The sequence below is a fragment of the Hetaerina americana genome, unplaced genomic scaffold, assembly GCF_022747635.1.
Source record: "Hetaerina americana unplaced genomic scaffold, ioHetAmer1.1.p SCAF_4, whole genome shotgun sequence".
Taxonomy (NCBI): Eukaryota; Metazoa; Arthropoda; class Insecta; order Odonata; family Calopterygidae; genus Hetaerina; species Hetaerina americana.
The window spans coordinates 28,837,104-28,981,282 of record NW_027286985.1 but is presented as its reverse complement, the minus strand read 5'-3'; the positions used below and the strand labels follow the sequence as shown (position 1 = coordinate 28,981,282).

At 35.9% G+C, this 144,179-nt stretch overlaps 6 protein-coding genes across 7 annotated transcripts in view; 1 reads left to right on the top strand and 5 right to left on the bottom strand.

The window, feature by feature from the left end:
• The window catches only part of Deaf1 (deformed epidermal autoregulatory factor 1), a 25,950-nt gene extending 16,219 nt beyond the window's left edge, over positions 1-9,731 (bottom strand). The window contains exons 1-4 of the mRNA XM_071590281.1: positions 9,365-9,731; positions 9,068-9,181; positions 5,564-5,734; positions 1,996-2,141 (exon numbers count right to left, since the gene is read on the bottom strand). Coding sequence (XP_071446382.1) covers positions 1,996-2,141; positions 5,564-5,734; positions 9,068-9,181; positions 9,365-9,589 — 656 coding nt within the window. The 5' untranslated portion in view covers positions 9,590-9,731. The remainder of the gene's footprint in view (positions 1-1,995; positions 2,142-5,563; positions 5,735-9,067; positions 9,182-9,364) is intronic.
• A 5,068-nt stretch (positions 9,732-14,799) lies between these two features.
• On the bottom strand, positions 14,800-58,281 carry Cat (Catalase). The gene is made up of 10 exons (XM_071590292.1): positions 58,125-58,281; positions 30,242-30,413; positions 29,443-29,584; positions 27,175-27,325; positions 26,341-26,520; positions 25,673-25,864; positions 22,853-23,005; positions 21,621-21,853; positions 18,902-19,034; positions 14,800-15,291 (listed from the first exon to the last, which is right to left on the bottom strand). Exons 1-10 carry the CDS (start codon positions 58,179-58,181, stop codon positions 15,178-15,180), a joined length of 1,527 nt encoding a protein of 508 aa, XP_071446393.1. The 5' UTR covers positions 58,182-58,281; the 3' UTR covers positions 14,800-15,177.
• Positions 58,282-62,733: 4,452 nt separating this feature from the next.
• On the bottom strand, positions 62,734-92,506 carry LOC139692135 (protein CIP2A). The gene is made up of 17 exons (XM_071590183.1): positions 92,456-92,506; positions 92,202-92,365; positions 84,787-84,898; positions 84,136-84,553; positions 83,885-83,888; positions 82,073-82,223; positions 80,581-80,805; positions 79,566-79,923; positions 75,954-76,096; positions 71,898-72,017; positions 70,107-70,312; positions 69,392-69,647; positions 69,135-69,287; positions 66,956-67,090; positions 65,002-65,128; positions 64,209-64,324; positions 62,734-63,140 (listed from the first exon to the last, which is right to left on the bottom strand). Exons 1-17 carry the CDS (start codon positions 92,504-92,506, stop codon positions 62,982-62,984), a joined length of 2,898 nt encoding a protein of 965 aa, XP_071446284.1. The 3' UTR covers positions 62,734-62,981.
• Positions 92,507-95,889: 3,383 nt separating this feature from the next.
• Positions 95,890-109,514, bottom strand: LOC139692134 (protein nessun dorma-like). The gene is made up of 6 exons (XM_071590181.1): positions 108,990-109,514; positions 108,513-108,685; positions 105,667-105,756; positions 104,739-104,929; positions 100,579-100,747; positions 95,890-96,091 (listed from the first exon to the last, which is right to left on the bottom strand). Exons 1-6 carry the CDS (start codon positions 109,251-109,253, stop codon positions 95,890-95,892), a joined length of 1,089 nt encoding a protein of 362 aa, XP_071446282.1. The 5' UTR covers positions 109,254-109,514.
• A 233-nt stretch (positions 109,515-109,747) lies between these two features.
• On the top strand, positions 109,748-121,552 carry LOC139692243 (uncharacterized). Its single transcript, XM_071590314.1, has 8 exons — positions 109,748-110,389; positions 110,476-110,623; positions 110,736-110,904; positions 112,612-112,800; positions 113,304-113,581; positions 114,281-114,523; positions 117,353-117,608; positions 119,767-121,552. The coding sequence occupies exons 1-8, from the start codon at positions 110,264-110,266 to the stop codon at positions 119,903-119,905; spliced, it is 1,548 nt and encodes a 515-aa protein (XP_071446415.1). The 5' UTR covers positions 109,748-110,263; the 3' UTR covers positions 119,906-121,552.
• A 5,693-nt stretch (positions 121,553-127,245) lies between these two features.
• Positions 127,246-140,351, bottom strand: Ldh (Lactate dehydrogenase). 2 transcript variants are annotated; one of them, XM_071590363.1, is made up of 8 exons: positions 140,241-140,351; positions 137,245-137,385; positions 136,424-136,541; positions 135,038-135,211; positions 134,681-134,854; positions 129,921-130,038; positions 128,971-129,094; positions 127,246-128,692 (listed from the first exon to the last, which is right to left on the bottom strand). In XM_071590363.1, exons 2-8 carry the CDS (start codon positions 137,365-137,367, stop codon positions 128,528-128,530), a joined length of 996 nt encoding a protein of 331 aa, XP_071446464.1. In that variant the 5' UTR covers positions 137,368-137,385; positions 140,241-140,351; the 3' UTR covers positions 127,246-128,527. The 2 variants fall into 2 exon arrangements, with proteins under 2 accessions (XP_071446464.1, XP_071446465.1); XM_071590364.1 differs by lacking the exon at positions 140,241-140,351 and adding an exon at positions 138,752-138,770.
• Between the last annotated feature and the right edge of the window lie 3,828 nt (positions 140,352-144,179).

Sequence of the window (144,179 nt, the reverse complement as noted above, 5' to 3'; positions counted from 1 at the left end):
CACAAGTTTGGGAAAATGCATGATCAGTAGCAACACTTGGGCTGGTGGGACAAGTACCAAACACAAATTGAAGTAGCAAGCACACATTCATTATTGAAATTCCCCTCTTCTCATCACTCGTTATGTAAAAAGTCACTTGTTAAGCTAGATTCCACTTTACTAGGAAACAAGTTCCTATCCAAAATTCAGAATTGCAAATAAAATTGAAAAATGCCAGGTTTTTATCCAACATCTCAAATTTTTGCATTATATTGTAATCATTTAGACTAATAAAATAATATTATTCTCATTTCCCTCATTAATTAAGATAACATATCTTATTTTCAATATTTTTACCTTTTTTCTTTGTAATCCAACCTTTGGATATACTGGCAGCCAGTGTTATAGAAAATCATTGTTACAAAATGCAGAACCCACCAAAAAGTTTTCAGATACTTGTATTTCTAAACAAAATCTCCTTTAAGATACAGCAGCAATATACTACCTTGATCAAAAAGTTCCCGGAATAACCACCGTGTGGCGCTCCCATCGTTCCGATTTGAGTTCTGTTTTTTTTTGTTAAATTGGTACATCTGTTGTTGATATTCCCTTTAAATCTTAGTGTCATAACTTGACATTTGCAAAAGTTACGGTCGGTTTTCGGTATGTCCATCAGTGCTTCCTGCGATTTTTCCATTACTTCCTCTCGGCTGCTAAAACGCGTTCCCCGTAATGGTTTTTTAACTCGATTGAACAGAAAGAAGTCACAGGGAGCCAAATCAGGTGAATTCGGTGGCTGTTGGATGGTATTTGTTGCATTTTTCGTCAAAAAATTACGAATAATGATAGCACTGTGCGACGGTGCGGTATCATGGTGCAAAATCCACGAGTTTTCTGCCCACATTTCTGGTCTCTTTCGGCGAATTGCTTCACGCAAACGTCTCATAACGCCCAAATAATACTCTTTGTTTACTGTCTGGCCTTCTGGCAAAAATTCATGATGCACTACACCGTTGTAATCCATGAAAACCGTCAGGATTGCCTTCTTTTTTGACTGAAAACGACGTGGTTTTTTTGGTCTCGGCTCATTTGGTGAACGCCATTCACTTGCCTGATGTCTGGATTGCGTGTCGTACTCATAAACCCACGTCTCGTCTCCAGTAATGATCCTTTTGATGAATGTGGGATCGGGTTCAGCCTCGCAAATCATGTCTTTTGCGACGTCAACACGGTCTCTTTTTTGCATGAAATTGAGGTCTTTTGGAACCAACTTTGCTGCTACACGACGGAAACCCAAATCATTAACCACAATGTCTTGGGCGGATCCATAGGCAATGTTCAAGTCCTCCGCTATTTCTCTGATGGTTAATTTGCGGTTATTGACCAACATTTCTTTTACTTTATCAATTTTTTCACCGACTTTCGATGTCGATGGTCTGCCACTGCGTTCATCATCTTCGATTGACTCACGACCACTTCTGAACCGCTCGTGCCACTGGTAAACGACCGTTTTTTTTAGAGAATCGTTGCCGAAACACTTTTCCAACATTTCCAACGTCCGTGCGCCACTAAATCCGTTTTTTACGCAAAATTTAATACAAGTTCGTTGTTGCAAATTTAAATCCATTTCTGAAATTGTAAAAAATCGCCAACACACACAGAGATAGATGTACTCTTGGCTACGTAACTTTTGCAAATGTCAAGTTATGACACTAAGATTTAAAGGGAATATCAACAACAGATGTACCAATTTAACAAAAAAAACAAAACTCAAATCGGAACGATGGGAGCGCCACACGGATGTTATTCCGGGAACTTTTTGATCAAGGTAGTACATTGAGAGAAACACAAGAGGAAAATAAGTACCTAACTGAAATGTGTAATGTAGCCATAAATGTTCAATAAAATTAAGGTCATTACATACATATTCACTGTCCACTATCAAAAAAATCAAAATTTTGTTCAACGTTCAAGAGCATAATTACATTAAAGGTCACTACAAAACTAGTATCTTACCTAATACTTCTTTTCCAGTCTTTACTAGATGCACGACCACACACAGCTTCAAACTCGGATGGAGTGTACCAATTTTCTCCAAGTTTAATACATCGCCCTCTTCCACCAGAGCCAAATTTGGTTTTGTGCAATTCAGCACTGGTATTCTGGAATTGACATTGGCTCATAAGAATGACTGAAATAATTAACAAATGTCATATACTCTTATTGCTATTCATTATGTGTTTAATAAAACTCTTGAGCAATAGCAATCGTTCAACACTTGACTTAGAATAAGAAGCAATGGAGAGGAGGCATATTTTTTGCACAGGAAGATAATACACCCCTGTATTGAACCAGTGTAGAGTGAATGGTATCTTGGCTTTAAATCATAGGAATTAATATGATACACATATGCTGGTTAATAATCAGTATTTCCATTGATTCTGCAGAATATTGAATGATAGTGTGTTCCAAGGAAATGCACGATACATTTACAAAGAGGCAGCTACCAAAATAAGTATGTTTAAAATCACCTTATCACCCTGTAGCACAGGTAAATTGCTTATCAAGGTCATCAATGTAATACAAGAGAAGAGATCTACCACTCTCCACATAAAAAATAGATTACAAGGCACCTGATTGCCTCTCATTTCTAAGATAGTACAAATGCTTTCCCAAAAAGGTAGACTTTTGAAAGAACACTATTACACCTACATCATGGGGCTCCTAGAACACTTCTACAAAACCCTTAGATTGTTTCACCCTACACTATTTCTTGCTATAAATTCTAACCAAATTCTCGCCTTAAATTTTTAATAGTTTTCCTCTCTCACCTCCACTTAAACAATATTTTTCCTTCTATCACACTGTGTAACGTGCCATCACCTATCAAGGTCTACTCCAATCTTGTTCTTTTTGCCTACTTTTAATTTCCACAACAAGATTATGCCAATTCAAGAAATTAGAAAGGCATAAGCTGGGGCAAGAATTGAGAGCTCCAACAAACTAATATTCAGACTGAAAACTGGTAATCATAACTGGCATCTGACAAGCCCACCTAATGTTGAGCTTGGAATATCCCCTAATTTTTCAAGAGATGCTGGTACCTAGGTAGCAAGCAACATTATACTTTGTACTTCTAAAGGTTTTCACTCTGGATATCAAATGATGTATTTTTCATTGATTTTTGTATGAAAAAGGCAATGTTTGTGGCTTCTTTTTCACTAAATTCTCGTATAAATGATTTCTGAGTGTCACCCTAGATGTTTATAGAAGCTATCTAAATTTATGAACACAAAATACCACTCAATGGATTCACCAAGGAATCTCCCGAACCCAGGGGCAATAGCCTAGTCACATTGATACACTAGTTCCTGAGAGTTAACTGAAGTAAACTGTGCCAGGCCAGAAGGTTAAATGGGTGATCTCCATACCTCTATCTTGGTGCTCTGGACCAGTCTGTCTGCATGTGATAGGTAGATAAAATATAGCTTTTATTCTGGACCAAGATATATAAGGGCCTGGAGCTCCGGTAAAAGGCCCTCCTATCCCAACGAAACTACAATTATCCACCCTAAGGTTGGTTTGACAGAGTACAGCTCACCTAGTACTAAGCTCAAAAGTATATGAAATTCACATATATAAGTAGGATGGTCAGTTCCTTGCCCTGTACCACCTATTGTCACCCAGAAAGATCTGGTCCCCAAAAAATCACACAGCTTGGGTGGAGTTGAGAGTGCCCAGAGACATCCCAGGAAATCAAACCTGGGCCCTTAGGTCAGAAGTCCAATGCTCTACTAACTGGACTATCTTATCCCTTCCACCCCAACAATTTATGACTATTTTATTTCCTAAACCCCTGCACCTAAAGCCCTGAAATTTTTAACTAAGGGCCTATACACCTGCTGAGATATTATTGTAAAATTCAGCCTTCAAAGGGAGAAAATAGGGGTTGAAATTATTATGTAACATTCTAATAATCTTCCTTGGCAACTATAGGTGGCACAGAAAAAGGAACTTGGTCCCCATACCCTGATTTGTGTACTTCACATGCCATTGGGTTTTGTACTAGGTGTCCTCTATCCTAACTTTAATAAACCTTGGTGTTCATCAATGTGGCAACGGTTGCTTTAAGGAAATTTATCTTAGATTGGTAAATGCACTGTTTTCTAAGGCATATACTGCTATATATTTCTTAACTGTCATCGGTAGTAGCACTTATTAGGAGTGGTGACCTATAGCTGAAGTCATCTCCATCATTACAAATACATACATATTTTGCTATAGGTTGGATTTCCAGGCATTGGTGGGAGGGTGGAGAAAATCACCCCGTTATCATTAGATACTCCTGACAAAAGCCACCAAGGGGTCCACTCTTTTATGTCCCACCTAATTGGTGGCATACTTCACCCACCACATAGCACATATCGGGAAACCGGAGAAAACTGCCGCTCAGATTTGAACTAGGGCCCTTAAAAGAGTATGAACTACTGCATTAATCTAATCCCCTTATAGACAATCTTCAAAATAAAACCAAGAAATATTTTAGCCATAACCAGCCTTAGATAAAGAATACCCAAACAACAGATGATGTCAGGAAGATTCATGCATATGTTTTTTAATATCCCTACAACTGCTCCCTGTTGGTAGTTCCTAAGTTATTATTTCAACATAAATTATTAACCCACTTTGTTTGCATAGAAATCGGGGTACTTTTTATTGATTATAATTTGATTAATGTTAATAGCATTCATTTTGTTATCACTTCAAAAATTTTTACAGTATCCTGTGAATCAACATCAATACAGTCTTAAAAGACACTATGCATGAAACTATAAGGGATAAATTAATAAATAAATAAATATATATATTTATAATTACATATATTCACTTATTTATTTCCTTTATGGACCTGATAATTCACTACATAGTGATTTTTATTTCCACTTCGAAGCACAGGTTGATTGGTTGATTCATTTATGACCAGAGCTTGTGTGCAGTCTATTTTTTTTATCTTGAAACCAAGAAGTGTTTTTAATTTGCTGTTTACATATTCTCCTCTGATGAAGTTTTCCTTTATTGCTAGTTTTGAGTTTTCGAATTGTTCGCTTTACCACTTAGGTCAATACAATTTGCCACTTATGCATTGCCGGGTCATACAAGCCTCTCTTTGGAGTACTGTTTCTACAATATTAGCAAAATAATTGTCAGGTAGATCATTTGTTTTCAATTTAAATAATTGCACTCACAGCATAATATGGATATTGGAACCAGAATTGTGCAACACAGAAAATTATTTCAAACCATATTTTGTAAGTATCTGCAACCAGTCTACATAGGGTTTAACTGAATAGTTGCTTGTGGCATGCCTCATTTATCTTTCCAGCATTATCTGACATCTTCAACTTTATCAGCCAGAGAATTTTCACCCCTTTCAACTGAAGTATCATGGAAGCTTTGAAGCAACGACTAAAATAATTTAACAACTTTTTTTAATTCAGAGAACCTTCATAGAGTTTCTAATTAGTTCCATTGGGATTAAAGCATCGCTATCCAACATTCTGGGCCTGACTAGAAAATAACTTACTTTGCATCTGATAGGGAGAACAGGAAGATGTATAGATTCATTCCAAGTGGATGGGCAATTAAGATTGGTCGCTTGAGTGGGGGCGGCAACAGTAGCAGCCGGTGGAGCAACATCGCCAGTCACCAAAGGCTCCCCTTGAATTACAATGTGGGTTGCCTGTTCCCAGCCATTCTGAAACAATAATCCCAAACATAAAATGAGAAAATTACATGCTAAACAAGAGAGCAAAAACCCTAAGCAAATTCCAAATTCCAGACTTTACCCTCATAAGACCACTCACTCACTCAGTTCACATATCTCAGAAGTGTTTTGGACCAAAATGGGTAAATTAGTAGTGATATAAGGAGGAGAATTGCGTAAGGCAAAGAGGCTTCCACAAACAGGAGAGGATTAATGACAGAGATATTGAGCAAGTATGTTAAGAAAAGGCCCGTTAAAACTTTGATATGGAGTGTAGTTATGTACAGCACAGAAACATGGTCATTGAAGCAAGATAATGGCATAGATTGGAGACTTTTGAAATGTAGGTGTGGAGATGGATGGAGATGGTGGAGTTTACATGAAGAAAAACAAACAAGGAAGTTCTACATATGGTGGGAGAGGAGAAGGGGATTGTTAGGAGAAATTCAAAGGCGGCAGGAAAGATGGATGCAGAACATTTGGATTGGCCTTGAGACGTTAAAGACTGTGATGGAGGGGAGGATGTTAGACAAATGAGGAATGAGCAGGAATAGCATAGGGTTTTTTCCAGCAATTGATTGTTGCCTAGAATGCTTCTTTTGGAATGCTGGAATAGCTTTCAAGTATGCGGAACAATTTTGTTGGGCGTCTTCAATAGTTTCAAATTAGCATATCTTCGAGTTGGATTTCTATTTAAGAAAGAGGAAAAGGTCTGATGGTGCAAAATCTGGAGAGATGGGTAGCTGGGGGAACATTGGTGTTCTATTTTTGGCCAAAAACTCAGTAACAATCAATGGTGTTTGCACCTGTGCATTGTCGTGATGAAAACACCAAGACTTGTTTTTACACATTTGTGGTCTCTTCTCCACATTCTGATTTCTCTAAAATCTCATTTCAATTAATAATTTTCCCGTCATACTTTTAATACAGTGCATGGATTTTCCCTTACTTCTTCTACACTGCTTTCACCTACGTGTATAGCACACCAATTTCACCCTTCCTCTGTAAACTTTCCATATATTTACAGTGCGACTCCCACCACACTTATTTCACCCTATTAGTTTTCTGCCTCAGTTTACTATTTTTACTTTCTTCTACATAATTCTGCATTAACTCTTCCATTCCCTTTCTCTATCAATTTTTCTAATCATCTCATTTGATATCTATGTTTTCCTTACCTTTTCCCTATTAACTGTCCCTATAGTTTGCTGTATTTGGTACACCATTTTTGATATTTTCTTGCTCTTCTTCAGTTCCTGTCTCCCTGCCCTTACTCATAATTTTCTCTACAGCCTGTGGGTATTCCTTTCTTTTTGTCCCACTTAATGGTCATATTTCCTCAACTATCTTCCATGTTTTACCTTCTCGAACCCTCATGTTATACTTCATTAGAACTAAATTATGATCTGAATCTACATTTGCTTCCAGGAAACTCGGTGAATCAATAATACAGTAACTATATCTACATCTAACCATAATAGAGGCTACCTGATATCTTTCTGAATCCCTGGGCATTTACATTAATACCTACTCTTAATGTGGTTTTTAAAACATGTGTTCATTATAATTCAACTATTTCTCCTGCAGAACTCTATTGCTTTCTCCCAGAGGTAATTCTTTGTTCCTAAATCATAGTCACCAACTTCACTACCATCTCTCCCTTCTTGTACTGTAACATTCCAATCCATCATTATCAAATGTTTCTTTGCAGGAACACCAACAATTTCTTCCTATAATTAGTCATGTCAACTTTTTCCTGCCTAAGATCTCTTGTTGGTAAGTAGACTTGAACAATGACTAAGTTTGTTTGCTTAGCTTTTACTTCTACAATTAATGATCTATCAATCACATGCTCTAGGTTACCTGAACTTCTTCATACTTTTTGTTCAGTAGTATGGCCAGCCACCCCTCACTAGCTCGCTTCCCTTTTACTGTATATTACTCTATAACCACTGCCACAGTAATATCCACTGTCAGTTACAAAATCACATCACACAGCCATAAAATATCTACTTTTCCTCTCTTCATCTCTCAATTTACCTTTTTTTTTATTCCCTGCCCTAAACATCATCCTAACATTCCAAGTCCCTAATCTAACTGGTTCATCCTTTCCTGTATATTCTTTGTAGGATTCTAAGAGACATTTACCCTTAACTTGGGGATTTTTGCATTGATCTTTATTGGAACAAAACCCACACACACAATACACAACAAATTAAAATTAGGCTGGAGGTTGTTGAGTGAGTATTACAGGTAGTAACTGATAACCTACGAAACTTTACCCAAAGTATTTAGAATTGGGGTATAATATCAGGGGCTAAATATTTCTTCCTTAATGGCCAAGTTTTGAACTTCAATATTAGATTAGAAATGGATAAAACATTTGTGCCACTGACCAATTTATTTTCTCAATGCAAATTTTTCTGAGACCATATTAGGAATAATGCGTATAAATAAACTTCAGAAAAAATCAATGCTCTCTTGCATAAGTATAAAGGAAAAATAATGATCCATTTCATTGACGCTACTAATATTTGTCTGAAGAGGAATAACTAGTAAACATTTACAACTAATACATAGTGGCGATAAATTTGAGGTAGATGACTTTTATATTTCAAGAGGATTACTACCTCAATGCAAATATGTAATTAAACCATATTTTTGGATTTGGTCTTCTCATTAAATGCATGTCCGACACAGTTTACACATGTTAACCTGTAACATATACGCTCCAACTTAATACATTAAATAATAATATATAAATAAAAAATAAATAATAACATAAATAATAAATTAAATAATAATAATATATACATTATACCTAATATTGGAAGAATATATTATTATTTAATGGAATATACAAGTTATTTGCTTCCTACATCACACAGCACGGATAATCGGATTTTTATTTCGGTTTCGACAATATCGATTGACTTTCATCCGCGGTTACAACAGGCTAACTTCTTTGCAATTCACTCTCGTAAACCAATATCAAATTAATCAGTCTAAAAATACATACGTAAATGTACGCCGAAGTTTCTGGAAACTAAAAAATGACAAACGTTCACAATATTAATGAAGAGAAAATATAATTGAACATATTAACCACGAAATGAAACGTTCAACGATCAGCCAAAAATACAATCAAACAACCGAAAATGTCAATATTTAAAACAGCCGTAAGCCGACGTTCCGTGGAAATCCGGAATTTAAAGAATTTACACAGCAAGCTCATCCAAAAGTGGCGCCAGAGTTGCAGTAAATATTTAAAAGGAGGGCTGAACTTAATACGGGGAATGAGACAAAAATAAGGAATTAACATACCTGAGCACTCCTCACCCAAGTTCGAATAGTTTCAGCTTCTTTATCACCTCTTGTATCACAGATGAAGCTGTTGTCAACGCAGAGCACAGGCTTGAAATGCCCAGCGGTTGACAGCTAGCAAAAACAATAATAATTACTTTAGAACTCTGCATAAAAATACAAACGTCAACTAAATTAATTCAACACACCGGAGAAGTCACATCTCAATCCAGTCCTTGTATTTTCAAAACCCGTACATATTACAAGAGATTTTAATTATCATGATCCATTAATGATATATATTATGAGTACACTAACCTGTAATTGTTCAGGTGTAATGACATTGAACGTAGTTCCAGCACTGGCTACACCAATTACAGAACCGACAGGCAGAGAAACAGGCACCGAAGCCACAGGAACAGCTATTGGAGTAACTGAATGATGATGTTCCGAAGTCAGACAACCATGTTCCTCGGTTTCATTCGTGAGAGGTTCGGTCATGTCCGGTATTACGACTGTTTCCGATGTTCGGTCTCCTTCCATATCGAAAAAATGGCGCCAGGTTTTACCCGGTCACCGTTGACACTCTCAAGTACCCATTTTAACGCAATGTTAAGAGTGACTGCTCAGGTATCATGGTAAATAAATCCACACATTTAGAGTTTTTGCAAGATCTCGTCGTAAATATGGCTACGCAGATTTTCCCACAAGCTACTTCGAATGACAATTGAACTTCATCTTGCACAACAGTGGGCGATTTGATTAACGAGATGCGTGAACAATCTTTTAAAGTAATTCATGTTTCCTTATCGCTTGATTTACCGCTGGAATTACATGTTTTTCCTAATTAATATTATTTTACATTCATGGTTAGTTTTTTATCCTGTTGAGATCAAATACCTTTGAGTAAAATGTTCATAATTGTCCTGTATCACTTGTTCTACCATAGGTTACTATCATTGTGAATTTTAAAGGATTGCATGGGCAAAGTTAGCATAGTTAAAATGTGAGTCCTCATGAAACTAATAGTGCAAATAAAAACTGGGATAGAATAATTGTAATTCCTTCCAATTTATGCCATAAATGTTATCTGTAATTTAACCTTCGCTCCGTGATTGATTCCCATCCTGGCTCCTCTAATATTTTGGATGCGCTGCTAAGTTTATCATAACGTTTTACAAATATAGTGTGCTGGCTTACCACTTAGAGGGCCCTGGTTCGATTCCCGGCGGCGGCAGATATTATTGAGTGGTATCCCGATCCCTAGTTGAGGTACTTTGTGGAGCGCACTTTGAATGAGTACGTCGTCCGTCGGATGGGACATTAAGCTGCGGACCCCTTGGCGTCTTTCGTTATGAGTTAGCTAATGCTGACGCCGGTTTTCATTCCACACTTCGACCTTTCCTGCCCATCCCTAATGGCGTAAATGACCTGAGCCGTCGGTCGCTTAACATAAAAACTAGTAATACTACAAATCTAGCTCCTCTACGCTGCACGCGATCCAATGCGACAATCAATCTCAAATTCGTGAGGATCCTATATATTATTTTTAAGTAATCTACCGGTTAAGGTAGGTTTTGGATGAACACAACTGCCAAATAAATATTTCGTGACTCCTAACAAAACACAATCCAGCAACCTACTCTACCTCAAGTCCCTCTTCATCTCTGTGTACTTCCTTCATCCCGTCCAACTTCCCTATCCTGTTCCCGCCCTTTCCTCGTTTGCCAAACATTCTCCCTCTATCACAGTCTTCAACATCCCACTACCAATCAGTATGCATTTTTCCAGCCTCATGCATTTTTCCAGCCTCATGTTTCTCCCAACAAACCCCTCTCCCTACCCACTATACCTAGTACTTCCTCATTTGTTTTCCTTTTGGTCCATTTCACCCTCTCCATCGTTCTCTACTCCCACATTTTGAAAGCTTCCAATCTACGTCTATCATCCTGCTTCAATGACTACGTTTCTGCACCATACATAACTACCTTCCATATTGAAGTTTTCGTGAGTCTTCTTAACATCCTAACTCAACATCCCTGTCATATACTCCCTCGCCCTTATGAAAGCCTATTTTCCTAGCACAATTCTTCTCCTTACGTCCCTATTACATTGACCATGTTGGTTCAAAACACTTCTGACATACATAAACTGTTCTACCTGCTCTAGTATTTGCCCTCCTATTTCAATGCTAAGCTTAGCCTTTTTCCTTCTGGAAAATCGTATTACATTTTTTTATTAAAATTGATTCTCATCCCATATCAATCGCACTGAATTTCCAATTCACTCAGCAATGCTTGAAATCCCTTGCTGACTGACAAATTAGAGCTTGGTCTTCAGCAAACTTAACTGACTTTATGGATTCCCCTCCGACTTCCATTCCTACCTCCATTTCTTCCCATGCCTCTTTAATCATTTCCTCCACATATATATTGAACAGCACCTGTGATAATGGGCAACCTTGCGTCACACCTCTTCCAAACACTGCCCATCCAGACCCCCGCTTCTCCACTCGCACCTGAAAAGTCTGAAACATGTACAGGTAGCGGATTAGCCTCCAGCTCCTCCAATCTATTCCTATTTTCTGCAATATACTCGGTTTTTCCCAATTCACCCTATCAAACCCTTTCTCAAAATCTGCAAAACAGGCAAATACGTCCTGATTGTATTCTATATTCCTTTCGATTAGTGATCTCATTACTGCAATGGCATCACGCGTGCCTCTCCCCTTCCTGAACTCAAACTGATAATCCCCTAAGTAATCATTTGCTCTACTCTCTATCCTTTAGATGATGATCCTGAGAACAACTTTAGCTGCGTGGGATATTAAACTTATTGTCCTGTAGTCCACACATGATGTAGCCTTTACCTTTTTCGGAATAGGAACTAAAACTGATCTCACAAAGTCTTCCGGCCAGATTCCTTCCTCATACTACCTTAGATACTACGCATCAGCTCATATAGCCTCTTCCTCCCACATTTTCCTAAACCTTTCAGTAGTTCCGCAGGAATGTTATCCACCCCCAAGGCCTTATTTAGTTTCATCTCCCTTGGTGCCCTTTCTATCTCATTGTCGAGTATGCCTGGACCTAAGCTATCTTCATCTACGTCAGATTTCCTTTCTATGTCTAAGCTTGTTGGCCCAAGTTCTTTGCCATATAGTTCTTCTATATATTCCTTCAATCTCACTTGGATCTTTTCCGCATCAACTATTATTTTACTAGACTTATCTCTAACTTTTAGCTCAGATCTTCCCTTCTTACATCCCTAGAGTGATTTAACCTAACTGTATAGTGCACCAATTTCACCCTTCTTCAGCAAACTTTCCATATCCTTGCACTGTGTCTTCCACCATGCTTCTTTTGCTTTATTTGTTGACAGACTTAATTAATTATTTAACTCTTTGTACTTACTTCTCCCTATCTCTATGTTCACATTCTTCCATTTTCTTCTCTCATCTATCTTTATAATCATCTCATCTGTGATCCATGGTTTCCTAGTCCTTTTCCCATTAATGGTTCCAATAGTTTCATTTGTGGCTTTTGATATCCCTTTCTTGATACTTTCTCATTTTTCTTCAATGGTACTCAGCTCTTTACTGTCTTCCAAGATTTTCTCTACAGCCTGCTGATACTCCTTCCTTGTCACTCCATTTAATGCCTCTACATTCCATTTCTCTCCCCTGCCTCATCTTTTTTAACCAAATGCTGCACTTCATAACAACTAAATTGTGCTCAGAGTCCGCATCCACTCCTGGGAAGCTGTGCGAATTGATCACACTGTTTCTGAATCTGTGCCGAACCATCACATAATATAACTGATACCTCTCTAAGTCACCTGGCATTTTCCATGTAAACCTATGCATTTTGTGGTGTCTAAACCAAGTATTGGTGATGACTCACCCCTGTTTCCTACAGAACTCAATTGCTTACTTCCCACGGTCATTCTTCGTACCTAAACTGCAGTCCCCCACCTCATCACCATTTCTTTCTTCCCCTATCGTCCCATTCCACTTCCCTTTCTCTATCAAATGTTTCCCTGCAAGAACACACATGATTATGTCCTCTAACTGATTGTATATCCTATCGACTTCTTCCTCCTTATGATTGCTTGGCAGCATGTATACCTACCTGAACAATGACCAAGTTCGTCAGTTCTGCTTTTATCTGCTAATATTCTATCTGCTACTTGTTCTATGTTGACTACACTTCCTCCTAACTCTTTATTCAATATTATGGCAACTCCTTGTTGGCTCTCGTCCCCACCGCTGTATATTACTCTGTAACTATCACTCCAGGAATCCCTGCTATCCTTCCATCTCACCTCAAATAAACTTAAAATATCTACATTTCCTCTTTCCATCTCTCTCTTAATATACTCTAATTTTCCTGTCCTCAACATTTTGAAAAGACTTACAGTGATACCTGCACCAACACTCATCTCCACTAAGCAGTCATTTCTTAAAGCGGCAACTTTTTCCCATTAATAAATGATGCACATCAGTACCCACCTTCTAACAAGGCCAACATCCACCTAATTTTCGGCCAGCAGCCATTACTTCCGTGGTCCACAGCTAACCTTGTTTGAAGAGTTTTAAGACTTTTTCATAAGCATATCAATAATCATCACGGAATCCAACTCTGCGCAACTAAATGGTTCATGTAAATTTCACTCTAATGACTAGAGTTTAAGCTCAGTTACGTATACCACCACTGGCTGTACCATTATATCTTTGGGAGTTTGGATTGGGAGGAAACCTTGAGCAACCAACAGCCCCCAGGTATATTGTAGCCATCTGCATGGTAAGTGCTAGACCCTAGGCTAGTGGCAGCCTTAGTTATGAAAGTGAGGCTTTATAGATAGGAGGATTCTGGAATTCCCAAACACAAGTATGCATATTATTTTCAGCATTGGTGCGCACAAGTATACTTATTTCATCACTTCAGGCTAAGAAAAAAACTGTCTCCAACACACAACATTATTTTTTTATTTATCTTTGCATTCTGAAGTGTGATTTTATTGTGTAAATGGACACGAGACAGTTCCTCGAAGCAGTCCATTTTGTACATTCATTTATAATCATGAAATGACTTCACCTTTATCCAAAGTTCACCTAAGTTGCCATTATTGATTGAGCCCAAAAGTCTCCACTTTCAGAACAGAGTTGATAATTATTAGTGCCATTGATCTAACCAAACAGTGCGGTCAAAAAAATAAATGTTAGTTAAGATATACTGCTGGGAGTTAGTGCATTTTTCAAGTGTATCAGATCACATCCTCTACTCGCAAGTAAAATACCATCTCAAAAATAATAATAGTTCATTAATGCTACTTCATGAAGGAAAAAACATTTTCTTATTGGAGGTATAAATGAAATGTTGACATTAATCTTCTACATTTTTCTGGGGACTAAAGAGGCTAAATACGGAGGCATGCATCACTGTTTCAGAAACTTCCCATTTTCTCTCTCCAAGTATTTACATTGTAGATTTACAAGCATGCACAATATAAGCAAATGGAGTACTATGAAACATAAGTTATTTCAGCAAGCAGTTTTTTCAATGTTTTGATGGATACAGTTTCCCAATCACCAGCCCTATCATCCATGCTGAACTCACATGCTTATTCACATCTTTTTTCTTTGGAAGAAGGTAAAAATGCATAAGGGCATACACACATCATGTGATAAATAATTTGAATTAAAACCTTGAAAACATTTGTTATAAAAATTCTATAGCAAGAATAACAGGGAATAACATCATTAAGTAAATCTTTATTCTCATTTTGAAACTTACATTAAAATAACTCCCTCAACCATGAAAAATTCATATAAAAATATAACAAAACAGCACCAATTTTTCTGTAATTAACTACATTTGCCATTCATCATAACACTTTTCATTTGTATTTGAGTATGAAATATATCCATTTCAACTGGCATTAAGGAAATGTCAAAAACTGTTCATAATGAACTCCCTTAACATATTCTTTTCATTTTTTGTTTCATATCAACTTTAGATATAGCAATTATGAAAAACCCCAAGCCTTTAACAACAAAGTATATATTTCATTAAGTATTCTTGGATAAACTCGAATTGAATCTTAGAGAAATGAACAATGAAAACGTTACATTAGAGATTGGCAGTAGCAAATTTAGAGCCTGGTCGAGCATACTTGCTGAGACCCGCCCGCAGCATTTTGCCAAACTCAGCATCAACCTGGCTGAAGTTCTTCAAAGCACGCTCCTTTAATTGAAAAAATAAAATGTCAATGCTTTGATAACTAACTTAACACTTCTCATATTTAAAAAAATGCAATTATAATAATCCTAATTACTACATTATGATTGAAGGGCCCATCTCACTTCTATAGGTTAATTCACAACCCTTGAGGTTTGATCATACAGAACCTTATATTAACAACAAATCTGAAACACACACAATTCACCTACTTCATAATATGGGGGAAGAGAGTCCTAGGTTACATTTCGATTTTTAGATAAATTTTAAATTAATTTAAAGCTTCATGAAAAATGCTGCCTCACTGAAGACTTCGGGCAATATCAACGAAATAGTAAACCCAACCAGTTTATACTGCCATTTCCAAATGGATTGCAAGTATAAGTAAGAGAGGGTGGGGGAAAGAGAAAAAAGAATAACTCATAATGCATTATTTCAATTGTCATCGCCCATGTGCTGGACAATGCATAACATATGCCAGCACGCATCTAGATAGCATAAAATGCCACCCAAGATATTGAATTGTCTTTATTTAGTAATACGAGGGTCATCCGGAAAGTAGTACCCGTTCGTGCCGCATGAAGTGCTGACGACGCGAGTAGCCGCTGGACGAGGTCAGATAGCTTCAGTGGCTTGTCTGCCTTCTCTGAGCCAAGTTGCGTGACGCTAGCATTGCCTGTGTTGTTTCTGTGATTGTTTACAATGTTTAAAAAAATTGAGAACGCCGCCAGTTGTGAAGTGAGGGCAGTGATTAAATTCCTCAATGCAAGAAACGTTCGCCCATGTGATATTCATCGCCAATTAAAGGAGGTGTATGGAGACAATGTAATGGACGAGTCGTCTGTTCGGCGGTGGTGTCGCAACTTCAACATGGGGAGGGGGAACACACACGACGATGAGCGTTCGGAGAGACCGTCTGTCATTACAGACCAACTGGTGAGCTCAGTTGACGAATTCGTGAGGAACGATCGGCGCGTCACAATTGATGACATCTGTGAGCATTTTCCCAATGTTTCTCGAACAATTGTTCATGAAATTGTTAAACACCATCTGCATTATGCAAAAATTTGTGCAAGATGGGTCCCTCGCAAGCTTACAGATGAGCACAAAACCAAGCGTATGGCTGCAGCACTGACGTTTTTGGGACGTTATTCTGATGAGGAGACTCTTTCTTGACTCGCATAATTACTGGTGACGAAACATGGGTTTGTTATGCATCACCTGAGAGTAAACGACAGTCAATGGAGTGGCATCATGCTCATTCACCAAACAAACCAAAAAAATTCAAGACAGTTCTGTCCACCAGGAAACTCATGGCAACCATTTTCTGGGATCGACGAGGTGTATTGCTTATTGATTTTATGGCCCGTGGAGACACTATTAATGCCAATGCGTATTGTGAAACATTAAAGAAATTACGGCGGGCAATACAAAATCGGCGGCGAGGTCTATTGTCTACTGGTGTCATTCTCGTTCATGACAATGCCAGGCCTCATGCAGCTGGGATAACACAAAAACTTTTGCAGCAATTCAAATGGGAAACTTTCGACCATCCACCGTATAGCCCGGACTTGGCCCCTTCAGATTTTCATCTCTTTACAAAGCTTAAAGACTTTTTGGCAGGAAAAAGATTTGACAGCGATGAAGAACTTAAAGAAGGAGTGACCCTGTGTCTCAATGAGCTGGCGGCGAAGGACTATGCAGCAGGAATACAGAAACTTGTCACACGTTATGACAAATGCCTTAATTTGCTTGGAGATTATGTTGAGAAGTAGTTTAAAGTATCCTCTTTCAAATAAAATTTTTTATGTTTGTTAATATTTACTTTTGTGTCTTTATTTCACGAACGGGTACTACTTTCCGGATGACCCTCTTACATCCTTCACAAATGGCTTTAAATGGAACCACAATGTTTGCGGGCTAATTTTATGCATCAATTATAATAAAACTAATCACTAAAATGGTTGTGAATGATAGCATATCATACCTTTCCATAAATACCTAGAATTTCAACTGCAGTTGGACTGTTTTCCTTTGGGGTCATTGCAGACCCTATAGCTACAATAGCTACAAAAATTGAGATACCAGACAAGCTCAATTTATTATTCAAGAAAATGTTTCCATTTGTGACACAATGTGTAGTGAGCAATGTTGTGGTATATTAAATAAAGAACCGAAAAAATTCATTGTTGTAAAAAATAAATTGGTTCCATTTTTGACAATTCTTTAGTTTTACAGGGTTGATTACTACTACTGAATATTTTTATGAATGTACTTATTTTTGGAAGGGACTACAATAGAACTATAATATTTTTGGACTGGATCAAAATGCAAGGAAAGAGAAAAGCCTTCAAAATAATATCCAGTTTTGCAACCAAGCTTTCATGATGAATATTAGCAACAAATTATTAAAAATATGCTACAATGAAAACAATTATGGTATGACATTTTTAATGACACACTGCAATTGCCAATGATGGTTTTTGGTAAATATGGCCAAGATTTGAAGGTCACTACGGTGCTAAGCATTTAGGTGATTTCCAGCCATTCTTACAGCTCTAGCATAATATATTTTATGCATCCACTTTTCTTGGCAAATCATTAAAATGTGACCATTAAATGATTCCTATCATGACGAATTGGGTTGATGCATTGACTAATATACAGGCTTCCGACCCCAAGAGTCGAGGTTCAAATCTTGGTGGCGGTAGAATTTTTAGGGATATTCTGATCGTTACTTGGGAGTCATGAGGAGAGCACATCAAGTGCAGTGCGCTCTCTGTTGGAAGGGATATTTAATCGCTGACCCCTTGGCATATTTTGTAAAAGGAGTAAGCTAATGCAGGTGTTGGGATTCTCTCCTCCCTTCTCCTATTCCCTAAATCACCCTACCTCGACCAAATTAGCCACAATTCCATAATGACAAAAATGACTTTAGCTGTCAGTCCCCTCACCTAATAATTACTACCACAGTTATATAATTTTTTTTCTACAGTCAAGAAGTGCAATCATTTCTTTCCATCCACAAGTGGATTTTTGTTATACACAATATGAAGGAAAATTACCAGTACAATGGTCAAAGCCATCGATTTTTTACAGACAAAACATTTTTGTGATGCCTATGAATTTGGTAATGCTGCTCACCCAGAGGACTAGCAGCAACTCAAAATGTAAAAAAATTCAATGGGCAACTTTGATTTAAAAAAAATCTCTAGGCATGTAGCTAACATCCTCAACACTAAACAGAAGTAAGATCACACAACTGCTAACATAGTTGAAAAAAAATTAGATGCCTCGTCCAACCCAAGACAATACCACCCAAATGGAAAAGTATGATGGCCCACAGGAATAGCTGTTGAAAAAACTCTTCAAGCAGAACAATTGGAGAAATAATGTACACATTTTCCAGCACAGAAGGATAAATGAAGGATATACAATATATATTTCTATTCATTTTTCATTCCATATTGGGTACAACATTTTTTCGCTGGTAAATTGTAAACATCAATGGTAAGAGGAATTCGTTTTATATTGCCAGTATTTTTAGCCTGTTGCATTAAATTGATTGAATGAATGTTTTAAAATGTCCACCTAATCTTACAAGAAAAATACATACCTGAATAAAATCAGAGGCATCTTTCAAGTGAGAGGCAATGTTTTCCACCAATCTCTCCCTTTCTGCAGGTTTGAGTGTTTTCTTCCAGAAACTTGTTACCTGTCCAAAATTATCTTCATCATCAGCATTGTATCTGCAACAACGCAATTATATAATTAATTATAATTAGAAGGAGAGGTATAAAACAATTAGTATATTTATGGGTACACAAAGGAGGAGCATCTACATCAATTTCAAAATTATTTTATGAAATTTTTCATTTGCATCCTTTCATTGTAGTTAAAGCTTAAAACCAAGGAATCATTTTTTCTTTTGAAAATGAATCTTGGCAAACAATTTTCAGCTTCACGAAATTTTTTCATCATGAGGAACAGACAATGAAAAAGTTTGCATTCCAAATTCAACATTTATTTAGACAACCAGGTTTTGCAGCCATTCACCATCATCAGATTTTGGCCCGATGAGATTTATAATGGCAAAACCTGTTAATGTGAATGCAGAATTAGAAATTTTTTCATCCTATGTTACTTCCAATATTGGAAATTTCAAATGTCTAGGTGAAGTTCTAGAATAAATATGATTTCTTAGCTCTTATCATAAGTAACGTGGAACATAGCTGGCACAAAAATGGAAAACAAAATATCAGTTAACATGAATCACAGGCAAGGTCCATCTCAGTTCCAATAGTTGCCTATGTGTATTCATTAATTTTTAATGCAATATCAACATGAAACAATGATTATCACAAGAACATTTTTCAGATGGCACAAAATTATATTTACGGTGAATTTCCTGATCCATTATTTTCTCAATGGTTCTCTTAAATAAACCCATTGAGATTATTCACTAGCATGCCAGTAGAGATAAAATCACAACTTCACATCTCTGGATCCCTCTCTTTTTGCTGGGTATGGTCATTGGCAGTGCAACAATGCCCTATTCAAAGCACCCTCAACCTCTAATTGTATGCATTCCTCCATCTCCATATTGATGGGGGCCTCCAAGACTTTCTTTTGCGGAAATAAACGAAGTCCAGGAATGTCCATTCTCTCATAAAGAAGGGCTTGTAAGTGAAGCTTGCCATTGGGTTTACTTATATTCCTCCAGAACCTAGATCATAAATTCTAAAATTTGATCTTCTCCCCTACATGCTCAAGATTCCAACTTCAAAGTGAGATGTGAGAATTCTTAAACATTCTGAAAACAACTTTTATTTCTAAGAGTATTTTTGGTCGTTGGACCCATAGGTTATATATGAAATTAGCAACTTATTTCAAAAAGGTTAACAAATTACATGACTAAAATAAAATTCAGTTTCTATAAAATGTGGTTGATACCAGTTACAAATCTTAAACAGACTTCTGAACAGTTTGGAATATCAAATTCAACATTGTCAGCAATTATAAAAAAATGCAGAAAAGTCAGAGCTTTGTTTTGTAGAGGATTAAGTTCTAACTAGAATCAAAGCATAGACATGAGGAAAATAAAAGAATTCGGATGCAAAGTTGATCATCAGGTTTAAACATAAAAGATCTCAGAATTTTCTAATTCCTGGTCCTTTGCCAAAGTCAGAGGCTAACACTTCAGCTTCAGTGTCTTTAATTGATGCCAAGAATGCTTCCAAATATGTGAGATTAAAGGAAATTTCAACCTTGCACAAATTAACAGAAGCCTTTCCAGCTAATAACATAGTTAATATTGACAAAACTGGAAATTTAGTGCCACAATGCAGAACATACTGCAGCATATAAATGAGCATCTCTGTTGGGAAAAATCACAATAATGCAATAAACATTAAAAGTATGGATTCTATGTCTCCTATAAATCAATTATAATGGTGGCAGACAAAATAGGTACCCTGATGAAGTAATGGATGTGGAGATCATACATGTATGAGGTCACCAAAAAATAAGGGAACACACAAAAAATGTTCATGGTGTCAGGTCTGTAAAAGACACTAGCATTATCATATCCCTGAAATTCAACTTGAAAAAATTAACACTAGGAATATTGTATTACACTATTAGTATCTTCATGATATTACATTGCAGTGACCATTCTTTATTTAACCCATTGTAGGTGTGTTGAAATACATTTCCATTTTTTTGTTTATCCTATTCTTCATGTAAATGGCAACTGGATTAATAAATATTATTAGTATATTTACCTGGAGTAAAAATGATAGCAGCCTAACCATCTAAAGGAGCTATATATCTATGAGATATATTTCCCATGTGTATTGAAGATATTTGCACAGCTGTGTAAACATGTGGTTAATGTAAATTAAATATCTTTCTCAGGTGCAAACATGATATCAGCAGAGATGACTAAGAATGATGTCAAACATGGAATACAATGTCAAGCATGAGTGAAATCCATATTATATAGACTCAATAGCCTTCAGTCAATATCACTAATGCCATTTAGTGCCTACACGACAAACTTTAATACTCTTACTCTCACTTCCTGCAACCATTTCAAAGAAGGATGATGCAATTGACAATGTCCCTGAGATTCCATCCAACATGCCTATCCTATTCATTCCTCACTTACCTAATATTTTCCCTCAATCAGAGTCTTCAACATACCCTTATGCTATTTATTGGTTCACTTAAATCCAACTAAACCTCTACAACAAGGTGTGGAAATCCTGGATCATTGAACAAGTTTAATGTGATTGATTATAAATTATTATATGACAACTAGCCATTTAATTTACCTCATAACATCTCCAGTAGTACTGAATTTGGTAAGTGCGGCTTTGGGGCACTCGGTTGGTCCACTGAAACTATTTGGGAAGTAATTGGGAGCACCTTCTTGATTGCAATATGTCTGGGGACCATCTCGCTGATAGTTTTTGACAGCACAACGGTATGGGCAATTTACAGGCAATTGCAGGTAATTAGCACCAAGGCGGTGCCTATGGGTGTCAGCATATGAGAACAAACGACCCTGGAAAAATACAACAATTTCCATCAAACCTATTTGAACAGTTACTGCATAATAATGCCAAATAAATGAATGAGAATAAAGCAGTTTAAGTTTAAATCGAAACTAACTTTTAATCCTAAGAAATCAAATAAAATACTTGGCTCGAATGTATGTCAAAAAGAAGAAAATGAGCAAATTTTATCCACATAATTTAAAATAAAAATAAAACAAAAAAGACCCTTGTGAGGAATAAGCAGACAAGTGAACAAATAAAAAAGTCTACAAGCCATTAAATTCACACAGCAATTTCATGAAAAAATTAAAAAATAATGAATGTTTTATTTTAACAATGTTAACAATGAGTTTTTTCAATTTAATAATTTTTGTTGGCCAAGTATAGAATTTTTTACCCATAAAAGATTACCTAATTTTGTGACCATAGGCTTTCAATGTACTCAAGGAAAGTAATAGGCAACCAACACAGCCAAGGTTCAAAATTTCATCAAAAGATTCAATTGAATCTTGAATCCATAAATTTGATAGGAATCATCAAAATCTTTTAATTCTGACAATCCCCAAGTTGATTGTGACTTCAAAGAAATATTTGCCGGTATATAACACATTGAAGCATAGGAATGACTCATATATACACTACATAAAAATTTTTCTCCACATATCCAATAAGTAACTAAAATACTTCTGAAAAATAAACCCTTTTAAAAATAAGTTCAAACTAACAGCAAATGAAGGCAGTAATGACTGTGACTTTAACTCTGCACATATGCTTCCCTCCATTAATAAAATTAAAGGGGTTGATAACTATTTGAGTCTCCATGATTATTCAAAGGCTACAGGGTTAAGTTGTATCATCATACATTGTATTCATACAAAACATAGCAATCAAGTATTCCTTCAAATAATTTATCATGTACATTAAAAAACTATTACGATCACAAATAGGTCCTCATAACATACTAACATATAAATTCAAATAAATTAAGGTGTTTTTAATCAGGTTACCTGCAACATTTTGTCTGGGCTGGGTTCGATGCCAGGAATGAGATGTGAAGGACTGAAGGCTATTTGCTCCACCTCCGCGAAGTAGTTCTTGGGGTTGCGGTCAAGAACTAATTTGCCCACAGGAATCAACGGGAATTCAGAATGAGGCCACACCTAAGAATAATAATCAGTAATTTCTCATATACTTCATTTAAAATTTAACTGTCAGAATATGATAATAAAGAATTTTTAAGTTAATTTCTAAAGTTGCAAATTTTCCATGACTGTTTACAACTTAAGTTAACATATATAACATAATATAAGAATGATTTAGTAAGTGCACTGACAGATCATTCATTTCATATCCAGCTGGTGCTAATAGTTTAAAGAAGATTGACAATTATAAATCCATGTTTTCAAACATTTATACTACAATTTCTTAGTAACAAGTAAATCAAATCATGTGGAATTCAGTAAACAGCAAATTGAGATAATTCAAATTGACTATTTAGGTATCGTGAGGCACTACACTACACATATTTATTTTTTCTATTTATTTATAGTTCAAAATCACTAAAAGATATATAAGTCTTCAGTATTTGACTATTTACATAGGCATGAAGGAAAAAATACAATAAATAGGAAAAAAGAGGGTATGAGGAGGTAAAAAACACAGATATGAGGAGATAATAAACAATATTACAGATACTAAGAGCTAAAGATTCACATTTTGTGTCTGTCCTCAAAGGACTTATGATTTCACACGCAGCTTAAGTGGTTCTCACAATTATTAATAAGAAGATGGAGAGTAGGGCATATGAATACATTGGGAGGAGTAGAAGTGAATTCTATGGTCTCGGGCTCAACTTTGTGGAGGTTCATGCTCGTTTGAATGAAAATACTTTGTAACTTCCACACAATTTTTTTATTTGTACTACTGGTTTCAACTCTTCAGGGTCATCACCAGGTCAGAAGGAGTAGACTATAAGGAGGAGTAGAAGTAGTAGATTATGGGGATAGGAGACTTATCTGTAACCTTTAATGTCACAGACTGTGCAGGTATCAGAGGGGAATAGAGGGACCCAGTAGGCAATCTGAATAAGAAGAGTAAGACAAGCATGTCCACTTATCACCAGGGCTGAAATGGTTAAAGACACATGAGAAGAACTAGCAATAGGAATGAAAGTCACCAGACAATTCATAAAATAAGGTTTACGGATTATCAAGCTTTAGTTTGCTAGTATATAGCAAATCTATTTACTAGTGCATAGCAAATATACATTTACACTTTCAAGCTTCACTTCGTGGAATTATTTTCTGTCTATATTAAAAGTTTGTAATTTTCCACAGACTTTATTTCCATTACATTGCATTTCACAAACTAGCAGCATCATCAGTTAGTTTGCTGGGTTTAGTTAGATCAAGCTTTTAGTTCTAGTATATGTGGAGGAAATGGTAAAAGAGGCATGGGTAGAACTGAAGATAGGAATGACAATCAGGGAGGAATCCATAAAATCAGAGTAGCGGGTTATGATGCTTCAGTTGTTCAGTCAGCCAAGGAGTTGCAAACACTGCAGAGGGGATATGAAGGTCAGTGAAATAACTATGGATGTATATAAAACATAGGTTATATGGTTTTCCAGAAAGAGAAAGGCTAAGTTAAACATTAAAATAGGAGGGCAAAAAATATAGTATGTGGAACAGTTTACTTATCTCAGAAGTGTTTTGGGCCAAAATGGTTGAAGTAGTAGAGACAAAACGGAGGAATTGCATTAGGTATAGTAGACTTTACAAGGAGCAGCGAATTGATGATAGGAACTTAAAGTAAATTAAGAAAAGGCTCTTCAAAACTTGAACATGGAGCACAGTATTGTATGCTGCGAAACATGGTCAACAAAGCAGGATAATAAGCGTAGACAGGAGGCTTTTGACATGTGGGTGCTGAGAAGGATGGAAAAGGTGAAATGGACAGAGAAGAAAACAAATGAGGAAGTGATAGGCATGGTGGAAGAGGATTGTTGGGAGAAATCAAAAGGAAGCAGGAAAAATGGATGTGGAGCATTTTGAATGGCGATGGGATGTTGAAGATAGATAGATAGAAAGATGATAGAGAGGAGAATATTAGGCAAATGAGGAAGGGGCAGGAACAGGATAGGCATGCTGATGGAATGGAGAGAGGAATGGAATATCTTGAATGGAAGAGGATCAACTATAGTGCCAGATTTCAGGTTACTGGTGTGTGTACAATTGAATTGTATAGGTAGGTAGGTTTTGCATGTATTCATGCAAAACCTATCATAACCAATAGAATACCAAATAATAAACAATTAATAAGGTGTTAATGGAGTTTATATGCATTAACTTTCTTTGCATGTAAATGCCTGTACAGATTTGTTAGGAAGATGATTGATGCGAATGGTCCAATCAAGATTATCAGGTAAGTAAAGGGCCAGGTATTTTACAGAAGAATAACATTGATATGGTTTTTAATTTATAGTAGTGGGGGATGGGGGGGTGGAGATATTTTACAATGGAATTGCATGGAACAGGTTTTGTTATCATTCAATGACAAACTGTTTTCTTGACACCAAAGGGACAGGTTGATAATAGTGTTTTTTATTTTTATTAATATAGTAGATAGAAAATCACCAGAATTCAGTGTTTAAGTATCATTAGCATACAAAACTATAGCATATATACCGTAATATCCATTGATACAGTAATAAAGAATATCACGAATTCAAAGATTTGTCATATATTCTTTGTTAAATATTAATTAACAGTTCCCTTGACAAAAATGGCCATTTTTCCAACCAGAGACATATCAAACATATAGCGTACCTTGGTAAGATCAAAAGGATTCCAGCGCCACTTTTCAGCTTGTGCAAATGTCATCACTTGAATTGATAACGTCCAAGATGGGAAATTTCCTTGGGAAATGGCATTATATAAATCTCTAATGGAATAGTCTGGGTCAGATGAAGACAAATCAGCAGCTTTGTCGGCCATCAAGTTCTTGATTCCTTGGTCGGTCTATTGGATTAATGATAGTTATTTAGAACTCTTCAAAATTGGAGTTTAAACTAGTGAATGAATTTAAGGATCATATGTTCTTACTGGGAAATTATAAAACATTTTCTTTCACTATTTTTCCAACAACCAGTAGGCAATGGAACTTTAAAGGCATAGAGCATTTTATTAAATTGACTTATACTCAACCAGTCAATATAAGTCTTCTCTTTCCTGAATGAGGAATATTTCCTGCCATGGCAAAATTTAACTCCATCGCATCAAAACATTACAACTTAATGAAGCTATAACACTAAATTAAATAAGGGCACTCAGGGATGGAAGCATTGTTAAGTATAAAGAGTTCGCAATGCCTGCTAATTTTATGAATTCATGTTATACCCCAACAATGCCCAAGGTATTCATTTGCCATGGCCATTCCAGAACAAAATCATGAGTGACTCTTGCTTCAATCAGAAAAAAATTAAATGTGTACTTACCTTATAGTGAAATTTACAGTAAACTGGCTCATTCTTAGAATTTACAAGCTTAAATGTGTGAGAGCCATAGCCATTCATGAACCTGTAACCATCAGGTGTTCCACGGTCCGAAAATAAAAAGCAAACTTGATGAGTAGTTTCTGGCCTCAATGTGATAAAGTCCCAGAACATGTCAGGATCCTACAAAATAATTATAAAGGAAATATAAATTTAAGCATACTGTACGGAAACAATCACTTCTTTGATTTTCTATTAACAAAGGTTCCTTCTACCTATTATTCACGCAAAATTATTATATAATTACATTTTTATCAATTATTTCAGATTATTGGCAGAAGGAATGCATCTTTTTGGAAGTAAATGCATTTTATTGATATTTACTGGGATACATAGATTAAACTGAATATGTTAAACTGAAATACTAATTGACAGATCTATAATAGGAATGTTTAGACACAGGATTCAACCACATTAAATTGATTTGTGTATCAAATAAATGATTAAATGCACTAGACACAGAGGTAAATCTCACTAAATAAAATTGCAAGAAATCACCAGATCAAACAAAAACTGATTGAAAAATTGGGCATCCACAGTTCCTATATCAGTTGAGTCCATGGAATTTTGAATTAATCTCTCCCCAGTGATATGTGGTTATGCTAACAGCAAATTTCACTACATTCAACCATTAGAATACCATTAATTCCAGTTGGGAATGAATCCCAGCCAAAGATTCATTCATACATCATAAATTTCCAATCTCTTTCCATCCCTTTTAAAATTTCCTAAAGTGGCCAGTACAAAAATATGAAAAATTAAAAAAAAAGAAAAAACCTTTAAATGTGTTGCAGGATTCCTCTTTTGAGTGTGGATGAAGCTTGGGAAGAAAAGTGGATCCCTAATGAAGAAAATTGGCGTGTTGTTTCCCACTAAATCCCAGATGCCATCCTCAGCATAAAATTTAACAGCAAATCCTCTAGGATCTCTGTGAAGTAATCATAGAAATAAAATTAGGCCCAGAACCTAAGAATACCATAAACTCAACACATTTTCATCACACAGAAAATTCATAATCATAAAAAAATCTGACAGCATTCTCAGATTTTTCAATGTTAAAATAAGGCAAATGTAAGACAAAAGGAGGAATATTGTTTTAAAAAAATGGAGAACATCACATGTTAACACATTCATATGGCCATATATCTTTGTGTAGAGGTATACATGGATAATTTTCGTTGTACAAAAAATTATGAAGTCTAATCAAAGTAACCTACCTCTGTGATACCGGACACTTTCAAAGAGCACGTGTCCAGACATACAGTAGCCTTATCTAGCATAAAATTTCTTTAAATAATCTATATTTCCAGAAAAAAGACAGCATACCCTTTTTAATTCCACACAATAGTATGCTCAATTATTCATTCAGGCCTTACAATACTGAGTCTGATACCTAAAGCCCGGTGAGGAAAGACAAAAATACTTGACAACTAATCATTTCGACTACTAATGAAAATGCCTATTAAAATTAATAACATTTAATCCACAAGTGACCATTAGTCTAAAGATTAGTGAAGGCATTGGCGATCATTAGGGCTTTCTGATGATCTATCAACTTCAGTACATCCTTCACTAAATTTGTGCAAAATACCAAAATGAAAAATATACTTTTTCAGCAAAAGATCTTAAAGGAGTAAGGACAATTTCTTAGGAGAAACCAGCAAGTACTCAAATGCTGAAAACGAATAGTGATGGCAATGTGCAAAGTTAATTCCAAAAATGTAATGCAACATAAATTGGAAAGCACTTTCCTAGTAAATGAAACATAAAAGTGACTAAACACAATGGTACACACAGTGATTAAGTCAGAAGACGGAGAAAATTGCATTCTAGACACAAAAACACGATAAAATTAACAAAAAATCCAACATCCTAGTAGAAACATATATGGTGCTTCACAAAAAAGACCCCTCCAACTCCATCATCATTTCTCTCAATGGAGGAAATACATTCGAGTATATTTTTACACAATATGCATCCCTAATAATGCATGTCCCCTCCTCCCCAGTGTACCTTCCATTCCACTCACTCACCCTTTTAACTTAGCATGTACCTTGTATCATGATTACCAAATATATACAATAATCCTGCCTGTCTTGCATTAAACTCAATTAATGCGTACTTTGAAACTGTCTCCCAGCAGCTCTGGCCCCATCTCTTTATCCCTTAACCTAATCCTCCATCTTCCCCAGTACTTTCTATACAAAGACTGTGTTTTGAAACTAAAACACATTTGATGGTGACATATATATTTGAGAAAACGTGTAGTACTAATAAATAAATACATTAAAGTCTACTAAGTAGTTTTATCTCTCCAAATTATTGTTAAAAAGGATATCTTATTTTGGCCAAATGGCAATATATATTGAATCCCTCCAACAATAATATCTTCACATTAAAATTGAATTCCACTAAGTCAAACCATCTAAGGTGTATTTAGAGAAAATCTTGTTAATTATGTCTCTTAATCTTACATTCAGCTTTTGAAAAAACAAGCATCTAAATTTAATACAACTCTACATACATGCTAGAGTAAATATGGAATTATGCATTCCTTAGCATTAATTTTCAAACACCACCTTAGTTATCTCCCGCTTACTCCACCAAACTTAGCATAATTGAAAATAATGCTCCTAACTTGATAATATCAGACTTGGTTTGTTTAATCTGACCCTAGTTGTTGGTTTAATCAGACATGATTCATGTCATTTACATATATGCTGTGACTTTAAATGAAGTGTATCAGCATCCAGAATAAATGGGATAAAAACGGGGGGAGCGGACTGGCTTTCAATCCAGAGGGCCCGGATTCAAATCCCGGCGGTTTTGAATATTTTTCAGTGGCATCTCAATCCCTAATTGAGGTGCTATGTGGAGGGTACTTTGAGTGAGTATGCCGTCCATTGGATGGGACATTAAGCTGGAGACCCCTGGGCACCTTTCGTAAAGATAATGGCATAGATGACCTCAGCTGTCGGTTGCCGCCCCTTAATACTACTACTATAAAAAGGAAAGAACTTCTACAAAACATGATTGTCATCCTACCTTGCAGTATCAGCAGATCCACTTTCACCGCCAACAGTGGAGAATCTGACACCAATTGGTGTTTTCTTGCCAATTTCTGAGAATACAGAGGCTTTGCAGTACTTGGTTATGTCATGTGTCACCTCGAAGTAGCCAAAAGCACCTAAAAGCAAAATCAATTGCAAAGAGCAATTAAATTAAGGAATAGAAATTCTTTTCCAGCAGATTAAATTAAATAAATTTTTATTTTCTTTTCAAAAAGAATGCCAATAACAATATACATAGTTAAAATTTCCACTTTGATAAATAGAAAATATTTTTAACCACCAATACATGAATAGATTTTATTACAATATCTTATAAAAATATTGGTAAAGGGTCCATCATGACATGCACATACATAAAATTAATTCTGGAACATTAAAAAAACAACTCAACTGTATATAACCCATCATTATTGTATTGATTATATATTTATTACAACTAAAATGCTTGGACGAAATATTTAATATGTGATGTATTGCCATGGCTTAATGTGCATTAAGCCATGGCAACAATATTTATAAGCCATGTTAACAATATTTATAATTTTGACATGGGCCATGACTGAGCTAAAATAAGAACACCTCAGCCGATGAATAAAGTTATTACTTCCAATCAAAGAGATTGATCGGCAACAAGTTGACTAAAATATACTTATTAACACATACTTCAAGCAGTATAAAGCTTTAAAATGCTACACTTAAGTAATATATATTTTTCAGCTAATACATATTTTTTTTCAGGGAGAGTAGGGGTTAAACATATCTTTATAACCCACCTGCTCCTTTGGCATGGACAACTCTTTCTGGAATCCTTTCCCGATCAAAGTGGGCCAGTTCATCAATCAGTGTTACATCTTGAAGTAAGATAGGTCCTCGAGGCCCAGCTGTTAAACTTGATGTCTTGCAATCAATTGGTGCTCCATGTCCTGTTGTCAATTTGTCGGACTGCTGCTTGCCAAAGGAGAGAATAGGAATACATAGTTATCCAAAAATAGTTTCATAGTTTGATAAATAACATGAAATATAAACTGAACACCACCAAAGCCAAAATTAAAATCTGAGTTTGGGTGACATAAGGCATTGATAATTAGATGTACTAAAATGAAAGTGTTTCTTTCAGGCTGGAGTCCATGAAACCCATGAAAAAAAGATATAGCTGGTGATGAAGTTTATGGTAAACATTTGTGGATGAGCATTACAGATTTGAATGAGGAGTGTTATAAGTAGCCAAAATGTGCTTGATACAATCATTCATGAATCCCTTTCATTATCAAAACTATCCTGAATTTTAAAATGACCGGTGTTCCCAATTCTCCTTTGAAAATTTTCATATGAGAGATAATATATGTTGGATATTTAGAATAATTGGTTAGATATTTCAACTAGGAAGAAGAAGTTTGTTTATACATTCATTGAAGCTTTGAAAGTATCATGAGGCACCAAGAGGAAGGAGTGAGAAAATAACTGACAGAATATTATTTGCGACAAGAAATAATGGCAGAGCTGAAGTTAACAAAGGCCTGAATGAGTATTTAAAAACACCTTGTCGCGTTTTTATTTTGGCATAAAAAACTAGAATATACAAGTACTCTTGGAAAATCTAAAATGAAATTGGTAACAATTTTCTCCACATAAAAGAGTTACATGGAACCAGAAAGCTTGCATTGTTCTAAGTCACATCCTCGTTGGTACCACATTCTTAAAATGCATCTTTTTTACATCACCCGTACTTGGCACATTAAAACCATCAATATTTTTTTTTTTAATTTTACCTAAATACCTCATTCCATCTTCTACTTTGAGTCAAAGCAATAATAAAATTTCATGAAATCTCTCTGAACAAAATGACTTAATTTCAGTTTTTATTCCGCATTTTTTTTCTAGAATCACAATGAAACGTATACTACGTATTAATGCCATGACGCATAGTCACGACGCGATGAGTTTACACTTCGCGCAACTCGCGTGAGTTCCCGTGAGCATAATAGAATAAAAATGCACAATCGGAAGCCCACCGTAATTCTCTTCCGACTAATTATTGCGCTTGTGACAGCAGAAACGACGACTTTTGCTCCGATGATTCGACAGCTTTCAAAACTAAGTGGCTCAGGGAGGAGGAATTCCTACCACTAAGGACGCGAGAATTTTTCTTCACAAGGCCGAAAAACAGGTTACGCAACTCTAATTGCTTTTTTCAGTTTTACCACATGACACACACGAATGAACGAATAAATTATTGAGTTTTGCCATTGAGGCAGGTCTTCAAATAGTAGCTCTCCATGCCAAGCTATCCTTTCCAAACTGTTTTCATTATCCCATATTTTCCTTCCACCATCTGTCATATCCTTCGTTTCTACCTCTTTCCACAGCAACAATTATTTCTTGGACACCCACCAGTACACATATACTTCGTATTTAGTTTCCCTTCCAAATTCTTTTACATTTTAATATGTATTTCTCAACCCCAATTCTTCATAGGACCTCCGCATTTCTCGATCTGTCCCCTTAACTAAGAGTAATCATCTCCTTCCGCCTTAACGTCCATAATTCAATTGTCTTCTTCCCCCTCCTTCCTTAATGCACACGTCCCCATATATTGTCACAATCCTGAACAATTACTTCACCATTCTCTTCCAAAATCCTTTGCCGAACGCCCAACACAGTAATCCAGTTCTAATTAAAGATCCCCCCAGGCTGCTTTTATCCTCGTGCAAACTCCATAGGGGTAACGCATATTTTCCTCTAACCACCTTCCCAAATATTTTAAATTCGACTACTTTTCAACTTCACTGCTCTACATACTGTACATATGCTTGTTCGATCGTGAGAATCCTCGATAGTCAGGAGTTATTGATGACAAATCAGCACGATTCCGAAAATGTAGATCCTACGAGACAATTTGTGCTTTTTATTCATGATATCCTAATTTCGAGAGAGAGCAATGTTCCAGTGGACGCAGTTTTTTTTAGATTTTAAGAAAGCTTTCGACCAAGTACCCAATAATAAACCACTCACAAAGCTAGAGGCATAAAAATTCCTGGGTAGGATTAAAAACTTTTTAAATGGTCGGGTACAAAGAATGGTCACACAGCTGTAGTTAGTAAGTAGATTTCGATATACCTGTAGATGGAGTTAGTTCAAATGTAGAGAAGTCACTTCAGGTGTTCCCAAGGGAAGTGTTATCAGACATCTTTTGTTCCTACTTCACGTGAACGACATTGACTACGTAGTCACTAGTAAGATACGTTTATTTGCCGAAGATGCAGTGGTTTACAAAGATATCTGTATTCCTGAGGACACAGCAGCTTTAGCAGCTGACCTAAATTCGATACAACTTGCGACACTTGGCATTTGGAATTGAACTTACAAAAGTGTGCAGAGATAATTTTTTGGAAAAAAGAGCAGTCCTCCCGAACGCCTACTGCATTGAGAACACCAAAATGGTATGTGTAGACTCAATTATAAACCTAGGCGTTACCCTCACTCACGACCTCTCCTGGGTGAAACATATGGGGAATAAGAGGAAAAGCTAACAAAAAATGAGGATTTATTTGAAGAGTATTGGGAACAAGTAACGAAAAGGTTAAAGAAAAATATCTTTCGCTGGTTAGGCCTCATTTAGAATATGCCGCTAGTATTGGGATCATCATGAATTTGGATAGATTTTCGTATTGGATCGCGTGCAGCGTAATGGAGATAGATTTGTAAAACGTTGTTATGATTAAATAAGCAGCGTATCCAAAATATTTAAGAAGCTAGGCTGAGAATTACTCACGGAGCGAAGGTCCAATTACAGATTAAATCTCTTGCATAAATTGGATGTCTCATTGGCAAAGATTTTGAAAATGTATGCTTACCCCATCGTACTATGGCAGCCGAGATCATACAAATAAAATTAGAGAGATTAAGAGTAGAACAGATAGATTGAAGATGTCCTTTTTTCCACGAACGATAAGGGATCAGAATAGCATTGTCTGACCGAGGTAGGGGTCAAAATTAGTTTGATGTATAAGTATTTACCTCCTGCCAGACGTCCTAGCGGTGGCTAGTAGGGTACTAAGAAATAAAAAAAAATACAAAATATCTTAAATAACCTTGAGGATATTATCACACCTTTCATTTTCCTACGGTTAATTCCAATTCCAAGTCCCTCATATCCTTCGTTAACAACTTCTAACATGGCACTTATTGATCATTCACTTTCTGGGAATAATATCATACCACGATCAAGCCTAAATAAAGTACTCTATCCTCCTACCGTCTTTACACGTCCTCCTTCTTCCGGTCTATACGCTTCTTAATAATGCCCTTCGATTGTATAGTAATGTACAGAGCTGGATAGAGACACCATCCTTTCCGTCACTACCACTCTTATTTCAGCCAGTCATTTCACTCCCAACCGATACCTCAGTATTATGACCTATTAGTGGCAGTCAAATGAAAACCGAAAACCTGCACTAACTAACAATCACAAATACACACGGAGTCCGCTAAAAGCAAGCTTTTTTTACTGCCATCACTGTGGTAGAATATATACAATCTCTTGACGCTTTATTGCTCTCTAATCTACTGCTTTCTTTTTTAGAATATTCAACAGCCTGTCCCATTTCTATTTATCAAAATCCTTCCCTAAATAAATGGTGATCGATTATGCTATTTTATCCTCCTTAATACAATTCCTCTTTACTTATTACTGGGTCAATGGTATATCGGGTTCATTTCCCCTCCAAAACACGTTTCTCTTCGATTTATTCCACAGTCTAGTCATTCACACTTATTCAGGGCCCTAAACAGTACTTGGGTAGGAAGAAATGATGGTCTCGTGTTCCTCAAGTTTCATTGAGTAGGTATTTCTTTTTCTCGGCTGGCATTAAAATTGCACAGCCACAAATCATCCGGCCACTCTCCTCTATCATATACCTACGCAAAAAAAATATCCTAACATTTTTTTATTTCTCGTTGATCTGAGATTTCCAACAAAACAATTGTGCCTTAAGTGTCAACAATGCGAAGAAATTGGACATGCCGTAATACAAACTTTTCACTTAAATTTTCTAAGTTATTTCACTCACTTTTCAAAATGAGATTTCGCGAAGTTACCACTGATTTCGCGGTAAAAATTTTTGGCTCTTGGTTACAATTAGCTGACACTTTCAGCCATGCACATTCTTGGCAACGGTTCCCATTCCCAATTTTTTTAACAAACCGACGTCCGGCGAAGATTGGATCAATCGGATGGTGTTACCCAATCTTATTGGTGAGTGGTCATTTGGTGGAGGTGGCTAACTTTTTCTAGGACTATTCCAACAGAAGTGCTGGAATTCAAGAGACAATTCACCACATAAGATAATTCCCTCTCAAATTTGTCAACAAAATATATATTTCTTCCCTGCATTAATCATTCTTGAAAACGAAACTGTGAACGTCATAGTAAAAAAATGTAAAAAAAGTTTACCTGAGAAGGCTCCATTACATGCTGCACTTACATATACGTATACATTTTCACATACATCCACTCATCAAAAAACCTAGCTAATAACCATTATATAAAGTGATCAAAACAGCTTTTTTGGCTCAATAATTATGATAACATATTTCCAGCCTTACGTTATCATTGTATATCAACGTCTTCAAGTATTACAATAGGGTATTAGACTCCTGACCGAAGGGCCCATGTACAATCCCCGGGAGCGCTCGGCTTCACCCAAATCGTATCAGGTGAGCATGAATCCTCACGTATCAAGGTTGATTACTGCAGATTGAATAACGTTAAACAGCCTAATAAGGAAAGCAACGGGAAACCACCTCAATTAATTACTCCAAGAAATGGATAGACATAAGTACATAGAAATGAGTCCTGGCATCCGTACCTGCCAATTTATTTTGTAACTTACAATATTTATATTTATAAAACTTGTATTTGCGAAGTGTCCTAGAGCCGATGTAAGCTTTATCTTTCGTTACATACGGATATTAAATAACAGATTATTTACGCGATGAATCGGAAGTGCTGCAAAAATTACATTAGAATCCACAATCTTTTCTGGCTTTCAAAAACATTAACGAGATCGCATCGAGAAGTTTATTTAGCCTCGCTACAGAGACGGGGTTGGTACCTTTCAAAGAGACTAGATTCTCGTGAATTCCTCTCCCACCTCCCCAAGATTACGTAATGAGCTCGGAAGAGGTTGTTGCCTCCATTCAGGTCAGTCGGCAGCGACACCAGCCGTCGACCGCGGAGGCGTTGAAGTAGGTGGAGTCCCCGGCGTGCCACGTGTTTCCACCGGTCGACCGATCGAGGTGTGGGCATGAGGCGGTGAGAGTTTCAATTCAATGGCAAGTCGGGGCAATGATCCCTTCTCCTCTGTGACTAAAGCTTCCAACTTTACGTCAGTGAATTAGAGATTTATGTAGGGAAATCGAGATAGGGGTTATTATTTGCGATAAAAGCCCACTTCTCAAGCAGGGATTGTTCGAATGACCTAGAAGCACAGCCTTCTTAGCCGGACGAATATTGCTTCGACTTGTTTCATAGGGCATACATCGAGGAGGCAACGGATCAGCGACTGTGTGTAGTGCTTTCTACTTTCCTCGTATGGGCCATAGTCATCCTAAAACAATCGGGGTATAACTAATTGTAGTATTTCTTAAGTTGGATTACTTTCCACTTGCATTAGCGAAAAATATAAAAATCATAGCTTACATTTTAAGCTCTTTCGGGCAAAATCTAGGAAAAGTCAATATTATCAATTAAGAGTTTTAATTTCCCAATCCACATCTGAAACTCAAATTATACTCCCCATCGTCGTTTTGGAAACATTTTCTCACCAGCAGGTAGACTTGGACTCCTCCTGGATATGAAATAACTGGGTGAAACACTTCGTAATGACAAAGTAATATTACTTTTATTATTCCTAGAAGCTGTACAAGCCACGAATAGGCATTGTGTAACTTTGTCAACAAATCACACATTTTATTTACATTAATACCACGAAAATGTACCACATTGAGAAATACTTCATCGTACGAAAACCTATCCTCTCTTCCACAATGCGAGGAAATGTCCTTTCATGTTCAAATTTGGCGTGTATGAAAACAGGAAGAGGGGGCAGAGACGGAGAGAAGCGTTGGATTGGTCAGCTGCGGAAAAACATTATTAGAGAGAACGAAAATAACCAGATTTGTAGTATGTACTAGAAAATGCGCTTATATCGACCATTCCAGCCTGATTTTCTAGCGCCTAAGTTGGTTATACGTTGACTTTTCTTAGCTGTTACTATCACTTAAAGCTAAGGAAAGTTCCGTTCACTTTTTTATTACTGGGTACGGCAGACTTTCGCATATGTTTATCTACATACATACTACTCTGCACGCTTAAGTGTGACCAGGCAAGAAAATTAAGTTTTTCTTAATGTTCTTGATTCTACCGCATTGACACATAACACACACATACGAAGCCACACTCGGACTTGCGAAATTATGATGAAATGATATCATTAATGAAAATGTATTCGTCAAAGGCTTTTTTAACCATGGAAAATTTCACTGCTACCAAATATGTAATACCTTTTGATGTTATTGGCAGCAGCAATAGAGACTCCCAGCACAATTTTTGAGATGATAAAATTCCAACCAAAAAGGTTTCTCTGATTAGATTTCGATAAGAGTCGCCTTCTAAAGAACTTCCAACAAATCCAAGTGTGCCAGTCTTTCATCTTATCTGTCTGTTACTTCATTACAAACATAATTATGAAGCGCTTACGCAACACCTCTGAATTTTATTGTAACTTTCAGATCGCGTCATTTGATTTCGATCAGTCAAGTTATCACGACAGTTTTCAAGCTATAGACCGATACAACTTCGCTCTCCATTGAGGGGATGGGATTGCATTTTAGGTAACACACGAGTGAGGAATATCTGGTGGCAGGCATCCTTAAAATATCCTAGAAAATTTTGATTCGATAGAAACATGCTATTAAAACTACTATTTTGCATGCAATTTTAATTTACATTTTCGGGGTTTTTAGAATGGATATACTTTTCGACCACTAACTCGAAACCATCATCTATTAGTTACCACTGTCCGGAATGTGCCGCTTAAAAATACATGGTAGAATTTTGAATCACGCTAGCGTTGTGTGCAAGCCCCAGTGCTACACATTTCCCTTTCGAATTACCTGTCAGTTGGCCGACCCGATTTTTTCTCTTACGCACGGAATGAATCTAAACAGCCTTTCGCTCTCTTTACAAAAGAGGTATCCTTTCCAGTTCATTTTCGTGGCCAGTATAAGTGGCGAAGTCCATACTACTGATAAATCGTGTTCGAGTGTATCGTCCACGGGTAGCGTTTAGCACCCCACGAATATTCTGAGAGCAAACTTAACCATCCAAACGAATGATACTCTGGTTGAACAAAAAATGTTTACCAATCAGCAATTTTGAAATCTTAGGTGGTCAACCGACTCCATATTTCATTAAAATCGAACTACCGAAGTATTGGTAACTATTGCTAATTAATGACAATAAAGTTGGGCGATTTGGATAGATCTTTCTGCTACCATTAGTGGTATTTGAATTGTCATTGTGAAAGGTTGAGCATTTTGATATGAAACCACTTGGGCAGTGTTTTTCTTTCTTCTTTTACCGTAACCTTCAGAAGTAATTTTGTTACTTCCTGGAAAACCCAAGGGTAAGAACATAGAATAATAGTTTTATGGATGTAGACTTTCCTCAAGAATATATCTGTGATTTGGGAGGCTCGCCTCGTTCCGAGCTGGTGGGTTAAGAATTACTCCATATTCAGGGAAAATTGCGATGAAGAGTTTATAAACGAGTCCACTACTAGTTTAAGGCGAGGCAAAGTTCAATTGATAATTTAACATAGCTATCCTGTACGTTGGCGAAGGCGTTTTAATGGCTAAAATCGATGAGAAATTGTTCCTCAGTGACTTTGGTCTTTACAACACCTTCGCCACTGTATAAGATAACCCTGCCAGAAAAACATTGAAGAAGATAACCTTCTCGAGTCCTGTTATCTTTCTCCTCGACAAAAATGGATCCCTCTCATACGTCTGACTTGAAATTTGGACTCTATTCTCCCTCGGAGTCTTCTAAAAGAATACTTTTCGTATTTTTTAATTCATTATTATCAATTTATACAACAACCTGATTAATTCCTCTTTTTACCTTCCATTTACTTCCTTAGGTACACCTGATACGAAAAAGTTCAGTATGTTTTAACTAACTGTTTGCACTGGAATCACAAGTTGAACATGTTACACAGCGTCTATATAATACATATGACTGCTAACGGAAGACCAAGTCTACTCAGCAAGATCTCTCACCCATGAAAATCCAACTTCGGCAAACGGCCGTGATTTGTATTATTCATAACATCTAATAATTCATGTCTTCTTCCCCTTCTTTCTTCTAAACATCATTGTTTTTGGAACAAAATTCGCTATTTGTTGAAATTAATTAATAATTAATCGATAATAATTTTTCTCATTTCAGTTTGGTGGTGCACGATTTATTTATACACGAAGGGATTGAAAATGCAACTGAGGGCGGCGTCAAAGTAAATTTAGAGCGAATACCACCTACTTCCCATTTCTCTGATTTATGGATGCTTTAGTTGAAATGTAAAATATTTTAGCGAAAGCTTTTAATAACTAAGTAAAAAGAGATCATTACTTTGATTGTTCAGTTATAGAAAGGAGAGCATATGGGCTTATTACAGCATGAAAGCAAGCGGATATTACGAAGAAAGGAAGAAGGAAATAATGTAGGGCAAACAAAGGAAGTTCTCGTGAAACAATAGAAGATAATAGTTTAGTTCGAAATCTGCCTTTCAATGGTACAAGGGCTCGAATGAAAATGAATGATTCAAGAATTGAATTGAAAATTTGCACCGATTTACGATCCATCGCAAATTAAGACGAGGGAAGAGAAATCGCAAAAAAGAACCCAAGTTGGGCAAGGCTTATCATGCGTCCTAAATAAAACTCCAAAATAAAAAGTGAAAATGTCGTCCACTTGGCAAGACAAAGTGAAAAAAATATGTATAAATGCATATACCATAAAGGAAATACGTAAAATATAATCTTTTTATGATACTAAATAGACTGCATATAAAATATTTACAATCAAATTAATTAGCAATATTCATGACCCTCACTTAACAAACTAATTCATTTATTTTCTAACACGGCACGCAGAACCAATGACTGGCTGAACCAGGGCCTCAGTGTGGGTGAGTAAGAGCATGCTGCAAGCATCATGTTTTTGTGGTTGTTATCGGTGAAATACATGAAAAAGAGGGTGTTAACTGGGATAATTATATGCACTTTTGGGCTTACTCCCCGCGTAAATATAATTTTCAAACGTGACCTTTTTCTGCCTGAAAAAGGATGCATGTGTCCAACAAGAAGGTCCACATTCCATAAGTGTTAGTAATGTGTAGTAGGTGAAAATCGACGAGTGTCTCTAAGTTAGGTTGAAATTATACATAGCTTCCCTATTAATGCATTACTTTCACTATTAAAACAATGATAATACAATGGGTTCCACATCACTTATCTTCTAACGTTGAGCAACGCAAGCAGCCAAGCATCAAGGCAAAGCTTTCCGTAATAGTATGCAAAATTCGCGCCGGGGTACTGAAATGGCGGCAGTCACAATTTGCTAAAACTGCAGCTCTGATTAGTTTTGTTAATCCAAGGCGATATATTCTAAAAGATATCTTACAACGTTCCAGTTCGTGGTTATCATTGGAGGGGAAGCCCACTCTTTACAGATGGATCACAGTGGTCCTCTTAAGAGGGCGCGCCGCGTTTGTTCGCCTCAATGAGCCAAAAGTCGACGAGCCCCTCCCCCTCAGCCCTCTCGTTTTTTTTCGATCTGCGAAAGGCTTGTATTCCGCTGGCCTACGTGCGCTCACTCACGTTTTATACTACATTGTCATACACATTCCACTCCCTATATTGACGACATAATCTTAAATAAAATGTATTCAGTTGTGTGTACCCGGATTGAATGGGGAATTCCTTGCTCTCATGAACGACAAGTGGATTGTGATTGGTCGAAACGAATCAGATAATCATTTTACATATAAGAGGAGGCATTTTTCTTGGAACACTAAAAATATCGATGGCAAAATATTAAGCAATATATATTCGTTAAAATGGAACATAGCTTAACTGATATCATTACTCCTCTAACATTGGGTAACTTAAGGAGCGCCGCTTGAAGTAAAATAGACTTTTAATATATATAAATAAAAATATATATATGTATATGTATGTATATATATATAAATAAAAATATATATATGTATATATATATGTACATATATATATATATATATATATATATATATATATATATATATATATATATATATATATATATATGTATATATATGTATATATATATATGTATATATATATATGTATATATATGGATATATATGTATATATGTATATATATATATATATATATATATATATATATATATATATATATACGTATACCTTGGATTATAGGCCTATAAGAAGGGCGAAAGCTCTAACAATTTACCGCGTGAGTGTCCTTCTAAATGTTGCTATTCTATTTGTGTTAAGGAGCGCCGCTTGAAGTAAAATAGACTTTTACCGCAAGGTATACGGTAACAACTTTCTCTTACTTGGTGTTGTGTGTGTTTTGCTACCTGGCCTAAAGAGTGCGTTAAATGGCCATCTATCACCATGCAGCAATATCCGCTTAACATATTCTGATTCAACCCTATTAAAAGGTTTTCATAGTATTTTCTTTAGCAGTTTGCATTGTTTCTCATATAATGTTCTTTTCTTTCGGGGGAACCTGTTTGGGGAGAGGAGAAAAAACAAAGCTTAGAATTATTTCTACCCTAGAAATTTTTCCCCGATTGTAAGAACATCCCGACGAGATTTGGCCGGGAGACTTCGTACGACGTCCGGCTCCTCTTCTGATGCGTGACTAAATTTCCTGCATCGCGTAAGGATAGAAAATTTACATTGTAAATCCGGCAATCGTTCATGGCCCGAGGAAGCTGTTGTGGGTGGTGAAGTCGATGGCCTGCTGCTCTTGTTCTTCCCCCTGTGAAGGCCATTTTTGCTGCATACGTCGTGTGAGGTCAACAAAGAAATTAGAAACCAGAGTTTTTAACTGCAGTCTTAGAACAAGGTGGGCTGAATACAATTTAACAAGTGTATAGGTTTTTTCAATCGATTGCGCGTCCCGACTTAGGATCCGGTACTTTTCTACCGCTAAAATGCAACTGTTGCAAGTGTTTCCCATAGATTTTAAGGTATGTATTTTCATTAAAACAATTTTAGCACGAATTTTAAATGGTGTGTGCTGAACGAATACGGGGAACAAACTGAAACCATCAAACGTAGCTTTTTAAACAATTACCATACAGTGATTTCCAAAATGAGTCTATCAGTAGTATCTGATACTCGAAATTCGGTGAACAGTGTAAAGAGGCACCGAGGCACTATCAATATCAAATCATTTCTCACATAGCACAGGGGTTGTTGGATCTAGGTACACTTGACGATAAAGGGCTCAGAGGATTTGTAACCCAATTTTAATTTTTAAGAATTTCGTGTAAATAAGATGGTAGAAACGCTATGTTTCTAGGGAATGTGTTTGGGAAAAATAATGGTGGAAAATAATTATATCGGGAATATTACTCCCTAAGGATTATTAGGAAATTACAAATATTCATAAGAAGAAGAATCCTGCATAAAAGACATAATTCAGTTTTTGATTGGATAGAGAATATGCGATCTTTAGGTTAACATCAGAACACGCCACCCCTTAAACTTACCTGGGAGGCTGTAAAATGTGAATATGAAAACCATACAAATACTTACATTGTTACCCTTTTCATAGCAAATATTCTCGGATGAAAGGCAATTTTTTAAAATGGAAAGTAAAAAGTGAATTTGCGAAATGGCATGACAACGTGGACTGATGTATTTTTCATTGTGGTTTCTATCCTAAATGCTAGTGAACGAAAAATATCATTGTTTCTAACTTGGTTTAATAGTTACACATTTTATTACACATAAGAGATTTTAGTGGGAATTTTCAATTCCGAATGGTTACCCAGAAACTGACGATGATTTTTAGCATCAATTTTACCACCAATTCTTCTTTTTTCGCCTTATCTCTAACGGGGTAAAATGTATGATCTAGCACTTACACAAACTAAAGCCCTTTCCCTAGATAGTGATGTGCAAAGTTTGGGGCTTGGAGACCATTTGAATGGATATACTTCCCGCGTTGCTAGAGGCACGTACAGCCCACACTCACATATGCTTAGGTATTGTCGACCGGAAACGATTTCATACCAAATTTTAATGTTCATCGCAGTGGATAAATATTACAGCAAAGTAGACGCCATCTGCTAATAATAATTTGGCAAATACGAATTTTACGGACGCACTCAATCGCGAACTTGCGATATTTCATGGAATACAAGGGAATAGAAAGAGCTGTCTTCCACTGGTTACAGTCAATAATTCGCAAAGGCAATGCGACAAACGAGTTTCTGAGCAACCGGCTGAGAAGGGTCTGTTCCAACGCGTACTACCTCATGATAGTATTTGCACCGGAACATTTGCCCCGCGTAGTAATCCCTTGCAGATACATCGCGTTTCTTTTTAGCATTCACAATTATATCATCTGTATTATCTGAAATGCTAGATAGCTCCTTTATGAAATATTGATGATAAATTAAACAACCGACTAGCCACATAGAGGGGGAGATTCCCTTATCGTTAAACAAGAGAGATAACCTTTCATATAATATTTTTCCAGCAACAGTCAAATTCGAATATTGCATAAATGTGCTCATTTTATTTCCCATGCCATTCCTAAACAGCTGCCAATGTTCGTATTTTAAGTATTGTACGAGGCGTTTTGACAGGAACCGGTAGTCATTCAAGCACTCAACTATTTATTCGGTTGTACTTTCCAATATTTATATATTTCCACTATTCCCGAGTCTAGGCTGGAAAGGAACACCTCCAGTCACCCGAACTAAACATGAGCATATAATGGATTAGAAATAGCTCACCTTGTAAATGGGTAAAGAGGAAAATAGGTCGGTAATACATACATATATGCATTGATTAAAAATAGTCGTATGGCTCTTTCTTTCTAAAAGAAAGCAGTTCACCGCACAGATAATTCAGAGGGGCAATTACTGTACAACGAGAAAGCCATGTTTATATCATGGCATAGATTTTCGTTGGACTTTCACGTTGACGTGAAGGCAACTCCTTTGCTTGGGCCCCGTACGGGTTGTCTGGATGCCGACGAAAAAACATCCGGCCACATTCAAACCTTGTAGAGCCATTACACCGATGCAGTAGTATGACAAGGCAGGGACAGATGATTACGTTGGATTAGGTTGCCATGAGATTACTCTTTATCGAAGAGAAAGATTTGGGGGATTAAGTTATCGAGGAGATGTGAGCTCTCGTGATATCACATAAAGAAGCGAAGGTCATTCCAAAGGTTACACTTATATTGTCGATGTTTATCGAATATGAAAGTTAGAATGTCAATTTCGCTGCGCAGAGGGAAATCGCTCGCCAATGACAAGTGTCTATCAGCTTCTCATCGCTGTCTGCAGAAGTATTCCGCCAGATACTACAACTGTTAGCACTCACATGGTTATTATGTTAAAAGGATGAATATTTAGCCAAACTGTAAAATGGATATTTGTTCTGATTTCCTTTCGACATTCCATCCGACGCGCAATATTTCCAGGGTGATGAAATCCCGACCAAATCGAACTCAGCCGGCTATTGCAAACCTAATGCTATTAAGCGCTCCTGCATTATGATATACAACAAATATTCGAACACCGTTTAATCCGGATTCAGATTTTTTTCGCGAGCTACGTCATAACTGGGGTTTATCTTGCGGTATCGAATGCACTAGCGTTCCCCAAGTTTACTCAACACATTGCGAATTTGGTATTCCTGCAACTGAATTGGGAAATGAGAGCAAAGTGGGATGTAATATTAATCTAGCTCCAATTCGGTAATTTTTAATTATGAGAGTGTGTGGGCATTTACCTGGAATCACTATTAGAAGATTCATCGTGATCGAAAAGCACTTTTAACTCGCCACCTAATAGGCGCAAATTCGAGTTATAAACTTGAACTCCCAAAGTGTCGAAATGCAAAGTTTATTTGATCCATTACTTTCAAACAGACTTTGCTTGATTCAAATAACCTCTCAGCCGAATAGTAAGAGATGAATTATAAGACTTTTACTTTTCCAATCCCACTCAGTTCGTGTGCAACTCAGTTCATACAAATGTACACATAAAAAATACAAAAAATTACTCCTATCTACAATATAAATTCAACGACAATCTTAATATTTCTAAGAATAAATTGAGACCACGAATAAAGTATTTTATGAAACAAGAAATAAATATGAAACATACACCACCTAAACCCATTAGAATAAATACTAGTTAACCACACGCATCTTCATCTCTTTCGGGCCAAACTTGCCCCAATTGCAATAAACGTAGTTATACGTGCACCAACAACAGGGGAAAAATTTTATCGCAGCTGATAACATAAATGGCCACCATTGAATTGAATCGAAAGCACCGAGCCGCCTCCTATATCTAGAAGAGGAAACGCCTATGAAACATGATTCCCTGTGATAGCTTTATGGCAGTGAGTTACCGATTAAACTTCACTAATACATACGAGTGCCCGTAAGGAGAAGAACGGCAATATGCATAGACATCAATGTGCCAGTAATCAATGGCGGTAGACAATTGATGGCAATAATAAGTATCTGCAACTCCAGGGAAAGCATATGATTGAAACGAAATTACGTGAAAAAATGTAAATGACCAAAGGACACGAGAGACAACATGACATTCGGCGTCGGCCATCCACTTGCTCTTTTTAATCATGCAAAAATTAGCTTATCTTCTCTCAATTTTTTTAGCTTTTGAACGGTAATGAACTTCTGTTTATCAATCGCATGCACCGATTAATGAGAAAATCAACAATTATGTATGCACAGTGAAGCACAAGAAATAATGAATACAGCAAAGAATCGCCTTAATTGGTGCCTTAAGTCATCCATACGTTTACACTCACATAACCCATAATTTCCCAAATTCACATCCTCCCACTAAACTGTCAGATGCATGTTATGGCACATTCTATTCTTCGCCCAAGTTTAAGGCAATCTTTTAGGAGTCGGAAAAAGACATTATAATAGTCAGGGATCGAACACAGAAATATAGAAGTTGAATGAAAACAGATTGAAATGGATTGAATGTTCTGCGGGAGTAAACATACGAGATTTGTTCAAGAAGTAAGGTTACTTTTCAAATTTAGTGGCAACATACATTCAATTTTCCATTTTTTTATTTTTTTTTGTTGGTACACATGTACCAAACATATGTTTAGAGTTTCAACTGTATAGAACACTTAGTTTGTTATTGACAAATACAAATGCTAGACGTGGTTTGCTGTTTTCGGCGATTTTCTCCCATAAAAAAATGGCGCGAAGTATTTGCATCAAATTTTGTGTAAAAAATGGAATTGAGCATTCACAAACACTTGAAATGTTGACAGTGGCATACAGTGAGTCTGCTTGGAATAAAACAAATGTTTATAAGTGGTATTAGCTCTTCCAAGATGGCTGAGAAGATGCCAATGTCGAACCTCTCTCTGGAAGCCCCAGCACACCAACAACAGATGAAAACGTTGAAGCAGTGAAGAAAATTGTTTTGGAAAAGGGTCGAATCACTATTATAGAAAATTTTCAGGATGTTGGCATATCGGTTGGCTTCTGCCATGCAATTTTTTCGGATGTTTTGGGCATGAGACGTGTCAGCGAAGTTCGTTCCGAAACTGCTTAATTTTGACCAGAAGAACTGTCGCATGAGCATCGCTCAGGGGCAATTGAATGACGTCCGTCATGATCCTGATTCGCTCAAAAGGATCATAACTGGTGACGAATCACGGGTTTATGTTTATGGCCTCCAAACTTCAATCGTCCCAATGGAAGAACCCAGAGGAACCAAGACCGAAAAAAGCACGCCAAGTTCGATCAAATGTCAAGGTTTTGCTCACTGTTTTCTTCATTTACCGTGGCGTAGTGCATCTAGAGTTCTTACCACAAGGTCGTACGGTCAATAAGGTGTATTACCTTGAAGTTATATGCAGTTTTCGAAGTGTCATACGAAAAAAAACGCCCGGAATTGTGGAAAAACTATCATGGCTTTTGCATCTTTAAAATGCACCTGCTCACTCTTCGCCGCTTGTGAGAGATTTTTTGGCCAAAAACAACACCACAATCATGCCTCAGCCACCATATTCACCGGATTTGCCCCCCTGCGACTCTTTCCTGTTCAAAAAACTGAAAAGACCTATGAAAGAACAGAGATTTGCAACGATTGTGGAGATAGACTGCATCGCTGTAAGAGCTCAAGGCTATACGAAAAAGGGCTCACCAGAATAGCTTCGAGGATGGCAAAAGCGTTGGCACAAGTGTTTAATACTTCGTTTTAAAGAGTTTTAAATGCCCTTTTTTATCGTACACAAGCTAAACATATCAGCAGGGCATTGCCACTTAGCGTAAAATTCTTCGTTTCCAGTAACGTAATTCGAAATAGCTTAATGTTTTAGAATAATTTGAAGGAATCGATATCTGTGGAAAGATTTATAGTGCATCTCGATGGGGTGACGTCACCTACGAAGCGTACCACGTTGGATTCTATCACCGCGTAAATTAGTAAAGATTACCTCCTTGAAGATCAAAACAATTACGAAATCATTGCAATTCTAATTACTAATAGCTGGTTTTAGATTACACTCGTTGTATTTACAAGGAGCCTCTCAATCAGTAGGCAATCAAAACATTTTAAACGCTCCTTAACCACTCCAAGGAGTCTAACAGTCAATGAATATAAATCTGTTTTATTTCTTGGTCATGTTTTTCGTTCTTTTGTAATAAATGTATCTAACGCTAAATATTCTCAGAATGGTAAAAGTTTAGATTTTTAAAATTCCACTACACGTTATTGGATCACGGAAGTTTATAAGATGACAAGGAAACCCGCCCCGCAAGTGACACAAACCAGAAACCAACCAAATGGCCGGAAATCATCAGCGGTTGGAGTAGGAAACGGATTGGATACACAGAATAAGATGAAAACCAACACTTGGATACTACAGGGTGCGGCGAAATAACTTCCTTTTTTGTAAGCGTTTTGCGTTTGAAAAAAGGAAGCTATTTTGCCGCACTCAGTACAATGAAAAACTGTTTCTGCTTTGTTTGACATCAAAAGGCTGCTTATCGAGAGTCTCCGACATATTGTAACTAACCTGATACCATTTCCATAAAAAAATTCTTCTTAAAAGGTCAGCGACAGACTGATTTCCACTTTATCTGCAGATAAAAGAATTACGACCTCGGGAAGCAGTTCATACATTATTCCACTTGAATGTTCACACAGAGGGAAATATATATAATGACGGACAGTTAAAGAAATGACCGAAGATTACTGGCGTCCGCATCTTATCCATGACAGAATTTGCTCGCACCGTCACGTAATTGCAGCAATTAATCATTTCTAAATGTATACTAAAAATCGAGTAACTTCCACTTGCGGAAGGTTATTCTTGACCCGCTGTCTTGGTATTCGCCACAACTGACGCAGAACCCTTGCATTTGTGTACTCTCAACATATGCCGAGGCGTATGTGGGTAAATACGGAATTCCCCACGCGAACCGAGCGGCCTTGAGACTAACAAGGATGCCATCTCCATCACTGCCATATTACGGGACTGGACTATAGAACAGGCACTTAAAAAATTAAAACCTAACCCCTCCGATAACAATAAATATTTAAAACACTGCAGGAGTTCTACAAAACATTGTAGTGTTCATGCATTTCCATTTAAACCATTTAGAATCCGCAATATTAATGGTTTTTAAGGTCGAGACAGTATTTGAAAACATATCCATAATGTAAACATGGTCTAAGAACACCTAGTCTCAGAGTATAAAACGCAAGGCTGACTTCAACTGGCGAACCGTGATTTTCTAGTTAGAGATTTCTCGCCCCTCCCCCTCCCCCTCCCCCCCGCCCCCAAGAGCTCGCCCATACCGACTTCAAACATTTTTTGTCTATTTTTTGATGACTACTACAGTAAACACTTCACATTTGCGAGTTTCTCATATTCGTGAATCACTAAATGTACACTAATTCTACGGTTGCATCATCTATAGGCTGATGGATGAGCGACGGAACGCGGCTTTCTTATACACGTGTCGGATTTAACCACTCACTTTTCTCACAACTAAAAGTTTGCAAGCCCTATTTTTGCACAAAATATACATTTCTGTAGAAACATTACACGCCATCGTCCCAATTCCTTTGTCGATAATATAGCATGATTCAGCAGGTTCGAGAAGAAGACTGTACGCACGCTCGTGAAAGAGCTCTTTCATTTCCTCCGGACGATTTACGGAATCAAAACATTCATCGTGCAAGGAATGAATCAGTAAAGATTAACAGGTCCAGGTTTGGATATTCTGGTTACCAAACCGCGCCTCCGATACGGATTCACTTTTAGCCGTTAGACCAACCTGAGATTTCCTTTTTTCGTAAGAATAGAAAGGGTTTTCTTTTTGCTTTCTTAATTCATGAAAATAACATTATTCGTACTATTCCGACAATTGCCCAAAATAATTCAATAATTATACCGGCAAAGAGTTTTTTTTACATTCAATCAGCCAATTCGTTTTTGGATTGTACTTGGTTTGATGGTACTCTGATTGCACCTGGTTACAGCACATTTCCTCAAACCCGGGTTTGGAATAATGGCTAACACATGGGATTTCTTCGGCAAATTTAGAACGTTTCGGATTTTACCTGCCTATCATATAAATCATTGGATAGAAAAAAAGTTTTTCATTGATTTCACACTGCGATCTCCAAACTGCCTTCATTCCCTGATGTTGCTAGCAATCCGAGAATCCAATGACGCGAGAGCAGAACAGCCTTCAAAAGTAATTTTCTGAGGGTAATTTGATTTCGATTCTTAGTCATAAGGGTGAAATAAATTTGGGCCGAAGAGGCGAACGCACTCAAATTAGTCCTTTCGTGACTAGATTGGCCAACCGAGATCCTATATTTCGAGTGTCTAGTAAACAAAATGAAAGGTATGAGAAGAAACAATGCAGTCATTTATCTCTGACCGCGAGTGCCATAAGGCCTCGTCTGGTTGAGTGCGCTAAGTGAAACGCCGAAAGTCGTTACTCTCAAATCAGTTGGAAAATGTGAATGGGCGTGCCCATTGGCACAACTCGCTTATGTTACTGTTTTGTCACCCATTGAATTGCGTGGCCTGCTGAAAAAGAATTGATTCTCCATCGTAAATGCTTTCTCACTTGCTTCCTTCCTTCTTTCTAAGTTTAACGTTAAGATTACCGTTCTCAGCATTTGACGTAGAGATGACAACATATTTCCCTTTCCTAGTATTTCTCACTACTACAGAAGCAATGATGATAGTGGTGGTGGCGCCAACTTTTACGTGCTCCAACGATAGAAATTATTTTGCTATTTAAGGCAACACGTGAAAACCATTAAAAGGAATGGTCACTTAGACATTGATTGCAAGACAAAGTAGCAGGTGAATCAAAGTTCTGAAGAAATCGTAAGTATTAGTGGTTTTAAAAACACAAGGGAGGTGGTTGAGGCGGCACCACTAAGAAAAATTATGTATTGATCTTCCTATTGCATGAAAAAGGCTTTCATTTCTTTATAAAGGTATTTTCTTTCAGCACAGTGATTTTAAAAGACATTTTAAATGTCACTAACAATAAGATAAACGTATTTATACGAGCATACCGAGTACTTACCAGATAAATAGATTTTCCAGCAACTATACTCGAATCTATCAACTTGGGAGGTAAGGAAAACACAGGAAAATGGTGAATCATCTAAATACAAGGATGACCATAACGCAAATGATCCGAAATTATCATTACCACGTTTCTTTCTTTTTTCAATTTAATCTCATTACTTTGTCCTATTACGCGGTAGCATAAAGCATATTTACATCCGCTGAAGAGAGAAGAATATTAAAAGAGGAATGATAACATTTTTACACTACAATGATTACAACTCAAGAAAATTAAGAGACAAACGCAGACCTTTTAACAGAGACATGTCTTTGCAAACAAGAAGATTATAGCATGACCACACCAAATAAACAATTCCATGAAAGACATAAGTGCTTATATTTGTCTCTCATAATTCTTAAATTAATTCCTGTTTCGAACAAGACAGTGTATTGAAATAGACAGCGGACATATACGCCGCAGTGAATTCTCGAATGCGTGATAAAGGTGAATATTTTCGCTTGTATCTGCGTTTTGCGCGACTGAGCTACGCAGTAAGTTTGTAAGTAAATACCCATTGCCAAGATATTTCGTCCAGTACCACGCCATCACCCCATTGGGTCAAGGGCATTCGAATCGAATCCGGAGGCGTAACCAACATGGGATACGAAAGAGGCGAAAACGCCCACGACAATGCCTGGCATACTCCGTCCAACGCTTTGAAAAAGTTCGAAGTAAACGGAACTTTAACCATGAAAATGAAGTTTGTAAGAAGTAAACATAAGTTTGCTGCTCTATTAGTACGTCATTAAGACTATTTCCTATCATGTTTAAGATAATCCAACACTGCTGGGAAAACTATTAAAGCTTCAAAACGAATAAATTGCCAATTTATATTTATTATTAATAATTGAGAAATAAAACGGATCATGAAGAAAAAATCATGGATGTGATTACGCTAAACCAAAATTTGCATGCACGATCAAGTAAGAGTAAAAACTTTTAGGTGAAAGCAGTTTCATGCCCAAATCTAAACATGTACATAAATATGACCGCGTCTATCCAAATATTAGACGGTGCAAGTATCGAAAATTTGCTGTTTGTTATAAAGAGTGCTTTTTAAATGCCATTTAAAAGTATTACCAATTAAAATACATATTCTTATAACACACGATAATATTGTACTGTATTTATTATTAAGAATTATCAATGGAACTCAATGTGCAGCAATGTTTACAATGAAACTCGTCTTAAATGATGAATATTCTGTCCAGGGATCATAGCTGCAGAGTTATGATTGTAGTGAAAATACGAGCAAATTGAAGGAAAAAAGTGCCGGGGTTTTGGAGGCGACTTTATTTAAAAATAAGGCGATGATTTACCAACATTTATTTTCATTAAATATTTTATTAGAAACATATTGTCTTATGACTATAATTACAACGGACGAAGGAATATGCGGTACCTTGGCCTTTTACATTATCTTCAATGTGCTGTCAATTCGGACGAATGACATGTATTTAACGCACATACGCGAAAATTAAAAAGTAAACAGTAATGATGCATAGCAACTACAAGTAACTATTTAAAAATACGCTTTTCCAACTCCTACTAATTAAAATACTGCATGGTATATTCTGTTCACAGTTGCCATTGGTACGCTAGATACAAAGAGGTAGGATCTTAGAACTGACGCAACTATACGGAGAAGGATCAGCATGAGCAAACATGAAGTATTACCGGAAAGAGATAAGACATCAAAGGGTTTCCGGTTTACTATATGTGTTATATAACCATCAAACTGCGTCACGTGTCTTCAGACACGATTTCACATTTTCAGAAATGCTTCTCGAGATTAACTCACCAATATAAGGTACTATTAAGACACACCTCAATAAAAAAATAATGCAATGCTTACAATGATGAAGTTCCCAGAGAAAGGTAGTTGCTTTCTTTATCATTGCATGCACTCAAATGATGCAATTCTTATACAAAACCCATTTCACTACGTTACTGTATATTACACCAGTTTTGAGGAAAGTTACTCATCCTCACAAGGGAAAATTTCTTGGTCGCGCTTATACAAAAAAAAATATATATATATATATAGTATATATATATATATATATATATATATATATATATATATATATATATATATATATATATATATATATATATATATATATATACACACACATATATATATATATATTCATATATATATATATATATTTATTTATATGCATACATAATATTGATACGTGGCGGACCGGAATTCATGAATGAAACATTTTCGGCCGTCTTCGTAATCATTACTTATTCGCAATCATCCCATAGTCAGCAATTAAAATATTGGAACCAATTCAAATTCATTCCCATTCACTCATTTGCGCCATTAAAGATGGATGGGAAAGGATAAAAGGTGGAGAGAAATCCGGCGTCGGCATCAGGCTACTCTTAACGAAAGACGCCAAGGGGTCCGCAGCTTAACGTCCCATCCGACGGACGGCGTACTAACTCAAAGTGCCCCCCACAAAGTATCGGGACACCACTGAAAAAATCTGTCGCAGCCGGGATTCGAACCTTCTGGGAGGGAGGCTAGTACATTAGCCACTGCACCATCCCGATCCCTCGTGAATTACCCAAAAAATAAAGCATAAGGTAAGAGAAAATACGTTGTACTTTTAGAACCAAAACAGCTTTCCACACTAAATTACATTGAAACATGCTTTCCAACAAAACATCGAAAATGTAATCCAACAAAACGCGAGGAACATTTAATACGACCCCACAGACGTCGTGCTGATTATTTGAGTTCTAAGATCGGCAGATGACCTCTGTCATTTGAGGATGACATCGTAGTTTGAATGGTTTGCGGAAGCACAAAACTATTTTGGTCGAAACTGGAATTGCCTTCGTTTCAAATGGAAGAAAATTGCGCGAAAATGTTAAGGGCGAAACCAAAAGACAAACTACGGTGGCATTGACATATCATAATCACGCAACAACTATCAATTTAAATAAAATAATGAAACAAGTTTCGAAGCGCGATCAAAAGTTATGATAGTAGAGTGTATTCGTCGCCGATGGCCAGAAAAATTCACTGCACGCGAAATTAGTTACACCAGAGGGAACGTGAAATCCAAAGGCTATTTGGATATTTCATCCCAATTGAATGACGTGGAAAAGGGCGGTTAAGTGGCAGTAGCATTCCACGAAGGGTGACAAGGGTTGAACGATTTAACGTTCCATCGGACTTATGGTGTACGTACTGTTAACAAAAAATCTGAATACCTGAAGATCGTCAGTCTGGGAAGCCATAAGGTACAAAATCATCGCACATCGCCCCTGCTCGGACCAACGATGTATTTACGGATGCATAAATTGAAAACCTTGCGTTACAATGATGTCTTTATCTAAACCATTAGGGACAAAGCAGCTCCAGCTAATAAATTAGGTGTGTAAGCCGCATTTGATCTGATCGAATACTCAATTTATCTACATCTACATCTACATAATACCCCGCAAGCCGCCGCAAGGGCGTGTGGCGGGGGGTGTTAGGTAACAACCGTAAAAAAGAAAAATACCACATGCAAAAAAACAAAACGGAAAATTACACCCACAGCAGCGCACACACTCATGCAAAAATCCCTTCATCCAATACTCATGCAAACACATATACCGAAAACAACTAAAAAACTGCACCCCATGATGCAGCACGAAAGCAATCCTACAACACGGAAGCAAGGACACAACAAGCAAGAAATTGAAACATCACTACCACATGAAAATGCACCACGAAACACTCTACCCCCAAAGAGTCTCTAAATGGCAGGGAATGCGACCCAACGTTGCAGGTAGCAGGAATTTGCCCCCGCGGGAAGGGACGAGGGATTGAAAGGGAAACTTAAAAACAGATGAACAGAACATGAATGAGGTCATTCGGAACTTATAATCGAGAGACATAGGTGCCTTTTGCCTGGGCCATATTTACGTATATCCCTCGCAGCCCTAGGCTGTATGTATAACTTAAAAGTCTTATTTCCTATTGCATTTTCCGTATTGTCTAATAGTAAAAACTAAAGCTAAACAGAATTCAACTCCCACTTAAGCAGTGATAAAAAAGTGGCAGTAAATAGCAAGGCATCATTTTCTAAGACGTCTTTGTGGAAAGGCAATTAAAAAAGTCGAAAATGATATTCTAATAGGGAAAATTTATTCATTTTGCCTGGAAGGTTTATAGAAGATTTGAGTTGATTTCCTCCTTGGCAATTCGTTTCATCTCATTTAAGGCGGCCATAATTCATTAATTTATCATAAATTTACTGCCTTCCAGCAAATAAAATTAACTTTGCTAAGCATTTACATGGTGCAATAAATCAATCATATTTAGAATGAAATTAACTTAAGAGCTGTCCGCAACAAAACTGGAAAAACAATAAAACGTTTAAATGACACTAGAGCTATGGAACGCCTTGTAAAACCATAAAGTATTAATTGCGACAGTAAAAATTATTATATTATTTCATATTACCTTCCATTTACAAAAGTTGTTCAAAATTTAAATTTAATTGAAAATAATATACGTATTTACTGTACATAAACCTCAGATGGATTCCATTTCTACACATTTCTTATAAAACAAAGATATACTCAATAAATATACAATCTTTATTCCAATTGTGTCAAAACCGTATTATATACCGGAGTAGTAGTATTAGCAATAGTAAGCTGTATAATTTCAAGAATGAATAGAGAAATAAGACAAAATGAAAAAATTGGTAGTCATGATAAGTTTAATTGAACATTCCATACTTTATTTAAATAAGCCTCATTACCGTAAAATGGACGGGTACTTACATTTTAAATTTTCCAAAAAAAGGGATGATTGAGAATTTTCCGGGAATCAATGAGATGCCTCAGAAAGCAATCCACGATATTTTGTCAATATTTAATCTTAAAAATACTTGTGAGCCTAAATATTTCTTAATGCTACAGTTATTCCAAAAGAAATTTCCCGTAATTTCCTCGGAATTACTAGCATAAAACTGGAATAAGACTTTTCTGTTACACAGGTAGATGTGTTCGTAAGAAAAAATGAATAGCCAAGGATGACTATGAAATAACGTCAACGCATCGACCCCCTGCGCACATCAGTCCTCGGCAGATGATGGATTGAATGTGCGTTTAGAATGTATTTGTTTCATTACAATTGGATCAACGAAATATTTCACATTCCCATCTATTGAGGTCCATTCCTAGACAGACGAAACAGCAGTACATTTCTAAATTTATAACAGTGAAAAAATAATTTTTTTAGAAATGTATAAAAAAATATGCTGAAATAACAAACATTGCCATTACATTATGATCGACTCGTTAAAAAAATCGATAGGCCGCACGCGACAAAATAAGTACCCAGATCTATATGGTAAAAAAAACACGGGATCATAATAAGATTAATGCATTTTTCTATACTGTTATTTGCTTCCAATGGAATCTGTACAACTCCAAACTCTTTTGAACAAATTCTCCTCATCGCTATCACTATAAAAGAGCATTTGAATATTTCGAGTAAGTAGTATTACTTTATAAAAACACACTGAACGGAGAATCGGGAATTATTGCATAATTAATCTCTGGAAGGCATTACTTGCTTTTTGGGCCCCTCGTATGCTACGCGCAGGGATTTCCGCAGCTGATGATAAGAAAGAACGCAACGTCATGGTGGAAACCAAACATGCTCGGACAGACGCGGGAACGTTTGCTTTTCACAAGTGACGAACACTACAATGACATGTATACGGGTGATTCCCTAAGCAAACAAGCCCTGCCCAATTTTCGAGTTTTTGCACCAAGTCCAAAGTTTACCCACTGGGGCATCCAAAGAGCATTTAGCGCCGCGACTTGGTCCATAAAATTTTCTCGTCGAGCAGATGGGGTGGTTGAATGTGGGCCGGGATTTGATGGCCTCTCTCACTAGTTAACATATTCCTGGATATTCAGCAACCGTGGTCACCGGCACCGCCATATTACATGCTTGAGGAAAATTTTAATGCGCTTTTCCATCAGGAAACAAATGATAATTTCAGAGTACACGTTTTTTTTATCATCTTCTCAATGTTACATATAAAAAAAATGGTCATATAATAATCTTACAATTCCAAAAATAGGAAGTGTGTTCTTGGTATGATAATTTTGCTGTGAAATTCCATGCCACCAAATGAAAACCGCTGAGGAGCATATTCCTTCTCAAATGGCTCTGATCAAACAAAGAATAAGGAGATATTTCCCGAGAGGCATCGCGCTTAACCTGCAATTAGTAGAGCTATGAATTCTCTTACATGTTACGGCGTCATTCTATTTTGTTTCATTTAATGAAAACTTTGTCGCGTTTTGAAAATGGACACCAAACTAATTAAATATTTTTTAAATGGAGATAATTTAAATTCGTCATATTGTTCTTGATTTCAAATCGTTCACGTCGAATGACGCGATACCTACGAGACTTGGTTAACAGAAAAATCGGCATTAGGTTGGGAAATAAATGTGAGATACTCAAATTCCTTATTCATTTTCATAGCACGGGCCACTTAAAGAGACGTTAAATTTTAATCTTTTTGCTATGGAATATTAACTAAAGATCATAGAGGCACTGGAAATTTCACTGGCATTATACACAATTTTCCAGACGCGTTTTAAATTCTATAGCTATTATTTCAATCTCTGAGCCAAGTAACATAAAAATATAGAGATAATGCAAACAATAAAAATCTTGAACAAAAGCCGACAGATTAATGACTTGGCGTTGGAAGATACCCTTGGGTTTCAATGGTAAATTTAATTTCGGCCAAAAGCTTTGAATGAATACGACGAGTTCGTCGTTGAACTCTATATAAACATCGGTCTCAAGGATAATGTATTTCAAAACCAAAGTTTCATTAACTGCGCCTGATAGACGCCACAGAATTAGGAAACGCACTGTAGTCCATTTGGAGGTGGCTTTGATAGTCCACTATTACAAGTAACAGGTGACACTATTAACTCCCGTAGTTTGGATTATGAATTTCAAATATTTAAAGAAAGACAATTCCTGGCGGTGAATCAAGATAACTGTAAAGAGACCTCGGCAAGAAATTCCAACCTATGCGAAAATAGCAGTCGCAGGCTCCGTGTAGAGTAATCGCACAAGCAGTATTCATTCTAAAGCATCATTGATTCCGAGAAGTGGTAAGGTATAGAATAAACAAGCAATCCAACGCACAATAAAGGGCTGTCTAACCCTGTGGTCAGTACTTTAATGACTGCATCTAGTTCATATCCAGACCACCTTTCCAAGATCAAGGTCTGTGGGACCGGTTCTACGGGTCAACAACCTTGTGTACCAAACATTATGGGCGTCCGTACCACATCTACACGGCACATACATGTGACATATATATATATATTACGGTAGAGTTAAACTATGTACTTGCGTCAATCTGGCAAAGAAAATGTTTCTATCACATTGCCGAGTGAAAAATCAGTATTCAACAACAGGCAACTGAAAATGTTTTAAAATATACTCGTGTACGTATCGGCTATACCGGTCACACTTATCAGGCATTACATGAGATTTATCATGGCGTAAATATACCCAATGTATGAAAAGAAAAAACAAATACTGCCCTAATTTAGTACTTAGGTTATCACGCGCAATGCTTAAGGTTGGAATGATCTGCACTTACCCCAACAGTTTTCTTGTAGTTAACGAGCTGATCAGAAGCTGGATCTCGGCTTGCCATTTTCGTTCTCAACTACTTCCAACTTGTGGATAAACCTCACGATCCAGCCCAACTTGCCACGGAGTGAGCCAAGCACTTGAGTGGTCAATCTCCGTCTCACGAGCAGTTTATATCGCTGTGTTGACGCCTCGGCGGAGAACGTTGCTAAGCGAGCATTGGTGCTGCCACCTAACACTATTCAGCGATTGGCGGTTTTTAAAATAAGTTTTGATTGTATCATTTTCTCTTTCAATCATAAAACGGAATTTAAAAACAATGAATAATCAAAAGGCAGCTGCTGCGCTGAATTTGGATATACATACTCTTTTCGGGAAACAGGGGTGCACCCATTTGTTACCTCAAAATTATTAAGAGTAACATAATTAAGTCATAAATTAAGACAAAGCCCATTTATTTGTTTATGAATTTTGGGAAAGATAAACAAATGATTTCTGAGTTATATACATGAAATGGTTTGAATTTATACGATCTGCCTTTTCTATATGTAGTGATGGCAAACTATATTTTTACATTTTTTCATATTCCCTGACTATATCAGATATAAAGCCCCTTTTTTCAAGTTTAACCAGAATATTAAATGGGCATTTTCATTGATAATATCATATAAAAAATTCCACTTGTAAATGTAGGAGTTACTGGATTCATTAAAAATATGTATGGTTAGACAAGGGTCATTCGATAATCATATTATCTTAGAAGTAAATTTTTATTTAGCAATGAAAAAAATTAAGAAAAACAATTTAAAAAATCAAAACACGAAACATACAAGCAATGATTGCCAGCCACTTAGGTGCTCTAAATTTTTACTCAATGATATTAATTATAAACGAAATATTTTCAGAAACCCCAAGCACCTTCCATTTATGATACATCAAGATAATTTTAAGACGTAGACGGCAAATCTTAAAGCAAGATGAAAAATTGATGAATTAAACATTTTCCAGAGCTCTGGAAAGAGGTCTTAATCAAGTTAGGTTAGTTGATGCAGTTGGCCATAAAGAAGGCTTTGATACTAATGTAAAAATCACTCAATTCTCATGGAGTTTAGTTCCTTTGAGAAATCCAGACCTGCTGTCTCAAATCTTTCATGGCACAAACAATGGCACCCATTCTGTCTACTAATGTGGCTAAAATGCATCAAGCAGGACTTTGTAAAAATGCAACACATGGCATCTGATTTAAAGTTTTAGTTCAAACTTGCCAGATCAAATTACTTAACCTTAGGTAATTTTTCAGAAGTATCTTGATTAGTAATATTAGCATATCTAAACTCTGATTAAACTAAACATTAGAAGGACATGAATATACTGGACATTTCGACAGGAAGTTCATCTTCACAATTCGGTTCTCAGGGGAAGAGTGGAGAGAATGTGTGGGTGGTAGGTGATGATAGAGCAAGGTAAGGATATGAAAGTTATTGGACAGCTTTTATGGACAAATATTAAGCCCAGGTTTGAAAGATTTAAGCACACATGTGGGCCATCTTGCATGTTCTCATCTCCATGCTGCCGGTGGATTATCATTATATATGAGTGTATATATATACACACATGCATAGTGCGTACTAATACTTTGACAGATAAAAATAATTTTTTCCCAGAAGTCAATTTCCAAATCTTCAGCACAAGCACCTGGATAAACAGGATAATTGACAATACAAGTATATTTCTTGCACATATTGGCTTTCTTCATTGCAGACTATAAAGTTCTCTAATGCTACTTTTTAAAGGGCAGTAGTTCCTTTTATTCCAACCAAATTGACTCTATGTGAATTATAAATGCTGATCTAACAATTTAGTGATGCCTTCAATTCGCTCAGAAGTTTTGGAGTTAAAAACCAACAATCCTTCGCCATGTCAAGCTAAATATTTCTGGAAACTGCACTTTTTACTCTCATTGTTCTTTGTCATTAGGTTTGCCTTAACAAGAATCATTAATTTTACACTAACTAATCAAGCATGCTATTTAACTTCGTGAAGCACTAGTTTCTCTGGAGAAAATGTGCAGCAGAACTGGCCCAAAATACATATGTTCACATTCCTTTTGGAACTTTTAAAAATTGTATCATTTCAAGCTTTTCATACCTTAGGATATATAATTTGGTTATATGCAATACTGAGAGAAGAGGATAATTTTATTACTAGTAATGGACATAAGATATGCCTGTGAATGAAATGCATGACTGTACCCTTTTCATGTAGCACAAAACATAAATGAAGTGTGTGGCATGTATTATCAAGTCATTGGAGATGCTCTACAATGTCTCATTGAAAGTTGTGTTCAACCTTATTGGGCTATAATCAGTTTCAATTGCACCATGGGCCAGATTAAGATTTCAGTGAGCCTTATTTTTCCATAATAAAATACTCTTAATACAATTATCAACCATGAAGTAATAATATATTTCAAAATATTTTTTGACAGGATGGCAGTTTTTTCAACCTTAAAAATCATTAACTTTCCATCAATTAAATCCAATCACTAACTTACCAAAACAGTCTTTTGGATAGCAAACCAGAGGTGCTCATCAGACCTTAAAATGATGGGTAGGTAGTATTTATCGAAGCTTTGCAAGCAAAGCAAGACTTTTCCTTTGAAAAATTGAAGTATTCCATTGTAGTAATCCATTGAAAAAGACAAGTAGTATTTTTGAAAGATAATTTAAGATTCCCTTTGGCCCAGGCAAGTCATGACTCTGAAATGTTTTGGCCCCATAAAACAGGGTGGGCCAGTCTTAGAATGATTACTATCATTTGGCATTCTACTGGAAAATGTAAGTTTTGGATGGACACATCCCACATAATAGTACAACAATACATTGCTTGCCTCAAGGCAACCAGACATGATAACCTATAATAACCCCCTCTTAAATTCCTTATACTTCCTTCTGTTCAACATGCTCATCTTATTTCTACCCATTCCTCGTTTGCCTAACATTTTCCCTTCAGTCTTTCCCCTCAGTCCAGTGTCCCTAACATCCAACTGACAATAAAAATGCTCTGCATCCATCTTTCCACTATTCTTCTATCTCACCTTGTACAGCCCTAAAATATTTATAATTCCACACTTTTGTAATTTTCATGTCCTCAACATCATTCCATCACTGCTGATTGGGCCAAGTCCCATAGTTGCTAAAACTCAATCCAGATCTATGTCCATCAAAGTAGGATGAGCTTTATTGAAACAGTTTCTCATTGCCTACCTCTGTTAGTCATTTGATACCATTACTAAAATGGCACCCCACTGCATCCAGACATCTTTGCAACGGCCTCTCAACGGCGAACAGATGCTGCACAGACTAACACTCACCTGGCATGTACCCTTTGACCTATCTGGTATCGGTGACCCTTCTGGGAGCAAATATAATTGCTTCCGCCAACACATATCTAGGAGTCACAAAGTCAGAGTACACAAACCCTTCCATCATGTCAAGGTCATTGTCCATGGAGGGTAATTCATAGAATTGTGGGCCAAATTCATTAAATCAAGGAACAATCATGGAAAGAACCTTTCATGCAGTGAAATTGCTAGTTATCTGAAAAGACAGCATTTTGTGCCAAGCATAAAACTTGCATTCCAACGGAATAAATTTTATTGCACAGGTGTTTCTATACTGTTAAAATATCATTGGGTATGTAGCTAAAAATAAACCCTGATCTATCGTAAAGTGTACAAAAGTATAACATTATGCCAAAATACTTAAAAATTATACCTAATGAGGATATACCATTTGGGGAGTCTCACCAATTAAGTACCTTAAAAGAATGCTGTCACCAAGAAGAGTAGTAGTACAAAACATGTGACTTAAAACCAATATGCTTGATGGAGATTAAAATATGGATCTTGTTTATAAAAATGTATAATGCATACATAAAACTGTCCTTGCTAAGATGTCATCTGGTAACCAGGAGGAATATATCTTAGGCTATGAGCTTAGGTAGGTGATTTCACCATTCAATCGGATTTAATGTTTAAGAAGTATTCTTTTCAAAATATATCTGCATGCCATAAGTATAAAGACACTTTGAAATGTGTCACCAAAGTTTATACAAAATAGAAACATGAATACAGAAATAATTTTTTGAAAAATATGAACACACCGAGTCTAAACTCACACAGTCTCTAAACATTACTCACAATGTTTTGGGTGGCAAGGCATTTTTATGTAAGACCTTTATAATTATGCTCCCTAAAGAACCCATATATAAGAACAAAATCCTATTTCAGTGTAAAAGTAAGACAAAAGAAAACATGAAAAGTAACCTTACAACAAGGACCATTCTAAAATAATAAGATAATAAATCAAATAACTATCCTGTCTTTAAAAAAAAGCAGTAACTATTAGAACATTAACAACGTCAACCGAGAAAAAGCAGCGTAAAAATGCTGAATCATTGAAAACAAAATTTAGATCAGCAAAAAAAAAATATTTGGGGCATTTGTTAGATTCAAATTTTTCAAAAACTTATTAGAAAACCAAATCGTCCTCAGGCTATGATTTTAATCTATTTTCAAATTACTATGGAACAAATTTATGATGGATATGAAGAAATTCTGCAAATGTACAACACACATGAATAATCATAGTCATATGTAAATTAATTGATATGCAAATAAAATAAGAACCATTGCTATAGATGTGATTCTAAAAGTATATTCCTTATTTGATGTCATACTACTAAAATTACCAGTCATGAATACACCATATGTGCATTAACGCCTATTTACAAATAATTATTCTATAAATTTAAATTCATATTTACAACTATAGAAACCAGTTTATTCATCCACTTTAATGGATCACTTTTCCATTTTCTTTTTCCCCGCTGAAATTTCATAAATCACTTCCCTAATACGCTGCAGTTCTTGAAGCTCCTTACTGGTTTCCTTGATTTTTGCTTCTTTCTCCAAAATAATCTGTTCATTCCTCTTGTTTACAAGTCGAAGAGAGTTGTTATCCTGCATAAGAAGAAAATAATTAATGTTTCTAAAATTAGGAGATCTATGAGACCAAAATTCTACCCTATTACAACAGAGAAATTTTAATTAACTGAGTACTTGATACATCCCATAAAAATGTCATACAATGCAATAATAAGGCAAAAAATACTTTTATGATTCCCTATGACCCCTGAGCCAGAAAGTTTCCCAACTCCTGGTGCCTACTGTCTACATCACATTAAATCCCCAGAATTAGAGTTTTCTAAGAACCTTGGGAAAAAAGTGCAATGGGAAAAAAGTGCAATGGGAAAAGAAAAATTAATCACTGTTACTGCAAAACTCATTCACTGACTCAAGTAAGGGTAAAAATAAACATGCTAATAAAGCAATTCTAATTAGAGCTAAGGATGTATCTTAGTAACACATGGCACCATGACATTTGACAGCATATGAGGCAATGAAATTTTAATAAGAATAATGAAATATTCTTAGCAAATATGTAAGGAGATGAGTGAAGGATACATGCACTTTTGTAAAATTAAGAAAAATTTGAGAATAGGGAGATGGGCGATATAGGCAGCAGGGTGATACCCTTGCCTGGCAACCGAGAGGTCGTGGGTTCAATTCCTGCGTGGATATTCCCATACTTTTCAGATTACTACTAAATACAAAAAGACTAACCTTAAAGGAAATATCATAGTATAAGGAATAATTAAGAACTACACCTGTCAATCTCCATATAAATAAATATTACTAATTTCCATTTTATCATGAATAAAAAATTGCTGAAAGGTCATCTTGGCATTACTGAAGTATAAACTGGCATTTTAGTTTGTCTTTCACCCTCAGCATGCATTAGATTAAATACTTACAGAATAATTTAAATGAATAAATGTCACTAGCAATACTATACAAGAATTTAAAATGGATAGCTATGTGTAATAATGGCTACAGATATTATGTATTATATCAAAAACAGAACAATGAGGCACTTAGGCAAAGCAATTAAACTATTACATTGGTAGAAATACAACAAAACTTTATTGAAATGCAAATAAATATTGGATTTTAAAAAAAGCCACCTACTTCTTGCTGATCCTTATTCACTTTATATAATTTCTCATTTTCTCTCTGCTTGTCCTCCAACAGTTTATCTTTTTTCTGAATGCTCTCTTCCAACTCCTGAACCCTTTCCATAAGTGCTGAAATGAAGATCACATAACACAAATAAAGAGTTAATTACCTCTCAATTAAAAGGACCTAAATACTACCCAAACACTAATTTCTGGTTTAACATACATCACAAAATACAAATAAATATTTTTTAATCAGATGAAATTAGAACACCTTATTGCATATCCACCCTCTACTAAGCCTGATGTCATGTGAAATTCACACATCAGGGTGGGGAAGCCAGTTCCTCTCCCTGAGTCTGTTATGGTTTCTCAGGAAGGTGTGGTACCCGAAAAATCACATAGCTTGTGTGGAGCTGCAGGTGCCCAGGGGGGATGGCCCAGGAATCGAACCTGGGCCCTCTAAGTCAGTAGTCCAACGCTCCACCCCTGGACTACTGCAACTCACACACACACAATCATGTGTGGGCGTGCATAAAAAATGTGAAAATAACTAATATTCAACTTTTATGACATAAATTTTATCGTTTAATTATGTTATGAACTTATTGATGTATATTTGATGATTTAGCTTTCGCATCATGGCTAGAATACTATCTTCACATCTCCAGTCGTACCTCAGATTTGACAATACATACATGATTTCTTGAAATGGCCAATGTAAAGAATAGGGAAGTCCATAATGTGGACTGAAATTTATAATGGATGAAAAAGGTAGAAATGGAAAGGAGAGCAAGATCACTAACCTGTCAGGGATTTTGAATACTCCGCTTTCTCTTCTTCCTTTTCTTTGGCCATTGCCTCAAATTCTTTCCGCAAAGTTGCTTCTTTCCTCTGGGAAACTTCAATCTCTCTCATTTTTCCTCTCATTTCCTGGAAGGAATTCAGATTACTGTTTACTTGAAAATGGAAATATTTTCGAAAGCTTTTTCATCTAACTTGCTTTTATATCTCTGCTTTCTATAATTATGATGGACTACAAATTTAAGTTTGAAAAGGAAAACAAACTAATTCATACTGATTCATTCATGTCCAAACTTTTTAAAAAGCATTTTCACTTCTCAATAAAATGTATAGGCTCACTGGTTATTAACAATGGATCTTAGATGCAAGGCATTAATTAGCATAGAAGTCTACTTTGACGTGTTGTTTGATTCAGGAAGCATCAGAATCAGGATCAAGAAGCTCATGCAGATCAAGATACCCTTCTAATGGAAAAAGCACACAGTATCTTCATAATTAACTAATAGGTCATTAAAACTAAACATAAAATTCAAAAAGGAAAATATATATTTATGGTAAATGGTACCTCTTATCCAGAATTTAAATAACATCCATTAACCTAGCAAACTGTTGGAAGATTAATGGTTACTTTTTCAATTTTTTTGTTATTCCATGCTCATTGAAAAAAAGTTTCAATGACAAAAAAGAAATTTAATAGCCTTGCAAAGCAAATTGTTTTCACTAATATTTTTCCTAAAATTTTATAATCACTTGCAAAATAGTCAAACGACTTTGAACAAAAAATAGAGCATCCTTTCCTTTTTGGTACACAAAAATAGCCTTATCAATTTAATGATTCAATTAATGGTAAATCTACCCCTATGTTAAATTTATTACAGAGCATGAGTTTCTTTTGATCACAACTTGTCATTAAGACACAATGAAGTGGCAAGTTTCTCATGGATGTTAGGCTTCATTTGGAGATTCCCAAGAGATATCAAAGACATGTGTATGCTTAAAACTAATGCTGTTCCAAAGTAAGGCAAATTCAGTCATAAAATTCATTATCTGGAACCCCCTAGGATATCACACAGGTATCAAGAGACTTCAACATAAGTCCTAGATAATGGCTCGTAATTAATACATTGATTTTCCCTCTTTTGAATCACCATTTATATTTTATTAATGCAGATACTTGGAATTCATTCCCTTTCTTTAAAATGGCAATGTTTGACCAAACTTCCTTATGTAGATTGTGTATTCATATGCTCCGTGCCAGCAGAAAAATTACAACTCAACTATTCCCAGAAACAAACATGATTTTTACCAAACAATGCAGGAGAAATTTCTCAAATGTTTAATATCCCCTCAATTAGGGCTATGCACTTTTACCACAATATGCATTTGATGCTTAACATTCATAGTAATAACTTCCCAATGCTCAAACAAATAGTCTTGGACTCACTGATGTGTACACTCAAATAAGGTTTCATAAATAGATGTACATATACTTACTCGTATGAATTGTTGTTTTGATTTTATTTGATACTGATCCTTAAACATGCACTTTCATATTTTAATTTTCTACCAACTTTAATTGCACTGTTTATTTTATTATACTCTTCTTTTGCATGCATACTGAAATTGTGACTTTCTCATAACCATCATAATATTGCAATCTCTCGTTTACAACCACATAATGACTGTGTATTGTTGAGTTTTATTTGAAATCTGCCCTGGATTACAATTAATTTGATTTTACCCTATGTTCGAGCCATACAAGAAACATTTTTCAACAGATTTTTCCAACCAGTACCAATGCCCATTAGTTTTTCCACCTGCTTTAATATGCTTCCAATACACATACAGGCATTAAAACACCTGTCTGGGAGCTGTGACAGGGATTCAATAAAATGCTAATTGTAGAATTTTAACATTCTACCAATCAGCAAATAAAAAAACCATGGACAATCAAACCTGCATATGTTGAGTATGTTTCTCCATTGCTTTCAGCTCTTCATTCTGTAGCTTAAGAGTCAACTGCTGTTTTTCAGCCTGGCAACCCTCCAAGCACTGTTGTTTGTAATACATAAGCTGATGCAGACGACTCAACTATTTGAAAACACACAAAAATGACAATAAAAAATTAATTTCTACATTGTTAATTCAAAAAAGCAAAAAGTTCATAATAAATAAACAACTACACTGATGGTCTATTATGTACTTACAATACCATTTTTCAGTAACTATGACACTGATCATAAAAATATCCAACCAAACTTAAGACACCTATGTGCCTAAATATTAGAAATAAATATAACATAAGAATTAGCTCCATAACAGAAAGGTTCATTGCACTTTCTAACTATGATACAGGTGTTATGCAAGCTTTCTCACGGCAATGGATATTCTTTGCTCCTGCAAGCAACAATTCTGTTAAGCAGCAACTTGATCCCATCATCATTTTCTAACTTGCTGAAGAATTGACTTTTGTCCCAAAGCTACAAAAATATTCATTTCCATTTTACCCAATGCAGTGAGGTGCCTAAAATATTTTTAGCCCATGGCAATACTTACAAGATACGCAATTGGAACTATCGACTATTCCACAACTAAAATATTTTTACCATCACCATTAACTGATCATCCTCACATTTTTTTTAAATTACAAATTTATATTGGTTTATGAAAACATCTATTAAATTTTTAGTTTCATTCACATGAAATGTCACATTTGAGACACAATTTTTTCACCCTTTCTAACAAATCCATCCTCCCAACTTCCATACCCATCCTATATACATCGAGTCATCTGACAACAAGCCCACTCCACTTGGGGGCTTTACTTGGGAGCAACACTTTGAAATGATCATGCGTATCTGACATCATAAACACAATTCAGTATACTATAGCTAACATTCACTATTTACACCAATGTATGTTAAACATGCACTGAAGATCACAACTAATTATCTTTGCATTCCCAAATTCTTTCCTCACTAGCTCTGCAGGTCTATCTGCCTCCACTTTTCTTTGACAGCAACCGACTACCATCCTTTCCTCTTTTGATGGCTAATTTCATTTCAAAAATGGTTTTCATATACTTCTAACCCTGACGTTACATAAGTCTATCTTTAATAGTGAAAATCATAATAAAATGTCATCAAAATAATGAAGGATCTCAGGTTTTCCCGGCGTATGGTATTCAAGAAGTTCCCTCGGGTTTCCCACCGGGTCAGGTTGCAGTACACCAACGTTTCGAAGGCTGACTCTGCCATCGTCTTCAGGGTGAAGTCTTCACCCTGAAGACGATGGCAGAGTCAGCCTTCGAAACGTTGGTGTACTGCAACCTGACCCGGTGGGAAACCCGAGAGAACTTCTTGAATGTCATCAAAATAGCTATTAAAATTAGAAAGTATATGCATCCCTATATTTCTAAATAAAAGCTCAAGGCTGCCAGTTATCCATTTCAAACCCAGTTATCTTCACCACAGTTGTCATAATGAAGGATGAGTTGTGTCCCCCTGAAATCTTCCGGGAAGTAGGCAGCGCACATTTTCCAGTGTTCAATATTTAAATGAGTTTGAAGTAATGCATTGACTTGTGGGCCACAGGATCATGCTATGGCTTAGAATGAGAATTTCATAGTAAATACATTCCAATTAATCTATTCTAAAAATATGCAACATCCCATGGGTTTCAATGGAAATTTTTTCATTAATATGATGGATATTATCAATTATAGGAGTATAATTAACTACTTTGGATAAAAAATGGATGTACCATACATAAATTATAAGATTATTATTTGCTCTTTGTATTTCTAAGCCAAGTGGTTTGAAAAAGTCATTACCCAGCCAAAAATGTTTACGATATCTATTATAACCCTACAAAAAAAATGCAAGTAAGTAAAAATGCATTAAGTACACCCTTATTCTTTGAATAATTTTCCAAAAACATTGTGCTCTATGATATCAAATTGAGATAGCTTGATATTCATGTATTTAATAATGTTTGAATAAACAGTATGCACACCGTTCAGAGATTCCTTGCCAAATTAATAACAATTTTGAATGCCGAAGTGCTTAAAATGATCATAACACACTTCCCCAGACAAATATATACACTTGCCCAATATTCAAAGCCAAGACAGTACCTCCACACTGGACTGAGCAAGCTTGTGCTGCAGCAGACATAAATGTGTCGTAGAGGAGTCCAGGTTAGCTTGCAATGCCCTCTCAGCATGACCCATCCCTCCAAGTTTATATTCATACAGCTCAATCAGGGCAGACATTGCTATGTCCTCAATCTGCATTTGAGAAAAGAGAGGGAGAGAGATTCAAGGGATAAGCAACATACTAAACTGCTAGAAATTGCAGATCTGTCATCTAAGAATAATAAAGCTATAATTACCTTGTTGTCATCCTTAGCCTTCTGGAGAGTTGAAATGAAAGAATCAAGCCTTGATTCTTGCTCCCGGGTAAGGGGTGGTAACTCTTCTGAAAGTTTCTGGGGGGAATTATATGGCAAACCACTGATTTTGCCATTAAATGACTGAAGAAAATTGGTATTCATGGAATCTCCACTCACTAAAACTTTCCCATTGCATTTATCAGAAGTCATAAGCAATGGCTCAGTGCTGTTCATCGCCTTAGCTAATGAAGCAACACTTCAGATGGAAAAAATATAAAAATGAGAAGCATTCCATAGATATATTGTATAATCAATGTGGCAATTGAGCAATATAAGATTTTGATGCATGAGATTCTCAACATTAATTTACACAACACGTTCCAATTGTCTAGAATTATTCACCACAGAAGCATTGGGCTTAAGCAGTCATTGTTTTATTATTTCAGAAATACTGAAATATTTCCAATAGTCAATGAGCAAAATGTAATGATTAATAACTTGTAATGACATTGCTGTGGAACAAACATTTCAAGTTTAACATACTGCTTACTTAATTTTTTATAAATATGTTTTGCCAACTACATTTTGGGTTATTTACCCTTTTGATCCATGCAAAAAATCCTATTCCATCAGAGAGATGCAAAATCGAATCCTAAATTTAGATTATTTACTGCATGCACAGATATTTAGAACAGGTGATTATTTCTCTTATTACCTTTCTTCCGGGAAAGCCACTGTACTAACAAGGGTGAGAACACGCTCTCTCAGTACCCAGTCACCAGCAAGAAGAGCCATGGCAAGCAAAGAAAGAACCTGACAGTGGGACAGGAGACGTGAACACAGGGTCAACCATGGTGCAGACCGAAATGCTAGCATTGTCCCAAAACGCAGAGCTTCAGCATACAAGCTAACCACATCCATCTATTTACAAAATAATTAAGAGATTATTTCACACTACTTAAAAGGAAACATCAAACCCTTAAATTAAGTTTATTATTTTTATAAAATAGATTTAATTAATGTATTTCATAAATCAATGTTTTTCATCAACATTTTCAAGACAACACAGATTTAGCTTCACCCTTCCACATGCTTCAGTTCCAAGATTGAGTTAGAGTGGGAACCAATATTTCAGTCTTCATCACATACATCAAATGTTGACTCCAGTTTGACAAGTGGACCATGCTGCAGTTTAATGCTTTAATAAATGCTTGGAATATATAGATATTATTTTTGACATGTATTCACTTGTTCATTGAGATAGTTAATTTTAAACTCATTTTTTAGGGACATAAAAAGTTAGCTTAACTTTTTAAAATTATTGAAACCAAACTGAGGCAGACAAAAGGAAAAATTCACATTGTAATTCAACCAGTATTAGTATGTTGAAATGGGAATAGTAAAAGATGTGATTTCTCAATCAATCTTTTCCTCTTTCAGTATATTACTAAAGCACAAGTGCTACCACTGTGCAATCTATTTCTTAAGAGATTAAGATATTTAAATCAAGGTTGAACATTGATATCAACTAATAATCATAAACAATTAGCCAATCACATATCAACCTCTTTTTTTGGGACCCCAAGTTTTATAAATCTTAAGTAAAAAGAAATTTTAAGTTTTATAAATCACTGAGCATGTCAAAATCAAGATTACTCTGAGTCACATCTAACGATTTGCCAAACAAATTTGGCTTTGAACAGCCACCTATCATTTAAATGCATTGGTCACTTCTCTATTCTGAACCCGCACAAAACACCCTCTTGAAACAAAATGCTAAAATGGCTAGGAGAGTAATGATTTAACAGTGAGGCTCAAATGGCAAAAAACTACTGTTCCACATCTACCATTTATTGTTCACAACCATGGTTTCACTGGTTTGCAACATCATCATCTACCTACACGTCACAAATTCCAACACATAATCCTTTTCCCCCTTCTCTGCCTGCACTTGCACAACTGCAGGACATGTCGCGTCTTATCTCTCCTAAACTTACCTCCCGCTTGCCACTGCCTACCAGCTCCACCACCCCACTTCCATAGCCTTCCGCTTGAACTGACATGTACCTATACGCATTGCATTCCAACAAATGTATCTTCCACCTTACGATGATGCAGAGCAGTGAAAGCATGGTCATGAAAAAAAATGTATATGAAATTGTAGTTTTTTGTCCTTTGAACCCCACAATTGAAAAGTTCTAACTATTTCCAACCCATAATCTGGGATAGATTCTATACTGGGCAAAGCAAATAATCAACAAAAACAAATGGCCAGCACTAGCTTAACTGACACACTATGGCTAACAACAATGATGATATTCTCTCAACAGTGTGGAGAGATTTTCTGATCTTCCTTTTCTGACAGTTCTTTCACTTTCCTGAGTAGTGACCCATTTATCCTTGACTCAACAAATTCTCCATATCCTCGCACATTATTGTTACCCCTTTACTGTCTTATCTGAATAAAACTTAGGGGAACATGCGTTTAATTTAAGTAAAGACATACCTGGAAAAGATCATCAGCCATAAATGACTCAGACCCCAAAATTGGTTCAAATATGGAAGCATAGACATCCTTCTTTATTTTATCTTCCATTTCTTCACGCACGTCGTTTGCCTTCGCCAACTGTGTTGTTTGTTAAGAAATTATTTCATTTTTGGACCAAGCGGCCTTTAAATTATCGAAAGAAATGTTTTCAAGACAAAACATGGAGAGGTACAAGTAGATTTAATGACAAATTAAAACTTTCATAGAAATAAACACAAATCTAACACAGCAAGAGGAGTTCTGTTTAAAACCTGACCCCTTCAATCCTCTACTTTACCCATATGGGCATCATTTTTAGCATCCATTTGTGCAATATTCTTGCATTAAATAGTTCTTCATGAAATAGGATAGGACAGTAGATAGGTCTTCATGAAATGCAAACAGCAAATCTTTACTAATTGCAGTAACAATTTTGTAATTGTATATATAAAAAAACAATTATAGTAAATGTTATATTGTACAGGTTAATACTGCAAATTGTTTATAAACAGTTAAGCCATAAAAGAGGCCTCCCCATGGACAAAATCTTTTAGTACTGGAAGGTCTTGTGCATTGTGATGACCCTTAGAGGCATGCTGATGGAAGCAAGATATTGGCAGCTGTTAGAGTCACCCATGCCAGATAGCTCAAAGGGTAGGAGCCAAAAAAAAGGTATAATACCAGACTGTTTCTCAGTGGCTGGCTGTAAAGGCATCTAACCCCAGTGGGGTGGCGATTAAATGATAATGTCATGTTAGAAACACTATTGAGGAAAGTAATGGGAAACCTCATCAGCTATTCATTCCTAGAATTGAATGATGAGCACTGAGAGAAAATTAGTCCTGGCAACTATAGGAATCAACTCACTTGGCAGTGCAGCTTTCCCAGCAGCGGTATAGGCAAGTCTTTTGCTTGTCGTCATCTCACAAAATAGTGCAAAGTGAAGGAGACAAGAGGAACATCACAGAAGATGACCGAATTAGTTAAATAGGGAATGGAATGCTAAAACAAAGTTGAGGGCAGGAAAATTAGAAAATGTATCATGAGAGATTGAGAGAGGAACTATGGTTTTAAGTCTGTGTAAGGTGAGATGGAAGGATAGTAAAGTTAATTTTATCCATGTGAGGCACAAAAATTTGAATTGAAGGTGGGATTGATTATATTTTACAGTAGGTATTTCCACAAGCATAATTAATAACAACTTGATCATCAGTAAAGGGTTACAAGCTTTGCTGAGGGCATTGGAAAGTCAGTGAAATAAATGTAAGATGAGAATGTTAATAAAACAGAGGTTGTGGGTTTCCCAGAAGAGAAAGGCTAAGCCAAATATTAAAATAGAGGGGAAAAAACTAGAGGAGGAGGAATAGTTTACATATCTCAGAATTGTTTTGGACCAAAATGGTCAAAGTAACAGAGATATAAGGAGAAGGATTCCATCAAGCCAAGAAGCTTCCACAAGGAATAGAATAGATGACAGGTACAATGAGTAAGAACATTATGAAAAAGCTCATTAAATCTTTGATATGTAGCATAGTTATGTACGGATGGAAACATGGCCATCGAAGCAGGATGACAGGCATACATCGGAGGCTTTTGAAATGAGGGTGTGGAAAAGGATGGAGGAAGTGCATTGGACAGAAAGGAAAACAAAAGGATTAGCAAGATATGGTTATGGAGAAGAGGAGATTGCTGGGAGAAATCCAAATGAGGCAGGAAAGGTGAATGCAAAGCAAATTGATTGGCAATGGTATGTTTAAGACTGAGATAAAGGATAGAATGTTAGGCAGATAATGAAGGGGAGGAATGGGATAAGGATGTTAAATGGAATGAAGGGAGGAAGGAGGCATGCAGTATTGAAGAAGGGTTTATTGCAGGGTTGGATGTTGGGTAGTGTTTTGCTATAAGGAGCAAGGAAATAATCACGGTTCTGCTAGGAACTTGTGCCCAACAAAAACCTACCTCAACTGGGTGATTACTATCAATAATAATGAAATGAGAGGCTTAATGAATAAAAAAATGACACTTATTTCTGAGAGATATCAAATTTGTCAGGTGAATTTCTTTAAGTATTAGATCTACCATCTTTGAGGATTAATAAAGAGGAGTGCCAAAATTACTGCCTTTCCACCCTGAATTTGAATTCCACCATTCAGAATTTTCAGTGGTACCCTGATTTACTGATTAGTAGTATCTATGAGGAAGGAACCTGGCTGGAAGACTTTGTGAAATCAGCGCTAGTTCCTATTCCGAAAAAGGTAAGGGCTACATCATATGAGGCCTACAGAACAATAAGTTTCATATCCCACGCAGCTTAAGTTATTCTCAGGATCATAGACAAAAGGATAGAGAGTAGGGCAAATGATTACTTAGGGGATGATCAGTTTGGGTTCAGGAAGGGGAGAGGTACGCGTGATGCCATTGCAGTAATGAGATTATTAATTGAGAGGAATATAGAACACAACCAGGAGGTATTTGCCTGTTTCGTAGATATCGAAAAAGCGTTTGATAGAGTGAATTGGGAAAAAATAATGAGTATTCTGCAGAAAACAGGAATAGATTGGAGGAACAGGAGGCTAATCCGCAACCTGTACATGTCTCAGACTGCTCATGAGAGTGGGAAACGGGGAGTCTGGATGGGCAGTGTTAGGAAGGGGTGTAAGGCAGGGTTGCCCATTACCACCATTGCTGTTCAACCTGTATGCAGAGGAAATGATTAAAGAGACATGGGAAGAACTGGAGGTAGGAATGAAAGTCGGAGGGAAACTCATAAAATCAGTTGTGTTCGCTGATGACCAAGCTCTAGTTCGTCAGTCAGCCAAGGGGTTGCAAACATTGCTGAGTGAATTGGAAATTCAGTGCGACAGATATGGGATGAAAATGAATATTAATGAAACAAAGGTTTTGCGATTTTCCAGAAAGAAAAAGGCTAAGCTAAACATTAAAATAGCAGGGCAAAAACTAGAGCAGGTAGAGCAGTTTACATATCTCGGTAGTGTTTTGGACCAACACGGTCAAAGTAGTAGAGACGTAAGGAGAAGAATTGCGCTAGGCAAAGAGGCTTTCACAAGGAGGAGGGAGTTGATGAAAGGGACGTTGAGTAAGGATATTAAGAAAAGACTCATAAAAACTTTGATATGGAGCATAGCTATCTACGGCGTAGAAACATGGTCATTGAAGCAGGAGAATAGGCATTAAAATGTGGGTGTGGAGAAGAATGGAGAAGGTGAAATGGACCAAAAGGAAAACAAATGAGGAAGTACTTGGTATAGTGGGTGAAGAGAGGGGTTTTGTTGGTAGAAATCCTATGGAGGCAGGAAAAATGGATGAAGGGCATATTGATCGGCAGTGGGATGTTGAAGACTAATAGAGGGGAGAATGTTAGGCAAGCCAGGAAAGGGAAGGAAGAGGGTAGGGATGCTGGAAGGGATGAAGGGAGGAAGGATGTACTCAGAGATGAAGAGGGATCTGATGTAGAGTAGGTTGTTGGATTTTGTTTTGTTAGGAGTCACAAAATATTTGTTTCGTAGTTGTGTCCATCCAAAAACCTACCTTAACCGGTAGATTACCTTGCAATAATCCTGATTTACATTTTACTATTTATATTATATGGAGGGCACAAGAGCAGTAAACTCAATTTTTTGGGGCATTAAATTGGAGACACCTTGGGGTTTTTCATTGAGAGTACATTACTCTATAAATAATGTCTGAGTTCCTCTCCACCATTCCCCGAAAATCCTAGCCTAACCAAACTAGTCATTTATCCCTAATGGTATAAATGATCTCAGCTGTTAGTCACCTATCCTAATAAATACCACTACCCTACAGATCTCCCATAGATCAAGAATCATCGATACAGGGGGTTTCCTGCATTGCACATAGTAGTCTGCGTAAAAGAAAAAAGAGGCAGTAATTGATATTGATGAAAAATATGCTTGAACGTAAAAGGATATGACATAGAAGCTGGAAAAGAGACCTAAGCCTCTCTCTTGTCTCCCCTTTGGATGGTAATTTTTGAGTCACTTCTTGAGCAATTACTTCCAGCATCATTAAGAGTTCTGGGAGAGCTTGTGTCACAAGATGCTTCACAGATGTGCTTGAGGTTGATCTCTCTTGCTTGTCATCTTTATCTTTTGATACTTTCAACTTAGGTTTGTAAAGTGATTGCCTTCTATTGATACCTGAAATTAAAATTAATAAACACAATATATTCCATGCCTAGAATGAAGAAGGCACATGAAATTAAACATGAGAAAGAAATAAGCATTGATGTATGTAATCAGTCTCACATGATGAGTTTCAGGAAAAAATGTTTCAGAAAAATTATTGAACATTATCACTGACACCCTTTCCAATGAACTAAAACCTAGATTCGGTAAAGGACTTGTGGATTCTAATGACACCTCTAGATTTGCTGCTGGGAGCAGTAATGATTGCTCCTGGCTGGGTCCCCAATGCCAGGTAGATCGAAGGATACCATCTAGATGAAAGGCAATCAGTGCAGCATATGTACCTCAGTGAGATGGCTGCAAAGGCATATGAATCTGATGAAGTGGGCATTGAGTGATGGTATCACATTAAAAACAGAATTTCATAACTGACATGTTATGAGTTTATTCATAAAGGATTACCTATTAATATGCAGGAAACTTGTTGCGCTAGATCTGATATCTGGTTGTGATACCAGGAAGCTTTCTAACAACCCTCATACCATGTCTACATGGGCATGTCGTATATGGGCATGAACAAAAGTGAAATTCATAAGCCCAAATCCATAGACTTAAATGCTTCAGATACCATGAAAACCGAAAGGGCCTTCGGGATGTGCATAGAAGAACATATGCATTCTTTCTGAAAATGGCAACATTACTTGGCAATACTCTAAAGGGGTGAAGAGCAGAGCAGTGATTTTATCACAACAGGAAGTAAAGGCATGATGAATGGATACATTGGAGCAGCTATATACAGGGTCCATAAAATAAGTTTCGTGACTGGTTCGCTGTAGCCTCAACGGAGTGGTGGATGGGGGTCTGACCGGTCGGCTCAGTAGGGGGGTCCCCCACCACTCTGGTGCACATTAGTTCAGTTGCCTCCAGGCATGCATTGAGACAGGAGGTGGATTTTTGTGACAAGTGATTGTTTGAGGTGTCATCACGCCAGCATGGATCGTACCGTCGAGCAATGCTACGCTGTGAAGTTTTGTGTTAAACTCGGGAAATCTGCATCGGAGACCCTTGAACTCGTTATAAAGGCTTATGGGGAAGATGCCATAAGCCGCACAAGAGTTTTTGAGTGGCACAAAATGTTTAAGGGAGCCAGGAGCTCGTCAAAGACAAGCACCACGTCGGATGCCCAATGACCGCTCGAACCGATGCTCAGGTGGCCAAAGTGAAAAAAGTTTTGGACTCTGACAGACATTTAACCATCACCCTTATCAGTGAGGAGACCGGCCTTTCAGTCAGAACCGTCCACACCATTGTAACAGAGGATCTTGCAATGAGGAAAGTGTGCACGAAGCTGGTGCCGAAAGTCTTGAGCAAGGAATGAAAACTGTTGCAGGTGGAAATTTCGTAAGAAATTTTAGACTGTGTCCAGGACGATGAAGATTTTCTCAACAACAATATTACCTCAAAGGTTAGCTCAAAGGATATCAGTTCGACTCCATCAAGGCGGTTCAAGCGGCGACGACAAAGGCTCTCAACAGTATTCTGGAAACTGACTTCCAGCGGGCTTTTGACGAGTGGCAGATGTGCCGAACTTAGTGTATCGATGCAGGAGGAATGTATTTTGAAAATTATTAAGAAATTGTAATGATAACTGCAATAAATTTTATTTTTGGAACCAGTCCCGATACTTATTGTATGGACCCTGTATATATGGAATACTTACAATGGTCACCGAGTCAAACAGAATCTTCCTCAGAGTCGTTACCACCATTCTTCACCTCCTCATCACTCATAGATAGTATTCACCTTGAGTTCTCGGAGTTTACTCAATATCACTACTCTTAAAACATTCATCTACATAATACCCCACCAGCTGCCGCAAGGGCGTGTGGTGGGGGAAACATACATTTCTTCATTTATTCAGAACTAATGCTACCTTCAATTATTTATTTTCCAAAACCTCCCTAGGTAATTACCTATAGTCTCCTTGTCCCTTCCCTATCCCCTCTACAACCAAGGACATGGTTCTGAAATTATGAAATCCTCATTCCAGTACTTTTCAGGATTTCCATTCAAAAATTTTCATCAATTCAAAGAAATACATAAGCAAGTCGAAATAACTTCTCCAATAAGAAATTTGGCATATCAATAATCTAAAATGTAGATGACATTTTAGTACCAGTGCACTCAATTATTGATTATTTCCATAACATATCTACACAGTACTTGTTCAAATTTGAACTCAGTTGTTCATTGGCATTACACAAATAAGGCTTTTAACATATTTGATTAATCAAATCCGTGACATTTTCTAGGAATATTACTGATGGAATCAAATCCACTTTTTATTTTTCATATGAGAATACAGGTTAAACTTTGAGTTTGTGAACACAATGATTCCTACCATACTTTTTTATGCATGGATAATGGAACATCAAGCTTTATGGAAAAAGAAAAATTGAGGGCAGAGAAACAGTTTTTGCAAAACTATTGGCAGCTCTATGGAATTTATATTCATGCAATTATCAAGAATGGATTTGTAAGTTCATAAATATCTCCTGCCCAAGGTGATACTTTCATAATCATATGCAGTAAGAAGCATTGCAGCCCAGGGGGTTTAGTGTTCAGCTACTGACTGGAGGGCCTGGATTCAATTTCCAGTAACTTTGGACATATCCAGGTCCACCCAAACTGTGTCACGTTTTGGATATTAGATCCGCCTGGGAACCACAAGCAGTAGAGGGAGAGAACTGTGTGACTTTCACAAACCATAGTACTTAGAATGAGGCAAGCTTTAACCGAATTTTCTGAGCCAATTTTCAGATTGATTACTCTGGTTAAAGGCAAGATCCAAATGTAAGAAATGCACAAATTTTCCTTATTAAGTGATCTTAAACATGTGAAAAAACAATAAAGAAAAAATGACAATTTTATGTATGCCATGAAGTTGTTGACAAGGATCATTCATTGAAACCCAGGTATTTAGTTTGTGATGTTGCAGAGGTTTATACCAATTGATCATTGACATGTAATATCACAGTGTTACCTAAGAGTGAGCTTTATTCGTGTAAGTAATACATGCATTTTTCAAATCTTCTTTAACATTTTGTTAAGACCCATAATATAATAATAGAGAAACACACAAGTGCAGGGTCCATGACTTAAGAATGTAACAAGTTAAGAGGTAAAGTAGCAAAGGAGACACTAAGTGTGTATACATGGATTAATCATTAAGCTTTTCTGACGAATGAAATAAGTTTGCAATTTTCCAAAGACTTTATTTCACAGTATAACGTGTTTTACCGACTTGCGGCATCATCACTTGATGATGCTGCAAGTCAGTGAAAAACGTTGTACTGCGAAATAAAGTGTAGAAAATTACTAACTCATTTCATAAGGACATCAAACAATTCCACAAAGTGAAGCCTGAATTAGTATTGAAAGTGCAGTGTTTAGTATGTTTTCTGACAAATATTCAACTTACACTTGTTTGTATCATTGCCCGTAGATACCCTCTTCCTCTTTGCAGAATCCTCACCGCTCCCACTAGTGTCTTCCTGTACATCCATCTCATTCTCATGCATCTCTTGATCAGCTTGTTCATCATCACCACTGTCTTCTTCATCAATGGATGACATCAACATGCAGAGGAGATTGAGGGCATGATATGATGCCTCTCCTTTGCCCTTCATCCAATTGATGGCAAGAGCAACCAAAGATGGAAAAAGGCTCTTTATACCCTCCACACGCAACTCCACCAGAGAGCAGAGAAAATTGAGCACGTAGCATGCATCTTCAGGAGAACAACCTTCTGCGATGACAGCCAATAATGACTCCACACCCTGGAAATATCCAGTCGAAAGAATCATCAAATTAGATCATTATTTTGATAATGGGGTACCAAGGAGAGAAGCAGTACAGAGCTTAACAAGATTTGTCTATGTCATGCGGCTATAGATTACAAAAATGTAAATTCATTATCTTAAATAATAATGACAAAATTTGCCTAAAAATCTTTATTTGAATTTGCAAATTTTCAATGTCCCAATTAATGAGAGAATCAAACACACAATGATCAAATTATATTAATTCATCTAACTGATTGGGAGAAATTGCTGACTAAACTTAAAACTTAAAGATATCTCTATTTTTTTAAATATCATCTGGTAACAGGCTAAAATTTGGTTAAAAACAAATGCCCGGAAAACTGACAAGCAGCACATCCTATTCATGATAAGAGTTAATAAAGAAAAAACAGTGTATATAATTCCTTTGCTTAATTAATAAGAATGACAGGCCACATTAAATTAATACAAAATCTTCATTAAACTTCCATTCCACAGATTTTCAGGCATAACTTGACACACTCTATAATACCAGAGTGACTCAATGAAAAAGGTAAACCATTACACTAGTTTTGAGTAATTAATTCTTTGAATCAATGCAGTCATTAATCATTCATTTGCACCCATAAGCAGTAACGATTCATAAAATCTTACCTCCCTGTAACCATTATAACTTAAGAGAGCTTCTCTCGGTCTTGATGTTCCACCACCACGAACATCAGCAAAGAAGTCAACAACATGTTGGAGAAGATACGGATTTCGGTGTAGCAAGGCCTCCTTCATGGACATGAATGTCAGGTGGACAAATGCTTGCATTGATCCACTTGGTATTCCACCAGATACCTCTTCCAGAATCACCAGCATTTTTGAAACCTGGATCTAAAAAAATAAGCTGCCATTACTTGATGTGTTCTAATCTAATGGGTTTTGTCTTATAACTGCTAGAGAAATCGTCAGTTTCCTGCGCTAGTAGCAGGACTACACTTGAAATGTTACTTGAAGTGCAGGAATCCTAGCAAAACTTAACAATTGTTTTACAAAGTATGAATTAACAAATAAAATAATCACATCAGTATGGATTTGAAAATTGCTTACAAATTCATATTTATCAGGAAGAGTTTCTAAGTGAAACCAGCCACTGCCAGCATAAATTAAAATAAAGAGCAAGTCAATATATGACAGGCCTGTTCACTATTCACCATTGTTACTATTGCCTACATATCGATTTAATATGCAATTGTTTTTGGAAATATTTATTTTAATAGAGAGCAACATTCTTAAGAGATTGCTCATACATCAATAAAACACAGAAGTTCACTTCTTACATGCATAAGTCAGAATCCAGACATAATCTCAAATGCAAAACTTTTTGAGGGACCAATATGAAACCACATGCATGAAATCTTACTAAAAATGCATTACATGAGAGAATTATTAAAAATGTCGCCAAATTAACTTTCAGAGAATACATAAAAGTTGTACATGAAACATAAATGAATTTTACTTACACCCTGGGTTTCCTCCCCATTTCGCACCACGAATATGCAATAGTTTCTGAATCTATGAGCAAATTAAAAATTACTACTGATCTCAGGCATTTTGGACAGGGGAAACTCAACCTGTACATGGCATAATATGTGATACTGTGAAGACAGAGAACCATATTCATTCACATAAGTTATTTTCTGTAACCAGCCACTGATATTGTTTCTTAGAAGACTTTCTATTCAGGGATGAGTCCATGCAGATAATGCAGAAATACCTGGAAACTTATGAGCACCACAAAAGTAGGGTAGCACTAGTTTTTAGGGGAGATGACCGACTGCTGAGGTCATTTGCGCCATAGGGGATGGACAGGAAAGGATGAAGGATGGAGAGAAACCCGGCATTGGCATTAGCCTACTCTTTACGACAGGTGCCAAGGGGTTCGCAGTTTAATGTCCCATCCGACGGACGGCATACTCACTCAAAGTGCCCTCCACAAAGTAGGGATCGAGATACATCTGAAAAATATTGAACACCGCCAGGATTTGAACCTGCGCCCTCTGGGTGGGAAGCCAGCGCATTAGCCCCCACGCCATCTTGATCCCCACAAAAAGTAGATACCAACATAAATTTCAGATGGAAAAAATTAAGTCACACAAACCTGTAAATTAGCATTCACAGATGTCATTCCTTCATTCAGCCGAAGCAGGGTACGAATAAATTCCCGACCATCTATTGTACGAAGCAAGCAATAGACTGCAGGAAGATTTCTATGGCAAAGGTTTACCAGAACAGCTAAAGCAACAGCAGGCCTTTCATTGACATTGTCCACAGGCTTACTTTCATCAACTCTGAAAAAGAAATGAGAACCCAAATATAATTCTGCACTAAAAAATCATAAGCATATAGCAAATTGAAAATCTAAGTTTTTGCTTACCAATAACTTATTATTGAAATTACTCATTATATTTCATGATTTCTATCTTACCCTTTCACTGGATTAACAGTATCTAAAGAACTATGCAAATGACTACAGTTATAGAAGTACCTAACATAAAATTACCACTACTCTTAAAGAACTAACACACCTAAAGGTCACACCATCAGAACTGAGGAAGGTGAGAAGACTCGATTTTAAAAATCAACCTAAATAGACCAGCCAAATGAGGTAACATAAGGGTCGTGGTGGTCAAGTGAGTATTGCTGGGCTACTGACGGAAGGACCCACGCTAAATTCAAGGGAACACCTAAGGACACCCTCAGCTTCACTCAAATTGTGTGCTTTTTCTGGTATCAGGTCTGTTTTAGACTGGAAGTTCAGAAAAGCAACTGGCCACCTGCCCTGATGTGTGAATTTCCCATGCCATTGGGCTTGGTATGAGATGTAACATCACCTTACAAACCGACCTTCAGGTTGATTAGTGTCATTTTAGACAGCACCTTGAAGTGAATAAATTTCAAACTCCTCCTTTTGACATTTGGTAGGAGTGAGAAGAATTTTGGCATTAATGATGAGAATTTGGGAGTTAAAATGACCTGGGGTAATGGGAGTGGTAAATGATGACATTTGACTTCCAGTCACCAGAGGGCTTCACCCAACAGTCTAAGCATTTAAAGTTCCAAAATACCCGTGGTATAGGAGAGTTTTTGGATATTCCAGTACACCCTGTTAAATTTGGTGGGTTCTATAATACTGAAGAAAGTTTTTCCACTTTACTTCAGCGTTTCTGCCACAGACCACATTGTATACCCCTGACTAATAGAAATTATACATACACTTAACACACATTCAAGAGCAGGACATTTATAACATTTACCAAGAGTATTTGAATAACAAGGCTAGGACTAAAACACGATGAAAAATTGATTATCTCTTAAGCAATGCATATTAACAAAATCCCAACCACCCATGACTAATATGGGCATCCATGACTAATACTAATATTTAATCACCTTCCAATGTCAGCAAGACTTATAAATTTTGCCGCATTTAAAACAATTATACACTTTTGCTCAGCATCCAGTAGAGTGTACTACGGTGCTTAATATTTTACTTACACTGCTACTGATCTTATTTTTTTGTGCTATGTACCTTAATATTTATTTTATCCCACTCCTTGACAAGACTTGACATGACCTATACATGCAAACATTTACCCGGCAAAAACACATTATAATTTCAACCTTATGCTCGATGTAACTTTTTCCCATACTTTTTTCCTTAAAATAACTGAGCACATTAGAATCCTGCCAATCTACATGGAAAAATAAGATCTATTTTTTTACATAGCTATGTCAATAATCACAGTACTGTCAGTAGAAAGTAATGCAAACCAGCATGATTATTAGAGTTACTGTATTTATGCAGAGGGAGAGACAGCAGAATATAATGCTATTACACCAAAATGTCAGCCTTACAATTTCTTCGTTTACAACAGACTAGTTACTTTAATTTTTCGTAAACACAAGCTACAGATCTATTCTCGGATTGCAAATTTATTCAAACTCAGGGAAAATTACACTTACAAGGTAATTTGTCAAGATGCCTTATTTTTTAAGAGACTAAATAAATTCAGAAACTATCTTTTGATTACAGCTCACAAAAGAAGGTGATCAAATTTAAAAATTAAATTCTCCTAGTCATCCATCAATGACAGATATAACATCTGTATTTATTTATATCATACGCAATGGATCTAGAAATGAAATGCACTTACTTGTCACTAGATTCTTTACTCAAAGTCCCACTAACTATTCCCAAAAGGACTTGGATGAGACGAGGAAGATAAGATTCTTGCCATAGCAGGCGGATTCCATACGTGAGCTCACGAAGAAGACACAAAAGTTTATAATCCCTTTTTACACTGTCATCACCATCTTTCCACACTTCTGCCTGGTTGCTTTCACTATATAGGGCCATAAAAAGTCTGGCAACTGGCCAGGAAAACCTGTACGTGTTAATTATTTCTGGTCGGGCAGCTCTATTACGGATTGAATTTGCTAGAACATCCGCTGCCGCTAAGGCCAGCTTGGAGTTTGGTTGCTCGGATGTCAAAAGCTCATGTAGAGCAACATAGAATTCTGGTCCGGCACCGTTAGCTGATGGATCAAAAACAGTTTCATCGGCAATGTCCGCCAACAACTGGGGAGTAAACAGACAAAGTATTACTTCTGAAGAGTGTCATGTGAGAAAACATACTCTAACCTCTAGCCAAAAATACTTTCAAAATCTATCACCCTTTGAATTTAACAATAGTATTTTTACTCGAAATAGAATAAATTCGAATTAATACCGGTAAAAAGCCTCCAAAGAAATTCAATCAAGTCATCATTGTCAATATACTTCTAACATTCGAAAGTAATAGATTAACTTACCCGTAGTTTTCGTTCAATTACAACGGCTGTTTTCTCACTGCGATTGAGTAAATGCTGCTTTGCCGCACAGATAAAAATGTGAATATCAACATTTTTAGGCATTTTTCTCCAACTATAAGTGGTTAAAGTTGAAATTACTCAAAAAGTTTCATTAACTACGATCAAACGCAAGTGTTCACTTACAAATGATCACCACTTAAACTTTAAATTTACTTCTGGATTGTAACAAATGGTAGAGCTACATTAATCTAATCGTTGGTTGATAAAAATCAAAGTTTTCCTACTATTTTATCGACAAATCCAAGTTTTACCGATTCCGAAAGAGTGGTCAGTCACATAAAAATAAACATGTGATGGTACTGTTGTGAATTTATCCTGGGAGCGCGGGAAAATTATAACCAACAGAGAAGAAGTTTCTTTGGATACGAACAACATGAACGATAACAGCGACGTCATTGCGATTCTTAGAACTAAGGAAACAAGTGTCAACGGTACCATTTAAATGAATGGGTGTAATACTTCAAATTACAGCTAAAATAATTAGTTTACCATAGCTTTGTGGAAATACTTACATTTTGAATAATTATTTTATAACATCTAATATCTTCAATCCAATGTAATCTTGAATGGATTATTTCTTTGTCGTTACCGGTAAATGTGGGGAAAATAATTTATTTTGTAGAAGTACGTATTTGAGCTTTTCTTTGAAGTGGACGGAGGCCACTCTGCGGGAGACATTTCGACAAATAAAGGGAGATATTTCGGTAAATAAAGCAAAGGATAATGTTTAGATTACGCGAATGATCATTATTCCTCTCAATCCTTATTCGTAGACGGTCTCTATACACCTACCGCAGCTTAAAAAATCCTTGGGTTCTAACCGGAAGGAAGCAATGAGGTAATAGGATTTGACATCATCAACTGCAGTATCCATGGGTATACTCTGAAAAATATTCGAACTAAGAAACCTACTGCTCTATCGAACCATACTACTTTTATTTACTCCATTATTACAGATGGTATCATTCTCTGGGCGCATCTCCTTTCTCCCAAGTTATATTTAAACTGCCAAAGAAGGCTATTCGCATCATTGCATCTAAATCCCCAATTTCATCTGCCCGTCCATTTCTTGAAGAGTTTGGGCTTCTACCTTTACCATCCAAATGCATCCTATTCACTGTAACATACATGAAACAAAATCCGGGAGATTTCCATGCAAATTCTCATTACCACAGTCACCATACCGGAACCCAGCCAAACCTGCATGTAAAATAAAATCGAACCAAAGCAGCAAGTGTAGGACCAAAGGCAATGGGCCAAACCTATATAATAAATTACCACAGGAATACAAAGGCTTAAGAAACATTGAAGAAGGCCGAAAGCTCAAAAAATCTACAATGTGAGTATCCTTTGAAGTGCTATCTATTTGCTGTGTGTTCTGTTGTGCCGTCCAAATGTTATATTGCTCTTGTGAGTGTTTCAACATCACCGATATATAAATATATATACACACCCACATTTTAATCTCTGTATGTGAATGCTCTGAATTTCTATTTTCTTATTTTTATGATGTGTCCTATATTGTTGTTGTACACCAATCCTTGGGTAAATAAAATCATTATTATTATCCAACCACTATTTAGTCTATCAATTTCAATATTCTCAGCTAGCTTATTATGTGGCATGAAATATGCATTTTAAGGAAGCCAGTGTAAAATAACTCCAAATCAAGCCATATAAAAATCTTGCCAAAATATGTAACAGCACAGTTCCCTTATATTAATGATAAAGATACCTGAAAAATATTCAGTTGCATGGGTAACATCCTAAACAATTCCTAAGTAGGGCTTCAAGTGAATGTATATCCACACATGCGTAAAGTGGAGCAGAAAAATAATTCCTCTGCGTCAATCATTCCGAATTGGAATGAGCAGAAAAAGGTCAAAATCTGTGGTAGGTAGTATGATGCATTTTACAGCAATGTAAACCATTTGGCCATGTGCGGAACTAGTTCAGTGTAACATTCTGTTAACCAATTATATTGTGAAAATCAATTATTTTACCATGGCTCTCAATATCTATTAAACTTTCGTAGTTATATAATTAAATATCTTGGCAAATAGTGAAGGAAATCATTCATACAGTAATCGTGTTAAGAGTGGGAATATATATTTTAAATATAAGAATTTAAATTATTTGTAAGAGATCTACAAGAAACATTTACATGGCAAAAACTATTAACTCTTTCCATACAAAGATCAAAATGATAAAGGTAAAGTTCATTGCCTCTAGAAAGGATTTGATGGAAGCTTTGTATTGATGAGGATGAGGTAGTCCAGTGGGTACAGCACTGAGCTACTGGCTGGAGGGCCCTGGTTTAATCCCAGGTGGCCCCTCTCAGCACCCTCACTCAAGCTCTCTTGATTTTTTGAGTACCAGATATTTCTGGGAAACCACAAACAGCCCAGCGAAAGGAACTGGCCCCACTACCCTTGTGCTGAAATTCCACAAGCCATTGGACCTAATCCTAGAAAAGCTCTATCCTCGCCTATTAAACCAACCTTTGGTTTGGTTACTGGAATTGATCGTGTTGGAAACACAATAACACGCATTACAAAGTAAGTAATGAACATAACAAAATATGAGTACCACTGCAACAGGGGTCTTTTCCATTATCACACAAATACATTATTTCAAGTTTCATTGCAAATGATGGAATTTAAGTGAAATACTGGCTCAAATTTTTTGTATGGGATGAGAATAGAATGCAAACTTATAAATGCTGCAGATGGAAAAGTGAAAGAAAATTCAAGAGTCAAATGTAAAAATCAATATCATTTATTATTCAAAATAAAATATTTAATCATTACCAAACAAATCACAGCAATTTTTACAATCAATAAATATTATGTGGTAAATTACAGGAATAAACCACATCAAACTTTATCTCCACAAATTCAAAAGAAAGCAGGATATAATGAGATCAGCAATTATGAATTACAGTTGACTACATTTAAACTAGTATTCATGCACAAATACAACCAAAATTTCTAAACAGCAGAATTTCTCAAATAAAGTATTGCAATATAATTTAGAATTACAAATTATGAATAAACTTATATAAACTTTCATTTAACAGTTACTATATTATTGAAGCAATTTGATCAAACAAAGGATGCAGCAGGATTAATGAATCTGCAAACCAATAAAATATCATATAAACTCAGGTAAAAATTAGGAATAAAAAAATCCAAGTTAAAAAGGAAAGCTGCAATGTTTCAAGACATGAAACATTTGCAGATATAAGTTATACGAAGGGATATTTGTTCAGTTTTTCTTACACAAGGCAAACTATATATGTACTCTTCATTAAAGTTAGATCACATTGGATTTTAAGTTATATCATTGATAATATCATCAATTTTCTCCTTGGATATTCTAGCTGCTCTCCATATGATCTCATGAAGATGCTTCCTCACTTTCTGGGGTACCATGCTTCTCATTACATGCACTCAGCAGTAGATCACTTTTGTCCTCGTCAGATATGAATATGCAATCGTGTAAATGAATTCCAGGGATCCTGTAATCAAATTATAATATGAATTACTGAATTTTTTAAACTTACACTCAATGACTGCATACTCTTCATAAAAACATCAAAGCTTAAAAATATAGGCATGAGCATTATAAGAGCCCATTACGAAAAGAAACAATTTTATGCCATTTTCTGACCCTCCCTGCTTGATTTAATTTCATCATCATCATATGTGATATAAAATACTCAGTTCCTCCCCCCTATCAAAAAAGAGGCATAGAATAACAACTCGTGAAAGGGTTATGGCAGTACATGAATAGAGTTTTGGGCAACTAACCAGAGGGCTTTGATTCCCTGTTAAGTCTCTCAGGGCACCAACTCTATTCAAGTTGTGATATTTTGGGTACTTGATCTTTTGGGAAATCACAACCAGAACAGGGAAAGGAACCAGCACCCTAACCTTCCTTGACACATTTCATCTGGGTCCCTGCCCACCTAACCATTGATTACAATCATATATTATCATTATTAGGTAATCTATGGTTAAGGTAGGTTTTTGATGGACATAACTACCGAATAAATATTTTGTTTCTCCTAAAAAACCAAACCCAACATCCTACTCTACTACAAGCCCCTCTTCATCTCTGTGTACTCCCTTCATCCCGTCCAACATGCCTATCCTATTCTTGCCCCTTACTCTTTTGTCTAACATTCTCCCCTCTATCACAGTCTTCATCATCCCAATGCCACTCAATGTGCCCTTTATTCATTTTTCAGGCTCCTTATGATTTTTCCCAACAACCCCCTCTCCTCACCCACCATACGTAGCCCTTCCTCATTTGTTTCCCTTTCAATTCATTTCACCTTCTCCATGCCTACATTTCAAAGGCCTCCATTCTATGCCTATCATTCTGCTTCAGTGACCATTTTTCCTCACTGTATGAAACTAGGCTCCATATCAAAATTTTGACGAGCCTTTTCTTTACATCCTTACTGAACGTCTCTGTCATCAACTCCCTCTTCCTTGTGAAAGCCTCTTTGCCTAGAGCAATTCTTCTTCTTATGTCCCAATTACTTTGACCAATTTCGTCCAAAAAAATTTCTGAGATACTTTAACTTTTCCACCTACTCTAGTTTTTGCCCTCTTATTTTAACATTAAGCTTGACCTTTTTCTTCCAGGAAAATTGCATAATCTTTGTTTCTCTAAATAGGGGGCTTTCACTCCAATATCTCTTTCTAAACAAGGGCACCACTTCAAAGCTATTATTCACTTAGTTCAAAAAAGTAGCCGAAAATAACCAACCTGTTCAATTGCTATGCTTTATTATCAACTTTAACTAAGCAGGGATTATCATTCACACATTGTGCTTAATTATGTGGAGTCCTTTTAAGGAAATCAAATAATTGCTACCAAGCACATTCCTTGGTAATGATTATTTAATGTGCTAATTTTCCTCAGAGTGCAATCTGCTTTGACACACAGGAACTAAGCATAACATAAAAATTAAAAATTTTGATTTTGGTTCAATTACTGAGTAGACTATACAAAAATGGAGGAAGTGGAAGACTGATTTTGTAAATGCTGATAGAAGTTAAAAACACTTTACATTAATGGTTAATGTGCTCCTAAATGGCCAAAGCTAGAGGGACAATGGGGTAACTATTTCAACAAAAACTATTTTAATAGAAGTGATTAAATCAGCATTAGGCTTTGCCGATTTTTCTGAGACAAAATCATGGTGTAAGAGACTCTTGAGGAGAAATGGTCTAGGAATGGATAGTACACTTACAATAGCACAAAGACTAAGATATGACAAATAGAGAACACAGATGAGGTACCCTTGACATTTGAAGTGCTATAAAGTAAAAGATTGGGCGTTAAATTTGCTGTCAGTAATGGCGATAATAATAATATATTTTAAACATAAAGACTTCTGTTAAATATGTATAAAGACTTTTGCATCTGCATGAAGACTTCAGGTAACAGGAAGATGCAATATGCTGCTGTTCTCGATTGTTGCACTGATGGTTCATAGCTCCTTTTGATAATCTTAAAACGAAAAATGCTAAATGAACAATTCAGTATGGAATTAATACTCTTTTTTATCCCAAAGGATGGATGTTGAGGGCAATTAGTGATGGCTACAGAAGGTGTAGTCCAGGCATCTAGGTGGTCTAAAGAAATTGTTTCTCTTAGTGCGCAATCAGTTTAAGGTACAGAAAATGGAATTGGTAAAAAGTATTGCCACTGAATGGAGGAAGTATCTTGCTTTGATTTCTCGTGGATTTATTTCTCAATTTCCACTGATGGACATTCCAGACAATAAACCATCCAAGGGACCTCTACAAGTGAGGATAAAGTAGACAGACACTAAATCATCATTTTGCCCCTATGGAGAGAATAAAACATCCATTTCTAGTGTTTGTGAGAGGATGAAAAAGTCCTGACAGAAAGTTAAAAGTGACACTACCATGAGTCTATTAAAAACTTTAGAATTAGCAATGCACTATATGGGAGTGGAGATAACTGTATATATGAGGACAGTGGTGACTCCAATGAAAATAACTTCATACATTCAAGCCCTGTGTTTGGATAATCGGAATTTACATTTTCCTGCAATTTACAATATTTTATCATGTTCCATATAGTTTCCTATTTTTACAACATATGTGGAAGCCCATATTTACACGATTTTTAGTTTTCCTGCTATTTGCATTTTCCTGCAGTTTACACTTTTTCTGGGGTCTGTAGAAAAGTGCAAACAAGGGGTTTTATGGTATATGATTATAGGAGCAGTGATTATGAAATTCTGGGATTTTAGGATGAATAAACATTTAAATTGTAGCTAATTTTATAATGTCAATTTCATTAGCTTTGTATAAAGTGTTAACATTAAAATATTTTCATCCTTTTTGATCTGGCCAAAGAATTGCCTGTAAATTCTAACATGAAAAATCACACTGCATCTCATGTACCTTATTCATGTGTCTTATGGACCAGGAAATATGGCACATATTTCTACTATCGCAGATTTAATTATATTTATTAATGTATTTTTTGTGGGATGCAAAGTCTATATTGTGTCACTTTCCAATCATTATAATTTACAAATTTCAATAATTAGGAGATCCAATGCATGAATGCAATTAGCTGATTGTGAGAGTGTAGCAGAAAGAACTATTTCAAAGTCATGAAATAAGTATGAAATTAATATTTCTTCCAAAATTGGATGAAAAAACAGTAAGTTGTGAGTACACATTAAACTAAAATTATCACAAAATATTGTTTCTAAAAGAATCAATAAAAAGAAAGAGACAATATATGCTACCTTATACACCAACCGTTTGCTGAATGTACAGGGTGCAGCACTTAAATCCGGACAAATTTCAATATGAATTTCCTGCCATATTGTAGTTCTACTGGAGATCGCGATTGGAATTCTTGAAGCTATAGGCATCTCGTAATCAGTCATAACCTCAAATTGGCCGCGATGTTAAGTACAAGTGCAAAGTACAATTGAATAGCCGCCATTATCAAAAGTATTTGCACAGGGCATTATATTTTGAAATAGTTTGATTCTTCTGGTACCCCAGATCAACTGCTTATGAAACCATTTCACCTACCATTAACACACATATTATACCTACCATACCATTTCTGGTGATATTTATGGCAATAACAAGTAAAAGAGTGAGAGAGAACTTAATGATGATCATCCATATATATCAGAATAGTGGAATACATAAGCACACTGGATTATACAAATACATAGCAATGAAGTGGATTGTAAAAGCACTCAATGGTATAGGTGACTCAATTAAATGACTGCATTCAGGAAAAACTTAGAATAGATTTATGTCCTATTATAAAGAAAATACCTTTCCAAGAGTGAACTTGAACCAAAAACTTCCTCCTGTCCATTCATTATTTCCTTCACTCCCTTCTCTTGTTCATCAGAAGAGCCAACAAGTACTTGAATAGAAACACCTTTACTACTCTCAAAATGACAATCCTCTGCCACCAACTCAGAGCCTTTGGAAACCTAAAAACAAAAATTATTTGAAAAATTTAACTAAATCCACTCGAAACAGGTCTATTCTATGCAACTAATGTAAGACCTATTTTAACTGACCCATAAGATACTTTTTGCTACTCCAAAATGTGCTCTAAAATCAGCCTGCATCTAATAGGCCATGAGTATAGCTTAAACATATAAGAGCATACTAATTTGCTGGAAAATACTTACTAGTATTTTTTCCCATATGAGACATAGAAAATGGTTGCCTTGATTACAAACTTTGATGATATCATTGTTTTGATTCAATTGCAAGCAGCTGAGTATTAATATTTTGTTTTAAAGCACTTTCTAAAAATTCCCAATTAAATCCTAAATGTATACAGTAAAACACATTTATTATCACCTTGCATATAGTGCTTCTGCGAACTTAATATGCGTTCGGCTAACAGGGATATTACCTCTCTGCTTATACATACATACATTGTACCTCTCCTGATAAACTCAAGAGTCTGGAGGCATTCAGTATTAAGTGGTATCAGAGTGTTGTAAAGGCATTGAAAATGGTTTATTTTAATGGAAATGTTGGTAACAACAAAATATTAACAGATACTGAATGCATATTAGGTTAAAATGATAACCTCATGGGATCTTGAAAGAGAAGACTGTCATAAGTATTGCATTTGAACTTGAATTCTTAAATTATGCTTCAGAACACGGACACAAGGCAGCTTAGATGTATTTTGGCACAATTATGTCAAATTTTTGGTATTCTATGATGAATAAACATTGAAATATGTATAGCGGTTTATATTTTCATGTAACAACTCAATTTCCTTCACATAACAGGAAAATATGAAAATATTTTCATCTATTTCTGTCTGATGCAAGCGCTTTTCGTAAATTCTAACCCGAAAAATCAGGATACATTTTATGGGCCAGGAAATACTGCATTGAACACATGCTAATCCATAACAAAAATATAATATGTACCAAATTGATCGTAAGATCATTTCAAAGTAAACTTTTCATGAATATACATACCCTGATAGCCACACGACAGTTGGAAAATTTGCAATTGGATAAATAAACTTTAGCTTTTGAATAAGCAATAATTCCCACGTGAAGTCCTTCAAAGCAACAACCTTGAGCTGTAAGTATACCTCCAGCTCCTACTGCTATCCCTCGCTGAGGTGGAACCACAAATGCAGCAGTTACAGGTAAATGCGGCATTGAAAACTTCGATCCAGGAGGAATTTCATCGATTTTGCTTCAAAACAATAAAAGAGAAAAAATTACGTCAGGCACAAAATGACAGTCAATACACACCAGTAATTTACACACCCATTTTATGTGAACTTTATAATGCACAGAAAATTTCTTAAGTACATTTAACATCCACTTATAGATTTCATACCCTTTTTGGAAAAGAAATACCATTCAATAAAAAATTAAAACTTTTGAAGAAATTTTCATAAAATACATCTGCACTGTTAGTGTTAAGAGACCTGAGTAATAAAAAAAATTAGTGTTAAGCAATAATGCTGTCCTTATCTATGATTATTAAAGAGAATGTCATATGGAGAATTATGAGCTTCCCAAATCAATTTTCTGTCAAACTACTAACCAGTTAGCACCGAACCGCTCATATATTTCCAGTACAGAGGTGGATGGAGTAGGTAGCAGTCCAATCTTTGGGGAATGCTCACCACTAGCATGGACAAAAGAGCACTGCTTAATGGATAGAGAACCACACTCAACCAGCACCACTGCCTCTGAACCGATAGGATCAAAGCATATATTTTCCAGTCTGGCCACAGAAATATGATTTGGAGGTAGAGGCCCAAATTTTGACCAGTCAACAATCATCATTACTTTTCCCAAGGATTGACCTACTATCGTTGTCTTAACTGCTTTCATTTCATTCGATATACCTACAAAAAAGAAAAAAATCAAGGAATTAGATCATTACCAACTTCTGCATAATGATCTGACAATCATGGATGATTTTGGTCATTTTTTTATAAATTTAAAAACTCATTTAAACATCATTAAGTAAGATACCATCAATTCTCCTGGATTCATATGGGAAACAAGAAGATGTATGAACTCAATATTTTGTAACTTTGTCTGCTATGAAATTAAACTTCACCATTATTGCGATTTAATCTAATAAAAACCAATTGCCAACTTTTTGATGAACATGGAAATATGTTGCCAAGAAAAAATTTAAATTAAATATATACATTTTTAGCACACATAATTTACCTCCCACAACGGTTCCAGGAGCTAGAAATTTTTCACAGGATTTTAGTGAGTGGGACCCAGCACAAAGGGCAAAAATTGTTTCCTTGCAAGGCACTAGATCCTTAGCCAACTGGAGTTGTGGATAGATTTCAATCTCACTAGAAAAAAAAACAAATATAAAAATATGGGATACAAATATGGCCCAAGACACCAAATAAAAACAAAATAAAACTCCCATATTAGATGAGCTTTTACCTAGCATAGCATTATGGAATTGTATCATTTTGCCAAAGAATTAATGAAAGTTAAACACAAAGGAATTCTTAGTTGAAGATTTTCATTTGTCAATTAAGTTTTGTTGCAGCATAACACAAATAGGTGGTTACATGTAGAAAGCTCTCTCGTAACCTTTATCTTTCAAAATAGAATTGAATGAGAGTAGTTAGAAAGGGTCTCGGAAATACCACTAGATGTCAGTGTAAGTGAAATGAGTTTCCCATGTAGTAATAAGTAATCCATTATGAGTAAAACACACCCAGTGTGCAGATCATCATCTGCACACTGGTCAGCCAAAATGTGCCACTCCCACAGAAATTAATGCAAAAGAGCATAAAATGGTCATGGATAATTGCCAACTGAAGGTGCAAGAAATTGCTGAAACTTTAGGGATATCATCTCAATGGGTATATCACATTTTAACAGTGGAGTGGGATGAGAAAATTACCTGTTAGATGGGTGCCGCAGACTCTAGACGCAGGATAACAAATACATCAGAATGGAAATTTCCAAACAATGTTTGACCAGTTTTAATAGCAACCAACAAGATCTGCACCGGTTTGTGACCTCAGATGAAACTTGGGTCCAATATTATACCCAAAGACAAAACAGCCGTCAAAGCAGTGGAAACATTGATTCACCACCAACTATGAAAGCTAAGGCAATACATTTGGCCTGAAAGGTAATGGCTTCAGTTTTCTGGGATGCGAAAGGGATACTGCTTTTGAAGAAGAGAAAGCTATGATTTTTTTAAAGTCAAGACGAATAAATGTTTTTTGGTTAAATTTGATGAAAGTAAGTTTTGGCCTAGTGTTGGATTTGAAATGAATGAAGACATGTTTGGTTAAACAAGGATAAAATATAAATGCAATTTATTCGAATTTGGCAAGAATTATCCCTCAAACAAAAAGTTTGAAAATCATTAGATAAAATTATTTGGTAATATGTAGGCACAACCAATTTTGAAAAAAATGACATTTGCACAAAAAACATCGTAGAAATCAGCTATTACTGTAAAGTCAAACTTACTATTTCTCTCCTTTGCCATATCTTGATTCAATTAGATCCAGGAATGACTTGAGCTCAAACATGCTTCCTTTTCCCAAAACAGCAACCACAGTTTTGGAAAACGTGGACACTTCTTTTGGAATGTTTTCACTCTGAGGACTGCATGAATTTACATGCATATACTGTTTACATCTTCTTAGTTTCTCATTGGCCATGGCAGTCCTAAAAGAAATGCCAATTTCAACCGATTCTTTATCAATTCTGGAAAACTCAACTGCAGGGCATTTAATATTAAGGCAATATTTCATCACACATCAAATAATAGATATTCACTAAAGAACAATCATATATTTCCTCAGTTTAATTTTTAAACATTCAAATTACACTATACTGTTAGCATGATGTGTGACATATGTGTGGCACAAGTTGAAATGAATTGACTCTAGTATTGTATCAGCATGGTTTCTGCAAATTGAAATGTATTCAGTGTGCCTATGTATGCCTGATGTCCTTCATTGTCAAAAGCAGGCCTGCTTCTGATGATGAAAAATAAAGGTGTTTCTTCGCATTGATTATGCAGAAAAGCTACAACACTAGATACAGAATATAGGGAAAATGAGGAAAACACTTCGCATACATTTTTGTGGGAGATTAAGCAAAATTTGTGAGGTCAGCCATGCATTATTGTATTGCAGCATCCAGCATGTTGCTTTAAAACAATACTTTTTGTGATTAATACATCGTTTTGGTGATTATTCAGTGCATTCCTATAGTATGCTCCATTTACAGTAGGATGTGCCTGCTTGACATAGTGATAAACAATTTCCCGAACATTGAAATATGGTATGAACATAACTTTCCCTGTAGAAGCCACCACCTTGGATTTCTTGGTCTCGATGATGGTAGAGATTTCCACACAGTTTTGCTCTTTGCTCTCAGGATCAGAATGATAAGTTTCATCTACGGTATTAACCTTGGGAAGAAACTCCTCATGCCCCTGTAACATGAACTTTAACTGAGAACAAAACTGCACATGAATATGCTGTTGTTCAGATATGATCGTCTCAGTACCCACTTTACACAAACAAGTATCTCATGCAATTTTTCTCTTACAAATGTTTGGGTGGCACCTGATGAAAATGCTAATATTTCTGATAATTCTCTAGACATTATCCAATGGCCTACTCATACAATGGCAGAGGAGCATTCATGTTTATTTTGTTGAAAATATCTTCCCTCTTTGAACCTCTATCAATGTTTTTGCCTTGTGCTATTGGGAAGAACAGACCCTCCAAAAGCCTCTTTAGTTTTACATAGGTCTTAGCTGATGATTTATTCAGATGGAAGCAAGTAATTAATGCAGCATTGCATGTTACCACCATCACCACAGTAGGTAAAATGGATCTTTTGACTTTGCTTGCAATAGCTGCTACTGGTGTGATTATTACTATTAACAGATAGTCTACCATTGAAGTTAGGTTTTGGATGGTGACAGACTGAACACTGATACATTTCTTAACCAGACAACACTCACCTTACGTCTCACACTAAGATACAATAAGCCCTTCTTCAATTCTGCATATTTCCTTCTTTCACCCCACACAATGGGCATATTCTTTTCCTCCCCTTACTTAGCTTCCTAACATTCTCTCTCTGTTACAGTCCTCATCATCCCAAGTAATCAAAATGCCCTGCATCCATATTTCCTACCTCTTTGGATTGCTCCCAACAATCCCCTATCCTTTCCTACCATGCCTGAGTTCTCATTAATCTCATTAAATATCATTAATGGCATTTCTTCAATACTCCAAATATCATAGTATGTATGCAGAAGAACTCCAGATATATCGAAGTACCACAATCAATAACCTTCCTCTCGCAAAACAACAAATTAATGCTGACCTCAATAACATAAGATGAAGCACGCAAAATTTTGTTAACCTAAAGTCACATAAAATGCAAGGTATACTGATTGGATATCTTAAACTGCTAAAATCTATCACAGTATTTCAATCACCCAACTGGTATCTTCACGGCACACTCATTGCTTTTAAAAATGTTGTTACAAATCTAGGTATCCTTGTAGATGGAAATATCTCATGGTCTCTACAAGTTTTTAAAACTCGCAGAACTCAATCAATCCCTCCACTCCAATAAGAAATATCAGTATTTTATGCCCATTATATCAAAGAAGCAGATGGTTTCTTCTTTCAATATTCCTCATTTTGATTATGGTGACATAGCTAGGAATTGAACTCAAGCTAGAACTCCATATTGACATAGGATTTTAAATTTCTTTTAAAATTTGAATTAATAATTTCCTTTAAATATTTTTAAATGAAAATTCCAGACCTCCATGAATGCAATTAATCAATATTTGGGGAAGCATGAGGGCTTATTGAAGGCTGTGACATCATAAACTCATGTCATTATTATAATAATCATAACTCAAAAATGTTAAGTTCTACCTGAAGAAGCCCCCAGGATGTGCAAACAGGGTAATCACCCCTATTATGCCTGATTCTCAAGAAACCATGGAATATGCAGAGTCATAGTAAATTGAAGATCCACAATTTACAGAATTAGAAATCAACCATTAACACAGTAATCAACCCGAAGGTCGATTTGGTAGGTGATGGTAGAGTTCACTCAGTACTAAGCCTGACGGCGTGTGAAATTCACACATCAGGGTAGGAGGGCCAGTTCCTTTCCCTGTTCCGGTTATGGTTTCCTAGGAAGACCTGGTACCCGAAAAATTATATAGCTTGGGTGGAGCTGCCGGTGCCCAGAGAGGCTTGCCCGGGAATCAAACCCGGGCCCCACCAGTCGGTAGTCCACCGTGACCCACTTTATACAGGTAGAGTTCACCCAGTACTAAGCCCAATGGCGTGTGCAATTCACACATCAGGGTAGGAGGGCCAGTTCCTTTCCCTTTGCCGGTTATGGTTTCCCAGGAAGATCTGGTACCAGAAATATCACATAGCTTAAGTGAAGTTGCACTTGTCCAGAGAGGCTTGCCTGGGAATTGAATTCAGGCCCTTCAGTCAGTAGTCTAACGCTCTACCCCCTGGACTACCGTGACCCACAAATCAACCATAATATACCCGAATTAATTCTTTACAATTCAAATATTGAATTTCGTGTCTCTTAAGGTCCATCAAGCACCAGCCCAACTAATCTTTATTGCCTAAGGCAAACATACGGTATTCTTCCTTTCATTAATGGCCGCATTCAGATGTAGCTATTATTTTTCTACTACTTATCATATAAAACAGAATATAGGTAAAATGTAAAACTATAAATTCAGAAATTAAATATTCAATTAGGTGTCAGCTTTAACTATGGTTAATGGTAAATTCAATTTTGAATGAACGTTCTTAACGATGAATTCAGTATCATGAAACCCAGAGAATTAAATGAAGACATGAAATCCAACCCTTATGATTTTTCAAAAGGCCCAAACAAGCTTATGCTACACAATTGCAATGTTTCTGGGAGACAATGGGGAGACAATCAGAAACTGGATGCTATTTGTTTCTTTGACACAGCTTCAGTAAAAATTGTTTTCCTGTTTCTCCATGGCATGGATAAATAACGATTATGATTAATATGAACATGTATTCTTAATTGCTGTTTACTTTATTTGTTTACTATCCTATCTCAGTGTATGATGGTACATTCACTATGTGTTTAATTAGGGGTACAAAAACGTTTTGACTCTAGACCATAAGGAGAAATGATGATATCATAATAGATTCAGCTGCACTTCCAAATTTCTATGAAAAGATACACAACTGGAGTTCTGCAAAATTAATTTGGAGAATGTACATTTTTTACAGGCGTAGTAAGCAGTATATTACATTCCAGTGTTTTAATGAAGAGTTTGGAATATGTGATGCAGAAGTAACTGATTTTTTTTTGCCATGTTTGAGAGCATTCCTTACAGCAGACTAAAGCCTTTTCCCATAGGAAGTCAAAGAGAATTTCAGCAACTAACAAATGTCCACTTCCTGAATAAGACAATGAATTGATTTTCTCTTAATCAGAACCCCTGAGTGGATACCCATGTCTATGGAAGCTACAGACTTTCAATAGCAACAAAACCTACACCATAATAATGTGATACTCCTCAATGCTGCAGTAATTTAATCTTCCTTGCATAATTTATGTTCATAAGGTGACGTGTCGACAGCAAGTACAATGAATAACATAACTAATTTATGATACGTATATAGTGTCAAGGCTTTATGTTTTCATGAATATTATTCTTGGGATAACCTAAAAAATGGCATTCTTTTCATTTACATTTCCCTTTGCCTGAGAGCATTCTGCTGCGGAATGGATCCAAATTCATGTGACACTCCTGGTCATACCTAGTTCCACCTGAGCTGTGCATTTTCTACTCACGTGGCACAAGGAAAGGAACTGACATCCTCGAATTGAGCATATAAATTGCACATATTGCAAAGTTAAGTTTGAGGTGAACTCTAACATCATCTATCAAAGCCAAACTTCAATTACTGTGGTGGTGATAAAGTATAAGAGAAATAATTGCCACTCAATTTGTTTTACTTGTAGACTTTATCAAGGTGGTTTTTAAATTTATCCTCTTTTGAACATATTTCAACTATAAATTGAAATGAGCCCAAGCATTAATGATTTACTATGAACTTTTATACAAAATACCACTCCATTCCATCATTACCTACCTGATGGAAGAACTAGACAGCAGTTCCACCTCATCCTGAATATACTTCATTTCTTTCTGTAGTTCCACCATTCGCACCAAAAGAGATTCCTCACTTTCGCCTGCCTCATTTTCACCTATGCTTTCTGGTACATTCAATTTTTCCAGCTGGGAAGATATAACTCCAATATCTGCAAACAATTACCGGCATTATTGAAAAAATATACTGTATCTAATTTAGTCACAGATTATTGATACATGGCCCATTATGAAAGTAATGCTCATGTCTTTATTGTGACGAGACTAACCATGGCAGTGTGGTAAAACTGGTCGGTAAATTTGGCGAAGGGTCTGCCCTACCAATGCAGCCGGTCACCAGTTGGCTCCAAAGAGTCTGAGCGGAAAGACGTGCCCTTTCGTGAAGTGTGTTTTTTGACTTTGTAACACATCGCACCCAGCCACACGTCCTTTAACATAACCAACTTCCTGGCCCAGAGCACCACCCCTTAAACATACCCCAGGCCCCTTACGGTCCCAACTTGGCTCCGTGCAACTTTTTTTTTTGTTTCCCTGACTGAAGAGAGAGCTGAAAGGAAAGCATTGGAGGACCGTGGGAAACATCCAAAAGCATGTAACAATGTATCTGAGAGACATTCCCATCAAGGAGTTTCAGGGTGCCCTCCAGGCATGGCCTCCACAAGTGTATTAATGCAGGGGGAGATCATTTAGAAAAATTTTTAAACATTTGCACAAGTACTATCAATAGATCTATTTTTCCCAGAGAATGAGAGAAGTGGGCTCGGTACACGTTGTGATAATGGTAAAGGAGGCATAACTAGTTGAGGCTATGAAATCTAGGGTTTTTTAAATATGTTCATCCAAAATCTACCTTAAATTGTCAACAACTAAATAATAATTTTGGATAAATAAAAATAAGAATTAATTTTCCAAAAATGTTGAGAATTGGATTACTTATTTCAAAATTTCTCCATTGCCATCTGCATGCCATGCACTATGAATTTTTGAGTAAGTACATTTAATAAATCTATTTTTTCCAGAGAAAAAGCGCATTTCTTTCATAGTGGACCTTGTAAATTTGTGAATGTGATGTTACATGAAAACTCATGTGCTAAATGCCATTGCAAAGGTTCTGCATAGTCCTCAACATTACAACTGCCATGATGAAGGCCTTGAATAAAATGCTGGGAATGTTCTAGGAAATGTTAAGGATCAACAATAAAAATGGATATCATACTGCCAAGCATTTCCCTGCATTTGGGACCTCTGAAAATGACAAGTGAAAGTATTGACAAGTGCTTTGAAAGGGATCTCAGGTCAAGACTTGCTGACATGCTATGACAACTAGCAGAAGTGCTAGGATTGCTGTAATTAAGCTGGCCATTCAAAGAATAATTTTGAACAAGGAGGAGGTCATTTCAAAGAACAATTTCAAGCAAACACATTAGTTCCATTAAATTCTATAGATACATAATCTATACAGATGTTTTAATCTTCACATGCGTTCAATAAAATAATATTTTCAGATTGAATTTCATTACTTTCCAAACAAATCTTGTATTTAAAGAGGCTGAACATGGATTGAAAGCATTTCAGTCTTAAGAAGCTAACTGATTGCTTGAGTAACTGTCATCACATCAGATGGGTGAACATGGAGGAAAACCCAAGAGAACTTCTTCATCAACGTTACCCAGCAGAGGTCTCCACTGCGATACCATTTCTGGTTTAGTATGATAAATAATTTTGAAATTAACGACAAAATAGTATAAAAAAGAATATAATAATTTTTTAAAAGAAAAACTAACTCCAAGAAATCACTTTATATTTACGAATAAAATATTTATTCAAACAACCAAAGTTTCAACATGTCGCATTTTCATCAGGTGATCATGACGCTACATGTTGAAACCTAGGTCATTTGAATTAATGAAACAGTTTCTGGCGTCACTGGTGGAAATTCTTCATATTGAAATTAAATTTAAAATACTTCGCCTTTCCACATAAACCACTTTTATTACTACCTAGGTTTCGTTATGGTATAACATCATCAACAACATGATGTTATACCATAACGAAACCTAGGTAGTAATAAAAGTGGTTTATGTGGAAAGGCGAAGTATTTTAAATTTAATTTCATTTGAATTAATATTTTATGTGGAAATGCAGGGTGTGCTCCTGGAGTCATGGATCGTTTAATCAAAGTAATGCTGGAGATTACATTGCAAAAGAAAAACAAAGTTTAGTTCATAAAAATGAACAGCTTTTATTGGCAAACTGCAGGGAATATATTCTCAATTTTCCCTACTTCCGTTAATAACAATCGGTTGCTATTCCTTGCGCCTCATTTTGACCGTTAAATTCAAAGATGCAAAAAGATTTAAGAAATAGTAGAGACTGTTCACTTATGTTTAATGGTGACCATCAACTTCATATTTTTACCAATCAAAAGGTAACCTGGTGTAAAATGATACAGTAGTTTTCAAGAATGAAGACCTTTCTTTGAGTAGATACCTCCCAGTAACTAGGACTTCTATACGTTCAGCCGGAAAAAATATAATCATCATGGTCATTCCTCATGGAATCAATCATCATCTGAAGTACGAATATTTCAAATATGAATAGAGATTGATATTATACAGTAGTTGAATAAGCAATAGTATTTCTCCCTCTCGAATTACAATTCCTCTTTCTACCCATTACATTGACACTGCCTCCCTTCCCATTACTGAAGTGGCCAGGGTGAGTGGAACTATGTTGAAGGACCATTAAATCAAGGAATTCAAAATATGTAGAACATCCTTAGGTGATGACCAATTTCCGTTAAGAAAATGGTAGCATAAGATTTCAAGATTATTTATATTTAAAGATTAAGCCCTCAGTACCATTGTGGAGAAGACAATACAGAGAGACCAACATGGGTGAATCTGTAGAAAGCTTTTGAACATGTAGATGGGAATATGATACTGTGAACTATAAAGGGATTTGTCATACAATGAGATGGTATTTAATGAGATCGAGGAAAAGAAAAAGTTAGCTTGGAATTATGCAGAGCAAAGATAAGAAAGCTTCAGTTTGATGGCAACTAGGGAAAGACAAGTGTCAAGGAACACTTCCACTTGGAACAAATGGATGAGTTTTAATATTTAGGCAACAAGATAATATGGGCAAAGCAAGAAGGATAGAGCAAACAGTATAAGGAGGAGAAGACTTGCAATCATAAAAATAACAATTTACTAATGACAAATAATACTAGCCTAGATATAACGAAGCGATTCATAAAAGCTTATATAGGTACCTATGGTGTCCACTTTCCCACAGCAGTAAGAACGGCAATATAAGTAGGAAATAAAAGAAGACTAGAAGCAAAATAAATGTTGGGCAACACAGAATGTTGAAAATAAAGTGGCTAGATAGAGTAAAAAATGAAGAAGTACTTCAAAGATAGGGTAAGGAGAGCAGACTGCAGAGGACACCGCAGGGACAAGAGGATTACTGATAGTACATCGTGAGGCACACTCATTAACTGAAGGCCATAATCAAAGGAAGCATCACAGAGAGGCATTGCAGAGCAAGACCAATGATGAATTATGGGAAGAGGGTGATGGAATATGTTAAAGCAGTGAACAAATTAAAGAATGAAGAGATTAGCAGAGAATAAGGTAAATTGGTTCTAAAAATCTATCCTCAGATTTAAATTCCACGAAAATGAATTTCAACATGAGCAAATAGAATCCCGATAATTTTTTAACTTGATACCATTATAAATTACACAATTATCTTGTGTAGATATTCCAGACTATAGATTTGGAAATTTAAATCAAACAAAATGCACAATACACATTATGTTAGTTATGCAATTTATAAAGCACAAAACACTATCCAGTTCAATCTGATGACATTCAAAGAATATGCTAACTTCAGCATTGTTCCATAGAGATGCAAGAAAATCACCATAGAGGAACCTAGAAATAGGTAGATCCAAGGGGAAATTTTGTGAAAGACTTTTTATTATGTTTTTTTCACAACCTGGTTTTTTAAGTATATGTTTTTTTTATATGTGTCAGCAGTTAAAGCCACTATCATGATTTTCATTAGTCTGTAAATAAATTTCACAGTCTTCTGTCCTCAAAATTATAGTATAATAATGATGACACAGTTACATACCATCACTGTAATCACTACTACCAAGATCACTTTGGCTCCCATCACAGCCAGCACTATCAACATCCTCACATTCTTCCATAGCAGCTTCTGCTCTCTCCATTTCTTCTTTAATGCAACGTGATTTTGACACTAGATATCGTATCCTCTCAGCATCTTCAGCTCTCACTTCACCAGTCACCATGTCATACAAGCTGGAAATGTAAATTTAACTTTACCAAACGAGTAGACAAAAGGAATGATATTTCCACAAGCATCCACAAAGTTCTCCCTATATGATTTAAGCTTGAAAGATTTGTGCTCAGTTAAATTCCTATCACATCATTTTGGCCGCCCAAATATGTGAAATGTGCACATTGCAACATTGTCTTCATTTCCTTATAAAATTTCTAGACTTGCAACACCAAAATAACACACACACACGCACACACACACACACAATTATATCACACACTTTTATTAGTGGCAAAGGTCATAAAAACACAAAAGACATTCTATGAACTCTTGAATACTGATTCTCTTAGGAAAACTATGAAATTAATTCACAGCAAATTTAGTTATTCAGTTAGCAGCTTAAAGGAAGTTATAAAAATGACTATAGGAAAAATGAGAGTACACAGGATTAAATGCAATATAAAACCTATGATTGCATTTATAACATTTTTAAGTACCATAATGGCGATATTAAATAATGTAGTATGGGGAAGATTTTAAGTCTATAGACCTCATGTGTAAGGGCAATATTTAAATAAAAAATGGCATGCCCATTTGAGATATCATAAGGATTTGGGTTTTGTTATTATATGCACAAGAGCATCAAAGACACAAGAATAACCATTGGCTAGAGATAAAAATTGATGAATTTAATGCTATATGATGCATTAATGGATTTAAACCAGAAAGACTATAAAAATGCTATTTAATGCCTTACAGATTCAAACGTTTCTCCAAATAAGATTCTGGCCAACTTGAAGAATCATCTGTCTCATCCCAAGGATACCATATCTGTTGAAAGAAAAACCTGGAAGGAAAAAATAAAAAAATAGACAATTAATACACTGAAAGCAACTTAACTTGATTGATGAAAAATGAAAACGTCACTACCATGACAATCCTCAAAGAATTCCTTCCATAATAAAATGAGTGAGTATGAACATTCAAACGTTTCATTCAAATTAAAAACTGTCTTGTACATTTGGCTAACTACCAGAAATGAACATCCAGGAGCAAAGGTGAATGATGGCAATGATGAAAAAAAACAGGCTTTTGCACCAGAGAAGAATAAGTCCCTTTCGATATCCCATGGAAAAATAAAGCAGTGAAAATGGTGGCAAATAACAATAGATAACAGATAAGGGAATAATTCAACTCCCATAACTTCATGGGATAAAATGTAGAACTGGTGGTTTTGAAATTCCAAGTGAAAATAAGACGTCAACAATAGCAGTGATGCTAGAAAATTTTAAATGAAACGGATAAAATCCAGAACGAGTATTAATGAAGATAATATGGAAACAATGTGGTGATTACAGAAAAAAGTAAGAAGGTAGGAGCAAAAAGAAAACGAGGAAACTTGAAAAAAAGAGTTATTGAGGAGAAGAATGTCCACATGCCCAGAGAAGTTAATAATAAAAAACTAATGCAGAAACTGATATAGCACAGAAAACAAGGTGTAGAAGACTGTGGAAAGATATGGGGAAATTTTAAGCAAGAGAAAATTGGATACACTTTAAAAATTGAAAGAAATGATTATGGGTCAAAACATAATTAACATTTATTGCAAAAAATGCCAATGGACCAAATTAAAATTTGGCATGTGGAGAGATTATAAATATGCAAAAATAAATGGAAAATAAATTAGACCCACACAGACATTGGCAGGTTATGTAAGCAGCATAAAGGTACTCTTTATTAAGGAATAATAGACAGTGAGAGAGAAGATGATCTGTAAGAAACAAAATTGAGCAAAAAAGTGAATGGAAATCGAAAAACTTTGAAAGAATTATGGTGGTGCTTTTTTCAAACAATATAGGGTAGCTTTTTAGTTCCTTCTGTAAAAAAATAGCTTTGAAATGGAAGAACTAAAAAAATAAAAGAACTAAAAATGACATTTGACATTACCAATAAAGCATCATTAAATAACTAAATGTACACAATGCCATTTATAAAAAACTAATGCCCTCAACCAATTAGCCACCGATGTGGAGCACAACAGATTAAAAGTAACCCAAGGATTAGGGCTTTACAAACATTTCACTCTTTATGCATATGGTATCATACATTTCCATGACTTATAAATTTCAATATTTTCAGAGCATTATGACATCACTTATTGGAGGATAATGCCCTCCAATGAGAGATGTCATAATGGATTGGATACTACCTGGTTAATCCAATAACTTATTGGATATTAACTGCTAAGAACTAATTTAATTAAAATTGCAAGGCAGGCATTCTCTCTGCAGTCTTAATAGAAAAAGGACTATGGTGGCCAGACACCCAGATAAGTAATGGATGAAATTATAGTCAAGAGGGCTCAAGTGCAGCTTTTCCTTGAAATAAATTATTATTATTTCGCGGACTACCATTAAGATTAAGGTAGGTTTTGGATGGACACAGACCAAAAACCACCATGATTCTTAGCTCACCTAACAAATACCTGCTGCCCCACATTACAAAAAAAAACTTTTTCTTCAATTCCATGTACATTCTACATTCCATCCAGCTAGCCAATTCAATTCCTATCCTTAACTTGCTTGCCAAATGTACTATCCTCTATTCAAGTCTTCAATATTCCATTGCCGATCAAAGTTCTTTGTATCCACCTTTCCTGTCTGTCTCCTTTGGATTTCTCCCAACAATCCTATCTCCTCCCCCGCCATGACTCGTTTTTCCTCAGTTGTTTTAATTACTGTATATTTCACTATTTCTATCCTTTTACATACACACATACATATTCCAAAAGCCTCCAATACACACACCTATCATCTTGTTTCAACAAAGTTTCCCCACTATGCTAAATGTCTCAAAGAACAATTTCTCATCCTTCCTAAATGCCCTTGACATCAATTCCATCCTTCTTGAGAAAGTATCTTTCCTAGTGCAATTCTTATTCCGATTTCTGTATTACTTTAACCAACTTAGTCCAAAACACTTCCAATATTGTTTAACTGCTACCTCTGCTCTAATTTTTGCCCTCCTATTTCTATGCTAAAGTTAGCCTCCCTCCTTCGCAAAATCCTAATGACCTATGTTTTATTAAAATTTGTCAGGTCTATTAAATTGTCAAAGTAAAAGATAAAAAATTATGTAAATTTTAAATGAAAAGGGTGAAAAAAATTATTGGATCTATTATGCTCATGCTTAATATCAGTCAGTAGTCATATAGCCTAAAATAACCACATTAATAAAAGAAAAACATCGATTATTTTAGAGTATATCTAGATAGGAATACATATTTTGTTCATCAATGTGAATAATATGAACTTTTCTAAGTGGCTCTAAATATATGTGATTGATGCAAGCCATTAACAAATAAAATGAAAGGTTAGATTCCACAAATTTTATAACAACGTATTTTATCGAACTACGAATAATCACATTTGATAATACCAGTAATTTTGCATAAGCTATCCAAGCAAAGGAGAATAGACCATTGCATTCGAAAATGAAATTGCCGAGTCTGAATGGTTTAAAAGAAGAGGGTCAAGAGTGAACCTGTAACTGGATAACTATTATCTAATGTTTTTGTCAATGACCACAAAAAACATGGCATACCGAAACTTGTCCAAATCATCAGCCAAGATCCAAGGATCAACCAATTCATAGTTAAAATCGACTGGAAACAATTCAATCAATCCAGCGCTCCTCCTAGTTTGAGGTAGTGGTTTCTCATTGATGCTGAGCACTTTCACCTCGGCTGAAAAAGTTTCCAAACTGGTCGACAGAACCTAAAATAGAATAAATTTTTAAATTACGTAAAATCTCATTGGATGTCACTTGAACCCAATGAAGTTTCACACTTTATTTGAACACCACCAAGCAACCACGAATAAATACCACGTAACAGTCCATTATATAGTCAGTATTTTTGTTATTACTGCAAAGCCATTATAATTTTTACGATACCAATAAATTTTGAATAAGAAATTCTTCCATAATAAACGCACCGGGATAATTTCAAATGATGGCACTATTAAATAGGAACGAAACCAGTAAACGAATAAAATCTACGAAAATCAAATGCATCTTTACCTCAACTAATATTTCACTCGGATATTGAAGACTCATCAGCTGACATTTCTCCACGGGAATTTTCCAAATCGCCCTCCATCCTCTTGGGGCAAGGACCACACTTAGGTAATTTCTCCAAAAATCCTTCACCTGACTACCCAAAATACGATTCTTACAACTTCCAGGGTAGCCTTCATCAAACTCTGCACTGACAGAGAATATATCCCTATATTCTTGAAGCCTTTCCTGTAATGTCTTATCGAATTCAATTACAGTTGGCGCCATTCTTCCCAAAAATTTGTAATTCTGCCGGAAGAATTGATTTCCACCTCAGGTGTAATTGAACGGAGAAATATTATAACCACGTCGGCCGCTCATACAAAATTCAACATACAACTTAATAACAAATCCTCAAAAAGATACATCCCACTTCTCACAACTACCCAATTAACTCAACCAACTCGAACTGGCGGTTAAGAAAGTTACATAGTAAAGGACATAGAGACACTCTTCTTTTTCAAAAAAACGTCCTCTACAATGTCATCAGCGCCGCCATTGTAGATACTTGAACTTTAAAATGAAAAACGAATAATTGACATTTTCACCAAGTAGTGTGGGGTGTTGAAGAGCTCGTAGAGTATGACAAACTGTTACTAAGAGATTGCATATACCAGCTGTTGAACGAAAGTTATGTAAACTACGGAAAATTCCAGTCTCTCCTCTCTTTGACCGTATCAAATCATGTCGTTTGCATTCGTGATAAGAAGCTAATTATCTTGAAATCGATAATAATATTTTAAACTCAGATAAATGTAAAATTTAGTGGATATATTTCAATCATTAAAATAACCTAAAGGAATTAGCTGTTAATCCTGTATCGTAGTGGAAAGGGATTCTTTGTGTGATATGAGAAAGTTAACGGACCGAGGAAAATTGGCATTAAGTAGTGTCGCAATATATTCTGAATGACGATCTTGCAAGGGAAAAGACACCACGAAAAACCTCAATTTTATACTGCTTCGGATTTAAGGGAATATCTTGAGTTGAACATTCGGGGATAATGTTTATGTCCTGAGTGTATTTTTTTAGTCACATTAACTTTTCAAAATGTGCCTTGGTTGTGAAATTTTTCTTACACAGCTGAGAGCATGCAAGCGGAATGTGAATTAACAATCTGAGGTCACGAGCAGTACCAGTGATGCATTGAATTTTTTGTTTGTCGTTGCCGAGGAGTGAGATTTTTGACCAATGAGTTCATTTAATGTAGTTGAAATTGTTCAATATTGTTTATCATAATGAACAAAAAGGTAGTTTCAAGCTACCAAACCTCTGGCTCTCGAGATCCGATTTGGACTCAGGTTTCTTCCCAGCCAGAGGACAGTTTGGTTCTTGGTGGGTCCAGGCATGGAAGGCGGTCCGGGGTATGACTGAAATGTTTGAGTATCCGGTTTTTGCTACCGTACCATGGAAGAATTTACTTTATTTCTAAAAAATTAATACCTTTCAGAGATCAGCAGCTCATACGCATGCACAAGATCAGACGGCGACGGAAGTTAACATTAAGGGGTTAGGCGTTATGGCAACTGCAGTATTAATAGCAGGAGAAATGGCTGGTAGCGGGGTTCTTGCTTTACCGAGAGCTGTCATGGATACAGGTCAGTTTACATTAGTTCATTTAAAACGTTCATGGACAAATATAGCGGCATTGTAGATATAGTGTCTTATTTTTTGGGACAATAAGCCTCTATACTATTTTTTTCTGTTCAGGTTGGATTGGGGTAATTCTAGTTATCGTGTTTTGCTGCTGCGCAGCATATTCCGGTTCCCGCCTTGGAGAATGTTGGTGCATTATAGAAGAACGATACCACCAGCACAGAGGGAAAACAAGAAATCCTTATGCAACTATTGCTTTAGCAGCCTGTGGTCCTTGGGCTAGGTACATGAAGATAATTTTACGTATAATTAAGTGCATACTGCTCACTTAAATGAGAATAACTAATTAGGTACCCTGAAACAAATGGACATTTTGAATTATTCCTTCAATCAGAATTCTAACTTGGCTTCAGAAATTTCCCCCAGTTCTCATTTATTACTTGTAATTTATTTTCATTATTAATGCCGCCATTTTTGTTTCATATAGAAGTTTCAATGGATGAAGATAGCAACTTTAGGTTGATTAGAAGGAGAAAAGGTTTTTTGTGATTGCAATAGAATGAACTGAGATCACGTCCCTTCTGAACAAAATAAATGAAATTATTGTAAGTGTTGCATATCCGAGCAATGTGACAAACACAAATGTGCCTTACTGGTACTTCCATGCTCATGTTTTCGCATCTTGTATTTGCTAATTTTCAAATGAAGGAAGATTAACTTTGCTAATTCCAATAGAATTTTTATTTTTCATGACCACGGTTTCGTCACAAGGCAACATCATCAGGATAATCCTAATGGTGCCTTTCGATGAAAAAATAGTCATGAAAAATAAAAATTGTGGTAGAATTAGCAAAGTTTGTCTTCCTTCTTTTACGCCTCGTGTGAAAGATTTCCACATAGAGACAGTGTCTTAATTCATGAGCAAGTTGTATGCAGGGAGAGGTTGCATTCCAGAAAGTAACTTTTCATTTGACATTGGAAATCATAGGTCCTCTACTCAGTCCAGTCATGACTCATAACTTCTCGCTTACTCCTAGTAGTAGTAGTGGTTTTAGGGAGGTGAACGACAGCTGGGGTCATTTCCACCACTAGGGATGGACAGGAAAGGATGAAGGGTGGAGAGAAACCTGGTGTCTGCAAGCCTATGCTTAACAAAAGGTGCCAAGGGGTCCGCAGTTTAACGTCCCATCTGACACATCATACTCACTTAAATTTCTCTCCACAAAGCACCTCAAGGGGATACCCCTGAAAAGTATCAGTTTCCTCCAGGATTGGAATCTGGGTACTCTAGGTGGGAAGCCAGTATGTTAGCCACCGCACCATCCTGATCCCCTTATATTGGGACTCACTCCTAGCATTACTTTAAGTGCATGTTATCTTTCATTTTATATCCTCAATAGATGATTTTGTTGAATATGCTAAATGCAGACTGCCCTCCGCTGAGGATATAGATTGGAGGTGACAGATATCCTGCATAATATGTGACAGCCATCTTCAAATTAAGGGTATTGTCCTGCCAAGAAATTTTATTTGTTGTGAATATTCGTTATTCTTCTTTCGATATGTAAATAGTTAAAAAATACTTGTCATATTTTTGCATTCACCCTAAATCCTATAGTTGGTTTTCAACTATTTGGTCGCAAATGTTGGATGGAAAAATCTTTATTAACTCTTGAAATCAAAAAGTTTTTCTTAATTTTGGGTTATTTGATGCACCATGTTTGAGGTTGCTTGTTAGAATAAGCTTAAAGAATAAATTGTACGCATGTTTTGGAACATTTAATATTGTTTTCCACCAATTAGACCATTTCAAGCATCTTAAATGTCAGAGCCCACAGCATTCAGTATATACAAATATTCTCGTCCACAAAAAATTCCTACCCTTATTGTGTCTATATTTTAGTCAATTATTTATACTTCGAAATTATCCCCAATTGAGTCAGCTTTTTTTTTAGTTTGAAAATCATGTTATATGCCCTTTTTTTTGCAGTCGTCTGGTATCTACTTGTATCCAGATTACACTTTTTGGAGCTGGAACTGTGTATCTCCTGTTGGCTTCCAATATAGTCCAAGATATGCTCTTCCCAGTGATGCCAGACATTTCCTTTTGTCTTTACCTACTTCTCATTGCGGGGTTTCTTTGTCCCGCAATGTGGCTCGGATCACCAAAAGACTTTTGGCAAGTAATGGATCAAACTGTTCAAACTGCCTGTTATTGGTATTCTTGTAAAATCCATATCGTCTAGTAAGAAATGAGTATGTTATCATTACTAATTCTCTAACTTCTCAAGTTTAAATGATATTATTGTTTTATCAAATTGTTGCAGGGCAGTGTGTGGATTAGCCCCCTGGTATGTTTTGCGCATTTAGTAGGGGCCAGCTTATGATTTGGCTTTCATCAAAAGGGTTAAAATATTATTATATGATATTATCAATGAGTTAATATTCACTGCATCATAATGGCAAATACTCCATAATTTGAATGAAAATTAAGGAGAAATATCAGTAAAAATGAAATGCATACATTATAAAAAATCTTATAGTGTTTGTGGATAACTACCTAATTACTTCACGCGTTTATTAACTTCTCTTTTTAATGTTTAGTGACAGTATATTAACATTTATTTGATTCAGTATTGCACATTAATCATATTTTAATTTGATTCCCTTATTTTTCAATAGGATCGTTGGAATAGGAGCATTAATGACTACGGCGTTGGCCTGTATCTGCATATTCTCCAAAATGCTCATCGATTCAATGGAACCATTTCATCACATAGCACCCAATGCTAATGATATTCCTGAAAATGATGTCGCCAAGGTTCACACCTTATCCAAGCTATTCATTTCATTTGGAACTATTTTATTTGCCTTCGGAGGGGCTTCCACATTTCCAACAATCCAGAATGATATGAGGGAAAGGACAAGGTTTTCATCAAGTGTGATAATTGGATTTTCTGGTAAACATGTTTTATAATTTTAGAAAACTTTGAAATTAATAACACTTGTCAGGAGCGTCGAACTTGGATATGTGCCTTGGAAATTCATCACATTTAAAAGGCATGTGAAGTTTTAAAAAATAGTTCGTACTTTGTCAAACTCAAATAAATTGAAATATTTTTTTTTTGCAAGTTAGAGTTAAAATGTGTCAAATTCATAAATTATAACTTCACAGCCAACTAATTGTTTAACAATGGTAAATTCATTTAAGTTATGCAGTTTTTAATCATTTGTAAGTTATGGAAAATTTGTTAGTATAACTGCTAAGTTCTATGCATCCTAAAATTTTTCGTGAATATAGAATTTTAGTTTAATTTGTGCGCCATGAGTTTAATATAAATGTGATTATGTCATTTGATCGTGTATACTTCCTTATTGTGGATATATTTTTCACCCCTCAAGATACATGGAACAAGTAGTGAAGTGGAATAATGTTTTTTCATTTAGCAGTTGCATGCTTATGGGACACTTAATCATTTTCAGTGTACATATGATCAGAAAGAAAGAAAAAACAAATTGGATCATAGAAATTCTCATTTTATAGAAGGGTCTAATGTACAATTTCCAAAGGACTATTATTGCCAATGTCCCATTATTATTTGCCAAAAAATTTGTGAAATATTTTTGACTTCAACAAAGGTTTCTTATTTTTCTTACAGTGATTCTTTGCCTGTACTTACCAGTTGTGATTGGAGGCTTCATAATGTATGGTGAAAAAGTTGACCAAAATATTTTGGTGTCATTATCTCGGAGAATTCTTACCCCTGATGACTCTGAACCAAAGGGAAAATGGTTGGTGGATTGTGCTTATCTGCTCATGGGAGCACATCTTGTCCTTGCATTTTTGATTGTTGTGAATCCTGTTTGCCAAGAGATCGAGGAATTTCTTCGTATACCACACAGTATGTTAAAAGATGAATTTTATTATATTGGGTTCATATAGTACCATTAGTAATGAAAAATAGCCATAATTTAAATTTTGCTTGGTAAAAGAGTGCTCATGAATGAATTAACAATTTTATCATATAGTCTTAGCCAGAAATTGGCACATGGGGTTAGAAACTATAGGCTGAGTGCCTATACGTATTGGTTCTCGAGTACTTCACATATTTACCTTGGGTATGAATCTTAAGGTCACCGATACCTTTAGATGAAATATTAATTTACATAGTTTTTGTTGAAATTGCAAAAATTATTTGAATAATAAGATGGATGCTAGTACTAGGGGGAAAAAGTCCTTGTACCTGGTTAATCATACTAGTCCTCATTCCTTGTTACAACTACGTAAAATCTTTCGTCCATTTAATCTTCAGCATTCTCCTCCAGCATCATGTTTCAAAGGATTCTGTTCTTCATTGGCCCTTTTTTCCAATTTTCAGTGTCTCTGATCCGTAGTCCCATGCCCCATATGAATTTTTGATGAACTGTTACCTTGATGGTAACCCAAGGCTCTTTGAGCATAGTAATTTCCTCATGAATGCCTGATGCTGTATACCATAAATTAATAAACCTGGAAATTGTGTCTGCTCAGAAATTACCGTACACATAGACCTGTAAAAATAATTTTTCGCATTTTATAACTTTCAATATTTAAGTTTAAAAAGGTTCAGTAGAACCTCATAATATGAGCATAACCCATAACACGATCTTTCTGGTAAAGCAAAACAGTTTTTTAGTGATGCAACTGTCTGCTTATAAATTAATGTAAAATACAATAATGGGTTCCATACCGGAAAAATAAATTATGTACAAGGTTTACTCCAAGAAAATTATGTATACATTGTTTGGGATTGTGGACCATGTTCACCTTTTCTTCTATTGGGGAATGAGGCAACGGAGAATGCAAACTCATTTTGTAAAAGCAGAAAAGAATCTAAATATATTGTCAATTATTTATGATAAATAAAAAAATTGAAACTGAAATTGTTGCATTGAAATGCACATTAGTGGATGACTCAGTTAAAAGTTGTTGCGGCATCTGCCGCAGTTTTTTTGGAATTATGATACATACCTAACTCCTTTTTACTCGGAAGCTGTCTAGTGACATTCGTTTTTGCTGATGCTTTAAATTTAGTAAAAAATGTGACTGAATGATCATTAAATAAATTTATAGTGCACATCGCCCCTGCCTTTCTGGGGCAATGCCTCGCATCCATGGTTTGATAAAAAAGTTTCCCATGACCTCCATCACATTTAACCTGCTGTTTTGGGCTTTACACCTCTTGGAGACTCCTGGAGTTTCTGAATGGTAAATAAGCCTGGGTTTGATTTTCAAATCACCAATCACATTGATCTTGCAGATTTTTCTTTGGGGTCATATTTAAAACTATACAAAAAATTTTATTAAACCCCGTGCACAAAAAATCACTAATAATGTGTTTGAACACAAGTTAGGAAAAATGTGTGATCACTAGTGATGCTAAGATACTGTCAGAACGAGTGCTAGAGACAAACTACAGTATCAGGCATGCAATGAATCTGGGAATTTGCCTCTCCTCATCACTCATTATGTGAATAACTCACTGTGAGAGGTGCTCAAGTGTGGTTCCACTGTACCTCCTTCAAACTGCACTGAACTCGTACATGTATGCCCTATGAATCACAAAGAAAAATAATTTGGTAATGAAACAGCTCCCTTTTTACATTTGTAATGCTGTTTTGAAAAAACTTCCTTGAATTGTGTAGACTTACATATTTCATTCTATGCAAACAATTCCTGACAAAAATTGGCTAAAATCTTGGTTTGACTTTAAACTCTATGTCTGAGCATAAATGGATTGGTGTCATGGATATTTTGGATATTATAATTATTTAAGCCAGGAATTCTTGTGTATTAACACTTTCCACCATTCAACTGCAGATTCTCTGCCAGAGTATAGCCTAAATTAAAAGATGATTTTCAATGCCAAAACTATTACTCATATTTTGAGGAACTAGTTTTCACAGCATGCATAATTATGTAAAATATTAGTGCACTAGCCAATTATGTAGCGTTTCTTATAATATGTGGAAAGACAATTTTTTTTATTTTAATTATAAATTTTATGGTTCCTGAAATTTTTGCATTTAATGCAACTTTTTTTTCTTCTCAATTCAAAGAAAATTGACAACAAGGTTGCATTCCAACTCACTTTGTGTACAAGTGGAAGCAATTTGTTACCACCGAAATTCTTCGGTCATTGTGGTTATCATAGCATGGCACCGGGGTGATGAACGTATATCTATGATACAAACCCCTCTTGCCCAAACTGATGATGTCATTCTAATGGTTCGAATTGGTGGGGTAAGAAAGAATAGTAAATTATTTTGAAAATAAGTATTGTGAAGTACAGTATTTCCATTGAATAGTTCACCCAAACTGCTACCGGAAATACACAAGTGAAGATTCAACTTGATGGAATGTAAATGGTGTAATTGTTTCTTATTGGCTGTAATTTTTGACTGTTAAATGTTAAAATGTTTCTCATAAATGCAGTTCGGTCAAAAAAATCAATACATAGAGGTGATTGAATCAACTCATGGTCAAGCCTACTCTCATTTTCGTGAGAGAATATCAGATATGTAGTTAATGATATCAAACAATTCTGATTATCTAAATGGTATAGTCATTGACAGCACCCCAAATCCAACCATTTACTATTAGTTTTATAGCTCTAATTGTATTGGTGGGATGTAGTGTTTTTGTTTAATATATGAAATTGTCCACTGATTTAATGATTAAAATCTTTCAGATTTTGGATGGCGGCGTTGTGCAGTCCGCACGGCATTAGTAGTAGCCATGGTAATAGTTGGGGAAACGATTCCTAGTTTTGGGAAATTACTTGCTCTTGTTGGGGGTTCAAGTGTTACACTACTCACATTTGTCCTGCCTCCGTTATTCTACATGCGTCTGTGTGATCAAAACCCACCGCCGCTTCCTTCGCCATCCCGGAGAAGGTCATCACCAGTTTCATCTACCCAAGCAATTGAAATCGTGTGGCCAAAAAGGTAAGACTATAACTTAAAAATACCAAGGGTGAAACAAGAGAAGCACCCTGGTGAAATTATTTGTTTTACAATACCATTAAAGGTTAGTAGATATGCGTATGCAGTGTGTAATTTTACAGCCCAAAGATGCATTTTGTGTTATTTTTGCCCTATAAGCCATACTCCTACTCTGTTTTACCACAGAGTTCATATCAAATAAGTCACAGACATACATTCTGGGCAGACACTCTGACACTTGTGACATATAAGACGTACCCATTACCTGTGTAAAGTGTAGAATAGTCATTTTAAATCACAACAGATGGCTTCTGGTCACATATCAGAAATATGTCACCTAGCAAATATGACTGATGCTGAAGTTGATGAGGCAATGAAAAGTCAATAAAATTTGGATCTGAATCTATCTACAGATGAATCTTGAGACTGAGAGAGTAGAAAAGAAAAAGCTACAGTGGCATATTTTTGGAAAAGATCCAGATTTGGCATACCTTGCGGCAAATTGGAGTGATTAGGGACATAGTAGAAGAGAAAGTGCTGCAAGATGACAAAGGGGAATTCATTGAATAATAAAGTGATATTGAAGTAAAATACTACCAGGGAATAGGAATTAATATTGGATGGGGAAGAATGTTGAACTGAAGTTAGTTTAAGTTTAGATTGAGAGACTAGCCATAGAATGTTGAAATGAATCCTCTTTCAGAAAGGCTGTCGGTTTTTTTCCTAACAAATATTAATGCAGCAAGGAATACAAAGTCTGTTCAAAAAGTGAGGTGAATTTTGAATTTCCGCGGGTTACGTATTTTTGATTTTTTTTGTTGTGGCATTATGTTGGTACTTACGTCTTTCACTTATGCCAAAAAGTTCAGCCATTTTGAATGTTCAGTTAATTGTTGACAGCTATTTAGCTTGGACAAGTTTTGGCTTGTCTTCGATTTTTGCCTGTTCCAAAAAATGGAACAAAGAAATCTGTATCAAACTTTGTGTGAAAAACAAAATAAAGTACGTGGATGCATTCCGGATTTTGACTGTAGCTATTGGAGAAGCTACCTTGGACTGAAACATAGTGTATCGTTGGTAAAAAATGTCCCCAAGAGGGCCGGGAAGTTGTGAAGGACAAAGAGCGTGCTGGACGCCTGAGCAAGTCAACAATATACGAAAACATCGATGAAGTAAAGAAAATAGTATTGGCCAATCGTCAAATCACCGTTAGGGAAGTTGCTGAGGACCTAAACATATCGACTGGCTGGTGCCATTCAATTTTACCAATGATTTGGGCATGACAGGGGTCGCTGCAAAATTTGTATCAAAATTGCTCAATTTTGACCAAAAACTGCAATGCATTAACATTACTAATGAGGCATTGGACTCTGTCTGCGACTACCCAAATTTGCTCCAGAGGGTCATAACTGGTGACGAATCATGGGTTTATGGTTATGACCAGGAATTAAAGCTCAATCATCCCAATGGAAGCTGCAGTACGAGCGAAGAGCGAAAAAAGCATGCCAAGTTCGGTTGAATGTGCAAGTTTTGCTTACAGTTTTCTTCGATTGGGGCGTGGTGCATCTCGCGGAGTTCTTGCCACAGGGTAGAACGGTAAATAAGGAATATTACCTGCAAGTTATGCGCAATTTGTGCCATCGAAGCAATCCGCTAAGCTAATTTTTGTTCCTCCACAAATGCCCGGATTTGTGGAGGGACAAAAATTAGCTTTTGCACCATGGCCTGCCCCTGCTCACACATTGTTACTTGTGCGTGAATTTTTGGCCAAAAACAACACACTAATGATGCGGCAGCCACATTATTTCCCAGATTTGGCCCCCTGTGACTTTTTCTTGTTCCCAAAACTGAAGAGGCCCATGAAAGGACTACGCTATGCCACGATTGATGAGATGAAGACTGCATCGAAGGAGGAGCTGAACAAGATCCCAAAAAATGATTTTTTGAAGTGCTTTGGGGATTGGAAAAAACGTTGGCACAAGTGTATAATATCTAATAGGGATTACTTTGAAGGGGACAAAATAGGTATTCATCAATCAATAAATAATTTTTGAAAAAAACACAGAAGTCACAATACTTTTTGAACAGACCTCGTGTTGTAAATGTCCACCAAATGGCATGCATACCAAGATGATGTACTCAGTTGTAACTTTCATTTCAGGTTTATACCTCTACACATCAGGGTGTTGCTGTGGGAATTGGTCATCATAGGACTCATTGGTGGATCTGCATCAACATACTCTGCTGTCACAGAAATTTTTGGAGCTGGCTCCATTATTAAACCTTGTTACATTTCATGATTAATGTATATTTTAGTAGAACTTTTTATCTCTAGTTATTTGACTTCACTGCTTTAGGTGATTTGCTCAATCTGTTCATTTATTAAGTCTGGAGCTTTAATTTTATGATCATTTACATTTTCTTTGAAACAGACTTCATACACATTCTCTCAAGAGAAGGTGGAAGTAAGATGATACTGAGGGACCAATCAGTTGAACCCTATAGGTGGTAATCCCTAGGTTATACACCTGTAGAAATGCAGCAACTGTAAGCTGTAGGTGGGTCAAATTAGTGCACTGTCTTCCTTCTTTCCATCATTCCCCTTTAATTTTCCTCTCTTAATCTTTTATATTTCCTTCCTCTCTTCTAGTCTTTCAGTCCATAACTCTTGCCCTATCCTACCCAATAAACTGTATAACCGCCCATGCATCACAGAGATTATCATTATAGTGACTGAGCATTTTAAACTGAATTTTCATCATTCTGGAAGTGTGATCAAAAGTGGCTTTTTTGTGAAGAATTTTTTATGGTAAATTATTTTTTACATTATCTAATATTTAATTAACTACTTTTTATGTGTTTTATGGTTAATTTTTGAAAATAATAATATACAATGCCCACATACAGCACTCCCATTACTTTTAACATCAGTATTTACATAGCTTAGGTTGTTAATTTTTAACGCTATAAACCTGTATGGACTACTTGATCTTGACTTTTAAACCAATTCACAAAAATATAAACTGTACATTTCATCCATGCACAAAAAATAACTTTATTTGTAATAATTTATGAACAAACGTAAAAAGCATTTGCCATCCTAAATTCGTGGGTATACATTTATGTTTGTTGTGTTGTAATTAATGCCCATAAAATTTAAAAAATAAGGAATCTGTGATGTGATGCCAAAACCTTTGATAACACAAAATAAAAAAACATTCATTGTTCCGCCACAAGAACTATTAGGTGAAGCACATCAAGAGGAAGGGAAACTACTCAGTTAATATTAAGCATATACATGATGACATCTACACAAGTTCATGTATGTGAATGTGTGTAGACTTTGGTTAATCGTTGCACATAATGGTGCTAAACAGAAATAGTAATAACTTTATTCACCACTGGAGAAGTTTCTTATTTTTATGGCATAATTTATTAATGGTGGACGACATTAAAAAGACATGTATGTATAATTTAAAAACTAAAAAAAGACAAAATAATTTACTTTAATTTGGTGAATAAAAACACTAATTTCAAAAACCTTATCTCAATTATTACACTAGTTGTTATTGCATTGTTTATGATATTTCTGGGAAATATCTTAGGCAGATAGCTAATTCATAGTTTCATATTGTTAAATATTTTTATAACATGATTCAATCATTTGATGGTAATTATTCCAATACTCTGAAACCACTACTTTTTAAATTGTGTTACTTGTTATTATATTTTCAAACTGAATTTGGTTGTAGATAACATGTATTCATGATTCTCACTTGTATAATATGATTTGATGCAGTTTGTAGTGTTAGATAGCAAGTCGCATGGATCTATGAAAATGCGATGACTGGGAAATATTCCTTGACTTTTTATTTGAAATATTGGCTCTCAATTTTTATGTACCACTCAAATGAAATATCAAATAAATTTTTATACCTTTGATTATATTCATTCTTGACACTTTTTAGTTTGTATCCAGAATAAATTTGAGTTGAGGTGCAAATTCAGCTGCAATAGCATGAGCAGTAGAAGAGCCATTTAGATTTATAGATGATAATATTGCTTCAACTTTAACTGTTATAACTAAATTCATTCCTTGTGTATGAACCTAGATAAAACTCTGCAAATGCATAGTATAAACATACAAGAGGAAAAAAATCCAAATCAGAATTCCCCCTTTTTTGTCCGTAATCACCAAATATACGTAGCATAAACATAAGATAAATTACAGATTTTTATTAATTAAGAATAAATTTTTGTTTGGAGAAGATTGCTGATGGGAAAAAATAAAATTGTCAGTTTTTGCTTGATTTCTATAAAGGGGAAAGGACATTTTTTCTTCATCTAAGTACGTTTAGGGCTTTGGCTACCAGCCTGAAAGAAAGCGTATCATTTCTACAATGGATGATTATCCCTATTTTAACACTAGTGTGTAGGGATTGGGTTGCTGCAGTAGCTAGTGCCATGATTTCCCTACCCAAGGGGGCTATTACAAACTAGAGTGGAGTCACTTCGTCAGGTGGAGTTTACTGTGGCCACACTTTGTAATACCACCTGCTATCATTTAAATGAGCAGGCTGGAGTCTCACCATCGTCACTTTGTTTACTTGAGGGGTCGGGAGTTTTATTAGTAACCTTAAGCTTCGTGTGCATGAAAATTATTGCATTCATGTGGTCCAAAAATGAAATTAGCCTTTTAATTAGGCAACATAATTGTGCATAGGAACTTCTCAAGAAATGCATAATTATTATTTATGACAACGAATACCAAATTAACATCTGTCAGTTAGTTGATTTATGGATGTGAAGGAGAAGAGAGTAAAATGATTTGACTTCTTAGACAAGAAAATACGGACTAGCATTCATTTTCAGACGAAAGAACCTAATGAGGTAGATTGAATTATCATCCTGCTGCATCAATTTTCATTTTTATGGTTCATCATATGAACTTCACCGAAAAGAATTCCTTGGGAAAAAATGGGTCGTGTTATTGAAGCTTATCTACTGACATGGTAGTCCACTGATGTCTGTGAATCAATGAAGAAAGCAACACAATGATGGTTCATGTAATATTATTACACCCATATTGTCCTTATAATTCATTTATTTATTCATCTCAATTTGTGTTAATGTGAGAGGATGATGGGGAAAATAACATTAAGCCTTTCATCAATGCTGAAAACAAACATAACTGGTTTTATATTTTATCTAAGTGAGAGACAGTATTTTGAACACATCTTTTGATAGATGTTGAATAAACAAGTTTGGTGAGCATAAGAAGATTGTCTAAGTTTATTTTATTGACAAAAAGGCCCAAAAACTTTACTATGATATATCAATAAATGTTTATTGAATAAATCAGTAGAGAGTAAAATGAAGTTAAATATGAAATTGAGCTCAATGTAAGTATTTAAAAAAATAATGTCTGAATGAGAGTCAAAGAATAATAATAATAATCCTCCTTTATCTCAGGACCTAGTAGTTGGGGCCAGGAGTCTCCTGTTTTTTGATACACTGGAGCAATGATATGGAGTGGTGATAATATTATTAAAGTAATCAATGAAAAAATACAGGTGAATGATAGTGAAGATTTTATGAATAAGCAGAAGTTCAGCAAACAGCATATAACAAGAAATACAAGGCTGAAAATATATAAGACCCTGATGAGACCAATGATTTCTGAGGGTATGGAACTATGGCCATTAAAAGGGTTTTTTTTAGTATTTTGATCCTAGGATTGGTTTACTGCAGCACATATCTTTACCATTCTACTGTATTTGAATGCAAGACAAGACTGAATATTCTAGGGAGAATAATGTGGTAGTTTCCTGTTGCCTTCCACATCGCAGTACTACAGCCAATACATTTCATTTCACAGGCGAGAGTGTGTATACCGGTTGTGGATGCTGGGCCACCAGAATCTAATGGTGAAACTAATGCCTTTCACCATGGGTTTAGGGGTCTATTTTTCTCGTTGCCTCATTTTGAAATACCATTATTGTGGTTTTTCTGTTAATGTGTGGTTGTTTTGTTCCAAAAAACCATCAACAAATTTTTTCTAAGTCAGCCACAGGACTCAAACCAGCGACCTTTGGCTTCACAGGCAGACACGCTACCTCTGGTCTACCCCCACCCCCTATTAAAAGGGTGTCAGATGAAAAACCCCTTATAAATATACAAATGAGGCTAATGAAAAAACTTTCAAGTGAAAATATTGAATCAAAAATAAGATATAATATAAAGTTAGACCACTCAATTAGAGCTAGGATATAGCTAATTTGTGAATGCTGAGAGGATATAGGGGTTTCCTCATGTGGGGTGAATGATGGAAACAGGGTACATGGAAGAAAGTGGAGAGCAATGCCCAACCATGCTAGAGAATAGAACAGGCTTGGATAAGGTCAGTCTTTTAATATCACTGCTAATCTGTGGATAATGGGCATTAAAGGACAGAGAAGATTCACAGACAAGAGACTAATTGCTAAGTATGCCAAGGCTCACCAAGGGCTAGAGTACTATTATGAGAGATTTACATAGCTGCAGCATTGTTATTTCGCTATCATTTTTCACTGCAGTGCTCTTCTGTTATTATTAGTCTTGTCTTTATGGTATGCCTGCTTCCAATTGCTGGCATATAACTTGAAGGGGAAGTTCGACCCAGATTCTTGCTGGTACAAATTCAATACAAGTACGCATGCAAGCCATTATTTGATGAGTATTGTACTGAAAATTGTCTTGCTTGACACAATTTCAAACAGACTTTCAGGATGATAACTGTGTGTATGGTTATGGTGTATTTTAATTAATTGCAGACAAACAAATTAGCTTTTGGCTAAATCGCACACACTGGAAGTGACATTTTGACACTGTTGTTTGTCACTGGTGCTGCAACATAATAAATTGAAATAGAGTCAGTGACCACTCAATTTCTTATGTTTCGGCATCAGTGACACACAATAAAGTATAATCATTAACACAGTTATCTCAGTCGAGGTGAATGATTTTCACTCTTTGAAATGTCTGTATTTAAAGCTGTTGTTGAGTTTACTACACAATCTCTAGACCTTTTCTCCACATTGCTTCAGCAAATATTTCATTTTATTCAAGGTATTCTACCAAATCCAACTAGTTTTTGGATGGTCCCTAATGAATAATTACTTCTAATTGCCATTAGGGCTTCATCTTTTATGCCCAACATTATTTCTTCCTTAATTGCACCATTACCTCTGCTGTCTCTTTTCTTTCCACTATTCTCGCTCACTCAATATTCTCCCTTATATGAAGACCTTCATCATTCTTCTCCCTTTGAATATTTCCTCCACCCCACTTCCGCCTTTTTAAGAATTCCACCAGCAACTTCCTATCTTTTTGCCCATCTTATTTAAAACCTCAGCACTTGTCTTCCTCCCTATCCAACTTATTTCCTCCATTCTTTGTCACACCAAGATCTCAAAAGTCTCTGATCAATGCTCATCCTCTTGCCTCAAAGACAAAGCCTCAAATCCATTAAGTACTGCACGACATAATAAAAAACTTAATATTTTGTTCACATCTTTACTTAGTGTAACCCTCATCAACCTTCTGGTAGAAGACCTTTTTGTTCATAAGATTCTTCAAGCATCCCCCACAACTACAAAGGGTCTATTTTTTCTCTAAAATACTGGACAAAAACAAGAACTGCTGCCTCCACCATCTCTACTTAATCCACTACTCCTTTAATGTTTCACTTAGTTCAATTACATCTAGAGAATCTCATTACTTTGGTTTATTTGTTGTTAATCTTTATCCCACACATCTTACATTGTCCATGTAAAGCACTGGATAATAACTGCAATCCCCTGGCTGTCTGACTCACTCCTCCTTGATCATCTGAAAATATTACTCAATTAACTTGCCACCTTTTTTTATACCCAGCTGCCATTATATTTCCTCCACATATGCTTTAGAGCACTGGTGCTAAAAGGACATCTTGTCTCATATTCTCTACCTATCACCAACTATCTCAATCCTCCTATTGCTAACCATACTGGTGCAGTCTGATTCAAGAACAAGTTTCAAATTAGTCATCTACTTATACAGCCGACTTCCACATTTCCGCTAACTTTGCCCACTCCATATATATGATCACGTCATATCTAAATTTACAAGGCACACAAACCTTCCAGATTTGATCCAATATTCCTTTCAACTAATGTTCTCATCAGAACAATGGCATCACGTATTCCTCTAACCTTTCTAAATGTAAATTAATATTTACCTAGCAGTTTGCACTAAGTTTATATCAATATAATATCAATTAAACTTGAGATAAGTCAAATGTACAAGTGTATGTTAGCGGTGCTACATCCAATCAGAAGAGATGTGATGCATAGAATACATGTGGATGTATTACAAATAGTTAAGTGCACAGAACTTTTTCAAAATGTCGAAAGATGCTTCCATGCTCATACTATGCTACTTCAGTTAGTCAATCTATCTGGAACCTTCATTGATTTAAGAAGTAGTACATAGTGTCTTATCTAAATGATAAGTGTATAAAAATTAAAATATCTTATCAACAAAACATAAAGCACTGAACAATACTGGTGACAGAATGTAATAAAAGCTAGGAGTGAAACCAGAGTAACAAAATACTTATTGAAAACTATAAATCATTGGATTGGAAGTCATCACAGAAAAGAGAAGTGTTACCAAATGCTGCAAATGCAAGAATATATCAAACTTAAAAAATGCTTAAAACCCAAGGACAGAGTTAAATTGGCATGTATCTACTGATAAATAGATGCACACTCAAATAAAAGGTGGCATTAGCATTAATTTGTTACAAATATAATACAAGGAAATAAGAAGGAAAATTCCCAAAAGGAAAACAAACATTAATTAAAGAAGAATATAAGATGGAAGCACAAATAGGGCATGGCGGTGAGTTGGTATGACATGGGCATACAAAAACTGACACAGCGTTTACAAAAATACATTGACCGAAATGGTGACTATGTAGAAAAACAGATAATTGAGCAATATTTAAAATAATGTATATATCATAGAAAATAAATGGTATTTTTCTATTTCTAAAAAATTGGAGACTTACTTTCAGGATTACCCTCATAGAAAAGTAGTTAAAGACTCATTTCAATTGTAAAGAAAATGTTTCAATATGTTTCTACTAATTTACTGTACAGAAAAAAACATTCCTTACTTTCCAAAATACCTCGTATTAAATAAATGAGCATACTCCACTAATATTATCAAAAGGAACTTTTTATTTCGGGATAAAATGCTATTTATTCATTCATTAATCAAATTTTACTCAATGTCTTCCACTTTTCAAGTTTTCATTATTCCTTGTACACAGCCTACCCTTAGGTTAGTTAATCAATTAACTGCAGAATTTTTAATGAAATATAGAAAAAATGCCAAGATTTCGTTCACCTCAAGCACCTTTTCCCAAATCACAGTTTGATCACTGCATTCTCACTTGGTACATTTAGCTTGCACATTTTTCTTTCATAAACCTTATTATGAGGTCAAAGAGAGTAGGACATGGAAGAGGTGAGAGTAAAATTTTAGTAAGAAAATAAGACCAGGTTTGGAAAGGATGTCCCTATTTCATTATTTAGTTTCATTTAAAAATATAGAATTCAGAAAAATGCCATAGATTTTATTCATTTAGCCAAGAAAATCACTGAAATGATGATTTATTAATCATCATCTTAAAAGGCAATGAAGTACAGCCATCAAAAAAGCAGCATTTTTAATAAATTACCAACATTATTATTATATTGAAATTCAACATTGTATAATTTCTAATAAATAATCTGCCATATCTTATATATTATAAATAGTCATTATATTTAACAAAAAAATACTTTCACAGGTATACTGATGCGAGAGATTTCAAAAATACATCACAATGGATGGATCACCTGATATTTGAACCTTACTTCTTCAACCACGTAATACTCATTCCAATTGAAAAATTTTCAAATTACATAGTTTGGTGCAGACAATAGTGCATTAATAATAACTGACTCGGTGCAAGGGAATACATTTGGTGTAAACAAAAATACTACTTTAATCCACAATAGTAATGGAGACTAGAGGTGCTTAATACCATGATATACATTCGAAAAGGTAATGAAAGATATCTCTTATCAACAAAATTTTAGACTGCAAAAATTTTGATGTATATAAATGGCAGTGTACCAACATAATGACATGTTTGAATTAAACTCTATTAATCCAAAACTTGCAAAGGTAAAACACACATTAGAATGTCAGAATGGAAGACAGACCTCAAAAAGTAAATTTAAAAAATACAATAATTTTTTGTGATAAAAAGACGGAAATAATTTAAAGGTGAACAACTTATTAACTGGCAACATTTGAACAATCTTTGAGATTGCATAACCTCAACTAACATCAAATATTTACACATAAGCTTTAACATATAATATTTTCTAACAGATCAAGCAACATGATGCTTTTAGCGAAGGTCCATATCACCGGTTAAAATAAACTTTAAATTGTAACAAAATCTACTCCTACTTAAAATCAATAAATAGCCTGACTGAAAAATAAAGTATGACCTGTAATATGGACCTCTTTTAGAAAAATGTTTGAAAAATAATATTCCTTAGAATTCAATGTAATTCTTTGATTTGTTTTGCTTGACATGAATATTATTTTTCACAGTACTTACATATATCTAAGTTGTGAAAAGAGGGAAATGAACAGGGTATGCAGCAGTATTCGATAAAAGAGAGCGATAAAAATTATTACAAATAAAATATGGCACAAATAAATTGGAAGAGATCGAAAGAATATATAGATTGGATTCATTTATAAGTAACCGCTGAGAAATGAGTGACTCTGAATTTACTTTTGAAATATTTTAAAAAACTTGAGGATTTACGAAAAGCTTAAAACTTCAGTTTCGACTGCACATCGTGCAAAGTTTCAGCTGACTTCAGTAATTGGGCAGTTTCTTCTGAGGTAAAATTCATGTTTACAACATGGGAGACTCCATTAGATCCCAACACACTCGGGACTGAGATAAATATGTCATTTTCAATCCCATGGTAACCCTAAAAGAATGAAAAAACAAGCTCAATTATCACCAAATATCATTAAATAAAGTTCAATTAACATCATAAAAATAATTATGAGTGGAGCCCTCGATGAATCATAGTAATTATTTAACACATGCGTTATTGATCAATATACTATATGATATAAAGGATGATTAAGCTGTGGATAAAAAAATTGATAACAATGTCTTCACTATATTGTGTTAAGTTATTTAATAATATAGTAACACTAATTTACGAGGGTTACCTTTCAAACACAAAATGAAAAGACAAACCTTGACATGAGTTGAGACAGCAAAAACACCTGTGCTGTTACGGATAATGGCTTGGGCTAGAGTGGCCACACTCAAACCAATAGCCCAAGAGGTATAACCTTTCAGCTTTATTACTTCATATGCACTAAAAATGAGAAAATTTACATAAGTCAACTGCCAGAAATAAATATTTCTTAAATTTGATTGAAAAATATTACACAGAAACATATACCTGGTAACATTTGCCAGGAAAGAATGTTAACAGTGTTTATAATGTATCGCTAGAAACAGTGAGGATATCATTGCTGGAAAGTTGATCTCACCACTTTTAATACCTTATTAAATGCATACAATTGTTTAAAAAAATATGCATAGCCTAATCTCATAGTTGATTGTTTCAGACAGTTAATTAACAAAACCCCTCCAAGGTTGACATGATATATTAAAGGCTCAACCATTATTAATCTTCATTATATTTTGCCATTATCAGATCTATCATCCATAATCAGGGCAATATTAACCTCAAGTAAAGTTTTGCAAAAACTATTTGTATTTTTCAGTGTGTAAATTACACATTGAAATTATAAGGAAATTTCAAAATGAAATAAATAAAACTGAAATAAGAAAGCAGACATCCCCACTCTCCTATTTTCTTCCTACCAACAACAAATGGGTAAGATTTCTCCAAAGTAAATTTTGCAGTTAAGTCCAGGCAGCAAGTTAAAACTGTGAAGTTATCAAAGCACTAGATGGAAGTGAAGGTGAGATTGTGTAAGAGGCCCTAGTGTAAATAACTGCAGAAATGATTTAGCAGCAATGATGAATTTCTGGAATTCTATCATGATAAACATTGATACATGTGTACCTGCTAATTTATTAATGTAACAAATGAAATGCAAATGCTCAGAAGAATATCATACTACCACAAACTCTCAAATACTTTATTTTCTTAAAAATGAAGAATGGATTACCTCTGAACAACTTGATGGTGAAGTTTCTTCCAGCTCTCTGGGTCATCATCTTTGCCTGCTTTGGGATTCACTTCCCTCAGACGGACACCAGCAACATTTACACCAGACCAGATGGGTACTAATTTTGGAGGCAAAAGTTTCAATATATAACAAAATACTTTCAACTCATCTAAGAATAAAATAACAGTATTTTTCAAGAGCCATTTTGATTAATATTTAATTAGCTTTAAATCAGATTTCATTAAATAATGCTTAGCATAGGCCAATGGATTATGTTCGGTCAAATAAGAAAAAAATAGGTACCAATACAAAACATATTAACTTCCTTTGCTAATACTATGGTGGACTACATAAGCACTAAATTTTCTTGGAAAGACTAGACGAACATTCTTCAAACAGTGCTTGCTGTACACATAATTTCTAAAAGCAATATTTTGCTGTCATTCCAAAATATAATCACCAACATTTCACTATATTAAAAACAAAAAATAAAATGCAAGAGACCCTAAACTATCCTTAAACTTACGATCTTATTATAAATGTTTATCCAGATGGAATGTTAACTGAACTATAGCTCATATAGCTATCCTTGAGCGGATTGGAACGGTGCATTGGCTAACGGCTTCCCAACCGTGAGGGACCGGATTCAAATCCTGGAGGCGGCAGATTTTTCTCGGTAGTATCCTGTTCCCTACTTGAGGTGCTTCATGGAGAACACTTTGACTGAGTATGGCACCTGCCGGATGGGACGTTAAATTGCAGACCCCTTTCAACAAGAGTAGACTAATGTCTAAGCCAGGTTTCTCACCACGCTTCCTTTCCCATCCATCCCAAATGACCTTAGCTGTCAGTTGCCTCCCCTAGAACTACTACTAGCTATCCTTGATCTCGGGAAGATCACTGGCTTTTAACTTTGCACTACTAATTTTTAAATTGAGCAAATTTAAATTTTTTCATGACATACTTCTATTCTCTGTGTGAAACAAACAGACATGTATATTTCTACATTGTGTATTTAACTTGTCTGGGCATAATAATTAATGATTTCCCCCAGGAAAGGCATGCAATATGCATATGTTTTTTTTAAAACAAGTCTTTCAAAAAATCTTCTTTTGCTTAGTCCCAGAGATGCCAGATTTATATTGTAATACTAATGTTGATGAGCTCTGAAAACTGAGCAGTAGCCCCCTCCTGATAGAATCTCATTAAGTGCAACTGTAAAATACCTGTGACCAGTTTTGGCGATAAACTTCTGCTATTTGTCCTAATATCATTAATAATTGTATACTATTGACCCTGTTTTGCACCATGCACAGGATGAATGGACTCCATCAACAACAACACGATCTTGTTGAGAAAACAAAAACAGAGTAATGGAAAGGGGATATTGGAGAATTAGAGTTTTATACAATGCTAATTTATTTACGTGCTTACTTTCAATATGCATATATTATTTGGTCTGAGGGGCTCAAGGACTTCAGATCCATCCAAATTCAAATCCATTTTCTTAATAATGGCCCATGTATATGAAAAGTTAAGCAAGAATGCAAAAAAACATAAAACAATTATTTTAACATACATATATGTATCTCATTTAAGACACTACTTAACCAACAATGTCACAGAAAACAAACAAAACAACCAAAAGGGTCACAACTAACAAACCAGAAGTTTTTTAAACTTCAAAGGCAAAATAATTTTTCTTCAAAATTCATATCAAAGTCAATTGAATCTTTTAAAATCGAAGTTCCAATCTAAAGACATTGTGATACACTAGCACAAACACTTGTCAGAAACTAAACACTTTAAAAATATTGGCATATGAGAAAGGAACTGACACCCCCCCCCCCCTGAAGCATAAATTTACATACTGTTAGGCTTACTAGTAGTAGTAGTTTTGAGGGGAGGCGACCGACAGCTGAGGTCATTTGCGCCATAGGGGATGGATAGGAAAGGATAAAGGGTGGGGAGAAACCCGGCGTCGGCATTAGCCTACTCTTAACGAAAGGCGCCAAGGGGTCCGCAGCTTAACGTCCCATCCGACGGACGGCGTACTCACTCAAAGTGCCCTCCACAAAGCACCTCAAGTAGGGATCGAGATACCTCTGAAAAATATTCAACACCGCCGGGATTTGAACCCGGGCCCTCTGGGTGGGAAGCTAGTACGCTAGCCCCCGCACCATCTCGATCCCCGTTAGGCTTACTACTAGATGAGCTCTACCCTTACCTATCAAACCAACCTTTGCATTTATAACTGTGGGGTGGTTTGCATGAATATTTGCTGCATAAAAATGTAATATACTGAATATAAGCTAATTAGTAATATTACACACTTTTATTGCAATACCTTAACCAGTTACAATGTAAAATCATATTACTGTCAGGAGGTTTGGCCAAGGTTCCTAACCTCTTGAAAATTAATTGATTGAACATTTCAACAGGTCAAGGTATTGCAATAGAAGTGTTTATGAATACTGTAAGGTGGACTAATTTCAGCATAGGAAATAAGCTTATAGTATGAAGAGCAGCTCATTTATTTGGGCAGTAATGTAAGAGAAAAAAATTATCGTAGAATTATTATGAGAAAAATAGTTTTGACAAATAGCATTCACAATAAGAATGGTATTAACTACAGGCAAACTAATTTAAGACAAAGATTAGTAATGTTTTCACATGGAGCACAACGCCAAATGGATTTGAAACAAGGGTATTTCCGGCAGGAGGATGAGAATTGATTGGAAGCTTGTGAAGTGTGGGTATGGGGATGAACAAAAAATAAGCTTGACAGAGAAGAAGTCAAATGACAAAGTTTTAACATATACATGGTGGGGGAGAGGAGTTTGATAGACTATTTTGATTGTACGCTCCTATTGATTCGTGAGGATTGATTCTCATCTCTTACTGCATTTCTATAATATGTTTTTTATTTAACCCTGTTCACAAACTACAAGCAGGCATTTACTTGTACAGGGTGAAGCAACATAATTGGGGTGCTTTATACATTTAAAAAAATAATAAATCCTTTTTTGAAGGGGTTTTGCCTCATAAAAAAGGAAGTGATGTTGCCGCATCCTGCATTAGAAACAATCTAAAACCTTTCCATGTGGTATAATATGAGACTATTGGGGAGATCAACTACAGAGAACTATGGCTAGAACAAATCTAATCATTCAAGAATTAGCAAACAGCTTCAGGCTTAACTATGAGGAACTTTTCCACTAAGAGATTCCTAAGACAAAACAGTGTGATACTCCATTCTCAATTTATTTTCACACGACTATGGTTTAGCTGTCATTCAGTATCATTATTAAAAAAAACACAATTGACTGTAAGAATCAATATGTACACGTATAGTGTTTAGAACAGAATGTACTTTTCACTGGATGATGCTATACAGTAGTGAAATGATGGCATCAAAAAATAAATTGTGAGTTTGAAGAACAGCGAATGAATTGTGAATAAATGCCTCTTCTAACCCTCCAAAACTCACTTATCATTCACTTCTTATGCAGTGCTTGAATATCAATCATATACATACTACATTTACTCATTTTGGGATGGGGCTATTGCCTTACCAATAGGTTCCCCTCGCAAATCCTCCACCATCACATCAGTCAAGATCTGGTTATCTGCGGGCACAAATGCAGCAAAAAACTTCTAATTCACACATGCATATTAACAATCAATTAAACAATAGCAGGCAAGGAAGCCAGGAGATCACCAAAACTAACTGGTGAAGATACAAAAAAGCACAAAAAATCAGGGGGAATAAACCATGCACCTTCGATTTGTTAAGAGATGAATCATGATTGCCACAACTGCCATTAAATAAGTTTCTCTATGTTCACAAAGCTACACAAATATTTTACTTATCTGTAATTACAATTGAATAAAATATGATATGATTAATCATGAAGTCAACACCTTTGGATCTGCCATCTAATGAAAATTAAACTGGATTTTAAAGAAAGAATAATTTTGTACTTAAAAAAGCAAATTACTAACAAGTGTGGAACTAAAAAAACTAAAGCTAATTTTGAAAATGTATTCTAACTGAAATCGTGCTAAACTTAACACAAAAACAGGAAAACATTTAGTGGTGTGGCGTATAATTAATACTACTGAAGGGTGAAATGCAAACCTTATTAAACATGAGTGCCAAAGAAAAAGCAAGGGATTTAGCAACAGTAAAATAGCAGTAAAAAAAGCACAAACAGCAATTAAAGACCAGAAAGAACAATTAAATAATAGAGTCTTCTGTGTTCAGAGTTATGAATTCAGTATCCTAATCAGTAAAAACAATAACATAAAACTTGTTCAACTACTATTTACACATACACCAAAGAATTAAACCTTCACAAATTACATTACAGAATTATATAAATAATATGCCAACTAGTACAGCAATATTTTCTAATAAGATAGGTGTCTTGCCATCCCAACATGGGAAGGATCCTAAGCAATGGTCGACCACTCCCAAGTTAAAATGTCATCTAAAAAACAGCCATACACTTTTTTTACAGTCGCTTTGACATTCATTATTATTACAGCATATGGCCTCACTCTCACCTTTTTTATTATGGCAAGCTTGACTTACTGTGTTGAAAATGAATTTAGCATTTGGGCTATGACAGTACGTACCAGGATTTCACCTTCTGTGCCATGCCTTATCATCGTATCTACAATACAAGTATCATGCAACATTAGGGTATACAGCATATACCCTAGCCATGTGACATACACACTGGCGTCTTACTTACCACTGGTGTCTCCATGCTCTCCTATGATCCAGCCATGACAACTTGAAGGGGCAACACCAAAACGCTCTGACAAGAGAAAGCGAAATCTAGAAGAGTCCAAATTGGTCCCCGAACCAATAACCCTGTTCTTAGGGAGACCACTCAGCTTCCAAGCAACATATGTTAATACATCGACTGAAAATTGGATAAATAATCATTTATTTAATCATTATATTAACAATGAATGAATAGTGCGACAATAGAACACCTCTGAGAAAACTGTTTGACATTGTCTAACATTATTCGTTTTGTTGGCTAAAGTTAAATAATTATTATATGAAATGGTGCTCTGGAATGGTAGTCGTTATGTATGCTTACCTGGGTTACTCACTATCAGAAGAATTGTATCTGGACTGTGCTTCACAAGGTTTGGGATAATTCCTTTGAAAATATCAGTATTCCTCTGAACCAGGTTAAGACGTGATTCTCCCTCCTTTTGACGAGCACCGGCTGTCACGATGCATATACGCGATCCAGCTGACACACTGTAATCTACGCAGAGAAACTCATTTAACACTGGTTTCTTCAATTACATCTACGCATCTCAAATAAAAATAAAAAAATCTGTTGACGTATGATAGTGACGAGATTTGGTTGGCTCCTTTAAAATTTGAATAAACTAAAACTTTTCACTTGCTTTTGACAAAGTCTCATTACGGGATGGTTATCCTACTTGAATTAACAAAAACTCCCTTAAGGCAATCAATGTGAAACAACAAAGATTGGCATTCATTGGCCGAAAATTTTAAAATAATGTTGAATGACAAAAGCCGGTTATCATTAAAACACCATGCAAACAACCATAAATAGTTAATTATTACGCGTGCGAAGAACAATTGTCTAGGGCGACTGACTACACCCACTTCGAGAGCCGGTTCTCGGGGATCGATAAACAACAAGCGCGGAAAATAAACAACTTCATTGGAGTTTTCAAGTTATCACTCTGGCGACAGGGAATAGTACTTAACACCAGTATTTGATTATAACCTATCACGAGAAATCAAGGTCGTAGATGTCCACGAAATCGAAATATAGCATCAAAATGAATGAACAATACCATAGAAAACAAGACGAATACTATTTCATATATTACGCTTACAATAGACGCACACGCAATACAAAACCATGCGACATACATTCTTCACATACTTATCACGATTTTGATACTTTTCTGGTATCTGGCTGTAACAATTGAACTAATATTACTGCATTCAAGTATCACGACGCTATATTCCGTACAAGACCGCAAATAACATCAAATAAATCTAACATCACACTCATGGGTGAGCAGCAGTTGTGCGAATATCATTGCAATGACTATCATACACTGAGGCAAGTCAAAAAATTGCAATAGTATCAATTAAAATCTAAACAATGACTAGGTCATAACATACACGGCGTAATGGAATATTTCCGCTGGGCATCATGGCATTGCGAAGAAATAAATACATATGTAAACGGTGTCCGAAGATTTCCTTCTTAAATAAATTTGCATCGGATTTTAATGATAGCTAATGGGAGTCGTAAAATTAAACTAAAAAGTTTTGTTCCGAAGAAATTTCCAAAAAATAGGAGCCAACTACTAACAGTCCTAAGTACAGAAAATAAACCAATGAATACAGAGTTGCACAAAAAGGAGACTGAATTAACACCCGGTAACTGTGACGCAATAATAACGCAAAATTGAACAAGTAGGGGACTCACCCGTGCCTGCTGTGACCTTGATGTTTTTCAAGAAGGTTAGACCATGCTGAAGATCCATCATTTCACCTTTAAGCTTGTCAGCCATCACATCTACCAATGCAATTTCACTTGCAATATTCTGATGAAACAAAAATTTTTACATATAGACAAGTCCAGTGAATGATGATCACCCTCAAATATAAAGGTACTATCTATCAACCACCTATTAATGTCATTATTCATAATAAACCTACAATTATTTTTTGGCTATAACAGGCAAAATTTACATTAAAATGAATAGGAAAATAGATATTTCTTTAATAGATGCAGAGAAAATGTATATTCCAGCTATTAAATGATGAAATGCAAACACATACTAAATAAAATGATAAGCCGATGTCACAATTTCATCCGATGGATGACAGATGTTTCGTTTCATTATACTAGAGTTTTCTTTGAACCAAATATTTTATATGAATGGTGAATAAAGCTGATAAGGTCTATGGATGAAGGCGAACTGTTCCCATTCTGCATAAGAACCCTTTTTAAACAATTGTCACCAACTATATGTTTACTGAAATAATCGCCATAGTCATACAAGGTGGGCATTCAAGACACTCGCCTGTTAAGGAGTGGCATTAAGACTGCACACACAAACTATAGTGCATCAAAATGTCACTTAACAGAACATGGTAATTGGATATTATGAGATTATGCAATTGATTGCTGGATATTAGGAAGTTCTACTGAACTTTATGACCTCAGGAGTTCTACAAGATAGTCCACCTTTTTAAATTGGTGAAAATCGTAAACATGAAACTGCCAGCTTAAATGAAACTAACCTGAGTAAGAATGCTGAAAGCACATGCCATTCCAACCTGCCCTACACCCACTACAGTGACCTTGCTACCTGACTGAGGTGCAGGCTCTGCCACCTGTGTCAGTAACTTTGTTTCTGAAGTCATGTTTGTTTTCTTGTAAACCTGTAAATTGAACATGATAAATAATTAAGGCAATATAATTATTCACTAATGCTGGGATAAATTAACCAGTAGTCAACAGATAGGAATGTAAACTCAAAGTAAACAGCAACTTAGCCTGCAAAAACATGAAAACAATAAAAAATGAGGGCAACATTTGAAACGGGCAAATCTGACATTTAAGAAGTCTAACAATTACCATCTTCCTGCTCATCTAACTAAATAGGGATGCAAATATATAAGCTCTAATTAAATGTGTCTACAGTTCTGTGTTATTGGATATTATGAGTGAAGGTAATTTAACAGTTTGGCCTGGCTGATCTGATACATCAACAGTGATTAAATGCTTGGATTTTCTAAAACTATAATTACTTTAAAATGAAAGAGATACTACTGTCATTTCAAAACCTAGTGAAAATGTCACTTTCAGGAAAACATATGAGATCACTAGCACTAAAATTATCATATAAAGGCCGTGATGGCATTACATTAGGCATAATAAATTCAAAGACGACCAAAATGATGGCCTGAGGCAGAACCAATTATAATTGATTACGGGAGGCTGGTTCCTCAAGGGAAATGAAACAAAAAAACATGACATTTTCTTCGTTAACATACTCTGGCCATTGACTTCAATTTGACCACCAATGAATGGAAAAGGTCTCAAGTACCCAATTACAAACATATTTTACTTTCACATTCCTCTTACAACACATCATACGCCTATTTCTTGCAGGGAATCATTAAAAAAAAATTGGCTGGTTAGCCAATTTTTAACCAATTGGCTTGTTAACCAGCTGCCACAAGGTCATGTCAAAGTCATTCCATAGACCTCACCTTTACCAATAATTCCAGTAATTTACATTAAAGTCTTTAGAACTTGACGAGAGATATACATAGGCAAGAATACAGGTCATTCATGAAGGCAGCAGTAGAGAAGAGAGGAAGACTCAGTGAATGTGATGCATGAGAAGTGAGTTGAAAACAGAATTTTAAGCTAGATGAGACCATTATGGAAGTCCTTCGAGGGATTCATGAAAGGATATCCATGGGGAACACTGTTTAAGGCAAGGGTGAACTAAATGGACATTCTACAGTTAATTAAAGATCACTTTGAAATGAGTTAGAAAAAGGAAGATGAAGTGAGGGCCAGTAAAGAAATATCAGATCAAAGGGGAAGAGCTAGAGAGGCCACTTTAAATCAAAGTTAGAATTCATTTTCAATTATGTTGGCTCAAATCAAAAACTGAGGCAGAGAAACTCCACATTACACATAGGCAGGCAATTTAATTCAGATATTAAAATCAACTATTTATGTCATTCCTTGAAAGCATGCATGGCCAAAATTGAAATATTAAAGCTCAGTTACTTGGATGAAGAGTTCTACATCTGGTGAAGTATTGTTATTACAATTGGCCTTCCTCGAACATTTTTAGTTTGATTTATGCCATATTTGGAAATAATTCCATTTCTCTTTTCAAATTCTGGGGCAATACCATTGTATCTTTTTTTTGATGCACAAAATATCAATTGGTGGCTGAAGATGTAGGAAATCAGTTTGTTTCGTAAGGTAAGAAAATCATGAGTTGGTAATTCCAAGCAAAGTGATCTAAAACATTACATGCAAATGAAGTGAGTATCTAATAGTGTTTCAGAAGAGATGTGTTCGCGTAAACCTAGGTGATCAGAATTGGCTAGAGCAAAGGACTAAATCCCAGCGTTGGTTTAAAGGATTGCTAGGCAATGTGTAGATGTGGATGAATCACAACACAAAAGCACTTCTGTGCCGGCTTAAAAAAAACTAACAGTACGTCAGTACCACAAAAACCCACAATTAATAGTTTTAAAAATGACAACGAATAACAAGTTACCCAGATTTAGTTTGCCAAATATGCTAGGCAGTATATTGTAGAGAGTGAGAGGGCAAATGTGACTATGTTGAGATGCCTCACGATAAGTACACATAATACCAGTTGAACCTCCGATGAAGTAATGATACCAAATGACATCCACTGAAGCCATAACCACGAATAAACTTGCTTAAATGGGACGGCATGCAATAAAAACCGCGTACTTCACTACGACAACCTTGAAATGACCCCTATAGATTACAGATGACACTTTATTGGGTAGAACTGGAAGGGAAATTTTGAAAAGAATACCTCCATAAATCACGGCAATAATATGTTATAACGAGCCGGTTTCATAATCAAGCGTATCTCCCCATCCACTATTTATTCACCTAAGTACTTTATTTAATTAATTCTACAAAAATGGCTCGAAAAGGTGTAAAGAAACCGCAACGCGGGAATGACTTCTACAGTAGAAAGTAAAAACCTTACGAAATACTAATTTCATAATACTAGACGTAATTCATCAGGATTTTCAAGATAAAATTCTTGTCGCACAATAACAGATCACAATATTTCTGGTAAGGCACGGTAATATTGTTCCGCGGTGAATAAATACAACAATTTTAAATCGATAATATGGTCAAAAGTTCAGTTTCATTGAAAAAGTCACGGAAATTGAACCTCAGTTCGCCGGTAATAGTTGAAGTTTATTTGAAGGTCAATGACATTGTCAAGAAATGGTGGCGGTAGATACAATGTTTGTTATGAATCTATCATTGACGACAATGTCATTTTACTCGCATGCGAAACATGGTTTGGATTGCGATACTAAAAAACGATTATATCCGTCATCGAGGATAAGTTTCGTTAAAAACCGAGGGACAGAGAAGCTTAAAAACACTAATTTCGGTCAATAGATAAAAATCGCAATATTTCGAAAATGGACAGAAAATTCACTAATGAATGCAGAGGGTTTGTTACAGATTATATTCATCACGCACTTACCCTGAAAAACTGGTAATAAAGTTGATAATTCTTTGAAATCGCCACACGCCCGTCCTAGACCAGCTGAGAGACTGCAATTCGAAAGCGCTCTGCCCTACTGATATAGTTAAAGGTGACCTCCACCAGGCGGCACTACTCTCTAGTCAATTGAGGAAATTTGAATTTCATATTTTCCTGTAAGTAATTACAGTAACGAAACTATGCATGCTCGATATGAAAAAAATGTAAACCTTAAGGAAACAAAGTGAAAATGAAAACAAATGTGAAATAAAATTGTCATGCATAAAGTAATTACTGAGAAAATTACATCAACTTATATGATCGACGATTATTCCAACCACTATATTTAGAAAATTCGTCGAACAGCAACACATGCTGCCCACGACATTTTATATGTAGTTTTCCCATAATAAACCACATAAAAAAACAAATAAAAAACTCTACCTCGATATACCACATAATCAGGACACTAGAGTACGTGCGCCCAGCACGTCCCAATCCCTTTCCCAAGAAATTGATCGGAGCTGCCAGGCACGTCATCATCTTACGCTTCCAGTCAACTTACCTGCTTAGAGTAGCATTTGGCCTATATTGCGTAAGCCTCTAATTGGCAATTGCGAAGAATATGGCGAATTGTTACGGGATTCGTAAATAATAACATTTGGTGTTAATATTATTCGAGCTGTGAATGATTCGCCTCCAGAAGGTTTCCAATGAGGAAATAGAATTATTTTGTTGAGCTTATATGAATCATCGTAACTTTCGAAATTTTCCATTTACCTTATCCACTAAACCTTCATACACCATGAATCCCCTGTTCCTAAATTCTGTCTTGGCAGGCGTGCCCGGTCAGAGCTAAACGATAAACCTCTAAAATTATTTAGCCGAGAGAGTTATGATTTGGTCCACATTTGTTAAATGAAATACCAAGATATGTAAGCGCCTACATCAACCCGTAGTTTAAATTTGTCTTTTAAAACAAGAAAAGGGTTACGATCAAGAAACGTCTCCCCCATAACCGCAGGAAATGCAATGTTTGCCGACATTTCTTAACAACGAGAAGGTGGATTTCTTTCAGTATTTAACACGTACTTTATAACACACAGTAGGACAAAAAAGCTTTCAATTTGTAGACTGGGGTCAAACGTCGGCCAAGGCGACGCAACTCGCGAAAATGTTACTTCAGCAATTCATATTTTTTATTTTGCTAGAGCATTGCATTGAATATTTCATCTATATATCATAGACAAGGTATGTCCTGAAAGTAATGCCAGTGATTTTATTTTGACATGACTGTAAGTCGGACCCTGAACGGACCGGTTGAAACTGGTAGTGGGGGAACCCAGCTAAGCAGCGTTCCGTCGCTCCGTGTGCTCCGAGCATCCGGCGACAGGGGACGAGCCTGTCTGTGAGAGTTGTTTTTTGATTTTGTGCAAGTGAAAATGCAGCGCTCGTTAGGACAAAGATTTGCGATCAAGTTTAGCGTGAACCTTGGCAAGACCGCTTCCGAAACTGTTTCTATGATCAAGACTGCTTACAAAGATGTCCTGTTAGACCGGCAAGTGTTTCGGTGGCACAAGGCCTTTTTGGAAGGCCGGGAAGAGGTCGACGAAAAGGACCCGGACGGCCATCCACGACCACCACGGCCGACAATGTGACGCGAGTGAGGGAACTGTTGAACTCAGACCGACGATTAAGCGTTCGTTTAATGACCGACATGTTATACATTCTGAAAACTCAAGTTTATGAGATCATTGCAAATATGCTACTGAAATTTATAAGCAAAAGATTTACTTACCCGTAGCTTTCGTTCAATTACAACGGTTGTTTTCTCACTCCGCTTGAGTAGATACTGTTTCGCCGCACATATAAAAATATGAATATCAATAATTTTGCGCATTTTTCTCCAACTATAAGTGGTAAACTTTGAAATTATTCAAAAAGTTTAATTATCCAAGATCAAACGCGAGCGTTCACTTACAAATGATCACCACTTAAACTTTAAATTTACTTCTGGATTGTAACAAATGGTAGAGCTACATTAATCTACTATTTGTTTGATAAAAATCAAAGTTTTTTTACTATTTTTTCGACAAATCCAAGTTTTACCGATGTTGTAAGAGTGGTCAGTCACATAAGTTTGAACATTCGATGGTACTGGTGTGAATTGATCCGAAAGAAGCGCGGGAAAATTAAAACTAGCAGAAAAGAAGTTTCTTAGGATACAATCAACAAGAACGATTGCAGCGACGCCATTGCAGTTCTTCTCGTTTTAATGAATGGGTAAAATACTTCCAATTACAGCTAAAATAACTAGTTTCCCATAGCTTTGCAAGCATTTTAATTTTTAATGATTACTTCATAATTTCTAATATCTGCAGTCCAATATAAAAATTGAATAACCTTGAATGGATTATTTCTTTGCCATTACCGGTAAATGTGGGGAAATTGATTAATAATTTATTTTGTAAAAGTACGCATTTGAGCTTTTCTTTGGAGTGGACGGAGGCCACTCTGCAGAAGATTTATTTAGGTATAAATAAGGCAAAGGATAATGTTTAGATTGAGCAAATGATCATTATTCCTCTCAATCCTTATTCTTAGACGGTCCTACAAAACCTTCCGCATCTTGGGTTCTACTCGGAAGGAAGCGAGATAAACAGGAAATGAAGAAATATGATTTGACATCATATACTGTAGTATCCGTAGTTATACTATTAAAAATATTTGAACTAAGATACATAGTGCTCTATCGAATTTTAATGCTTTACTATGGCCTTATCTACTGTAATATTACATGTGATATCATTCTCTGGGGTTCATCTCCTTTCCCCCAAGCCATATTTAAATTGCCAAAGAAGGCTATTCGCATCATAGTATCTGAATCCCTAATTTCATCTGTCATTATATATTATGCTCATCGAAAAGGTGTCGAGGGAGGGATTGTGAAAACAATTACGAATACTCTTAAATCAAGATGATAAATGTATATTAGGTAATATTCATGTATAAAACGTAAGGGAAAACTTTGGTCACTCTGTTTCACAAGTAAAAATATTTACCCCTTCATTGGCGCAAATAACACAAGGCTAATTAGGGAAACATTCACTCTTCCAAAGTACGTGCTGAGGTAGACGTAGCCAGTCTCGTACTTAAGGCGACGGCGGTGCGTGTATATATTGGGATCAAGTCGATTTTCCAAAAACCCAATCCACACATGCTGTACCTGAAGATTTAAGCTTCTCTGAGCAGAAATTTATTCTCAAAAAACTTGCGGAGATTGATTGATCACAACTTATTCACCATTTCCGCCAAGACTAGGGATCAGCGATATGCAGACAAGACGATTGAAAGCAAAGACGAAGGCTCGTATTGATGGACTGTGAGGGACACATAACGGGTACTTGAGTAAAAACACCTATATCGTTTACAGTAACCTTAGCGGCAAAGTCGAAACTCCAGACTCGCATTAACAACGCTTTGATTGCTTTCACAGGGGCCGACAAAACCAAAGGCCTTTGAATTCGAATTCCCCACACGGATGGTGCGAATAAGAGCGAGCGTGTGAATTTCTTCCTTCTCTCAAAAATCCTTCAATACAAAGTCGGGTTATTGGGCGCTCTGATTACTTAGGAGATGATGAGCTTGGGTTTGGAAAGGGGAGAGGCATTCGTGATTCAATTGCAGTGATAAGGTCACTAATAGAGAGGAACATACAAGAATACAATCAGGATTTATATATCTGTTTCGCAGATTTCGAAAAGGTGTTTGATAGAGTTGATTGGGTAGAATAAATGAATGGATTGTAGAAAATAGGAGTAGACTGACATAACATGAGACTTATCCGCAAGCTGTATACGTCACAGACTGCGCAGGTGCGAGTGGCGGATGGAGAGTCCGGATGTGCAGTGATAGGAAGAGGAGTAATACAAGGGTGTC

Bases quoted from the DNA above. Each gene is read 5' to 3' on its own strand.
- Cat (XM_071590292.1), bottom strand. From the start codon at position 58,181: ATGGCAAGCCGAGATCCAGCTTCTGATCAGCTCGTTAACTACAAGAAA. The intron at 30,414-58,124 runs GTAAGTGCAGAT...TTTGGCAAGCAG, and splicing joins ACTACAAGAAAACTGTTGGG to CAGTCCGACAAATTGACAAC. The intron at 26,521-27,174 runs GTTTTTTCTTTT...ATTATTTTGTAG, and splicing joins ATCCTGCAACACATTTAAAG to GATCCTGACATGTTCTGGGA.
- LOC139692135 (XM_071590183.1), bottom strand. From the start codon at position 92,506: ATGCAGGCTGATTTTAGAGCACATTTTGGAGTAGCAAAAAGTATCTTA. The intron at 80,806-82,072 runs GTTTGTGTGACT...TTATTTTTTTAG, and splicing joins CTGTGAATGCTAATTTACAG to ATCCAGGTTTCAAAAATGCT. The intron at 69,648-70,106 runs GTAATAAGAGAA...TTCCATCTGAAG, and splicing joins GTGGCTTTCCCGGAAGAAAG to TGTTGCTTCATTAGCTAAGG.
- LOC139692134 (XM_071590181.1), bottom strand. From the start codon at position 109,253: ATGGCGCCAACTGTAATTGAATTCGATAAGACATTACAGGAAAGGCTT. The intron at 105,757-108,512 runs GTATGCCATGTT...TTTTCCTTCCAG, and splicing joins GATGATTTGGACAAGTTTCG to GTTTTTCTTTCAACAGATAT. The intron at 104,930-105,666 runs GTAAGGCATTAA...TTACATTTCCAG, and splicing joins TTGGAGAAACGTTTGAATCT to CTTGTATGACATGGTGACTG.
- LOC139692243 (XM_071590314.1), top strand. From the start codon at position 110,264: ATGAACAAAAAGGTAGTTTCAAGCTACCAAACCTCTGGCTCTCGAGAT. The intron at 110,390-110,475 runs GTATGACTGAAA...AATACCTTTCAG, and splicing joins GGCATGGAAGGCGGTCCGGG to AGATCAGCAGCTCATACGCA. The intron at 110,624-110,735 runs GTCAGTTTACAT...TTTTCTGTTCAG, and splicing joins GAGAGCTGTCATGGATACAG to GTTGGATTGGGGTAATTCTA.
- Ldh (XM_071590363.1), bottom strand. From the start codon at position 137,367: ATGACTTCAGAAACAAAGTTACTGACACAGGTGGCAGAGCCTGCACCT. The intron at 136,542-137,244 runs GTTAGTTTCATT...TTGTTTCATCAG, and splicing joins CTTTCAGCATTCTTACTCAG to AATATTGCAAGTGAAATTGC. The intron at 135,212-136,423 runs GTGAGTCCCCTA...TTCTCTGCGTAG, and splicing joins CAAGGTCACAGCAGGCACGG to ATTACAGTGTGTCAGCTGGA.